Source organism: Pongo abelii, chromosome 11 (genome assembly GCF_028885655.2).
Source record: "Pongo abelii isolate AG06213 chromosome 11, NHGRI_mPonAbe1-v2.0_pri, whole genome shotgun sequence".
NCBI lineage: Eukaryota > Metazoa > Chordata > Mammalia > Primates > Hominidae > Pongo > Pongo abelii.
The window spans coordinates 68,365,058-68,508,131 of record NC_071996.2 but is presented as its reverse complement, the minus strand read 5'-3'; the positions used below and the strand labels follow the sequence as shown (position 1 = coordinate 68,508,131).

The window sequence follows — 143,074 nt, the reverse complement described above, 5'->3', positions numbered from 1 at the left end:
AAGTTGGTTCCATTCTCCCTGTCACTTTCAGGTACACTAATCAATCGTAGGTTTGGTCTTTTCACATAGTCCCATATTCCTTGGAGGCTTTGTTTACTTCTTTCCATTGTTTTTTCTCTAATCTTGTCTTCACACTTTATTTCATAAAGTTGATCTTCCATCTCTGATATCTTTTCTTCCACTTGATCAATTTGGCTATTGATACTTGTGTATGCTTCACGAAGTTCTCATGCTGTGTTTTTCAACTCCATCAGGTCATTTATGTTCTTCTCTAAACCAGTTATTCTAGTTAGCAGTTCCCGTAACCTTTTATCAAGGTTCTCAGCTTCCTTGCATTGGGTTAGAACATACTCCTTTAGCTCCGAGTAGTTTCTTATTACCCACCTTCTGAAGCCTACTTCCGTCAATTTGTCAAATTCATTCTCCATCCAGTTTTGTGCCCTCGCTGGAGAGGAGTTGCGATCATTTGGAGGAGAAGAGGTGTTCTCGTTTTTGGAATTTCCAGCATTTTGGGGCTGGTTTTTCCTCATCTAGTGGATTTATCTACCTTTGATCTTTGGTGCTGATCCTTTTTTTTTTCTTTTCTTTTTTTTTTTTTTTTTGATGTTGATGTTATTGCTTTCTGATTGTTAGTTTTCCTTTTAACAGTCAGGCCCGTCTTCTACAGGTCTGCTGGAGTTTGCTGGAGGTCCACTCCAGACCCTGTTTACCTGGGTATCGCCGGTAGAGGCTGCAGAACAGCAAAGATTGCTGCCTGCTCCTTCCTCTGGAAGCTTCATCCCAGAGGGGCACCTGCCTGATGCCAACAGGAACTCTCCCATATGAAGTGTCTGTCAACCCCTCTTGGGAGGTCTCTCCCAGTCAGGAGCCACAGGGGTCAGGACCCACTTGAGGAGGCAGTCTGTCCCTTAGGAGAGCTTGAGCACTGTGCTGGGAGATCTGCTGTTCTCTTCAGAGCCAGCAGGCAGGAATGTTTAAGCCTGCTGAAGCTGTGCCCACAGCCATTCCTTCCCCTAGGTGCCTTGTCCCAGGGAGATAGGAGTTTTATCTATAAGCTCCTGACTGAGGCTGCTGCCTTTCTTTCAGAGATGCCCTGCCCAGTGAGGAGGAATCTAGAAAGGCAGTCTGGCTCCAGGCACTTTGCTGTGCTGTGGTGAGTTTCATACAATCTGAACTTCCCACAGTCTGAACTTCCCAGTGGCTTCTTTAACACTGTGAGGGGAAAACTGCCTACACAAGCCTCAGTAATGACAGATGCCCCTGCCACCACCAAGCTCTATCATCCCAGGTCAACTACAGACTGCTGTGCTGGCAGTGAGAGCTGGGCTCCATGGGAGTGGGACCCGCTGAGTGAGACCACTTGGCTCCCTATGGCTCCACAGTCCTATCTTGCTGGAGTTCCAGGTGCCACTGGGGTATGAAAAAAAAACTCCTGCAGCTAGCTCAGTGTCTGCCCAAACAGCTGCCCAGTTTTGTGCTTGAAACCCCGGGCCCTGGTGGTGTAGGCACACAAGGGAATATCCTGGTCTCTGGGTTGCAAAACCCATGGGAAAGGCATAGTATCTGCGCTGGATAGTATAGTCCCTCAGGGCTTCCCTTGGCTACTGGAAGGAGTTCCCCAGCCCCTTGCCCTTTCCAGGTAAGGTGATGTCCCACCCTGCTTCTGCTCTTCCTCCATGGGCTGCACCCACTGTCTAACCAGTCCCAGTGAGATGAACTGGGTACCTAGGTTGGAAATGCAGAAATCATCCACCTTCTGTGTTGGTCTCGCCAGGAGCTGCAGACTGGAGCTGTTCCTATTCGGCCATCATGCCAGCTACCCTATGTAATATTCTCTCTCTTGCTTTTCATTTTTTTTTCCTCTGTGATGTCATATAGCCTGTCTTTTAGTTCACTGATTCTTTCCTCTGCTTAATCCATTCAGCTGTTGAGAGCCTCCAGTGAATTTTTCAGCTCAGCAGATGTATTTCTCAGTTCTAAGATTTCTGCTGGCTTTTTTTATTTCAACCTCCATGTTTAATTTCTCTGATAAATTTCTGAGTTCCTTTTCTGCATTATCTTAGATACCAGTGAGTTTCCTTAAAACTATTATTTTGAAGTCTTGGTCAGGTATTTGTATTGTCATCTCATTAGGGTCAATCATTGGTTCTTTACATTGTCCATTTGTGTTGTTCATGGTTTCCTGTTTCCTGTTGTTTCTTGTGGATGTATATTTACATCTTTGCATTAAAGGATTATTTTAGCCTTCTCTGTCTGGCTTGTTTTGGTTTTAATTGGGGATGGGGTGTTAACTTAGAGATTCTTCTTAAATTACCTGTTCAATATCTTATACTTTTTTCTCACTTGGTCACTTCCTCCTTTCAGGACTAGATGGCACCTTAAACTCAGGTTTGCCTTTGCACTAGCAAACAATCAGAGCACTGCCCATCTGCAATGGGAGATTTGAAAGGGGATATCCTGGTCGTATAAAAAGGCTGGCTGGGGATTTGTGCTCAGGGGACCTGTGACATGTACCTCCTACAGCATGGTGCTGGTGAGCAGCCACTGTAATTTGGCATCTCCTTTGGCCTAAGTACAGAGTAGAGTTTCAAGCACTAAGAATGGTAGTTCCACCTTCTCTCCTTGTCTCTGGCTGTTCTCTCCTTCCAGACACTCACAATACCTGCTGTGGATTGAGGCATGAATAGGTCTCCTACCAGGGAACCCAAGATGGTAGGAAAGCTGGTTGTTCATCTTGATCTCACCTTATCCAGTGCAGAAACTGTGAATCAAGGGACATTTTCTGCAAATTGGTGTGGGGCAGATATTAGGAAGGGGCATTTCGGATATGAAAATTTGATTCTCTTACCATCTGCTCAGAATTTTTTACTTCTCTATGTCCTCAGGAACTGATTTATCCTCACACTTGAATTTTTGGAAGTCACTGGTGAAATCTCAGGGCTGTATATTTGTTTTGGTTTGTTGGGGAGGGGGAATGAAGAGTGAAGGAAACCTGTGTCTACACAAACATTTTGGAACAGGAAGTCTCCCAGCTACACACCTTGAGAGGTTTTCCTATATCAGTATTTTGGGGACCAGGCTCTGTCTAAACCTAAGCTAATTTAGTCTCAGAAGCGGTTCTGTTTTTTGTTCTTGCACATCATTGCTGTGCCCCATCCACTGTACACCTTCTCTTTAACTATATAGAAACTATAACCTTCTATAATGCTCTATAGTACTATTGCCATCTAAAAATAGTATAATTGCACACATTCTTCTTATGCCAGATAAAGGCCACCTATCAGTACATCCAGATTGTTCTTTGTGTTCATTATAATATTCTCATGGTGAAGTAAGTTTGATCAATAAATAGTCTTAATACTGTATTTTAAAAGTTTTACTAAAGCAGTGGCTTTCAAAGTGTGGTCCCCAGACCAACAGCAATAGCATCACATGGGAACTTGTTAAAAATTTATATTTTTGTCTCCTTCCCAGCATCTCCACTGAATTAGAACCTCTACAGGTAGAGGTCCAGCAGTCTGTGTTTTAACAAGCCTTTCAAGTGATTTTTTTAAATGTTCATTATCTTTATTATTTTATTTAATTTTTAACTTGACATATAAAATTATGTGTATTTACCATGTACGACATATTGTTTTCAAGTGTATATACATAGTGGAATTAATAAATCTAGTAATGAACATATGCATTACCTTACATACTTTTCATTTTTGTCATGAGAACAATTTATTGTACAACAAGGTGACTGTAGTTAACAGTAAATCATAGTCTTGAAAAATGCTAAGAGAGTAGATGAAATGTCCTCCAAGTCATTCTGATGTATGCTCATGTTTGAGAACCACTGCTCCAAAATCTTCTTTGTCTTTTGTATGAGGGAACAATGTCCCCCAGTGGCCACAAATATGTACATTATCTTTTTACGTAAATATGTTTGTACACTGTGTTTAAAATAACTTCCAAAGATAACTTTTATTAAGTTTTTAAGTGGGCTTGAAACTCAGTTGCCAAATTTCTTCTCTTTATTCATGATTAAATCCTAAACTGACACTAGACTGCCTAGAAGCTAATTCTTACTCAGTATCATATCTTTCTCTCTGGAAATCAACCATATCCGCAGGCTTACTTGGTATATTAGTTCATTTTCACACTGCTGATAAAGAAATACCTGAAACTGGGAACAAAAAGAGGTTGGATTGGACTTACAGTTCCACATGGCTGAGGAGGCCTTAGAATCACAGTGGGAGGTGAAAGGCGCATCTTACATGGTGGCGGAAAGAGAAAAACGAGGAAGAAGCAAAAGCAAAGCTCCTTGATAAACGCATCAGATCTCGTGAGATTTATTCACTATCACGAGAATAGCACAGGAAACACTGGCCCCCATGATTCAATTACCTCCCCCTAGGTCCCTCCCAAAACATGAGAGAATTCTGCAAGATACAATTCAAGTTCAGATTTGGGTGGGGACACAGCCAAACCATATCTTTCCACCCCTGGCCCATCAAATCTCATGTCCTCACATTTCAAAATCAATTATGCCTTCCCAACAGTCCCCCAAAGTCTTAACTCATTTCAGCATTAACTCAAAAGTCCACAATCCAAAGTCTCATCTGAGACAAGGCAAATCCCTTCCACCTATGAGCCTGTAAAATCAAAAGCAAGTTAGTTACTTCCTAGATACAATGGGAGTACAGGTATTGGGTAAATACAGCCATTCCAAATGGGAGAGATTGGCCAAAAGAAGGGGGTTACAGGGCCCAAGCAAGGCTGAAATCCAGCAGGGTAGTCAAATTTTAAAGCTCCAAAATGATCTCCTTTGACTCCAGGTCTCACATCCAGGTCACGCTGATTCAAGAGGTGAGTTCCCATGGCCTTGGGTAGCTCTGTCCCCGTGGCTTTGCAGGATACAGCCCCTCCCGGCTGCTTTCACAGGCTGGTGTTGAATGTCTGTGGCTTTTCCAGGTGCATGGTGCGAGCTGTAGGTGGATCTAACATTCCAGGGTCTGGAGGATGGTGGCTCTCTTCTCACACCTTCACTAGGCAGTGCCCCAGTAGGGTTTACTGGGCCTACGACCCCACATTTCCCTTCTGCATTGCTCTGGCAGAGGTTCTCCATGACAGCCCCGCCCCTGCAGCAAACTTTTGCCCTGGGCATCCAGGTATCTCCATGCATCTTCTGAAACCTAGGCAGAGGTTCCCAAACCTCAATTCTTGACTTCTGTGTAGCCACAGACTCAACACCACATGGAAGCTGCCAAGAATTGGGGCTCCCACCCGCTGTAGCCATAGCCTGAGCTCTACATTGACCCCTTTCAGCCATGGCTGGAATGGTTGGGACACAGGGCTCCAAGTCCCTAGGCTGCACACATATGGGGACCCTGGGCCCAGCCCACCAAACCACTTTTTCCTCCTGGGCCTCCAGGTCTCTGATGAGTGGGGCTGCTGTGAAGGTCTCTGCTATGGCCTGGAGACATTTTCCCCATGGTCTTGGGGATTAACATTAGGCTCCTGGCTACTTATGCAAATTTCTGCAGCTGGCTTGAATTTCTTCTCAGAAAATGGGTTTTTCTTTTCTACTGCATTCGTCAGGCTGCAACTTTTATGCTCTGTTTCCCTTTTAAAATGAAATGCTTTTAACAGCACTAAAGTCACCTTCTGAATGCTTTGCTGATTAGAAGTTTCTTCTGCCAGATACCCTAAATCATCTCTCTCAAGTTCAAAGTTCCACAAATCTCTAGGGCAGGGGCAAAACGCCACCAATCCCTTTGTTGAAACATAACAAGAGTCATCTTTGCTTCAGTTCCCAAGAAGTTTCTCATCTCCATCTGAGACCACCCCTGGACCTTATTGTTCATGTTGCCATCAGGCTTTTGGTCAATGCCATTCAACAAGTCTCTAGCAAGTTCCAAACTTCCCCACATTTTTCTGTCTTCTTCTGAGCCCTCCAAATTGTTCCAACCTCTGCCTGTTACCCAGTTGCAAAGTCACTTCCACATTTTTGGGTATCTTTTCAGCTGCACCTCACTCTACTGGTACCAATTTACTGTATTAGTCCATTTTCACACTGCTGATAAAGACATACCCAAAACTGGGAACAAAAAGAGATTTAATTGGACTTACAGTTCCACATGGCTGGGGAAGCCCCAGAATCATGGCAGGAGGTGAAAGGTACTTCTTACATGGTGGCAGCAAGAGAAAAATGAGGAAGAAGTAGAAGCAGAAATCCCTGATGCTCATGCCTGTAGTCTCAGCACTTTGGGAGGCTGAGGTGGGCGGATCACAAGGTCAGGAGATCGAGACCATCCTGGCTAACACGGTGAGACCCTGTCTCCACTAAAAATACAAAAAAATCAGCCGGGCATGGTGGCGGGCGCCTGTAGTCCCAGCTGCTCCGGAGGCTGAGGCAGGAGAATGGCGTGAACCCGGGAGGTGGAGCTTGCAGTGAGCCGAGATCACACCACTGCACTCCAGCCTGGGCGACAAAGCGAGACTCCGTCTCAAAAAAAAAAAAAAAAGAAAAAGAAATCCCTGATGAATCCATCAAGTCTTCCAAGACTTATTCACTATCACAAGAATAGCATGGGAAAGACTGGCTTCCGTGATTCAATTATCTCGCCCTGGGTCCCTCTCACAACACAGGGGAATTCTGGGAGATACAATTCAAGTTGAGATTTGGGTGGGGACACAGCCAAGCCATATCCCTCAGTGCTCAGAAAATGAGATAAATTTCTTGACCTTTCCTTCTATTAGAGCCTCTAGTGGACTCCCTACTGCCAAATTAAAGTGGACGCTTGAGGTTTGTGTCCTAGATTCAGCTCTCCTGGGCATACCATGCAACCATTTATCTGAGATTTTGTCTCCTCTGGGTGCACTGCTACAGACGAACAGCTGGATCCCTAAAAATTACAGGACCTATCAGCTTTTATCCCTTTCCCAGTTTCTGGAAACTGCTCCTCCCTCTCTTGCTTCAGAGGTACTTCTCTACCTCTTCCTGCCGTCCAAGAAACGCAGATTTATTTCTTTAACAAATTTAGTCTTTTACAAAAGACCTAAATGTCTTTTAAAGTGGTGTCCAGTAGAAATTCCTAAGAGGATAAAAATGCTATATACCTATATTGTCCAATTCAGTAACCACTAGCCACTGTGCCCACTGAGCATTTAAAATGTGGGTAGTGCAACAAATCAGTTTTTAATTACATCTAATTTTAATGTAAATTTAAACAGCCTCATGTGGCCAGTGGCTACCTTATTGGGCAGCACAGTTTTAAAGCACAGTAGGCTTTTTCTTTTATCCTGCTGTAAAAATACACATAGCCTGGCTATCTACTTGAAACAGAGAATGAAAAATATAGAGAGCAATACAAAATAGCACTTCTAAAATGTTCTCTGGTGATGAACATGAGGCATTCGTTATACTCCGCTTCAATTTTTCTGTATGTTTGAATATTCTCAAAATAAACATTTGGGGAAAGAAACATACTGCCACAAATTAAAAGCACAGTTATAAATAAATTTCTGAAGAGGGATCCTGAGGCGTGAGCTCCAGCTGTTTTCATTGTGCTAATTCCGACAAGTGGATGGGCTGATTAGGAAGGCCCAGTGCATGAGAAAGCAAGAGTTGGATAAAAAGCAAGAGCCTGGGCTGGGCGCGGTGGCTCATGCCTGTAATCCCAGCACTTTGGGAGGCCGAGGCAGGCAGATCATGAGGTCAGGAGATTGAGACCATCCTGGCTAACACGGTGAAACTCCGTCTCTACTAAAAATACAAAAAAAAATTAGCCAGGCGTGGTGGTGGGCACCTGTAGTCCCAGCTACTCGGGAGGCTGAGGCTGGAGAATGGCGTGAAGCCAGGAGGCGGAGCTTGCAGTGAGCAGAGATCGCGCCACTGCACTCCAGCCTGGGAGATGGAGCCAGACTCCATCTCAAAAAAAAAAAAAAAAAAAAGCAAGAGCCTGGACACCATGGAGGGGGGAGGGGGGCGGGGCGTAACAAAAAACCCTTCTCAGCTGGTGGGGGAAACATAACCTCTGCCTCCAAGCATTACTCTGAATGGAAGGGATTCTCTTCCTGAGGGAGATGGAGTCTGGATGCTGTCATGAGGACAGAGGAATGCTGCATCAGTGTGAAGTGATACTTGGATGAGCTTCTGGCCTCTTTTCTTATATAAACAGATGTCTTAACTGGTGGAAGAAGAAGTATCTAGGGCAAGCGAGTTGAAACAACAAGCTGATCAGATGCAGGAAGGGTGGCACACTGTGCCACCCCAAAATATGCCACTTTGGCATAGTATTATTACTGAGCTAAAGAATTTGAAAAGCAGTAGATGCAAAACAGCATGGTTGTCTCCCCTTTTCTTCCTGAAAACAGGAGATTAAAAACTTTCATGTGAACGACGTCCTCCTTGTACCCAGAGAAAAGCAGCATTCTTCAGCAGGGAGTGATAGCCAAGAGAATTCAGTATAAACAGACCTTTGAAAAATAGTTCTTATCTTCCATTTAGCCTCTCCACATAAGTTAATTACTATTCTATAATTGTCTCCCTTTGTTAAACCTCATATAAAAGCATTTAGCTTTTGCTACTTCTTGGGGTCTTCACTTGCTTATGAAGGCTCCCATGTCACATGAAACTTAAACACTTTGCATGCTTCTCTCTAGTTAATGTCTTACACTAAACTCATTCTCAGGATCAGCCAAAGTACCTAAGAGGGTAGAGGTAAAGTTTTTACTCTCCTACAGTTAATGCAGTGAAGCAGCAGCATTAAGTATTGGCTACTAATAAACAGATGCTGAAACGGATGCAGGGAAGAGAGAAACCAATGAAAAAGTCAGGGGAAGGAAGATCAGTGAGAAAAATCAGATACAATGTATCCAAAGAAGGTCACATATAGAGCCTAACGGAATCCACAACCACACTTCTACTGAAGTCTCTGTCTACTCCTTTATTGTTGCAGAGGAAACATTTGGCATTAGCATGTGTTTCCTCTAAAGAGTTTGACGACTACTGGGAAACACTGCTATAAACAAAGTTATCAAGAATCAAATATCAATACCCTATTTTTTCTCAAACTTAAGACAAAAATTAGAATGGAGCATTGGTTTTCTCACATTCAAAAGGAATATGTTGTGAATTTGACAGTGGGTAAGATTTTTCAGATGTGAATTTGGACTTAAGACAGTAAAATCTAAAATATTGTACTGTTTATCTGAATGTCACACCAGGCAGAAGGAGGAGTTATCATTATTTCTTATTCTATCAATTAGAAAAAATGATTAGTTAAAGAAGTAGAAGGAAAAACAGATGGCATCTTGTCTGAAGACATTTTGTATATCACAGTTGTAAACACTTAAATAATTCATTATTTCTATTTCAAAAGAACAGACTCTTAAATGTATCTTTCTGTGTCTTCTCTCTCCTACTTTTGCATAGATAAAATGTCAAGATCTAGCCAAGAAAATCAAGAAAAAAATAACTCCCCTGGTAAGTTGCCATCATGATATTTGAGTAGAAACATTCCCAACATCTGATAATGCAGGTAAGCAGGAAGTAAATGTATGGCTATCAGAAATTCTTAGTCATCAGGTATGTGAGCTGCTGGAGTGTTTTTAAAGAAAAACAAAGTACCATACAATAGTCTAAAAGAAGTCAATTGAAGAAATTCAGTCAAAGAATTTCCTGGACTATAACAAGTGATGTGAATTTCACTTAAACCCTAAAGCTTGGCAGAGACCACACACTTTAGGCTCTTGATGATTGCAGCTTTGAAAAGTTATTAAACCTGTCATAACTTGTAATTTATTGTAATTTACTCATTCCCTTTTGTAAAGATCTGTTTAATGTTTATTTACCTTTATTAGACTTTAAGCTCCAGGATGGTAGATACAAAAAATTTGTTTTCTGCCATAGGAACTCATTAATTGTTTAATGAATAAATGAACAAATGATTTAACAATACATTGTTAGAACTCAGATTACATCCCCAACTTTCATCATAGTGAGTGCCATTTAGCAAAGGAACTGTAAACAGCAAATGACTGACCATTATCTTCTGCATAATTTAAATGAATAAATTTAAAGACTTTTAAAGGGATAGATTATGACAAGTATCTTATTTTTTGCATTAGCAGCTACTATACTTCATAACACTATTCAAAAATGTAATACATTTGTACTATTTTATTTGGAAAAGAAAAGAGCCATAAATGGTATATGTTAGGATCCCAACCTCAGAGTGGTCAGATGGCTTGCCCCATACTTAAATTAAACAGCTGGTTAAGAAGCTTTCCTATGTCTGCGCTATGAAGCTTTCCTGTAAATGTGTGTGAACTTTTACACAGGGCTTTTCAATTTTTGAAATATTTTCATATAATATCATTTAGTCTAAACATTGACAAAGCACATATTACAATTCCTATGTCCAATTATCCATTACACATATATAAACTGAAGCAGAGAAAAGTTAATGACTTGACTTCCAGTAATAAAATGGCTGCATAGAAGCAAGCTGGCTTTAGTCACCCTTCTCCCACAGAAAATAAAAAACAAACATACAGTGCCCAGAACTCAAATATGAAGATGAGACAGTTCCTGGAGCCACCAAGAAGTGAAAAAAAATATAGAAGGTAACAAAATCAGACTTCCACATCTCTGATGCTCCTCCCTCCATTCTGCCCAGTACTAAACAAACGGAAAAATTTTCCCCAACTCATAGTTTCTACACTAGAAAAAGTGAGACTGAGATACACAACCAGTTCTCCACCATATTGGGTTCCCAGGCAAAAGACCTGTCTGTGCCTTAACCAGTGGGAAGCATCCCAAGTGCCTGAAGGGAAAAATATCTCTGAGGACAGGTAGAGACAAAGGGGAGGCAGGACTACCATCTCAGCCCTGGAAACTCTGCTCTGTAACGCAAAGGAAACACCAAATCAAAGTAGCCGCTCAGTAGGACCACACTATAGGAGGTTTGTTCCACAGGTCTCCTGGGCACAAAGCCCTATCCAGCCTACCCATACTGCCGGGATATCCCCTTTGGTGCCTCCTCTATTTGAAAAGGGAAGCACTGAGATTGTTTAGTAGAGTCAAGGCAAACCTGGGCTTAACGTGCCAAAGGCAGCTGAAAAGGAGGCAGTAGCCTAGTGGTAAAGAACCTTTAAGCAAATATATCCAATAAAAACCCAAACAAGCCAGACAAAGAAGACTGAAATAAATAATAATCATTCAATGCAAAGACATAGATGTACATCCACAAAAAACAACAGCAAAGAGGGAACCATGATTTCCCCAAAGCAAGGAACCTAACAACATAGTGATAATGTGAGCTCTCTGACCAACAATTTAAAATAGCAGCTTGAAGAAAGCTCAATGATCTCCAAGTTAACACAGAAAAGGAGCTCAGAAATTTATCAGATAAATTAAACACAGAGATTAGAATAATTTTTAAAAAATAAAACAAATATTGAAACTATGAAATATATTTGCTGAATGTCAAAATTCATTAGAGGCTGTCAACAGCAGAATGGATCAAGCAGGGGAAAGAATCTGTAATCTGAAGACAGGCTGCGGGATAATGCAGTCAGAAGAATAAAAGAAAAGAATGAAAAGCATGAAGAACACTTACAAGATATAGAATATTACCTGAAAAACTAAAATCTAAGAATTATTGGTGTTCAAGAGTGAATGGAGCAAGAGCAAGAAGTAGAAAGCTTATTTAAAGAAATAATAACAGATAAGTTAACAAAACTCCAAAAAGAAACATTCGGGTATAGGAAGGTCAGAGAACACCAAACAGATCTGACCCAAATAACACTACCCCAAGGAATATAATAATCAGATTCTCAAAGGTCAAGGACAAAGTGAGAATTCTAAAAGCAGCAAGAGAAAAGAAGTAAATAACTTATAAAGGATCCCCAATTCTTTTGGCAACAGATTTTTTTTCAATGGAAATCACACAGGAAAGAGTGCACCAACATTTTTAGAGTGTTGAAAGAAAAAAACTGCCATTCAAGAACACTTTAATTAGCAAAGTTATCTTCAAATATGAAGGAGAGATAAAGTCTTCCACAAACAAGAGCTGAGAGAATTGACCACCACCAGACCCATTTTTAAAGAAATGCTAAAGGGAGTTCTTTAATCTGAAAGGAAAACAACAACAAAAAATTGAAGATGTACCAGTAAAATGAAGTACATAGACAAACCCAGATTACTGTAATACTGCATGGTGTGCAATTCACTGATTCCTCTAACACAAAACCCAAAAGAAAAATCTATCAAAAGCAGTAATAGCTACGGCAACTTGTTAAGAGAGAGAGATAATATAAAAATATGTAAATTGAGATGATTAAAAGTCAAAAAGTGGAGGAATAGGGTTAAAGTGTAGATTTTTTTTTCTTTCTTTCTATCCTATTCTTTTTGATAAAACATAAGTAAGGTAAGTTGTCTTCTCTTTAAAATAACTTATATCTATGTTTTTTGCAAGTCTCATGATAACCACAATACAAAAACCAATAATTCACTAAATATGAAAAGCAATGAATTAAATCATTCTACCAAAGAAAAATTACTTAACCACAAAGGAAGAAAGTAAGAAGGGAGGAAAGGAAGAAGGAGTTATGAAACAACCAGAAAACAAGCAACAAAATGTCAGTAGTCTTTACTTATTAACAGCATTCAATGTAAATGGACTCAATTCTCTAATTAAAAGGCATACAGTGGCTGAATAGATAAACAACCAAGACCCAACTATGTGCTGCCTACAGAAAAAAACACTTCACCTATAAATAAACAGCCTGAAAGTGAAGAAATGGAAAAAGATATTACATGCAATTGGAAACCAAAGAAAAAGCAGGAGTGGCTACACTTATATGAGATAAAATAGCCCACATATCAAAGACTGTAAAAGGAGACAAAAGGTCACTATATAATGATAAAGGAGTCAAGTCAGCAAGAAAATGTAACAATTATAAATATCTGTGCACCAAACACTGGAACATCCAAGTATATTCAGCAAACATTAACAGATCTTAAGGGAGAGATATATTGTAATACAATAATAGTAGGGGACTTTATCACCCCACTCTTAAAAATGAAGAGATCATTAAGAGAGAAAATCAAAAAGGAAATAACGGAGATAAACTACATACTGATAGGCCTAACTAACATTTACAGAACATTTCATCCAACTGCTACAGAATAACATTGTTTCTTTTCATTAATACATGGAACACTCACCAGAATAAACGATATCTTAAGTCACAAAACAGGTTCCAACCAATTCAAATTGTAAAAACAACCAAGCGTGATAGCTTGTGCCTGTAGTCCTAGTTACTTAGGAGGCCAAAACAGAAGAAGAGAATCGGTTGAGCCCAAGAATTCGAGGTAACAGTGAACTATGATTGCATAATTGTACTCCAGCCTGGGTGGCAGAGTGAGACCTTGTCTCCAAAATAAATAAATAAATAAAATAAAACAAAATGTAGAAATTCTATGAAGTATCTTTTCTGACCACAGTAGAATAAAAGTAGAAATCAATTAAGAGAAACCTCAGAAGCTTCAAGAAATTACACAGCATGGAAATTAAACAGCATGCTCCAGAACAAACAATGGGTAAATGTAGAAATTAAGAAGAAAATTAGAAAAGTTATTGAAATAAATGAAAATGGAAATATAACATACCAAAATCTATGGAATACAGCAAAAGCAGTTCTAACAGGGAAATTTACCACAATAAATGTCTACATCAGAAAAGGAGACTTCAAATAAACAAACTAATGATGCACCACAAGAAACAAGGAAAGCAAGAACAAATCAAACCCAAAATTAACTGACAAAAAGAAATAATAAGGACCAGAGCAGGAAAAAATACAATTCAAACTATAAAAACAATAAAGAAGATCAACAAAATGAAAAGTTTTTTTTTTAAAGATAAAAATCCAATAAACCTTTAGCTAGACTAGAAAAAAAGAGAAAAACCTAAATAAATAAAATAAAAAATGAAAAATGGAACATAACAACTGAAACCACAGAAATACAAGGAATCATTACAGACAACCTATTGGAAAATTTAAAAGAAACAGATAAATTCCAGGACACAAACAACCTAGTAAGATTAAACTATGAAGAAATACAAAACTTCAACAAACCAGTATCGAGTAATGAGATAAAAGCCATAATAAAACATCTCTCATCAAAGAAAAATCTAGGGCCTGATGGCTTCACTGCTGAATTCTACCAAACATTTAAAGAAAATGTAATACCAATTTTACTCAAACTCTTAAAAAAAATTGAGGAAGAGGGAATACTGTCGAACTCATTCTACAAGGCCAGCATTATACTGCTACCAAAAGCAGAAGGATACAACAAAAAAAGAAAAACACAGGATAATATCACTGATGAACATAGAGGCAAACATCCTCAGCAGTATACTAGTAAACTGAATTTAACCACACATTAAAAGGACCATTCACCATAATCAACTGGGATTTGCCCCAGGGATCCAAGTATGATTCAATATATGCAAATGCGATACATCCCATTAACTTGATCAAGAACAAAATACATGTGATCACTTCAACAGATGCAAAAAAAGGCATTTGACTAAAAATAGAAAAAAATCAGCTGGGCATGGTGGCGGGCACCTGTAATCCTAGCTACTCAGGAGGCTGAGACAGGAGAATCGCTTGAACCCGGGAGGCAGAGGTTGCAGTGAGCCGAGATCGTGCCACTGCACTCCAGCCTGGGCGACAGAGTGAGACTCTGCCTCAGAAACAAACAAAAAAAAAATCAACATCTCTTTATGATAAAAACCCTCAACAAATTGGGTATGGAAGGAACATTCCTCAAAATCATAAAGGCCATATATGACAAATCCACAGCTAACACTGCTCTGAAAAGGGAAAAATTGAAGGCCTTTCCTCTAAGATTTAAAATAAGACACAGATGCCTACTTTTTTTTTTTTTTTTTGAGACGGAGTCTCGCTCTGCCACCCAGGCTGGAGTGCAGTGGCACTATCTCGGCTCACTGCAAGCTCCGCCTCCCAGGTTCACGCCATTCTCCTACCTCAACCTTCCGAGTAGCTGGGACTACAGGCGCCCACTACCACGCCCGGCTAATCTTTTTGTATTTTTAGTAGAGGCGGGGTTTCACCGTGTTAGCCAGGATGGTCTCGATCTCCTGACCTCGTGATCCGCCCGCCTCAGCCTTCCAAAGCGCTGGGATTATAGGCGTGAACCACTGTGCCCAGCCAGATGCCTACTTTTACCACTTTAACATAATACTGGAACTCCTGGCTAGAGCAATTAGGCAAGATAAAGAAATAAAGGGCATCCATATTTAAAAGGAAGAGTCAAATTAGCCCTGAACACAGATGATATGATCTTATATTTAGAAAATCCTAGACTCCATCAAAAAAACTGTTAGAACTGACAAATGAATTCAATAAAGTTGCAAGATACAAAATCAATACACAAAAATCAGTAGCATTTATATATGCCAACAGCAAACAATATGAAAAGGAAATCAAGAAGCAATCACATTTACAATAGCTAAAAAAATATAAAATGCCTAGAAGTCAATTTAACCAAAGATGTGAAAGATCTTTATAATGAAAATGGTAAAACGCTGATGAATGAAACTGGAGAGGACACACAAATAAATGGAAGGATATTCCATGCTCATAGATCGGAAGAATAATATTGTTAAAATGGCAATCCTATTCAAAGCAATTTACAGATTCAATGCAATCCTTATCAAAATAAGAATGAAATTCTTCATAGAAATTGAAAAAATAATCTTAAAATTTATCTGGAACCACAAAAGACCCCTAATAGCCAAAACAATCCTGAACAAAAAGAACAAAGCTAGAGGCATCCCATTATCTCACTTCAAAATTTATGACAAAGCTATAGTACCAAAACAGCATTGTGTGGGCATAGACCATATAATGTGTACAGGATAGACACACAGACCAATGGACCAGAACAAAGAACCCAGATGTAAAGCCATGCCTTTACAGTCAATCTATTTTTGACAAAGGCTCCAAGAACACCATGGGGAAAGGATAGTCTCTTTAATAAAGGGTGCTGGGAAAACTGTGTAACCGAATGTAGAAGAATGAAACTAGGCCCTGAATTCCCACCATATACAAAAATCAAATCAAAATAAAGACTTTAAGACCTGAAACTCTGAAACTACTAGAAGTAAAAACTGAGGAAATGCTCCAAGACATTGATATGGGAAAAAATTGTATGTGTAAGACCTCAACAGCATAGGCAATCAAAGCAAAAACAGATAAATGGGATTACATCAAGCTAAATATCCTCTGGACAGCAAAGGAAACAATCATCACAGTGAAGAGACAACCCATAGAATGGGAGAAAATATTTATAAGCTCTCCATCTGAGAAGAGATTAAAAACCAGAATACATAAGGAGCTCAAACCACTCAATAGGAAAAAAATATCTGATTTAAAAATGAACATAAGATCTCAACACACTTTTCTCAAAAGACATACACATGCCTAACAGGGATATGAAAAATTGCTCATCACTAATAATCAGAGAAATGAAAATCAAAACTATAATGAGATATCATCTCACACCAGTTAAAATGGCTCTTGATCAACAAGACAGGCAATAACAGATGCTGGTGAGGATGTGGAGACAGGGGAACCCTCATACACTGTTGGTGGAAATATAAATTAGTACAGCCATTATGGATAACAGGATGGAGCTTCCTCAAGAAACTAAAAATAGAACTACCATATGATCTACCAATTCCACTAAGTATATATTCAAGAGAAAGAAAATCAGTATACTGAAAAAGATCTGCACTTCCATGTTTATTGCAACACTATTCACAAGAACCAAAATATGGACTCAACCTAAGTGCCCATCAGTGAATGAATGGATAAAGAAAATTTAGTATATATACACAATGTGATATTGTTCAGCCACAACAATGAAGTCTTGTCATTTACAGCAACATGGATGGATTTGGACGTCAGTATATTAAAGTGAAATAAGCCAAGCATAGAAAGACAAATATTGTGTGTTCTCACTGACATGTCATAGCTAAAAAATCAATCTCATGAAAATAGGGAGTAGATTGGTAGTTGCTAGAGGACATGAAGGGTATGGAAGTAGCAGGAAGAAGAGAAATTGATTAATGTGTACAAACATATAGTTGACAAAAGAAATAAGACCTAGTGTGAGACAGATCAGTAGGGTAAGTTTACAATATTCTTTTGTGCTTTTCAAAATAGTTAGAATAATTTGAATGTTTCTAGCATAAAGGACATATAATTAAAGTGATGAGATCCCAAGCACACTGATTAGATCTTTATAAAGTATGAATCTATATTATCACATGTAACTGAAATAACTATCTATTATGCATCAATAAAATACATTTTTTTTTAAGACAGAGTCTCACTCTGTTGCCCAGGCTAAAGTGCAGTGGTGTGATTTCAGCTCACTGCAACCTCCACCTCCCACGTTCAAGTGATTCTCCTGCCTCAGCCTCCGGAGCAGCTGGGATTACATGCACCTGCCACCACGCCCAGCAAATTTTGTATTTTTAGTAGAGATGGGGTTTCACCATGTTGGCCAGGCTGGTCTCGAACTCCTGACCTCAAGTGATCTGCCCACCTCACCCTCCCAAAGTGCTGAGATTACAGGCATGAGTCACTGTGTCCAGCCTAAAGTAATTTCTAAAAAAGTTAATGACTTGCCCAAAGTTGCAAAGTTATTGAGGGACAGAACTCTAACAACTCAGCGATTCTGATTTCAGTTAACCTAACTGTTCCATGATGTTGCCTCTAAGACTGAATTATGTGCTAGTTAGTTTGGATTTCATACATTTTTAACTTCTATATATCATTTCAATTTTCTAGTAATAATGTTAAAAGAACACTTTGAGACAAATTTAGCAGAGTTTATTTGAGCAAAAAAATGATTCATGAATTGGGCAGCACTTGGAACCAGTCAAAGTTCAGAGAGGTCTACCCAGCAACTTCTTTAGGTGGTATCTACAGACAGAAAAAGGAAGGAACATACAGAAACAGCCTGATTGGTTATAGTTTGGTATTTGCCTTATTAGAACATGTCTGAGCAGTTTGCGGCTTGTTATTGGCTGATATGATTGGCCAAAACTTGGCTGTTTAAAAAACATACTCTTAGTTACATTTCAGTTTGTTTACGTATAGCTTATGGTGCAGTATGTATGAAGGTTTCTTTAGGCCAAATTTAAGTTAACAAGCCTTAAAAAGAAAGAAAAGGCAAACACTCTTCTTCTTATTCACAATTGTTGTGCAGGCTAGATTGGACGGTGGAAAACTATTGGTCTTAGCTTTGGGCTTCATCTTACTCTTTCATAAAATAAAATTGTTCAAGCTGCTAACATTATTTTCACCTCCCAAATTTAATGATGACATATACTTACCTCTGTTTTATTTTTAGTGTATTTACTTTTACTTCGTTTGTTACCAAAACTCCCTAGTTTTCCTAAGTGTTTTTCTTTAATTTGAATATATAAAATAATACAGCTACAAGTGGATCAGTATAAGAATTGGAGGAGGAGAAAATCAAACACAGATATGATTGAAAAAATTATCAATGCTGTTAAACTTTCTAAATACTTATGTGATCAATACTGCACTCTGGGGTACTTGGGAGTACAAGTGATTATAGGTAACAGTAATTCAGTACTTACCATACCCCTAATACTGCTCTGTACTTTAAATATTAACTTATTTAGTCTTCTTAACAATTTCCTGAGGTGTTAGTCTGATATTACAGCTGAAGTACACAGAGAAGTTAAGTAACTTTTTCCAACTGAATAGCTAGTGAATAGTAGTATTAATGAGAGGTGACAACCTGCTAGCAGCACTCACTCGCTCTTGGCGCCTCCTCGGCTCGGCGTCCACTCTGGCAGTGCTTGAGGAGCCCTTCAGCCTGCCGCTGCACTGTGGGAGCCCGTCTCTGAGCTGGCCGAGGCCAGAGCCGGCTCCCTTTGCTTGCGGGGAGGTGTGGAGGGAGAGCCGCGGACGGGAACCCGGGCTGCGCTTGGCGCTGGCGTGCCAGCGCGAGTTCCAGGTGGGCGCGGGCTCCGACCGACCCACACTTGGAGCAGCTGGTCGGCACCGCCGGTCCGAGGCAATGAGGGGCTTAGCACCCGAGCCAGCAGCTGCGGAGGGTACGCCGGGTCCCCCAGCACTGCCAGCCTGCCCCTGCCGCGCTCGAATTCTCACGGGGCCTCAGCCCCCTCCCGCGCCGCAGGGCTCGGGACCTGCAGCCCGCCATGCCATGCGCGAGCCCTCCCCCCTCCCCGTGGACTCGTGCGCAGCCCGAGCCTCCTCGAAGGGCGCCGCCCCCTGCTCCACGGCGCCAGGTCCCATCCACAGCGCAAAGGCTGAGGAGTGTGGGCGCGTGGCGGGGGTCTGGCGAGCAGCTCCGCCTGGGCCCCGGCAGGCCGGGATCCACTAGGTGAAGCCAGCCGGGCTCCTGAGTCAGGTGAGGACTTGGAGAACTTCTATGTCTAGCTAAAGGTTTGTAAATGCACCAATCAGCACTGTGTCTAGCTCAAGGTTTGTAAATGCACCAATCAGCACTCTGTGTCTTGCTCAAGGTTTGTAAACGCACCAATCAGTGCGCTGTGTCTAGCTAATCTGGTGGGGACTTGAAGAACTTTTGTGTCTAGCTAAAGGATTGTAAATATACCAGTCAGCACGCTGTGTCTAGCTCACGGTTTGTAAACACACCAATCAGCACCCTGTCAAAACGGACCAATCAGCTCTCTGTAAAACGGACCAATCAGTAGGATGTGGGTGGGGCCGGATAAGGGAATAAAAGCAGGCCACCTGAGCCAGCAGGGGCAACCTACTGGGGTCCTTTTCTTCTCTGTGGATGGTTTGTTCTTTTGCTGTTTGCAATAAATCTTGCTGCTGCTCACTCTTCGGGTCTGCGTGCGTTTATGAACTATAACACTCACCGCGAGGGTCCACGGCTTTATTCTTGAAGTCAGCAAGACCAAGAACCCACCAATTCCGGACACATTAAGGTCTGAACACCAATGACATATTTCTGGAGACGAAGATGTTAACTGCTACATTATATTATCTAGTTTTATAGTGCTCATCATCTGGTAGAGAACATTAAACAAAAATGCACTATAACTATAATACAAGGACTATGCAAGTGTAGTAAGTCTTATAGAGCAGGGGTCCCCAATCTGAGGGCTGCAAAGCAGTACTACACAGCAGGATGGGGTATGCAGCAGGACGGGGTACACAGCAGGAGGTGAGCTGCGGGGCAGGAAAGGGAGCGTTACTCCAAGCTCCACCTCCTTGTCAGATCAGCGACGCATTAGATTCTCATACGAATGCAAACCCCATTATAAACTGTGCATGTGAAGGATCTAGGCTGCATGCTCCTTAGATAAGAATCTGATGATCTGAGGTGGAATAGTTTCATCCTGAAACCATCCCCCCTACCCCTGTCCATGGAAAATTTATCTTCTGTGAATTGTCTTCCACCGAACTGGTCCCTGGTGCCAAAATGACTGGGACCGCTGCTATAGAGCACTACGTGTTTAATGGAAACTATTGGTTATACAATGCCTATTATGTGTCAGGAACTTTTAATATGTCTGTAAGGCATTTAGTTTCTTTAGTAAATAAGGAAAATGAGGCTTAGGGAAATTACTTCCCCAAGTCACAAAAGTAGCTAGCATAATAGGAGCTCCACCTCAGATGCAGAAGAGGGTATTCTTGCCACTACACTGTGATATTTTTATACCCATCCAGTTATGGTGATCCTTAAAGACTTCATGAAATTTGAACTCAGAAGAAGGAGATTTTCTCAGGTGAAGAAAGAGCTCAAAACAAAGTAGGGGAAAGCATTCCCAGAAGAAGGAATATTTGTCCCACTGAGCCGGAATAAAGGCTCCTTGAAGGGGAGGAAGAAGATAAGGCTTTAAAAGACAATGAGGAGAAGGGTCATGGATATCAGACTCAAAAGTTTGTAGCTAGTAAAAGTGAGCCGATAAAAATGTTACTGCTAAGGAATACATCGATTTTTCAGGAAAGAAGAGTTTTTCCTGGCCTGAGATCCAAAATAAATTTCTTACATGAGATCTAATCAGGGCACAGGGCACACCAAGTCACCGTGAGTGTCAAAGCAAATCTCAGAGTACTTTTAATCCAACAAACATTTATGAAACATCAGGCTTGGTGTTTTGTGCTAAATAATTCAACCTTAGAACAAAATTCAGTGAAGAGAATACGAGGCTAAGTTAATATGACTTTAAAGATCTCCAAAAAGTAGGTTGATCATCTGTTCTGTTAACCATGCTCCTGAGATATTTCCTTACAGATGAACTTTTCTCTTGTAACCAAAGGTTTACAATTCAAGATTATACACTTCATCAAGCACCCTGGTCCTGTGGTATTCTTTGCTTTATACCAAGTGTGGATTAATCTGCAGCTTTGAAAATCAGACAAACAGATATCACCAGTTGTTCATCACCACATTTAGCTGGACTATGAATATTGGAAAGAAAAAAAAGTTGCTCGTGAAAATATGTGGTGAATTCCTTTAAAGAGAAACCAGTGAGAAATATTGCTTCACCTTAAAGCCTAGGGTAGTAGCTACCTTTTTTCTCAAGACTGTCCTTACATAACCTATTGGCATGGGGAAAAAGTCAATGTTTATAAACTCCTTAAGAAACTTAAAATCTGGAAAAGGCAACTACGTATCATGTCAACTAAAGATAATTAACACTAGGATCAAAATTTGGAATCCACGTGAAAGATTCTGCAAAGATCACTTAAATCTCAGACTTTATGCACTATTTTAAATATTTATTTAAGCAGAAATAGAAAATTTTAATCTATTATATTTCTATTTAATTTCCTGGACTTAAATCTGTGTGTGACTGATTGAGTTGCCTAATGGGTGCAAACATAAAAACTTGCATTGGGATTCATTTTATTCTCAGTTTAAAATCAGGAGTATCATTGAAAACAAGACACTAATTTTCTGGAAGTTTAATTTATTTGTCCCTCTTATTATCGGGGCTGGTAAAAACGGGCTAATTGAACATACATTCTAACAAAGATTGCAGCAACGCCTGAAAAGACGGGCCCAAGTGCATCGCATTTCTGTTAAGAATGTGTGATTTTTCTGCGCCACCTTGTGGCCGTAAAACAACTTGCCCACGTGAAAGTTGACCGCTTTTTCCCGCGCCGGCAGAGCCTTGCCGAGAGCCGCACTGCGGGAATTGGCCTCCAGACAAACGTGCGGAAAATGGTGTCTTCCTTTACAACTAGTAACAGGAAACAGACTTCCCCTTCTTAGTACTCCGTTTCCTTTATTCCTTAATTCCATTTCCTCGGCCCGCCTACCCACTGTCCTCAGACAGCCGTTTCCCAGTGTGACCTCCTTTTCCAGCTGCACCATCCGGCAGAGGCCCTTTTCCCAGCCCGAACCCTCCCGGGCCGCCCTCGCAGCCCTCCCTCCGGGTCCCCGCCGCGCCTGCTCCATTACAGCACGATCCCCGCCACACAGGTCCGCCCCTCCCTCCGACAGCCAATGGCGGCGCGACCCCGGCCCTCCCGCCGGGTCCCGGGGTGCTAACGCGCTCCGGGAGGCTGGGGGTGCTGAATTGTGCATCTTTCTTTAGGCTGCGGCAAGACAACTCCCCCGAGCCCCGCGGCGCTGCCTCGGGGCAGCCATGGACTCGCAGGAATTGAAGGTGAGCGAGCGGGCGGGCGGGCCGGAGGGCGTAGTTCCTTTGCGGCCTGTTGGCCGGGGGCGCGGAGGGAGCTCGGGTGGCTTCGCTAGGCCGCTGTTTCCCCATGGTGTCCTGGCTGCTCGGGTTGCAGGGTGGGCCTGCAGCCTCTGCTCACGGCCGGTCTCCGCGGGCCCTGCTGGGGAAGCCCAGGTCTGGGCAGCCCGCCCGCGCGCTGTTTCTGAATTGCTGGTCCCCATGCTGTTGGTTGTGTTTACTTTTGTTTCATGTTTACTAGGAAAGCTTGGGTTACCTATGACACTACGCCTCCAGGTGCGATTTTTACTGTCCAGCTCCCACACTGGACAGTAAAAAGAACCCAGAAAGATTATATGAAACCCATTAAAGACGTGAGACTTAACAGTGGAGGGGTCGTTATTTTAGGGTGATGGTGTTCTCTGTTTATCACTGACTCATCCATTCAGCAAATATTAATGACGGTCAACTTAAGAAAGGCTGATATAAAACAGTTAAAGACATGAGGCTTGAAAATAAAATAACTTTCGGATGTTGGTCTTCTCTATTCATTTGTTCACTGAATCACTCGTTCGGCAAGTATTTATGAAGGGTTACTGTATGTCCATTAGAAGCTGGAGATGGCAGTGAGCAAAACTGAACAGTTTCTGCCTTCTCAGATTTTACAGGCTAATTAATGCTGGAGAAAAACCCTAATTCAGTTGACTCAACAAATATTTATTGAATGCCTCCTATGTGTCTAGCACTGTTCTAAGCACTGAAATAATAAAACCAAGAGAAACTCTTCCAATCTTGGAGCTTACATTTGAGTAGGAGTCAGACAACAAGTAGGTAAATGAAATGTGTATCCTGTGAGATGGTAATAAGTGGATGGAGGACAATTTGGCGGTGTGGGAGGTTAGGGAATGCTGAAATGTCTTGTTTTTCTGCCTGAAGTTTTACCTTATCCTCTGTTCTAGCTATCCCCCTATATCCTTAAATTTTTTCATTCCCTTAAATGTATTATTTGCACTGCCGCCCAAATGAACTTCTTAATAAAAACACTTTAATGTAAAAGTGGGGCTCCTCATCACTTAGACTTGAGGATCAAGTCCAAGTACTTAATATGAGGCTCTTCATCCCACCTTTGTCTCCAACCTCATCATCCAATACTCTCTGTCTTACTTAAGCCTCCAGAGCAGGGAATGGCAAACTTTCTCAACAAAGGGCCAGATAGTACACATTTTAGACTTTATGGACCATATGGTCTATCACATCTAATTGGCCATTGTCGTTCAAAACAGCCATAGACAATACTTAAATGAGCATGGCTGTGTTTCAATAAAACTTTATTTATGAACACTGAAATTTGACTTTCATGTAATTTTCACGTTATGAAATATTTTTCTTTTTTTTTCTTTGACAGCTGGAAAATATAAAAACCATTCTTAGTTCGCTGGCTGTACAGCCAGCCAGCCAGATATGGCCCACAGACTGTGGTTTGCCAAACCCTGCTCTAGAGTATGGAGTGACTTTTAGTCATCTTCATCACCACTACCATCCCAATGTACCATGATGATTTGTTATCTATGTTGTTGCAGTTCCTCTTCCTAACTCCTATACCTTCCTCAAGAATCATGAAAAGGAAATAGGAAGAGTGTGTATGTGTGTGGAGGGAGAATGAGGGGTTTGCAATTCAAGAGTCAGCTCTGAAATCCTCCCCAATAATCTTTCCCTTGATTTTAGTCATCCATCCTCCCCTCACACCACATTCAGTTTTCAAAGCTGTCAAAATGTTACTATCCCACATTCCCAAAGGAGTTTATAAGCTCTTTTCTTACATTTACTACATTATATTTCAATTAGTCTTCAGATTACAGTCTCATCTGAAAAATGTAAGTTTTTTGGGGGGACAGGAACCATGTCTTACTCATCTTTCTATTCATAGTACCTAGCCCAGTGCCTGGGTACTAGTAGGCAGTCAGTAAATGTTTTGGATTGAACAACCTGACCTGAACCAAGGCAGTAGCATTAGGTATGTTTAGTGGGAGGTAGACTAGAGAAATAGAAGAACCTACTGAGTGGTTAGACTTAAAGAGACTGGGCAAATAGGAAGGGAGGATTCATGAGTAGCAGGGTAGCAGGTGGAAAATGGAAATATGAATCTGGAACATAGACAAGAGGTCTTGGCAGGACACATTTTTTTTTATTCCATTAACGTATGGGATGCAGAGGAACTTATTTTTTTCAGAATAGAACTCTTATACTATGATATCTTAATTAATTCTCACAGTGACCTGTACGTTTGCATTACTAACAGCATTTTATAAATGAGCAGACTGAGGCATTGTAAGAAGGACCAGAGATTCTTTTTGCCTTTAAATTCGTGTCCTTTTTATGGTGCTATGCCACTGCCTTTCAGGAGGATTATAGATGCTTAGTGATAGTGTGAAGAAATCAAGTAAGATATTAAACGTGTCCTTAGTTGTGGCAAAGAAAGAGGTCATTTTGCAACTTTAGGGAATGGAGCATTGGAGGAAAACTGTGCTTCACTGAAGTGTGTTGTGGGGGTCTGGAGATGGGGTATGGAGCACATTTTTAAGAAACATGGCTAAAAAGGAGGTTAGGGAGCAGTGATCACAAGGAGGGAGGCAGAGTAAAATTACAGAGAACAGTCGCCTAACTGATCTAGAGAAGTACATGGAGTATAGCCCTCCAGAAGCAAGAGACTAAAACAGAGCTGTTGGATGGGCGTGGTGGCTTACGCCTGTAATCTCAGCACTTTGGGAGGCCCAGGCGGGCGGATCACTTGAAGTCAAGAGTTCAAGACCAGCCTGGCCAACATGGGGAGCCCCATCTCTACTTAAAAATACAAAAATTAGCCAGGTGTGGTGTGTGCCTGTAGTCCCAGCTCGGGAGGCTGAGGCAGGAGAATCGCTTAAACCTAGGAGGCGGAGATTGCAGTGAGCAGAGATTGTGCCACTGCACTCCAGCCTGAGTAACAGAATCTCAAAAACAAAACAAAACAAACAAACCAGAGCTGTGTGGACACCCTTAGATTTCAATCCTGTCACTTAGTCACCTGTGTTTCTTACTGCTACTGAACAAGCTGTAGAGTCCAGGTATGGGGTGGCCCAAACTGCTTTCTGGTGAATCAGGTGTATCCTAGTGATGGCGGGAAAGTGTGGTTTCTGTCTTTGATGAAGTTAGCAACCAAGCCTTAGACATAATCCTAGGAAAAGTGGTAGACAGTACAGGCCCATTTTTATTCAGAAGTTAGTAGGCCCTGATAGTAGTTTTGTCTTGTATATGGAAATAATATAACTTTGGAAAAAGCTTAAAGACAACCATTTTCATTGAAAAATAGTTTATTTATTCTTAACTGACAATTTATTTGTCGCAGAACTCAAAGCCGAGTAAGATAACATTTGATGATATGTTGAAGAATTTAATTTGTCATTACTTTGTAATGCTGTAATAAAATACTCGATATTTTAAAAAGAAGATTTTTTTTTTTAAGGAAACCTATGGTCTGGCAATGGAAGCCTCTTGCCTCTTTTTTTTTTTTAGTTCCTGTTTATTGTCTGCCTTTCTGTTTTCTAAAACGTTCAAGAAAATGTGGGCAAAGGAAACAAGGTGAAAGCAGCCTCATTTCAGTGCTGTTAACAAAAACTTAGGAAAACGGATTTAAATTATTAGAAAACATTGAATTATTTCAGTAATTTTATGATCATTCAGTTCTGAAGTCCTTAGCATTGAGTTCTAGCCATTAACAGTATTTTAAGAAACTTGGAAGAAAAAAGTCACATTGCCTAAATTTTACGTTATTCTAGATGTTAGATTATTATCTGCTTCTTAGAGTATTTCAGAGCACCAGAATTCCTTTATAACATTTTTTCATTATTTCCATTTAGACTTTGATTAATTACTATTGTCAAGAGAGATATTTCCATCATGTGTTACTGGTTGCCAGTGAAGGAATGAAGAGGTATGGAAGTGATCCAGTCTTCAGGTTTTACCATGCCTATGGCACATTAATGGAAGGTACGTGTTAATCATTAAACATGTTCCATCCGTTTTAAATTCTTGCTTTGCACTAAGAACAGTTTTTCATATCATAATCTTGATTTTCAGGTAGAACTCAAGAAGCTCTTCGAGAATTTGAGGCTATTAAAAATAAACAAGATGTATCACTTTGTTCTCTACTTGCACTGATATATGCCCATAAAATGAGTCCTAATCCAGGTATGGTATTTAAATACAATGCTTAGGACATTTTTTCCTATTCAGTTTATTTTGATTTTTCTCAGTTACCAAGTCATTCAGTCTGATCACACTATATTATGTATTTTCTGTAGATACAATTTATACATATGTTTATCTTCCTGACAAGGGTGTAAATTCATCAGGCACAAGAAATGTGTCTTATACTACTTTCGTGTTCCTTATATCCTCTGGCAGAGGTTTCATTTGTGCATAGGGATTTTTTTAGATAAAGGGGAATGTATATTAGTAATTGTTACACAAAAAAAGGACAGCCAGAAAAACAGGTACCGTATATACATAAATTGCTCAGCAGCAGCCAAGTTTACAACTTTTGTGCAAATATACAGCCAGTGCAGTTTATTTCTGTATATTAAGCTTCTTGAGAGCCTTAAAACCCGTTATGAGAGCTAGCTCTTGGGAGATATTCAGCAAATTTTTATGCAGTAGTAGGTTGACTAGATTATGACTAGATTATAGAAGGAAATTTATACATAAACAAGCAATTAAAGTTGTGTAAACTGCCAGGCGCAGTGGCTGAAGCCAGTAATTCCAGCAACTTGGGAGGCTGAGGTGAAGGATTACTTGAGCCCAGAAGTTCGAGGCCAGCCTGGGCAACATAGTTAGACCTCCATCTCTAAAAAAACAGAAAATAAAAAAGTTATGTGAACTGTCTTAATGTATAGTTAACTTAATGGCGAAGGCAGAAGAGTATCCAAATTATATGTAATAAAGAAGTAGTGTTATATTCTTCCATATATATCCAGTAACAGCTAATAGGATTGTAAATATAGATTGTGTTTCAAAAAATTAGATAATAAACAAAGGTCACAGACTGGTTCCTTGAATATTAGACGAGACTTTTTTCTAAAGCCAAGTATGACATACCTCCTTCATACATATGCAAATCAATACAAAGTTATTTAAAACATGTAAATATGTGCTTAATTTCTTCAAGAAACTGTGCCTAATACAGTTACAAGCTACAAAAGAATTGTAGTAAGTGGTTCATGACATCAAGTTGGTAATCTAGTGGAGAAAACAAAATGTAAAAAACACAAAGATTAAATTCCAGTGTTTCTATTAAATAATACAAAATGAAACAAATGAGTTTATCATTAATTGAAGTTGGTATGCACTATTAAGCTGTAAGAGTAGGCTGAGAAGGCTTTTGAGATTTTGGAACTTAATCTGATCTTTGAAGGACTGGTAAAATTTGAATATAAAGAGTATTGGCCAGAGAGGAGAAATGGATGGGCAAATACATGGAAGTGGTTCAGGATTAGGCTCTTCTGTGGATCCCCTTTCTCTGTACTCCAGTGGGAGTGTGTTTAGCTAGAGCAGAAAATTTTCATGAGAGAGCTGTAGTTAGTATAAATAAAAGAAATTAGTACAAAATAATTTATTATTAGAATCAAGTTTTTATTTAATTGGTTATTCTTACCAGTGTTGATTCTGTTGGACACTGTGATTTGCAGGACACTGAAATGATGGAATGAGAAATACTGTTCAGAGGAACCTGAGTGCTAACTCTGCTTTGCACCAAGGATGATACTGAATGGACTTGAGCTCTAGTAGGGGCCCAGATGTCTGTAAATACCACCTAGGAAAGTCCTGGATTGTTAGTATACATTCTTCCAGGATGCTGATGTAAACCCTGCTTATAAAAAGGCTGAGATCTGGCAACAGCTTTGTGCAGACGGTGTTAGAGCTGATTGATACCTCATTAGGGACGTGATGGAAATCTGAGTAGGAAAGATTTCCTGTACAATGCCTGCTCCTGCCTGGTGGTTGTTTTGTTTGTTTGTTTGTTTGTTTTCTTATTTCTGTTTCTGTATCATGGCTGTTTAATGAACACTTCTGAAGGGGTTGTAGGGGTGGGGAGTGGGGAGAGGAGAAAAGGGTCTTCTTGCTAAGCAATCTGTAGACTTACAGAAACAGTTTTGTTTCCTTAACTCATTAGATTGTACCTTGTTAATTTCACATTTAAATTTATATCATTAGAGTTGAAAGGAAGAGTCACATACCTTTCTCCTTGGTAGCCATTCCAGAAAGAGAACTGTTGGAATCACAGGCCTCAACTTACATTTCTTCTTCCTCATTGCATGGCTGATTCTGATTCTGATTCCATCCAGGGTTTGGGTGTAATTGAATTCTGTGTCCTAAGCAGATACTAATATATGTGCATATATATATATATATAGAGAGAGAGAGAGAGAGAGAGAGTATAGATTTAATGTAAGTCAATAGAGTTATCTGTTTAAGGGAGCAGTCAGTATTAAACTATAACAGCAATTATGCCATCTTTTTACTGACCCATAACAGTAGCTGGCATATTTATATATTTTAGGATTGTATTTAAGAATTATTAATACTTTGAGTACCACTACTGGACCTGTTCCTAATAATTGTGGTTAGAACCATTATACATTTTTACAAGTCTTATTATTAAAAAAATATTAGCATATACAGCCTTTCTATTTTGGGAATGATGTAAACTCTATAGCTGTATTGTGCATTACAGTGATCCTTAACCATATACCTCCCCTGTTGTCCAGGCTGGAGTGCAGTGGTACAATCTAGGCTCACTGCAACCTCCTCCCAGGTTCAAGCAATTCTCCCTGCCTCAGCCTCCCAAGTAGCTGGGATTACAGGCACCCACCACCACGCCCATCTATTTTTGTTTTTTATTTTTAGATGGGGTTTCACCATGTTGGCCAGGCTGGTCTCAAACTCTTGACCTCAGGTGATCCACCCACCTCGGCCTCCCAAAGTGCTGGGATTACAGGTGTGAGCCACCATGCCTGGCCATATACAGCTTTTTTAGCAAGTTTGAAGAACTGAATTTAAAATTTTATTTAATTCTAATTAATTTACTTTTTAAACTTAAAAATGATACTTGATTCAGTTATTAGAAAACTTATTTAGGAATAACTTGAGTCTAAAAATCTGCTTTTCAGCCATAAGTTTTATGAAAACTACAAATCAAGTATTTTTAAATAAAATTTAACTTTTTTTTTTTTTGAGTCGGGGTCTTGCTCTGTCACCCAGGCTGGAGTGCAGTGGCACGATCTCTGCTCACTGCAAGCTCCGCCTCCCGGGTTCACGCCGTTCTCCTGCCTCAGCCTCCCCAGCAGCTGGGACTACAGTTGCACGCTGTCATGCCCGGCTAATTTTTTTTTTTTTGTATTTTTAGTAGAGACAGGGTTTCACCATGTTAGCCAGGGTGATCTTGATCTCCTGACCTCGTGATCCGCCCGCCTTGGCCTTCCAAAGTGCTGAGATTGCAGGCGTGAGCCACCGTGCCCAGCCAAAATTAAGCATCTTAATTGTGATGTGCTGTTAGTATGAAATACCAGATTTCACAGTTAGTAAGGAAAAAGCATGCAAAATATCTCGTTAATTTTTTTTATCAATGATGCATTGAAATTATATCTTAGATATATTGGGCTATAATTTAATAATTTTGATTGTTTCTATTTCTTTGATAGTGCTACTAGAAAATTTTAAGTTACATATATATGGCTTGCATTTTATTTCTATTAGACAGTACCGCTATAGAGAGAAATAATTTTTTTGCCTTGTTAATTATCTGACCTATTATAAATGCCTGATCCAGAATTTAATTTTTATTTAATATCATTTTCCCCTCCCAGATAGAGAAGCTATTCTGGAATCAGATGCCAGAGTGAAGGAACAACGTAAAGGAGCTGGAGAGAAAGCCTTATACCATGCAGGCTTATTTTTATGGCACATTGGTCGCCATGATAAAGCAAGGGAATACATTGACAGAATGATCAAAATGTCAGATGGTAGTAAACAGGTAGCTATTTTTCTGAGTTTAAAATAATAATATTAAAAAATGCTTATGTTATTGATATATCCAGTAGTATCTGTGGTTTAGCTCTTTATTATCATCCACTCTATTGCCACTTTGTAAATAACAACTTTATTTTAACCCATTTATGGTTATCAATATGGTTAATAGTGTACTGTAGAATAGGAATTCTCTAAGGTTAGTTTTATGCTACCGAGTCTTCAAAGATCCCTGCCTGGTTCCTTCCCTCTGTTTTTCTCTTTCTTTTTCTCTCCCTTTTTTTCCTTCCCTCCATATTTTGTTCTTTCCTTTCTCCCTCTCTCCTTATTGAACAGCTCTAGATACAAGGCACCATTGTTTGTACTGTTAATAATGCAAAGGAAAATAATACATAAACTTTGCTTTCATGAATGAATAACCCAGTAGTGGCATAGAGCACATCCCCAGCTAATATTGTGAGAAAAATTATAGATGATATGAGAGATATGTGATTAAAGTATGCAAGAAAATAATAGCTAACATTTATTGCTTGCTTACTTTGTGCTAGGCACTGTTTTAAATTAAGGACAGATCACATGCTTAAGTGTTAAGACAATGTGAAAGAATTTTTTTGAAGGAACTAGCATTTGAACTAAAACCTGAAAGATGGATACAATTTCAACAGGCAAAGATTATGGAAAAGGGAAGTAGATACTCCCAAGGTGAGAAATAATAGATGGAAATGAGACATTTTACTTGAGGGTTTTACTTGAGGTTTTACTGAGATACTCATATTTGATGGAACACAGGATACGTTGATAACGAGAAGGGAAGAAAAGCTTGGAGAGGTAACGAGACAAATTGAAGGATCTTGACTGCTAGTTAAAAATATTTGTATCTGATTTGACATGCATTGAGAGGCTATTGAAGACTTTTAATTATGGTAGTGATTTTGTTAGAGTGCAAATCCAGAAGATTAATTGGACAATGGTTTCTTGGATGAAGTGGCTTGAGAGTAAACTGAAATGCAGCGAAAAGAAAAAGATAGTACTTCCTTGCAGAAGGTTTTGAGGCACTACACTAAAATATTGTACAGTGAGTACAAAGTTCACAATTTTTAAATACCCACAGGACCCGTGAACTGATAATAAATAGTTTGGGAAGATAACAAGTTGTCACGTTTTAGGATGTCTTTGAGGCTTTAAGCCTAAAAAAATTAGAGACCAGTTAGCATAAATAGAAAATACATTGGCATAAGAAACTAATCTTAAAGGGAAGTGATCTATTTGACTTAAGACATGCTGTATTTCTGGTGCTGGCAGAACAGTAAGATGGAGATAGCAGATGAATTTCTGGAAAAAGAAAAATTTAGAAGAGGTTTTCGGCTAGAAATATAGGTTGGGAATCATCCACACAGAGACAATAGTTAAAACCATTCAAATAATGGCACTGATTTAGCACATAGCATTGGTTAAGATCCTTATTTGTATTTTCAGGTGAAATATAGGGAGGTAAATAAAGTCTTAGTTAAAGGTTTATGAATTTGTCAGTTAACCTAGTTTTTTTTAATAGAAGAGCACATTTCACAGTTTTTTATTTGAACTTAAAGAGAAAAATAACCAGTTTCATCTTGTTTTCAATCCTATATGTCTTACAGCCCATTGGCCTATTAACGTGTAAAGATAAATATCCATGAGTTCTTCAGTTTCTGATTTCTCAGGCCATCCACCTGTCATTTGAAATTCAATGGACTAATCAAAGAGGTTAAGAAGAGCATTGCCAGATTATCTGAATCTTTAAGATATGTGAAGCAAGACACCTTCTGTTGTTTCATCTTAGTTCATTTAGACTGTTTGTCCAAAAAGAGACAATAAATTCTCATCTATATATTGAATTTCATGTTTAAGTGTTATTAATCGTCGATTACTAGCAAAGTCTCAGAGAAAATAATGGTTTTAACACTAATGGAATATTTGATAAGCTTCTTAATTTTAATGTTGAGCTTAATAGTAATGTTAAAGGATGAAATTTGTAGTATAGTTCCCAAGACACTAGGCTGGCAAGGGTTCAAAAGTGATTTCACTAACAGAATTTTATTGTTCATAACATATTTGATAGAGTCCTTTTTGTTATTAATTGCCAGAAAAATGACATTAGGCTCTTTCGTTAACATTTCTTTCATTTCTAAAAAAGTAAAAATAGAATTATTCATTTTACAGGGACACGTTTTGAAAGCATGGCTTGATATTACAAGAGGAAAAGAGCCTTACATTAAAAAAGCACTGAAGTATTTTGAAGAGGGACTCCAAGATGGGAATGATACTTTTGCTCTGCTGGGTAAGGTGAGTTGGAGTTAGGGTAAATAAATCATGTTTCAAAATGTATTCATAATATATTTGAAACCTGACAAAACCAAGTAGCTCAAAAAAGTTGATAATTTTCATGATACTGTTGGCAGCTCACAGCTGTAAGGTGGACTGGCATTTGTGTAGGACAATGAGCAATACGCTAGAGAAATGTATTCCCTGCCAAAGTTCCTGAATCCTGGATCAGCTGTAACTGTTAATTGTTGTTGTTGTTTTGGTTCACACATTCTTACCTCAGCATTTATTATGTGTCTTATGTATGTGAGGCATCCCTCTAGATATTAGAAACCCTGAGCAAGAGAAAACCTCTTGTTTTTATGGAGCTTATATCCTACTGATGGAGGCAGACAATAAACAAAATAAGTAAGTTGTATGGTATATTAGAAGGTGATAAGTATAATGGAAAATACAGCTGGAAAAGCTAGGGCATGAACTTCCAGTTTTACATGAAGTGGTCAGAGAAAGTGACATTTGAGCAAACACATTTATGGAGGTGAGGGTTAAAGCCCTGCAGGCATCTCGGGGAAAGTATTTCAAATAGAGGAGATGATGAGTTCAGGTACCCTAAGGTGTATTCAGGGCCAGCAGGGAGGCCAAAGTGGGTTGAGTAAAGAGAACAGAAGTGAAGGCCTGAGGAAGAAAGGTGGGATAGGGGTGAGGAGGAGTGGTGGGCCTGGCCTGTTCTGTAAGGCTTTTGGCTTCCACCTTCAATTAGAGAGACAGGCAGCCAATACAAAGTTTTGAACAGAGAAATAACAGGATCGGACATACATTTGGAGAAATGAGCAACTGATGGAGTCATTAGAACTTATTGATGGGTGGAAATATTTAAGTAGGACCCTTTCTTCAATCCCCACTGATGCTATCTAAATGCCTTAATTTTTTTTGTGACTCAGCCAAAAGAAATTATATGTTGGGAACAAGTCTGTTAGATAAGCAGTAATTTGGAGGGATAAAAAAGAAAGGGGAGAGGATTCGTGTCTTGACTTTTGTTAATGTCTCCACATCACTTTTCCTGTCGCTTTGTGTGGACAGTAAGCCTGTTGAACATCTTGTGTTCAGGCCCACTACTCTCAAGTTTTACCTAATAGCACTGCTGAGGAAATTGGCCATATACTTTTCTTGATCATTTTCCTTCTCTTAAAGAAAAGCTAGTTGATAAAAATTTGCCTCATCATCTCTTTTTAATGTACTAACTCTATTTATAGCTTTATTTTTTCTGACTATGAAAGTAATACATGAACGTAGTAAAACTTTTTTTTCAGAAAATATAATAACATGTGAATGAGAAAATGAACATCACCATTGGAAATAACCAGTTTAACTATTATATATAATATCTCTTCATGTCAGTAAATCTACATCTACAAATTTATATCATCATTTTTAATGATTACTTAACATTTTATTTAATTAGATATACCATAATTTTCTCCTCTAGGTACATTTGGGATTATTTTATACATAAACAATTCTGCCATAAATATCATCTATATACTTCCTTGTGGTCTTGTCCAATTATTTCCTTCAGATAATTCATAGAAGTGAAAAATGTTGAAGTAGAGGGATTTGTGTGAACTTTATTTTGCTTGTTCTTTAAAATCGTATATTCTTTAACCTGAAAATAATTTCTTAAAAAAGATGCAAAATTTCTAAAATTTCTTAAAATTTTAGATGCTACTTGAAAATTTCCTGGAGACATTTTAATTTATAAAGAGAATTTTCCTGTTTTAAATGGAAACATTATTTTATGGCATTTCCAAGAATACTTTTAAAAATTTTATTGTTTAATCATGTTTTTCAGCCATTTAAAGGTAAATTTTAAAACACAATAGCTTATATAATGTATTTGTATTATTCTGTGATGTTTTAAAATTTTGTTTTGACAAAAACTTACTGTTTTTCTCATTAAAAGTGATAACTGCTTCTCACAGAAGTCAGTAAGTATTAAACGCTCATATTCTGCCTACTCTGCATTATGAGAACTTTGATATGAAAGATCACAGTTTGAATATCACTTTTTTTCCCCTTCCATTAGGCACAATGCCTTGAGATGCGCCAGAATTATTCAGGTGCCCTGGAGACTGTGAACCAGATAATTGTGAACCTTCCAAGCTTCCTTCCCGCTTTTGTTAAGAAAATGAAATTACAACTAGCCTTGCAAGATTGGGACCAGACAGTTGAGACAGCACAAAGGTTAAGTAATAAAAGATGACACAAGTCTCTTTGGATTCGGTTATAATTTTGATAAAAAGCAAAATCTATGTGAATTTTTTTCATAAGAATTTTTAAATTTGATTTTTTTCAAACAGTATGGAACCAAGGAAATACTTAAAATCATACTGCTTTTAAGCATTGAATTTATTGATTTACATAAATATTTGATTCCTGTTTTAAGACAGACAATCTTTTTAGGCAAACAGGCCAATATCCCTGTGCTCATGAAGCTTATATTCAAGTGAGAGGAACCGCATACTAAGCACACCAGATAAGTATATTGTGTAGTATGTTAGAAAGTATAAATGCTATGGGGAAAAGATAAATCCAGAGAGAGATGGGGAGTGTTGAGGGGTTCAGTCTTTTGGGATGGTCATGGAAGGCTGAGGCCTTTGAGCCATCTTCTAAAGAAGGTAAGGGAGTAAGCCATGTAGATATTTGAGAGAATACTTTGCAGAAAGAAGGAAAAGCAAATGCAGAGTCCCTGAGGCGGGAGCACATGTCATATGTTTGAGGAGTGGGAAGGAGTAAAAGAGGTGAGTAAGGTGTGAGGTCTGAGACAAAGGGTGGGAGTGAGCCCATGCTAGATGGTAAAGGGTCTTGTCAGCCATATAAGGATTTGGGGTTTTCTTCTGAAGCACGAGGTTACCGGAGGGTTTTGAGCAGACGAGTGCCATCATCTAAATTCTGTTTTAAAAGAATCACTCTGCCATGTGCAAAACAGACTGTGGGCGAGGAGGCAAAGGCAGAAGCAGGGAGAACCTTCTGAAAGTTGTTGCCATCATTGAGAAATGGTGGGGGCCGGCCCAGTATAGTTGTGGTGGAAGTGCTTTGAGAAGTGATTGGAATCTGGACCTGTAGCATTTTGTTTAGGAGTAAGAGAAAGAATAGTTTAAGGTGATTCCAAGGTTTTTGGCCTGAACTACCAGAATAACAACAACAGTGATGATAATGAACTGTTGTGAAGTGTTCAGAATGCCTGGCTCATAGGAAGTGCTGTTTATTCCTAGGGTAACCCTAAGAGGAAGGTACTATTAGTATTTCTGTTTTACAACTGAATGGACTAAGGTACAAAGAGGTTAAGAAGTTTCTCCAAAGCCACACAGTTACTTAGTGGTGGAGTCAGGATTCAAATCCAGATCACTCTAGTCCCAGAGTCTGTGCTCTTACCCACTACTTGTACTAGAGGATGGAGTTTGCTTCAGCTGGACAGGGTGATTATGGAAAAAGAAGGTTTCAGGGCAGGTAAGGAGTTTAGCTTTCAACATTGTAAGTTTGAAATGCCTACGAGAAGTCAAAGTAGAGATGGATGTATGGGCAGGCAGCTGGATGTCTGAATCTGGAGTTCTTGTGAGAGGTCTAGGCTATAGCTAATATTTTGGAGTCACTGACACATAGATGTGATTTAAAGCCATGAGATCAAGAGTAAATGTATTTGAGTCACAAATCAATACTTTCTAACAGATGAATTCATGTCACTTAATACTGAAATTACAGAAAAGTAAATTTCATACTGAAATTACAGAAAAGTAAATTTCATAGGTAATACAAATATACCTTTAAAATCAGAATGTCTTAATAGAACTTCTAATGCAAATAATAGGCAAGATCCTTTCAAGATACAAATGAAGTATAAACTGCATAGAAAGTCACCTTTACTTCAGTTTGGATCAAGGTATAAAGCTTGTCTTAGAATCTTCAGAATAAGTGACTTGCAAGCATGTCTAACTTTTATTCATATCTGACAAAATATTAATGGCTATCTCAGGGCCGAACATCTTGGTAACATCTTTGCTGTGATCGTCTATCATTTATTATGGAGAATTTCAGATTTATGTAAAAGCAGACAGAATAACATCATGAGGTACTCTTAACCTGTTTCCTGCCCCCAACTAACGTCACCACATGTCTAAACCCCCATTTGCTTCTTGGCTTTAATTTTCAGTTTGAAGCAAATTCAAAACTCTGCATCATTTCATTTGTAAATATCACAAGATGCGTTGAAAAAATAGGATAATTCTTTTCCCTCTATAACATAATGACAATATCATTATCACATATAAAAAATTAAAAGTAGTTTTTTAATATCAAATATCCAGTGTTCAAATTACCAATAGTCTCAAATATTGTGTTTTTTAAATAAATTATTTTTTAATCACGATCCAAATAAGTCTACATATTGTGATTGGTTTATATCTTTAAAGTCTCTAGGCTTTCTCCCTGTCTCTGTAAGTTCTTTCTCACTCTTTCTCTCTCCCTTCCTATCTCTCTCCTTCCCCTCTTCCCTCTCCCTCCCTCCTTCTTCCTGCCTTCTTTTCTATTTCCCTGTTTCCCTTCTGTTTTTCTTCTTGCCATTTTTTTAAGTTAAAGAAACCAGTGTTTTGTCCTGTAGCATTTTTCATGATCTAGATTTTGTTGTTTGTCTGCCATGGTATAGTACAACTTGTTGCTTTATCCTCTGTGTTTCCTGTAAGTTGGTAGTTGGATCTAGAGGTTTGGTTAAATTCACATTCAATTTTGTTGTTTTGGCAATTACTTCATGAATGGTACGTACTGTTGTCTTTCATCACAGTGACAGAATGTCTGCTTGTCTCTCTCTTTTTGTGATATCAGCAGTTATTCATGCTCAATACCTAGGTGCTTGATTCATCGGGATTATAGTAGGGTTACATTTGAATCCTGTCATTCTTTCTTTCTTTTTTTTTTTTGAGATGGAGTCTCGCTCCTTCGCCCAGGCTGGAGTGCAGTGGCGTGATCTCGGCTCACTGCAAGCTCCGCCTCCCGGGTTCGTGCCATTCTCCTGCCTCAGCCTCCAGAGTAGCTGGGACTACAGGTGCCCGCCAGCACGCCCGGCTAATTTTTTGTATTTTTTAGTAGAGATGGGGTTTCACCATGTTAGCCAGGATGGTCTCGATCTCCTGTTTCTTAGCTAGAATACCTATAAAGAAAAACTTCTCATCTCCTGGTTAGTTACTGAGTGGTGTGGTTCATATAAGAAAAGTAGGATAAGATGCTTAAGTCTTTTCCTTTATTTCCAGGTTAAAAAAAAAAATGCCAAGAATTCCTTAGCATCCTTCATTGGTAATTGATTAGTGGCTTAGGTTTGTTTGTTTTACATGCCATGGATTTAAATGAGTGCTTCTGGACATTTCAGTCATTATAATTGCACAGTCTTTTCTCTGACTATTAGGAGCTTCTTCAAGTTGTTCTTAAGTCCTTTTGACTTAAAAGTCCTAGTAGTCTTTGATAGTTACTTTGCTATTTGGTATGACAAGCTGTCCAGGCTCATTTTGTGTATTACTTCCCCAAGTAGGTATCAGTCATTTGTCCAGGGCAATCTAATCTCTTTTAGTGTGAAATGATATTTGAAGGCCACAATTTGGGCACTAGTAATTTTTTGATGTATACATATCTTTCAAGATTTTTTTCTAGGCACTGTGTGTGTGTGTTTGTGTGTGTGTGGTTTCCATATATTTTTAAAATATGTATATATTTTGAGGGTGTTTTAAAAATAAATAGACTCATAATGTACTTTTAAACTTGTTTTTCTCTTTAAGAGGGTATTTCATAGATATCATATTATACCTATTCACATAGATACACCAAACTGTATTTTAATAGACAGTATTTTTAGGGTAGTTTTAGGTTCACAGCAAAATTAAACAGAAGGTACAGAGATTTCCCATATATTCCTTGCCTCCACACATAGATAGTCTGCCCAATTATCAACATCTCCGACCAGAGTGGTACATTTGTTACAGTGGATGAAGTTACACCATAGTCGCCCAAAGTCCATCATTTATATTACAGTTCACTTTTGGTGTTGTACATTCTAGTGGTTTGGACAAATGTGTAATCACATGTATCCACCATTATAGTATCATACAGAATATTTCTACTGCCCTAAAAATTATCTTTATTGTGTATCCGCTATATATCCCTCTGTCTCCCCAACTCCTTGCAACCACTGCTCTTTTTACTGCCTTTATAGTTTTGCCTCTTCCAGAATGTCCTGTAATATGGAATAATACAATATGTAGCCTTTTCAGCTTGGCTTATTTCATTTAGTATTATGCATTTAACTTTCTTCCATGTCTTTTCATGACTTGATAGCTCATTTCTTTTTATTACTGAATAATATTTCATTCTTTCGATGTACCACAGTTTTATCCGTTGAAGGACATCTTGATTGCTCCCAAACTGTGGCATTTATGAATAAAGCTACTATAACCTTCTGCAGGTTTTTGTATGGACATCAGTTTTCAACTCCTTTGGATTAAATGCCAAGGAACATAATTCCTGAATCATATGGTAGGAGTATATTTAGTTTTGTAAGAAACTGCCAAACTGTCTTCCAAAAATGTTATACCATATTATATTCCCACCAGCAATGAATGAGAGTTTCTCTTGCTTTAAAACATCTTCATCAGCATTTGATGTTGCCAGTGTTCTGTATTTTGGCCGTTCTAATAGGTTTGTAGTGGTATCTCATTGTTATTTTAATTTTAATTTGCATTTCCCTGATGACATGACGTGGAGCATTTTTAAATATGCTTATTTGCAGTCTGTGTATCTTGCTTGGTGTGTGTCTGTTAAGGTCTTTGGCCCATCTTTTAATTGATTGATTGTTTTCTTATTGTTGGGTTTGAAGAGTTCTCTGTATATTTTGTAAAGCAATCCTTTATCAGATATATCTATATCTGATAAATATTTTCTCCCAGTTTGTGGCTTGTCATTCACAGAGCAGAAATTTTTAATTTTAATGAAGTCCAGCTTATCAACCTTTTCTTTCATGAATTATGCCTTTTGTGTTGTATCTAAAATGTCATCATCATACCATAGGCCATCAGATATTTTCTGTATTATCTTCTAGGAATTTTATAGTTTTATGTTTTACATTTAGCTCTGTGATCTATTTCAGATTAATTTTTGTGAAGAAGGTGAGGTCTGTATCTATATTCATTTTTTCCATGTGGATGTCCAGTTTTTCCAGTGCCATTTATTGAAAAGAAGGTCTTCTCCACTGCATTGTCCTTGCTCTTTTGTCAAAGATCAGTTTACTATCTATGTGGTCTATTTCTGTGATTTCTCCCCTGTTCCATTGACCTGTTTGTTCTTTCACCAATACCACACTACTCAATTGATTACTGAAGCTTTATAGTAAGTCTTGAGGTCATCTAATGTCAGACCTCTAACTTTGCTCTTTTCCTTCAATAGTATGCTACTATTCTGGGTTTTTTTGCTAATCTGTATAAATTTTAGGATGAGTTTGTCAATATCCACAAAATAACTTGCTGGGATTTTGATTGGGATTGCATTGAGTTAGTTTACAGATCAAATTGGGAAGAACTAACATCTTATATTGTCTTTGCATCCGTGACATGGAATATCTCTCCATTTATTTGGTTTTTCCTTGATTTCTTTTGTCAGAATTTAAAAATTTTCCTCATAGAGATCTTGCACGTATTTTGTTAGATTTATATGTACCTAAGTATTTTACTTTAAGGAGTGCTAATGTAAATGTTTTTGTGTTTTTAATTTCAAATACCACTTGTTCATTGCTAGTGCATAGGAAAGCAATTGATATTATATATTAACCTCATATCCTACAATCTTGCTATAATCGCTTGTTGATTCCAGGAGTTTTTTTAATTGATTCTTTTCGATTTTCTACATAGATGTTCATGTCATCTGTAAACATCTATTTATTTCTTCCTTTCCCTAATCATTTTAAAACTGAGTAGCATTCTATGAATTGAAAATGCAAATAATTTATTTAATCTCTCCGCATTGGTATGCACCTAAGCAGTTTCCTATTTTTCACTGTTCAGTACAGTGCAGTGTACACACACGCATACACACATACCTCTTTGAACACGTGTAGGACTATGTCTGCAGAGAAGTTTCCCAAAGGAGAGATTGTTGAATCCAAGATACTGTATTTGTTAGGGTAGGCTAAGCTGCTACAAAAACAGATCTAAACATATAATGATTTGGTGTAATAGAAGAATGTATGTAACTGTTTTGGGTAAATATTAGAAGTGATCAGGCAGCTTTGCTCCACACTGTTTTTAATGGACCTAGACTCTTTCCATCTTGCAGTTCTGCCATCTCCTAAGACCTCATAACACCTGGCAGAAAGGGAAAGATAATGTAGAGAAGTCACTCCACTTTTTATAAAAGCCCAGGCCCAGAAATGGCATACATTACTTTATTTCACGTTGACCACCTCTGAATGCAAAGATATCTAGGAATTGTTGGCTAGCCACATGCCCAAGCAAATAAGGAGAGAATGGATTTGAGGAGACAAATTGTAGTCTCTCCCTCAAGTATATAAATTTAAAATTTTGATAGGCACTGCCAAATTGCTTTCCTAGGAAATTGTACTAATTTACACTCCTACTAGTAGTCTACTGAATGTTCCCTTACCTTACCCTCACCAATTCTGGCCATGATTTTCAGTGTGTGTTTTTTTTTTTTTTCAAGCAATCTGAAAGAGAGGTATCTTATTTTTATTTTCATTTCTTTTATTGCGTTGAGATTGAGCAATTTTTCATATGCTAAAAGCTCTTGTTTTTCTTTGGTATATAACTGGTTCTAAATATGCTTTTTTTGTTTTAAGTAAGCCTATTCTCTCTTCAGTTTTTGATGGACTCTGATAATTTTTATCACAAGTTCTCCATCATGTTTTGTTTCTTTTCTTTTCTTTCTTCCTTTTTTTTTTTTTTTTTTTTTTTTTGAGACAGAGTCTTGCTCTGTTGCCCAGACTGCAGTGCAATGGCGCGATCTTGGCTCCCTGCAACCTCTGCCTCCCGGGTTCAAGCGATTCTCATGCCTCAGCCTCCTGAGTATCTCGGATTACAGGCACCCACCACTACGCCCTGCTAATTTTTTGTATTTTTAGTAGAGACGGGGTTTCGCCATGTTTCTCTTTTAACAGTTTTGTTGGTTCTTTTTTTTGCTCTTGACTGTCATAATCAATTTACAAAATAATAAAAAAGAAACCGTAGAAGATTTTGTTTTGAATTGCATTAAATTTGTAGTCATTTGTGGGGAAAAAAAGTTTTCTTTCCCGAAAATGACCATTATTATATCAGGCAGCTATTGGTGTATAGCAAACAACCACAAATGTCAGGACATATAATAATAAGTATTCTTTCCTCACATTTTTGTGGGTCATCGAGGGTCTGCTGATCTCAGGCAAGACTTGGCTGGGGCCCCACTTCAGTTCAGATGCAGCTGGGTGAGTGTGGCACATCATTGCAGTTTGAACTCTTGTCACTTCCAATAGTGTTTTCCCCTGGACTCACAACAAGTAGCAGCCACTACCCAGAGGAAATTCTTCTTATACTGATAGCAGGTGCAAGAGAACAAGCAGAAATATGCAGTGCCTCTAAAATTTAGGCTGGTACGCTGCTATTCCTGCCCACATTCCATTGGCCAATATAAGAAAAATGTCCAAGTCCCTAAGTCCCTAGTCAAGAAGCAGTAGGGTACACTCTAACTTTTGTAGTTAGTTACATGGCAGAAGACACATACTCAGGGAGGGTTGAAAAACTGGAACCAGTAATTGTAATGTGTACCACATCATCCATGATAAGAGAAGTCTAGGGCGTTACCTTTTTGGTTCAGTTCTTTTTAAAAATGTCCGTGAGTGCGGTTTCATAGGAATTTTATAGCTTTTGCACGTTTCTTAAGTTTATGCTTGTTATGTTTTTCTTTTTGGTTTTTGTTCCATTTATTAATAGGATTTTTTAATGTAATATTTTCTCATTTGTTTTTATCACATAGGAATCTGTTGTTGTGAATAACATTAGTAAGTATTGTAATGTTTGACCCTAGTTTGCATTCCTGGAATTCCTGTAATAAGTCAGCCTGGTTAAGGTGAATTATTCTTTTACTATACTGTTGTATATAGTTAGCTAATACTTTATTTAGGATTGCCACAAGATTTAATGAGACTAGTATAATCTATTCATATCTTTTAAAAACATATTAAAAATTAAATTCCAGAGACTTTTACTTGTTTAAATAATAAAGTTGATAATTTTCACAAAGCAGATGACATTTTACTAATGAAAATTACTTATTTGAACAGTGGAATAGTGAGGCAAGCAAACCAACTTTTCATGCCCTCAAATAAAATAAAATATGTAAATTTATTTTGATATTAACTAAATTGTTTTCCTGCAGGTTGCTGCTCCAAGATAGCCAAAATGTGGAAGCACTGAGAATGCAGGCACTCTACTATGTGTGTAGGGAGGGGGATATAGAGAAGGTAAGTGGCATTGTATTATTTAAGTTTCCTATATTAAAAAATATATTTCATTACACATACACACACATGCACACACATGTGTGCATGTGCATATACATTAAGGCCTTGAAGTTCTCTTTTAGAATATACGTCATGGTAGTTTTTAGTTGATTACTAGACTTTACCTTAACAAAGAGGTCAGCTTCTGAAATCTATTGGTAAAGCAAAAATACTATACAGTTAATATTACCCTTGAAAATCCCTTAAATCATTAATTATAGTATATATGGCTTTCTGTATGAAACTCCTGTGTAGTAATATATATGATTAATGTAACTAGATATGTAATGTAACTATTGATACTAGATATGAAAAAGTATGTATGCAAAATGTAATTTATAGTATATTTACAATTTAACTGAATTTGCAAAAATTAAATGGGCTTGGGATAAAATCTCATTGTACCTTATAATAAAGCACATCTGTTTCTGTAGTAGTGAACACGTTGACTGTAGGTTGGATCATGGAGTGCCAAACTCTAATCTGAAGGAAATAATATTAGTATAACATGTAGTAGATTTGCATTGTGTTTAGTGTGGTTAAATTGGTTAATGTGACAGTGCCTGATAGATACTTCAGTAAATACTAGGAGTATCTTAGTAGGGGTAAATCTTCAGTAAATTTTCCAGGCATTGAAATTACTTATACTAAGTACCGTAATGATTTTTCTAGTCTAGAAAATATTTTGAATATAAACCAGTCTGTATAGGCAATTGAAGGGCTGATCTCATATACTTGTAAATACATTATCATTCGTATCTCATTTGTGTCATGAATTAACTGTTGAAGGCGGAGCTGGGCATGTACAGTTAATGGAATATTATGGGTGTCTTTGCCTATCCAAAGGCAAAGTAGAGTAGAATTCCATTCAATAACAAGTATTAAAGAAACACATTCTAAAACACATTTATAATTATTGAGTTTGTTAGAATCTTAAATATGTTTTATAACATATAATCATCCATTGGACGAGGAGGAATTTTTAAAAGCAAAGGTCTTTTAAAATACTAGTAGGGTTATGCGTTGTTAGTGTATATGTGCATGTATTATGTTGTTTTTACTTAATATATTTTAAAGTTAATAGCAGTTCCTTTTGTTTTAGGCTTCCACCAAGCTGGAAAACTTGGGAAATGCATTGGATGCCATGGAACCACAGAATGCTCAACTTTTCTATAACATTACACTCGCCTTCAGCAGAACTGTGAGAGTGCCTACCCTGTACCAGAGCTCTGTTATCTATAGTAGAGGACAAAAAATAAGTGGAAAAGGTGGAAGCAGGGAAGAGCATATGGCCTAGAGTGCAAATATATATTTAAATATATGATATACTCCTAGGAAAGGCAGTTTAGAGGAGGTGTGGTTTCCAACTATAAGAAGCCCTGATGGAGGCTTCATGGAGGAAATGCCACTTATTGATCTTTTAAGCATAGCGAAGTGCCTTCCAGACAAAGGAAATAGAAGGTGGTTTATTTTCATCAGAGCATAAGATTTATGACCAGGATTGCTCTTAGCTTTTGCTTTTTAAAACCATTTTTAAAAAGTTTTAAAGTGTATAAAAGACTGTTTTGGTGGAGGAAATGGTTGGTATCTTATTTTTTTAAAAACAACAGGAAAGAAATGTTTTTATTATAAGCTCCCAGTAAAAGAAAGGTAATCAAGAATGAAATAGAAAAATACAGTAGAATCTTGAAATCAATACAAGGAATGAGACTATTGAAAAGTTCATTAAACTAAGAAGGTTAAAATAATTAGCAAGCATAAAGTTGAAAGAACAAAAGGATATTAATTGTTAAATGACATGAATATACTGAATTTTCTTATTTAAAAACAAAGATAATCAGATTGTGTAAACTTTAGAGGAAGAAAATTCCCTGTTACAACGAAAGTTTGAATTAAGGAGGTATTTACCTTTTTTGCTTACCGTAGTGCTAGACACATTATTCCAATTAGTTTTTTACTAAGCTTATAAAATTATATAAGTTCAAACATTTGAATAAATATTTTACTCTTAAAGTTTGTCTTGAAAAATTATGTACTTATTCTAACAACACTGCTATTTCTTGAAATTTTTTTCAAGAAGATTCTAAGGCATGAGCTTTTAAAATATTCTCACTGATGGCATAGCTAGTGTTTAGGGGGAAAACAGATCCTAGTCCTAATTTTTTATTCAATAAGAAAAATACATATTATACACACACACACACATACACACGTAACCATAAAATAATGGTTTTCTTGTTTCATCTGTAAAACAGTCGTGAGACAGCTTGGAAAAGGAGTTCAAAAAAATATGTTTTTGCAGTGACATCATTAGAAGTGTACTTTTCATACTAGTTATTTTGTAAAAGCATTATATTCATTAGGATATATAAGTTCTGATAGAATATAAACTCTTTCTTGATGCATTGTCTAGATAATAGGAATGTTTTATTTTTCCTTAATTATTAATTTTTTTTCTTTTTCATCACTCCTGTAAAGTACAAATAATATATATATTTAGAAAAAATAATCCTTCAGTCTCAGTAGAAATGTTAGACTTTGAAATCTTACATCATTTTTTTTTCTTTTTAGTGTGGACGTAGTCAACTCATTCTTCAAAAAATTCAAACGTTACTTGAGAGAGCTTTCAGTTTAAACCCTCAGCAATCAGAATTTGCTACAGAACTTGGATACCAAATGATTTTACAAGGAAGAGTTAAAGAGGCACTGAAGTGGTATAAGACCGCCATGACAATTGATGAGACTAGTGTGTCTGCCCTAGTTGGTATGACAACTGTTTTCGTAAATATTTGTAATATAGATACAAATAGCAATTGCTTTTAACTTGCCATTAGAGAAGAACACATGGATTTTGTGGTTTTCTAAACTTAAATTGTTCTCTACTACCCAACACTTGAAAAAGTCATGTCTTTAAAAATAAAATTTTTAATTCACAAATAATATCTTGAGAGAATAGATTTTTATAACGTGGTTCCTATAAATTATGAATTCTTCAGTAAATGATTTTATAAGGTCCAAGGCTACCTATTTTATTTTCTTTCACTCTTTTCATTTTATTTCTCTCTGTTGTTTTTAATCTAAAACGTTAAAGTGTTGTGATGGGGGAAAACGTGTTTTATGAATGTTGTTATGTTAGCTTGAAGAGTGCATCCCTGAATTGGTGTGGACTTTGACTGTCTTTCTGCTGTTTGATTTTAGGATTTATCCAATGTCAGTTGATGGAAGGGCAATTACAGGATGCAGATCAGCAGCTAGAATTTTTAAATGAAATCCAGCTGTCCATTGGAAAATCTGCGGTACAGTATTTTATTTTATCAGATGGTAGATGCTAGCTGTTTATAAAATATGAAATTATTAATCAGTCTTATTGTTTTATAATGGCTGTAAAGCACTAGTGTACACTAATTTTAATATATAATTGCATTTATTAATTTACCTCCATTCAAAACTAAACTTTATTCTTCTGAATGATTCTAAAAGTCTATTCAAGCTAATACTTGAGTTTGAACAAATAATTGCATATCAGTAGCACATTATATGCATTTGAAATCTAAGTGGAAATAAATGGCTTTATAACTAAATGGAATAATTTATGAAAACTACTTATTTTCTAGGAATTAATCTATTTACATGCAGTTCTTGCCATGAAGAAAAATAAACGACAAGAAGAAGTTATTAATTTGTTAAATGATGTCCTGGACACTCACTTTTCACAATTAGAAGGTTTGCCTCTTGGCATACAGTATTTTGAAAAGCTCAATCCTGATTTCTTGTTAGAAATTGTTATGGAATATCTGAGCTTCTGTCCAATGCAGGTAAGTAATTATGGGACTTACTTTCAAGGATGCATTTTCCTGATGTTTTATGAAAGAACTTAAAAGTTTTCTTTGCTGCGTTAGACTGTATCGGCATCTTAAAATGGTAGTATTTGTATCTATGTTGGTTGAAATCACTTTTAATCAGACTGTTTTTAGTAATGACTGCTGTCAACTACTGAAAGTATTGGTTTGCAAATATTCATTTGTATTTCATAAAATCTTAAAATCTTCAGTTTAAAGAAATATTAAAAGTCATCTAATTCAGACACCTACTTACATTTGCTTCCAGTCTGTAACATCACTGTCAAGTGCCTATCCCATGTCTGGACACACTAAAATGAAGTTCTTGTCATATAACTAGGATTGTTAGCCTGTGTTTCCTGTGTTAAGTCAAACTCTGATTTTGGGTTAAAAAAAAGGACCATTTACTGGTCCTCCTTCTGCTCCCTAGATTGACATAGGGCAAGTCCAGTAACTTAGAACAAGGATCATTCCTCATTCATTAAACAGACCTTCAGATATTGGCAATTAGTTTTCATGTTCCTCTAAACAACTCCAGGTTTCCAGCCATTTATGTTTTAAATGAAATAGTTTTGAGGATTCTGTGTGTGAATCTGATGATATTCTTTATTTTTTCTGTGCCTCTCATTAAGTTTACTATTCCAAATGTGGATTTGACCTGCAAGAACTAGAGTAGACCTTTTCCTCCCTTATTCTGGAAGTCCATCCAACTTAAATCACATTACATTAATGACCTCTATTGAATTAACAGTTACTTAAAGACTTTCAGTCTCTTACTTGTTGTACCTTTGGACTCAAATGTAGGACTCTATGTTTATTCCTATGAAATTTTATCTTTTCAGATTCATCTCATAATTCCATGTTATCATATTCCTGTGGATCATGATTGTCACCTCTTTTAGATGGATCTTTATTGTCATCTGTCATTTGCTTTATCTATCTCTGAGATAACTATTACTATAATGTTCTTTTCCAAGCATTAACAGTTTTGAGTAGAATTGAAGATGAAACCCTATGTTGTACTACCAGAAATTTCTTTCCAAATTGATGTGGATTTATTAGTCAGCACTCTTATTACAGATAGTAAGCAGATACAGACATTCAGCTCACATTCAGCACAGGAATATCAGAGCAGGCACTATCAAGCGTTCCATTGCTGAAAGCAAACTTCTTAGCATTCTTCCTAATCTGCAGCTTCAGTAACTGTGTTAACATGGGAAATAAGGAAAATGACCTTCCCTTAGGGAACCCATACAGCCTTTTCTATTATCATGTCCTTTTTTAGGCTTTCATTACTATGTATTTTTTAAACTTAAACCCTCATAGAATTGTACCTGGGATTGACCTCAGACTCCCCAATCATAATCCACTTTCCCTTGCTTGGAAGTTGGAATACATTTTTTTCAGTATTAATCTGGTATTCAGGATTCATTCTACAAATGTTTATAGAGTACCTAGCACTCTACTTAGAGCTGGGGAAATACCCATGTAAAACAAACTACATTCCTTTCCCCTGAGGCATGTATTCCAACAGGAGGAGACAGATAATATAATTAAGTCAATTGTATACTATGTTTAGAAAGTGACAAGAGAAAATAATAGAGCATAGTGGGGTGATGGTGATTTTAGATACAGTGGTCAGGATAGGCCTTATGAAGAGGGTAAGAGCTGAACAAAGACTTGAAAATAGGATATATATATTTTTATATATATATATAAAACTACTAGGATATATATATATATATATATATATACACACACACATTTATATATATATATATATATATACACACACACACGTGGGAGTTTATATATATACTCCATATATACATATGGGAGTTTATTAAAGAATATTAACTCACATGATCACAATGTCCCACAATAGGCTGTCTGTAAGCCAAGGAGCAAAGAAGCCAGTCCAAGTCCCAAAGCTGAAGAACTTGGAGTCCAATGTTCAAGGGCAGGAAGCATCCAGCATGGGAGAAAAATGTAGACTGGGAGGCTAAGCCTGTCTAGTCTTTTGACATTTTTCTCCCTGCTTTATATTCCAGCCATGCTGGCAGCTGATTAGACAGTGCCCACCCAAATTAAGGGTGGGTCTGCCTTTCTCAGCCTATTGACTCAAACGTTAATCTCCTTTGGCAACATCCTCACAGACACACCCAGGATCAAGACTTTGCATCCTTCAGTACAATCAAGTTGACAGTATTAACCATCACAGAACATGTGAAAATATGGTAGAGTGTTTCAGACAATGGGAGCAGCTGGTGCAGAAGCCCAAAGGGACACGAGGAGACAAATGTGGCCTGGGGCAGGGTGAGGAGGAGGAGAGTAGTCAGAGATGAGGTCATCCCACAGGAGACCAGCCCAGATAGGGCTGTAGCAGTTCTTATAACTCCTTTGGCTTTAATTCTGATACAATGGGGTACAATGGGGAGTCACCAAAAGGCTTCCAGCATGATCCAAGTCAACATTCTAACTCAATGTTTTAATGGATTTCTCTATCAGATGTGCTGAGAATAAACTGTAGATAGAACAAGAAATAATGCATTAAGTGGTAGTTGGGTCTCTAGTTCAAATAGACATCCTGTTTTCCTTTACCAGTAAATTCTGTTTTCCTTTACCAGCATGATAGAAAGTAATCAGCATACGTGATACTGTTTTCATAGGGAAATATCAGAAAGGCAGAATTGTTTCTTTAGCTCTGTTCCTACTTCTTTGACCGTTTCATAGACATAATTTTGTTTAGAATTTTAATTGAACAAACGATATCTTAAAGATTGTCTGCATAACTATTTTTCCTATGATTGCACATTGAAATTGTTTGCAGTAAAAATGATGGTTGTTCTCAATAACTCATTCTTAGCAGGTGACAAAGAACATTATCATAACCTCACCGTCATTTACACTTTCACTATTTTTACTTAGGCTGAAAAAAATAGATATTTTTAAACTATTTGCTCTGTATCTATTACTGTGCAAAGAAGCATAAAAATCTTACCTTCAAGACACATAAAAACCCTTAGGCCTATAAAAGAAGCAAAACTAAATATGAAACTACCAGTAGAACTGTATGGGTATTATACAGTGCTAAATTTTATTATATAGATTATATATGAATAATTTAAAGAAGTTGAAGTATTCTAGGCAATAATAGTCATATTCTGGTTATCTTTTTGAGCGTATATATTGTGTGTGTCAGCATAAGTAAGTTGTAGCACTTTCTTGCTGGTAATAATGGCTCATTATAGGAGTAATTTTCCGTAAGAGGGCACAGTCCAATTGAAGATATTTATGTGTCAGGGGGCGTGGGGTGGAGAGGATCATCCTTATATAAAGAAACAGCCTTAGTAAGGCAAAGCAGGAGGAATGAACATTTTATATTTAAATTCTGATATCACATTACTAAATTGTGATTGGGTGACCATTGGGTAAAGGTTGGTTGGGTAGACAGCCATTATAAGAATAAGAAACAGTGAAAAGAATAAAGCAGTGTTCTAGTATCACTTTAATTATCATACTCATTATTAATTGAAAGGAAAACTTTGAGGGTCTAAAACATGCCGGGATGAAGAGTGGGGAATGTAAAGGTATGAGACATTTAGTTTAGCATAGTGAGTGTTCTACCTTCTGTTTACCACTGGGGGAAATCTGAATTCTTTAAAAACTGGTTTACAATACTCTAGGGAATAATGAAAGTAATTCAGTTGAGCAAATCACAAGGCAGATCTAGAATTCGAACACTTACTGCCTTGACTCTGTCAGTTCTAGCAAGAAACTCTACCTCTCAGTTATCTTTCCTTTAACAGATATATTTCTCTGATAAAACTTTTGAGTAGATATACCCACTTGATATGTTATCCATTTAGTAATTGTATAATAGTTTCATAATTATTTTGCTGAGCAAGAGCCATTATTTGCATTGTCTGTTCATAGATCCCAGGGAAATAAATTAGTATTAGTTAAGTCATAATAAAGGTATTACAAAATAAGTGAAATCAAAGAAATTTTAGAAAAATGTATATAGCTTGGTTAGTTATACTAAAATTAATATGTTTATTTTTAGCTAAATATTATTTTTACACTTATAAAATGATCTGCTGATTTGTTTTGTTTAGCCTGCAAGTCCTGGGCAACCTCTTTGTCCACTTCTCAGGCGTTGTGTCTCAGTCCTGGAGACTGTAGTAAGAACTGTTCCAGGTCTTCTGCAAACTGTCTTCCTAATAGCAAAAGTGAAATATTTGTCAGGTAGAGTATACCTTGAAAACTTTTAACCTTTTTATTCTGATGTTGATAAAAACAAGCATAAATAAATTAAGCACTCTGTATATATAGAGAATAGTCACATAAAATGTACATTTTGTATATGCATAGATAAGTAATTTTAATCCAAAATAGAATTGCATCACTTACTATTTAATCCTTTAAAAATTACTATAAACTTGTGTGGCTTAAGCGAATTGCTGGGAAAATGCAATTATACCACTTTAAAAAAAAAGTCTGTCAGAAATTACTGGAGACTAGCAATAAGAATTTACAGTCATTAATGCATGGTTGTGTTCTTACTGGTATAACCAAATGCAACATTTGCCAGATTTCAGGCCCTAATGAAAAGTACTGAGTAATTCCTGTTTAGTTTCTGTGAATAGTTATGGATAGCTTAAAATAAAAACAACTCAGTTATAACCTTAGTTTTCTAAGGCACAGACAAATGCCTGACTTTACACATAAAAATAGACTATCATGGCTGGGTGCGGTGGCTCACGCCTGTAATCCCAACACACTGGGAGGCCAAAGTGAGCAGATTACTTGAGCGTGCGAGTTCAAGACCAGCCTGGGCAACATGGACAAACCTCATCTCTACAAAAAAATACAAAAATTAGCTGGGCTTGGTGGCATGTGCCTGTAGTCCCAGCTACTCAGGAGACTGAAGTGGGAGGATCACCTGAGCCCAGGGAGGTTGAGGCTGCATTGAGCCAGGATCACGCCACTGCACTCGAGCGTCAGCGATGGGAGTGAGACCCTGTCTCATTAAAAAAAAAAAAAAAAAAAAAACAACCAGCTGGGTGTGGTGGCTCACACCTGTAATCCCAGCACTTTGGGATGCCCAGACTGGTGGATCACGAGGTCAGGAGATCGAGACCATCCTGCCTAACATGGTGAAACCCCGTCTCTACTAAAAACACAAAAAATTAGCCAGGCATGGTGGCAGGCGCCTATAGTCCCAGCTACTCGGGAGGCTGAGGCAGAAGAATGGCGTGAACCCGGGAGGTGGAGCTTGCAGTGAGCAGATCGTGCCACTGCACTCCAGCCTGGGTGACAGAGGGAGACTCTGTCTCGAAAAAAAAAAAAAAAAAAAAAAGGACCATCATATTATGCTTGTCTGTATGTACCTTTGCCAACTGAATGCTATAAAAGTAAATAACGATTGTAAAACTGTTAAGAGCAGAAACCAACTTAAAGGTATTTTCATGAATAGTTATTTCCTGTAATATAATGGAGTGATGAGATTGTCTTTACTGCTTCTTTGGACCTCTGTTTTCTTTATTTTTTTTATTTTTTATTTCAATTTTTTATTTGCATTGGGTACAAATAGTTTTTGGATACATGGATGAATTGTATAGTGCTGAAGTCTCGAATTTTAGTGCACCATCACGTGAGTAGTGTACATTGTACCCAATATGAAGCTTTCTATCCCACACCCTCTTCCCATCCTCCCTCTTCTAAGTCTCCAAAGTCCACTATATCACTCTGTTTGCCTTTATACCCATAGCTTAGCTACTACTTACAAGTGAGAACATACAGTATTTGGTTTTCCATTCCTCAGTTACCTCATTTAGATTAATGGCCTCCAGTTCCATCCAGGTTGCTATAAAACACATTATTTCATTATTTTTTTACAGCTGAGTAGTGTTCTGTGGTGTACATAGACCACATTTTATTTGTCCACTCATCGGTTGATGGACACTTATGTTGGTTCCATATCTTTGCAATTATGAATTGTACTGCAAGAAACATACACATGCAGGTGACTTTTTGATATAATGACTTCTTTTCCTTTGGGTAGATATCCAGTAGTGGGATTTCTGGATTGAATGGTAAATCTACTTTTAATTCTTTGAGAAATCTTCATACTATTTTCCAAAGAGGTTGTACTAATTTACATTCTCACTAGCAATGTATAAGTGTTCCCTTTGAACACATCCATGCCAACGTCTTTTTTTTGACTTTTTAATAGTGGCTATTCTGGCTGTGGTAAGGTGGTGCCTAACTATAGTTTTAATTTACATTTCCCTGACGATCAGTGACGTTGAGCATTTTTTAAAAATGTTTATGGGCCATTTGTATATCTTCTTTAGATAAATGTCTATTCATGTCATTTGCTCACTTTTTAATGGGATTTTTTTTTTCTTGATGATTTGTTTGGATTCCTTATAGATTGTGGAAATTATGGACTTCTGTTTTAACTGTTAAAAAAATTTAGATGATGTCAGAGGGTTGTTTTAGCTCTAAAATATTTCAATTGTAAGAAGTGACACTAATACTTTCTGATTGAATTGTACTATTAAGCCACATGATATTTCAGCTTTTCTCCTCATTGGAAGGGGTACCACCTACTAAATAATTAGATTGGGACTTTGATTCCTATAATTTATTAAGTATTTATATTGTGAAAATTCATATAAGTCACAATCTAGTAATAATTGTTAAAGTCTCTAGTCATGAAAATTTCTTATATTAATCCCATTTTTAAGAATAACAGCCTACATAAGAATGATACAATGGACTTTGGGGACTCAGGGGAAAGGGTGGGAGAAGAGTGAGGGAGGGATAAAAGACTATATACATTGGGTACAGTGCTTGGGTGATGAGTGCACCAGAATTTCAGAAATCACCACTAAATAACTTATTCATGTAACCAAACACCGCCTATTCCCCAAAAACCTATTGAAATAAAAAAAAGAATAAGAAAATTTCTAGTAACCAAAAAAAAAAAAAAAAAGGAAGAGCAGCCTTAAGTCATGTGAGATACTGCTAGCATGTGTCTAAATAGCAGTATTTTTGCTAAATTTCCAACTGCAATGACTTCTGACACCAACTAGTTGGAGTTGGGCCAAACATCAAAGGTTAAGGGCACAGCCCTCCATAAAACTGCCCTGACTTCAGACACCAGCCACAGATTTGGGCACTCCTAAAGCCTCCTGTGCTTTTGACTAGCTGCAAATTTGGAGGTCCCTCAGTTTCATTAATTTACTAGAATGAATCACAGAATTCAAGAAAGCACTAGACTTAAAATTACAGTTTTATTATAGCAATAGGATACTAACCCAAATCAGCAACAGGGAGAGATGCACAGGGTGAGGTCTGGTAGGGTCCCAAATGTAAAGCTTCCGTTGTCCTCTCCCCATGGAGTCAGGAGACATCACCTTCCTGACATGTTGATGTGTGACAATCAGAGTATTAGCAACCAGGGAAGCTCACCAAGGTTTGGTGTCCCTAGCTTTTATTGGGATTTCATTAAGTAGGCATGGATTAAATCATTGGCCATATGATTGAATTCAATCTCCAGTCCCCCACCAACTGATAGTGTGGCTCTAGAGCACCAACCCTCTAATCACAGGGTTGGTCTTTCTGGCACAGCCAGATATTCCAAGTCATATCTTTAGCATAAACTATCTAGGGGCACACCATGAGTCTCTTCATTAGGATAAACTATCAGGGTCCATAATGAATAACACAGAAATCCCTAACATGAGGGAAATTTGAAGAGTTAGAGTCTCCTTCCAGGAACCCAAGACAAATGTCAGCCAAATGCTTTATTACACAGAATTCTGACAAAGACAGATACACAGGACTGAAATGTCTTTCAGTTTCACTCAAGGGAAATTGGACTGCTCTTAGAATGTGATGTTGGTGTTGATCTCTGGTGACATGGTCTATTTTCCTCAACAGTAATGACCCACTTCTCATTTTTAAATATTTAGTATCCTTTGAAATATTTTAAATATTTAGTATCCTACCCTACATATCCATCTCCTCACCCTTAAAAGAAGCAAAGATTCTCATTTCTGTTACTCATACAGTACTCATTTCTTCAGTCTCTTAGTTGCAAACCCTAATTCTCTATGCACTTTCTCCTGTTAGTACAACCTATTTCTTCAAATTATCGCCTTAATGCTTCTCCTTCCTAAAAGAATTTTCACACAAATTTATTATGCCTAACTTTTCCTTTTTTGTACCTGTGCAGTTTTGAGTGTTGGATTGTATCACAATAAATAAAGGATCTAACATTGTTAATTGTGCTTGACGGTTGATTGCTAAACTTTGATGCCATGTTTAGTAAGTTATTATGCTATCTCAGCCAGCTAGTTTTCTATTAATCCTCCGTCTCTGAGAAGAACATTTTCAGTCTCAGTGTATGTCTATTACCAGTAAGTTAAGCCTTATTTTGTTCACTGAGGCATCTGGTGAGTTTGAGGGGCATAAATGAACAGAAAATCATTTAGGCTGTCTTCTTCCCGCATTCTCCTAGCAAGTTGAATGGGGAGTTAGCCTACTTACATCTTTTTAAGGCCCATTTATGAGGTGACTAAGTGCAGATCAGTGCAGGTTACATCATGAGAAACTTCTAAGACTTAGAATCAATGCAATGTTTTCCTCTGAAGAGCCTCCTCTTACCGCATCTATCAACCCAAGGTCAATTCCTCAATTCCTGTCACTTTAATCTTGATTATTTCCTTCTATTTTAAGACTCCCAGATATGTAACTGGCATTATTTCCGTTGGTATTTAAAGGTATTTTAAATCTATAACTCCTATTTCTGAATCTCTGAAGTATATCCTTAGGCCTTTTTTGTTATTTTATGTATAGTAGTAATATAATTTTTGACCAAGAATGATTACTAGACTAATATCCTCTTTGTTAACATAAGTGACACAACAAAATTCTAGCTATTTAAATGTTTTTGTTCTACATAATTTATTTTAATGAAATTATAAATAAAACCTTTTTTTGACAAGGAAAATAAAGATCCATTTATTGGCCTCTCAGTAACGCCAGTGCTTGGCCCTCATCCTTTCCTGCTTTCCCTGGCTTGTTCGTTAGGATCAAGGGCTTGCCTGACTTGCAGGTGTATTCATTCATGTAGACTAGAAGGAAGCCAACTAGTGCAGATGGAATTAAACCGTGGCCTATGAACAGCAAACTTTAAGTTTACAAACACTAGGGCTGTCCGTAAACTAAACACTCTTCTTCCTCTTCCCTCTCAGATCTCCATTTCTTAATCACTTGAATTATAACAATGCATTGTTTTTCTTATTAGGTGATATTGAAGCAGCTTTTAATAACCTTCAGCATTGCTTAGAACACAATCCCTCTTATGCCGATGCTCATCTGCTGCTAGCTCAGGTTTACTTGTCTCAAGAAAAAGTCAAATTGTGTTCTCAGTCTCTTGAACTTTGTCTGAGCTATGATTTTAAGGTAAGTATTCCAGACTGAAGTGGATAAGACATATCACCCTCCTTGAAAGCTTACATATTCAAGTATTTTGTGTTTTAGCCTGTAGTATTTTGCTAACAGTTGCATTTTTAATGGAAAAAAAATTGAACTCACAAGCTGTAGGAGGAAAAATTGAGGCAACTCAGGTATGGGTAAAAAACTATGTGGACTTGGTGACAAAAATCCTGAGGTTAATGTCTGGTCTTTCACTTCTCTCTGAGCCTCAGTTTTCTTTTCTGTAAAACTCATTTACTAATACTCTGCTGTTACAATGAGAATTAAATGCAATAATGAAGGTATATAAAAACGATGATCCTTATGTCAAATATTTTTATGTATAAAGATAATAATTGTCTGTTTATTTATTGGACCTTAGTTTTTAATAACTTCTTTTTAGATTCATTGTGAAAGAACATCTTGTCATTTTGAAAGTAATTTTGTGGTTTGAGGATATAAAAACAGTACATTTCTATCCAAGATATTATCTGTTACATCCAGTATCCCCTCAACGTTAGGGAAAATCCTAGGTTCAGTTGCTTCCTGAACTACCTCAAGTCATGGAGGAGCTCTGAAAGCTTTTGCTTTGCTTCACAGGGTCATGAACCCTGTTAAGGGAGAACCCTTCAGTGAATTAGAGAATCCTAATTAAGATTTGCAGAAGGCCGGGTGCGGTGGCTCACGCCTGTAATCCCAGCACTTTGGGAGGCCGAGGTGGGCAGATCACAAGGTCAGGAGATCGAGACCATCCTGGCTAACATGGTGAAAACCCGTCGCTACTAAAAATACAAAAAAAGTAGTCGGGTGTGGTGGCGGGCACCTATAGTCCCAGCTACTCGGGAGGCTGAGGCAGGAGAATGGCGTGAACCTGGGAGGCAGAGCTTGCAGTGAGCCGAGATCACGCCACTGCACTCCAGCCTGGGCGACGGAGCAAGACTCCATCTCAAAAAAAAAAAAAATTTGCAGAAAATATCACCTGCTTCTTATGAGAGTGGCTTTCAAGACTAGTGGTATGTCAGAGCCTCAGTGCTGGTGCCCCACCTCTACTGAGTCAAAATCTCTGAGGAAGGAGCACAAGCGTTGAGTCTCACATGAAGCTCAGTAAGCAAATGTGTAGGCTGCCTAAGGTTGAGAACCTCAGCATCAGGAGGATTATAGACTTCCTAATCGCTAGGTGGCTGCCATGTCACCTCATTCTGGGTCCTCTCCTTCCCTTTGACTTCTTTTTCCCACCTCATTTTTATCATTCTCTTATGTTTTCTGTATATACTGTTGATAGCCAACGTAAAGATGGAAGCTTCAGAACTACATATTTAGGAGTAGTGTCAAAGGGGAAGGTCAATGTTTGATTAAAATGTCCTGAAACTTTTAATCTTCAAATTAAAAAAAATAAAGGGGAGAAACAGTGTTTCTAGAAATCTAATAACTTCGTATCAGTCATAGAAGTGCCAGATAAAGAAATTCCTTTCCTGAAAATTTAAATAATGTCTTAGAATGTATTTGCTAGCCTTAGAAACCTTGTTTGCGCTTTCTCTTCTGTCACAGTAGAAATATGTAATCAACCTCTTTGTCATCTCAAAGGATGCAGGGAGAAGCAATTTTCCTGAATCCGATTTAATGTGATACATAATCAGAGGGGGTTAATAAGAGGGCAGAGATAGACCTCATGCATACAATCAAAGATGGACTGTTCTCAGTGATCTCATTATTTTAATGTTTGATGGATTGTAAATTATGTGTTGATGTTGTAAGCACTCCAAGGAAATATTATTAAATATTATTCTTCAGGTGAGAGACTATCCTTTATATCATTTGATAAAAGCTCAGTCACAAAAGAAAATGGGAGAAATAGCAGATGCAATTAAAACACTGCATATGGCAATGAGTTTACCAGGAATGAAAAGAATTGGAGCTTCCACAAAGTCAAAAGACAGAAAAACTGAAGTTGATACAAGCCATCGTTTATCGATCTTTCTTGAATTGATAGACGTTCACCGCTTAAATGGAGAGCAGGTAGGTCAAGTTTTAATTTAAGGGCTCAGATGTGAACTTTCTTATTCTAACATATATATTAGTAGAAAATGAAAAGCTGCCCAGGCATGGTGGCTCACACCTGTAATCCCAGCACTTTGGGAGGCCGAGGTGGATGGATCATCTGAGGTCAGGAGTTCGAGACCAGCCTGGCCAATATGGTGAAACCTTGTCTCTACTAAAAATACAAAAAAATTAGCTGGACATGGTAGTGCGCACCTGTAATTCCAGCTGCTCAGGAGGCTGAGGCAGGAGAATCGCTTGAACCTAGGAGGCAAAAGTTGCAGTGAGCCAAGATGACGCCACTGCACTCCATTCCAGGCTGGGTGACAGAACGAGACTCCATCTCAGAAAAAAAAAAAAGAAAAAAGATGAAAAGCTAAATGTATTCCCTTGACCAAGTGGTAAACTTTAGAAAAATTTATTTTTCATTACCTTGCACTAAAAATAAACTTCCTGTAAGCTCCTGAAAGTTAAACATAATTTGCTCCTGGTTGACCTTAAGTATCAGTGTGCTCATGTTGGCTACAATGGAACATAATAACATGATGTACAACTCTCTTGGTTACCGTGAATGTAATAATATAATGCAGTTAATAATCCTATGAATCTCTAAAAAGATTTATACACATATACACAAACACACATTTATGCACACTCCAGAACTACTGAAATAAAAAGAAAGTAGCAACCTGAAATTCTAGTAGATGAAGAAACAAAATACTTGATGAATACAGCTTTGGTAAACTCATAGGAATATTATAAAGTCAGATATTTTTAAAAATAATAGTATATACAATAAGATAGAAAGCAATTCTGGGAGAATTACAACTTTGTAGAAAATGAGGAACTCAAAGTCATTTGTATCCATTGTTTTAGGTTGCAGCACTTGCTAATCACTTATTTTTCATACTTGAATGAAAATTAAGAAGGCTGTATTTCTAAATATTTGCCAAATCACAAAGAATTTCCATTTATTTATTGTATTTTTTAGTGATAAGGTCTCACTCTGTCTCCTCAGCTGGCATCCAGTGATACAATCATAGCTCACTGCAACTTCAAACTCCTGGGTCCAAGAGATTTTACCATCTCAGCCTCTCAAGTAGCTGGGCCATGCCCAGCTAGTTTTTAAAATATTTTGTAGAGGATCTCCCTATGTTATGCATGATGTTCTCAAACTACTGGGCTCAAGTGATCCACCCAGCTCAGCCTTCCAAAGTGCTGGGATTACAGGTGTGAGAGAATTTCTGTTTTACTAATTAAATTCAAGTACATTTAACAAGTAAGGCCAATTATACCCTATATAGTTGATTCTGAGGTACACTTAAATTACATTTTAACATTTCTGGAATTCTTATGATCTCTGAAGTTGAGATGACTCTTAAATGACATTTTAGATTCATCAAGGTACACATTTGGAAATGAGGTGGAATATCCACCCAAAGTGTAACAACAGTGTTCTGGTGGAGGGAATAATCTGCCACTTAATGAAGAGCCAGTGTGTACAGCTCTTCATTATTCAATTCTGGGTCCTTAGTAAGTGCTCATTAATATAGTAGCAGTGACCCTCTGTAGCAGCTGCTGTTGTCCTAGTTGTGAAAACATTTATCTAGCTAACAATATTTACAGGCTCATCTGATTTTGGTCATGGGTTTAGTTTTAAATTTTTGAGGTTTCAGAAAATTCTATCAATTTATTTCATAAATATTATAAATGTACTAGCATTTATTTATTCTGCGTTATGAGAAAATCTCCCTTTCTAGTGTTATTTGTTCACTATTTTAGAAGAATGATATTTTAATGTCATCTTTACAGCATGAGGCAGCCAAAGTTTTACAAGATGCCATCCATGAATTTTCTGGAACATCTGAAGAAGTGCGGGTTACCATTGCTAATGCAGACCTAGCTCTAGCCCAAGGAGATGTTGAGCGGGCTTTAAGCATCCTTCAAAATGTTACAGCCGAACAGCCTTATTTTATAGAGGCCAGAGAAAAAATGGCAGATATTTATCTGAAGCACAGAAAAGATAAAATGTTATATATCACTTGTTTTAGGTAAGTAATTGTCTTAACCCATTATATTTTGATACATTTAGCCACCAATATTAATTCCCCAATTTTTTTTTTCTAACTTTCTTTCAACTGCTTCACAAATACTTTACAGATCATTTTCTGAATGTGGTCCTGATTCCTTCTTCCACCAACTGCAATCACTCTAACCAAGTTGTTTGCTCTCCCTAAAACATAATTATGATTCCTTCAAACTGGCTTACTGTAGTTTCTCAGCTCTCCTTATCAAATATTATTTTTAGACCCTAGATCTTCCTGTTTGAGAAGGGAAATTGTGCCCTGTATTCTAATAACTTAAGAGCATCATATAATGTAACAGTAATCTAGGGGATAGGCAGGCGTATTTATTAGTCAATATAGTAGTTGTAGGAAAAAAAAAAAGTTATTTTAGTATGTACCATGCTAACGTGTGGATTACAGATATTTCTTGGTGAAAGACCATGACCTTAAAAGTATGTCACACTGATGCCCTTATGAGTTATTGGGATACACCACACACACACACACACACACACACACACACACACACACACACACACACACACACACACACACACACACACACACACACACATTGCTCTTCCTCTTCTCCACACACACACACACACACACACACACACACACATTGCTCTTCCTCTTCTCCACACACACACACACACACACACACACACACACACACTGCTCTTCCTCTTCTCCACACACACACACACACAGATTGTTCTTCCTCTTCTCCGCAAATAGAAGGGTAAATGTAAGAGAAAATTAACGTTTTTAGCTCTTGAGATCATAGTAAACTGTTGATGAAGTAATTCAGTATGTAATAGTTAAAAGTACAGGTTTTGTTTCAGGAAGATCTGACACATCAGCTGCAACTCTTAACATCATCTGTAAAACTGGGATAATAATTCTCAAGAGTTTTTGGACCAGTTAGATGAAATACTGTATGTTAAAGACTTAACACCACATTATTATTTCAATAACTTTGGTAATTTGACCTTTAGTAGGTCTACATTTTCAGATCAAATGTAAGCAACAAATACTGAAATAGAAGACTTTGTATTTTTTTAAGGTAACTTATTTCAGCATATAATTTATGTCATGAGTATAAGAGCTCAAGATGCATAGGAGGACAGTAAAATTTTATTCTCCCATCATTTTTTTGGTACCTTCACTCCCGCATCATTTCAGAAGTAAACATAGCAAAATGTTTAGGTCCAAATAAGGAGAACTTAGATATTTACTATCTATCTGAACTCAGTTACCTGCATTTCAGAAAATGGAAAGATTCAGTGACAGAAATAACTGATCTAGCATAAACAATTTAGGTGTGGGTATGCATGAGGCTTTTGTAATATTACACTGTTGGATATATAGAGATACTCTGAAGGCTACTGGCCAACTAAAATAAGGGAGCTTATTTTTTATTTTATTTTATTTTTGGAAGAAGATATCTGTATTCAATATGCTAAGTAATGTTGGTCTGATTTCCAGAGAAATTGCTGAAAGAATGGCTAACGCTCGGTCTTTTCTTCTCCTTGGTGATGCATACATGAATATTCTAGAGGTAAAATTTCTGATGTTACTGAACTGCATTTTTAAAAAATTATTTGTGATGAGTACAACTTCCTATTAAAAGAAATGTTTTTTAAAATAATGTTTAATATTTGAAGATCCAGCCATCACAATAAAAGGGAGATGTTCATTTTAAAGGATAAATAAAATAAAAGGGAGATATCAATTTTAAAAAATTGATTTTTTTTTTAAAGTTGAGATCCAGTAATTCAGCACTATTGTTACTTGAAATAGAGATGAGGCCAGGCACGGTGGTTCATGCCTGTAATCCCAGCACTTTGGGAGGCCAAGGTGGGCGAATCACTTGAGGTCAAGAGTTCAAGACCAGCCTGGCCAACATGGTGAAACCCCTTCTCTACAAAAAATACAAAAAATTAGCCCTGCCTCTAGTCCCAGCTATTGGGAAGGCTGAGGCAGGAGAATTGCTTGAACCTGGGAGGTGGAGGTTGCAGTGAGCCAAGATTGTGCCACTGCACTCCAGCCTGAGTGATAGAGCAAAACTCCGTTTCAAAAAAGTAGAGTTGATACCAGAAGTATGTTAGGAGTCTTCTTCTTTATACAGAAGGATAAAGGGAGCTACAGACTAAGGTGGTGTTTTCTTCAAAGGGAACCAATCCTTCAGCCCTCTATAACTGGCAGTTTAATGACTTTTCTGGAAATGAAAAGTCAGGATGGTGTCTCTTAGTTCACATATTGTTATTTATATAGACAAGAGCACAATTAATATGGGTAGGATTATCCTAATAAATTATACCTACCCATACCTGCTCTTCTCATTTATCACCTTTTTGAAATTGTTAAAGTTCCTGTGCTTTAATATACACCAAGTCTTATGTAATATTCCAAATGTAGAGCTTAATTATAGAACTCTTGCCCTTTAGTGGGACCCAGTTATGCTATTTTTTATTGCTTATTTTTTGTGTCTGGCAATATTAGCCTGAAGAAGCCATAGTAGCATATGAGCAAGCATTAAATCAGAACCCGAAAGATGGAACATTGGCAAGTAAAATGGGCAAAGCACTTATCAAAACTCATAACTACTCAATGGTAAGTACTTTATTGTTTGAAATATGTCTGTTCCATCAAATTTATCACACCCTGTCCTCAAGAAGCTTCAGCAAGCACCATTTGCATCTTTAATGGTTGTAAACTCCAAATTTGTATTTATGAACTGGGATTTGTGTTAAAGGCCTTCTTAGATTTATCAGATTCTTCATTGCTTCATTTTGTGATGATTATTTGGACCCTAGACCTTGCTTCATCTTGCAGCTAGAATCCTTGCTACCAAATCAATTACCATAAAGTTGCTATTCTTACATCTCTTTCATTGTGTAACAAAACATGATAAATGTTCTTTCTGTTGCACCAATTTTTGCAAGCTATGTGTTTTGAGTTCATTTTTTTTTCCAGTAAGGGAAACAGATTTTTCTTTAACTGTTATATTCTTGCTCTATTCCTGGTAATTGTTGACCATATGTACAACAGCTAGCAAAATGTATGCCTTTGATAAGGTTCACTGGCCTCATAAAACCTGTAAAAAATATTCTTTGCCAAGTACCGTTCTTTAGCCACTTATCATAAGAAATGTTAGTTGTTGGCCAGGTGTGGTGGCTCACGCCTGTAATCCTAACACTTTGGGAGGCCAAGACGGGTGGATCACTTGAGTTCAGGAGTTTGAAACCAGCCTGGCCAACATGGTGAAACCCCATCTTTACGAAAAAATACAAAAAATTAGCTAGGCATGGTGGTGGGCTGCTGTAATCCCAGCTACTTGGGAGGCTGAGGCAGGAGAATTGCTTGAACTTGGGAGGCAGAGGTTGCAGTGAGCTGAGATTGCATGACTGCACTCCAGCCTGGGTGACGGACTCTGACTCAAAAAAAAAAAAAAAAAAAAAAAAGAAATGTTAGTTGTTTCATGTGATGATCTATTCTCTGAGAAGTGTGACATACTTAATTGACAGGCAGGTGTATGCCTACAATTCTTCCTGGTTATTTCTAGTTATACCAATGCTTTAAGTCTGTAATGTGTTAAATAGCTCTGCTTGAATGCCATTCTCATTGCCTTGTTCCCTTAAATGAAATGATTTTTGTTTAGGCAATCACTTACTATGAAGCTGCTCTGAAAACTGGACAAAAGAATTATCTTTGCTATGACCTGGCTGAGCTCTTATTAAAATTGAAATGGTATGACAAAGCAGAAAAAGTTCTTCAACATGCTCTGGCTCATGAACCTGGTATGAAAGTCTTTCTGGTTTGAAAAAAGTCTGATAAGTCTGATCCATTTTATTTTTATATTGCATAAATATGTATTTGTATTCTCAATATTTTATTTGTGGTTGGTTATATAAATACATGTGTATTTTTTCTTTTATCAGAATGCCACTCTACTAAAATGTGATATTTTAAAATCTAGTAGCAGATTTATGAAACAGATAATTGTGTTATGGAAATATAGCTTACTTTCCAAAATAATATAAAGTTATCTTTAAATTACAGCTATCTCATATTTAAACACACTAACATTTTTGTAATCTTTACTTTTTTAAAAAGTAGCATGCTTCTTTTTTAAAATTCAAGCTCTATAAAAGAATATAATGCATAAGTCATCTGTTTCTCCTATGAATTCCGTTTGCCTTGTTCTCAAATTACCTCCCTAATAGCTTGTAATTTAATATATATTCTATATATGTGTGTATATATATAAGTGTAATGTGATTTTCCTGTGCAAAACTGTTACTCTTCCTTTTCTGCAATTTTTTCCACATACGTGTCCCAGATAGTTTGATGTCAATACATCATGCATTTAATTTGCATTTCTTTGATGAGTGATAAAGTTAGGTATTATTTTGTTGATATATCTTGTTTTTTTTTAGGAAATTTTATTCATATTCTATCTACAGGCATCATAATGTTCCATAACACCAATAGATTACTTAATTTTCTTGAAATTATTGGATGTTTAGTTTGCTTTCCATTATCTTGATATTATAATCCATGTTCCAATGAATATCACTGTATCATTCCTTAGTGTATATTTGCATATATTTCCTAGAGTAGGGTGCTGAGTTGAAGATTTTGTGCATGTAAAATTTGTTTGGATACTATCAAATTACCTTCTTTCAAGTGTGTAAAAATTTACTTTTTTAAGATCTTTTTTTTTTTTTTTTTTTTGAGACAGAGTCTCACTCTGTTGCCCAGGCTGGAGTGCAATGGCACGATCTCAGCTCACTGCAAGCTCTGCCGCCCGGGCTCACACCATTCTCCTGCCTCAGCCTCCCAAGTAGCTGGGACTACAGGCGCCTGCCACCACCCCCAGCTAATTTTTTGTATTTTTAGTAGAGAACGAGTTTTCACTGTGTTAGCCAGGACAGTCTCAATCTCCTGACCTTGTGATCCGCCTGCCTCGGCCTCCCAAAGTGCTGGGATTACAGGCGTGAGCCACTGCACCGGGCCTAAGATCTTTATTTTTAAATAAAATCTAGTGATTGCCCATTGCCAGAATTTAAAGATTACAGCAGTGAATAAAAGTTGTGTCCTCTCCCACTCTCCAGAGAAAACCATATTTAACAACTTGTATATCATGATATTCAGTCTCCCTGCCCCCATCTTTGCCTCTCATATATACACAATTATTATACCTACCACTTTTTTCTATCTAAATGGCTTATAGTATGTCTATAATTCTGCAGTATACATTTTTCATTTAATAACTTCTTTCCTTGTTAGAAATATAGCTCTTCTTTATTTTTTAGCATATGTAGAGTATTCCACTGTATGTTAATATCATAATGATTTGATGAGTCTCATATTGGAATAGACATTTAGCTTGGGAAATAGTTGGAAGCAGTACTGAGATAAAATCCTTGTTTATATACATATACCTCTCTGTACTTCCTAGAATTGAATCTTACCCCATTGTTCTTTCTTAAGGCTAAAAACTTCCTGACATTATGTTGTGTTAGTCGTGAAAAATAAACATTTTAATTTACATTTCTTTGATGAGTGATAAGGTTAGGTATTATTTTGTTTATATATCTTATTTTCTTCTAGGAATTTTTAATTTATATTCTTTGTCTTTAATCCTTTACCTAATATTCATGTTGTAGATATTTCCTCCCAGGCTGTCTTTTCTTTATCGGGTTTGTTTATTGTATCTTTGATCAAGTAGAATATTTAATGATCATATATCTGCTTTTCATATCTTTTTTTGGCTTCTGAATTTCTTGTCACTCTCCAAAAGACCTTCCCTAATCCTAACATTTTGAAAGTATTTCCATATATTTTTGTCATTTATATTGTTTTCATTTTTATATTGAGAACTTTAATCCATGTACTTTATTCCACATAGAAGTTTTACTACATAGCTTCCAAAATGGATAGCCAATTTTATTTTCATGCCATTTATGGAACTGGCTCCTTTATTTTATAATAAACTCCTTCATATACATTACTCTGATTATAGGAATCTTTGTTTTATTCCATTGTGTATGTTTCTTTTCTTTTGCCAACAACATGTTTAGTGTAGCTTTAAAATACATTTGAACACATGATGAGAGAAGCCCATTGTAAGTTTTCTGATATTTTCAAAATGATCTTTTAGTTTAGCTTTAATGACATTGGCACTTAAATTCTTCTAATTATAAATGTATTTATTGTATGAAGTGTTATTAGTTCCATAAAAATATATGCATGGATTTGTCAGATCTTCTTTTGAAACACTTGAAAGGCCTAAATGTGGATATACATTTTGAAAAGTTTGTAGGGGGAGAGAGATTCAAGTATCACATGTTTTAGTTACAATGGGTATATTATATTTATGTAACATAAATGCTTTCATTTAATATTTGCTGAGCATACCCATGACATACTTAGATGCCTTCATATACGTTTCATACATTATCTCATCAGGACTCATATTAATCTTTGAGGCAAATATAATCGTGCCCATTTTAAATTTAGCAATCTGAAACTCAGTTTTATTGATATGTCCAGGACTACCTAGTTGGTAAAATGGCATGGCGTGTCATGAACTGTGCACTTGACAAATGGTGGAGGAAACATTTTTGTTAATTATCTAGGGTTCTTTTATTGTTCTTAGACACAAAACATTTGGCATTAACCAAATATTTAAATAGAACTTACCACGTACCAGAGTTTGTTTTCACTACTTTGCATATTTTAACTTATTTAGTAACTTACTAGCTTTTAAAATCTTACATCCACCCTGTGAGGTAGGTACTATCATTTTTCCTATTTTACAGATGAGAGGGAATTACAGAATGGTTAAGTACCTTGCTCAAAATTAAAGGGCTAGTAAGTGGTAAAGCCTAGATTTGAAACCAGACTGTTCAACATCAGAGTCAGTGCTCTTAACAACTGTACTTTATTGGTTATCAAATATCTATGATTTTTAAAAGAGCAGTTATCTTCTTAATTGCATATAGCAACTACTCTATCTTCTAATGACTTCAGTAAACAAATTTTTATACACTTAAGAATAAAAATGGAAATTATTGTGGTGTTAAATTGTTATCTCCTAATATATGTCTAAGAAAAGCCTCTAGTTGTTAACCAGTTCTTTAACTTTTCATCCAGCCAGTTTTTATGCTAAATCTTTTCTTTTTTTTAATTTGGCCATTCTTCAGGCAACTGACTGAGAAAATTTTAACCGTATTCAACATTTTTCAAATCATTTTTTCTAGAGACCAGTTTTTAAAATTCTGGAAAAATATAAACATTTATTTAAGATGAATAATTTTTTCCATTACATTCCATTCTTTCATAGTAAATGAACTGTCAGCTCTCTTGGAGGATGGACGTTGTCAAGTTCTTCTAGCAAAAGTTTATAGTAAAATGGAAAGACCTGGTGATGCGATCACTGCATTACAACAGGTAAACACATTTGTCTGTGAGTGTGGTCATGAGGTAGGAGATGGATGCAGAAGGAAATATGCCATGTATAAGAGGAAAGCAATCTCTTTTGGCCAAACAGCTACAGAAAATATGTCAAAATCGAAATACTTACTGAATGCTTCTGAATTATACATTTTAAATATATTATTACTACTATTATAACAATTTGGGAAGGTTGGAATTTTTTAATCCTGTTTTATAGCTGAGGAGACTTGATTGAATAACTTGTGTGAAGTCACATGAATAGTGTCATAATCAGGATTTGAACTTAGTGCTTTCTTCCTCCATTTATTTAGATCTTCTTTTTTCTCTTAATACTTTGGGTTCTCAGTGTAGAGGTTTTACACAGATTTCCTTAGGTATGTTCCCAAGTGGTTGATGTTTTTTTAATGATGACTCAGTTTCTGGTTTGCTAACAACTTCTTTATAAGTGACTTAAATTATTATCAAATATACTATCTGCATCTATCAAGATGATCATATGTCTTTCCTCCCGTTTTTCTTTTCAAATGTGGTATATTAAATTGATTTATTTTCAAATGTTAAAACACCTTATATCTCTGAAATAAATGTCACTTTGATATAATTTTTAAAAAGATGTTGCTGGAATTTAAAGATGTTTTATAATATTTTGTTTAGGATTTCTACATCTGTGTTCAACAAATGGATGCTAATTCTTTTTTTCTTTTTTTTTTTTTTTTTTTTTGAGACGGAGTTTCACTCTTGTTGCCCAAGCTGGAGTGTAATCGTGTGATCTCAGCTCACTGCAACCTCTGCCTCCCAGGTTGAAGCGATTCTGTTGTCTCAGCCTCCTGAGTTGCTGGGATTACAGATGCTCACCACCATGCCCAGATAATTTTTGTATTTTTAATATTTTTAGCAGAGATGGAGTTTCACCATGTTGGTCAGGCTGGTCTCAAACTCCTGACCTCAGGTGATCCACCTGCCACGGCCTCCCAAAATGCTGGGATTACAGGCGTGAGCCACCGCACCTGGCTGCTAATTCTTTGATGTTTGGAATAATTCAGTGTTGCTGACCTTGAGACCTCTTTGAAGGAAAGTTTTTAATAGATTTCAGACTGATCATTTTCAAATTGCTTCTTATATCAATTTGGATTTTTTTAAGTAGTCAGTTTATTGATAAATTTATTAACAAAAACTTGTTTATTGTATCTTTTCTTTTGAATGTCTGCAAATGCAGTGAAAAAGTTCCCCTTTTACAAATCTGATATTAGTAATTTTTTCTTCTTTAATAATCAGTTATGCTAGGGGTTATCTTATTAATATTTTCAAAGGGTCAACTTCTGCCTTTTCTGGCTTCATTAAATGTTTTAACCTCATAATTAATTTCTTCTACACTCTTTGGGTTTGGTTTACTAATTTTTTTTTTTTTTTTTTTTTTTTTAGCCTCTTGAAATAGTATGTTAGGTAATGGATTTCGAGCTTTTGTTATTTTCCTATTCATTTGAAGCAGTAATTTCTCTCTCAACACTGATTTATCAGCATTCCACAAGTTTATTATTATTTAGTGTAAAACATTTCCTCATTTTCACTTTGATTGCTTCTTTGACCAGTGGGTTATTTAAAAGTGTAACATTCAATTTTTATGGAGTTCTGATTTGCTTGTTACCTTTTTGATACTGATTTCTAGTACACTTCTGCTGTGCCAAGACATATTTTGAATGATTCAATCCTTTGCAATTTGTTGAAGCTTGCATTACATCCTACATTATAATCAATTTTGGTAAAGGTTCCACGTGGACTTGAAATAATGTGTTTCTAGCATTACTGTAACCACAATTACTTTTGCACCAACCCAATAAATACTTAGTTCAACCATATGTCAATTAGGTCAGATTTCTTGACTGTTTTCTGTACATCTTCCCTGTTCTTAGGGTTTGGTTGTTATTTGTTTGTTTGCTTGGTTTTGGTCTATTTGTATGAGAGGGGTGTTAAAGTCTTTCAGTGTGATTGTGGATTTCTTTTTTTTCCATTTAGTTCTATGTATTTTTGCTTCGTTTATTTAGAAGATACATTATTGAATGATCCAGATTTAGAATTACAATATCTTCCTGGTGAATTAAGTTATTTAAAATAATAAAATGGCCTTCCTCATTTCTAGTAATGCTTCTTGCCTTAAAATCTCCTTTGTCTTATGTTAATATAGCTAAGTCCAGTTTCCTTTTAGTACTTGCATGGTATATCTCCTGCATTCTTTTACTTTCAATTTTATGTGTCCTTATGTTTAAGATCTGTCAGCATATAATTTTTTTCTTGACAATCTTAATCTATTATAATTTTTTAAACATTTAATATAATTATGAATTATATTTGGATTTGGATTTGCCATCTTACAATTTATTTTTTTCTGAATTTTCTTGACTTATCTGAGTTAAATTATTCTTATTCCACTTTCCCCTCTGTTATTTTGTTATTTATACCTCCTTTTATTATTTTTCAGTGTTAGCTACATTACAACACACATTTCTTCTTATTCAAATTCTATTATTCTATCTTTGCCTTTTCCATTATTGTTGTCATGTATTTTAAATTAGTTTTTTGAAACTTTGTTTATAGGGAACACAATGTGATATATTTTATTTCAGTATCAGACACTGGAAGATTTTTAAAGAAATCTTCTAGGTTCTCTATCTCATTTAAGCGATTTTGCCTATCTGCCCTATCTATTATGTGTTGATTTTGCAGCTTACTTCTGAGAGGGATGATTTTACTTCCCAAGTTCCCTGGAGGCACTTTACTGTTCCCCAGATAGGATCCATAATATTGGTTTGTTTTGCAGTTGTCTAGCTTCTGGATATAAAAGTGAAATCATCACTTACCTTCTTAATACTTTATATTTTTTAAAAAAGACCTCCATTATTTTTATCTCATTCTGTTTATTCTGTGTCTGTGAGCTCCTGTGATATGTTGGAAGCAACAGGTCTGTGAGGTAAGCAAACAGTTTATGTATTACTATGCTCATTTTCCCACAGAGTATTTGTCCAAGATTATACAGCTGGTTACTAGAAGAGTTTGAAGTGGAATGCAGATGCCTCAGTCCTAACCCTTTGTGCTTTCCAGGATACTGTACTAGTCACCTTTTGACTTGATTCCTGTGTACCCAGAAGAGTTCTGCATTCTGCAAATAATTTATAGTGTTTTGGTTTTGAGATTTAACTGACAGGGGTGTGTGTATGTGTGTTTGCACGTGTGTGTGCATGCATGTGCCTGCATACCCAAGTTTCAGTAGACAGTCCCAAAATTTTTTTGTTCTAGTTGTGAATGAATTGAGCTTAGATTATTAGATTTCTGTGATATCTAAGTTTGTGATATCATTAAAATATGTAATCTTAAACAGTATTAATATCTTATCCTTAATTGTTGGTACATTTTAGCTCTTATTTTCTGAATCACATGATAGAGAATTGCACCCAGCCCTAGGTTAGTTACCAGAAGCTACAAGAAAAGTATAATCTTTGGTAATGTAGACTTTTAAAACATTATAGAAATAAATTTAGCTTAGTTCACTCCTTTATGAATATCATTAGTCCCAGTCACCATGGTCACATGAGCCCCTGTGTTGTAAAAGCAGACATGTGAAGCAACATCAAAAAACAGCATGCCATGGCTAGACAATACCAGCACCCCAAACTGTAATCAGTTTTGAGTTTATATGTTAGATCCCAGGGATTATTCATCTTTAATAAGGTTTGAAGAATTACAACATTCTTCCCAATGATGACATGCTGTATATTCTGAATGACAAAGAGACAAATCTTAAGATGCAATTCAAACAGAAACCTGTAAGTGGAGTCAAAGTTTTTGATATTTTCTGTTCGTTTATTCAGCAACCATTTATTGAGCTTAATTCTCTACGTTATGTAACTTAGGGGTTCCGTCATAGTGTTTTTGCAAAGTTGCTAAACATTTTTGGCAGTGACAGAAATGGTAAATTTAGGGAAATCTCAAGTCTTAGGAATTTTGCTTTCTAAACATTTCAGACTTTTCCAATAACTCCGCATTTCCGTAGCCCTCTCTGTCATCTTTTAGCTGACTCCATCGTTATTTCTTGCTTACAGTCCTGAAGTAGCCTCCTGATTGATCCCAGTCTCATTTCCCTCTAGTCAGTTCTTCACAGTGACACCAGGGTGATGGTTCCCAAAGGCAACCTTATCCTGTCATGCCAATGCCTATAAACATGGCATAGTAGCTTCCCATGGGCTCTACGATAAAATGTAGATTATTTAACAGGCTTACCTGTTGTATATTCTCTATATCTTTCCAGCCATTTTTTCTTCTAATTATTTTATCAAGCAGTGTATCACTCATTCTCTTTCCTTCACATGTGATTCCTAATGCCTATGAGCCATTCCATCTCTTCATCCCATCTCTTTTTCCCCAACTCACCAGGGTATAACTACTAACCATTCTTTAATTCTCACCTGACTTCCAAGACTGAGTTAGATTTTCTATTATGTACTCCCATGGCAACAGCATTTTCCACTTAACTTGTTGGAAAAGGGACAACTGTCCTCTGGGGGCAGTTTGCCAGGGGGCTCTGTCACCAATATTTGTTCCACTTTCTCTTTCATTTTCACTTTCTTTCTTACACTTGCAATCCAGAGTCCAGATGTAAAACAGTATAGGACCATAAGTGATGGGACATCTCTAACAAAATTCTTGGAGGCCGCTACCTGGAAACTTGTGTCCTTGGGATGGTACCCTTACCCCTGAGGTGCTAGGGATGGGCCCAGGGTCTTTCCCTGCTTTCTACTTTCCTAATGGCTAAGTGATGTCAGAGGAGGACATCTCGATGTGTAGAGGTACAAGAATTCATGGATGCAAGGATGCCTTCCTGCAAGACAGAGATCATCCTATCTAAACCAATTGTTTTCAGGTTTTTTACTAGGAGCACATGCATGAGTGTGTATATATGTGTATAGCTATGTAAAAACATGAACAGATGTATGCATGTATATAATCCAAAACACACAAAGGTACATATACTGACATACTGAAACCATATTAATATAATCAAAATAAAAATTTCATGAGACAGTATTAATGTTAACCACATGCTATATACTTATATTTTTCTTTCATTTGCAAAAGAATGCTGTTATGACTCTCTAAACCTCTGGCTTGAGAAAAAAAAAGAAAACCTGTTTCAAAGCAATTGTTAGCTAACATTTTGACAAGACTCCCCAGAAGGGTGCCCTGTGTGTAGCATAATATGTTGCATGTGGTAGGCATTTACTATTTGTTAAATGAATGCATTCACTAGTGAATCATTATGTGTAGCTGGAACATAAATTTTATTTTTGAAGACCTAAAACGTGGGAGTTCTTACCATTTATTAAAGGAAGATCTCAATGTTCCAGAAACCAGATGGATGGGTGGAAAGGCTGATATTCTTCCAATATAACAATCTACTCTACATTCTTACCCTGAGGAAGGCCCCACCTCTTTGTATTTGTTTCATGGTTGTATTTCCTCCTTAGTGAACTTCCTATACACATGCTTGTAACAGTGGGAAAAGACTCAGTAATTCCGTAAGTGTTTTGTTGGAAAGATATATGCATGCTGGCTCATTTGCAAACAAGTGTATGCTTGAGATCTCAATAAGACATTTTCTTTGGATCAGGCTTTGTTAGATCAAGGGTTCGTAAAGTTTAAATAAATCTGTAAAATTATGCTGTGTGTGAGTTATGGAGAATTTAATTTCCTTTATTTTTTTTTATTCCCTTTTATACTGATTTTTTTCTAGGCTCGAGAATTACAAGCTCGGGTACTAAAACGTGTTCAGATGGAACAGCCAGATGCAGTTCCTGCACAGAAACATTTAGCAGCTGAAATTTGTGCAGAGATTGCAAAACATTCTGTTGCTCAGCGAGACTATGAAAAAGCAATTAAGTTTTATAGAGAGGCTCTGGTTCACTGTGAAACAGATAATAAGGTCAGTACCTTTATAAAATTTTAAGTACCTTTTATTCCAGATGTCTTCTAATTTCCTCAGATGTAAAATTTTTAGCAACTTATTTTAAAAGAAGATATAGGCAGGGTGCAGTGGCTCATGCCTATAATCCCAGCCCTTTGGGAGGCCAAGGCATGTGGATCATCTGAGGTCAGGAGTTTGAGACCAGCCTGACCAACATGGGGAAACCTTGTCTTTACTGAAAATACAAAACTTAGCCAGCGTGGTGGGGGGTGCCTCCTGTAATCCCAGCTACTTGGGAGCCTGAGGCAGGAGAATCGCTTGAACCTGGGAGGCGGAAAGGTTGCAGTGACCCAAGATTGCACCACTGCACTCCAGCCTGGGCAACAGAGCGAGACTCCATCTCAAAAAATAAAATTAAAAAATAGAAACAAGATTTAAAAAGAAATGTAACAAAAATACAAGTTAAAAGATAAATATTATTCCTCAAAAACTTTTAAAATCTTACATGATGCCTTACATTAAGAATATTAGAGTTTAAGGCTGGATGCAGTGGCTCATGCCTGTAATCCCAGCACTTTGAGAGGCCAAGGCAGGCAGGTCACTTGACTCCAGAAGTTCAAGACCAGCCTAGGCAGCATGGGTAAACCCCAGTCTACTAAAAAATACAAAAATTAGCCAGGCATGGTGGCATGTACCTGTAGTCCCAGCTCCTCAGGGTGCTGAGGCAGAAGGATCACCTGAGCCCAGAAGGTCAAGGCTGCAGTTAACCATGATGATGCCACTGTACTGCAGCCTGGGTAACAAAGCAATACCCTGTCTCAAAAAAAAAAAAAAAAAAAGAAAAAAGAACATTACAATTATTTAAAAACTGTAATGGAACACGTAATATAAAGCAACCTGCAAATTGTTTTAATATTTATGTTTTTAATTATCAAAATAATTTAATTTTCAAATTTATTTTATCAATTAAATTAATTTAATCTATCAAAATAAATTAATTTTAAAATAATTTAAAATAATTTCTCAATCACAAATACCTGGATTTAGATAATTCAGTTCCTTTTACTAAACAGCTGTTGTATACTCTATTTCAATTGATGTTTAGTACTAAGGATGCAAAAATAGCTAGGCTCAATCTATGACCTCATATAGCACAGTGGGAGAATAAATGTAAAGATAATTTTGGTGTAGCACACTTACATACATGACTGGTTATATGAAAACTAAAATGTTTTTACTCTGTCAAGATCTGAGAGGATTTGGAGAGATTATTAATTTTTGAAAATAATTAATAGCTAAACACTTAAGTGATCATGTACAAAAGACAACTATCCTCTAGAATTTAATGACTAGTTTGAACATTTTTATTAATATAATTTTTTCAGATAAAGGGCAGAAACAACCTTTAGCAAGGCATAACCAAACAGATACCTTTTTCAGTGGTAGCTAAAGGAGTTGGAATCCTACTTTTAAATCTGAGGCATACTTTAGAGATTATCTGCTTGAAGCTTTTTATTTTACAAATGAGAAAGCAGGTTAAGAGAGGTAGAAGGGACCTAACTTGGCCCCGTCATGGAGGAGCTGGGACTAGAATCCAGTCTCCTGGTTTTAAGACCAGTGTTCTTTTCACAATGCATTATGTCTCTACTTTTGAAGTGAGTTACTACCTGTTTCTCTGTTTTTTTTCTAGTGTAAGAGAAAACAGAGATGGGTATACATACAGTTTTTTGGGTTTTTTTGTCTATTATACTTGGCATTTTTATTGCGATGACTTTTGGTCAACTAAAGTTTAATCTGTACCCACGTATTTTCCTCATTGACTTTTTATTCTATACAGTGTCTGATGAATGTAGCCTTTTGCTCTACAGATTATGTTGGAACTGGCACGATTATACCTGGCACAAGATGACCCTGATTCCTGCCTGCGGCAGTGTGCTCTACTGCTTCACAGTGACCAGGATAATGAAGCTGCTACCATGGTCAGTCCAAGGAACTTCAGTACAATAAAAGCAGTTGTGTTTTATAAGTTTTAAATTTTACCCCATGGAACTACTACTAGATGTTGAGGCATGGCTCACGTTGGCTTTTGGAAGAAATAACATTTTTCTAACATTACTACATTTTACCAGTAAAGACCCAGAATCATTAGGATTTTATTTATAAGAAAGATAAACCTAGGTCAGGCTTTTACATGCCCTTTTGGGTCTAGTTATTTTTTATTTATGCCTAAGGGGATGCTTGGTCAGGTGGAGTTCATGTGGTAACACTATAATTTGCTAAGAACTAACTTTTAAGTACTTAGGAATGCTGGACAAATTTAAGAGTTTGGGTGGAATTTTTGGAGTTACAGGGGAAAAAAAACAACTTCATATTATCAGTCTAAGACGGTCTGTTTTGAATAGAGTTTTTTATTTTTTCTTATTTTTATGTGGGCTAAAATATTCGTTAGCTTTGCAGACAGCTACATGGATGACATTTTGTGAGGTTTATTTGAAGTTATTGTGGTTAAAAAGAAATATATGAAATCTGCATTTTTAAACACATAATAAGAAAAATATCAGTAGATCTTGCTCATTTTTAATTTTTCAAAATAGTTATGATTTAAATTTTGTTTTGTTTTTGAATCTTCTCATTATTATTTTAGTCAGGTCCAGTGAGGTATCTTTTCTACAACAGCACATAGAGTGTGCAATTCCTTTCAAATTTCTGTTTTTAAAACAATTGCTAGAAACATATTTTGTGCTAAAAAATACAATTTTGCAAGCAGAGCAATCTGTTTCACATCCTTGATTATCTTCTGTTACACTGATCTGCAAGGTATTCTGCACGAGGTGGGCTTGAATCTTAAATGCCTCCTTTTTATAAAATGCTGCCCCCTCCTCATGTTTATCATCTATATTTTTCTAGTGCTAAATCTTGATTGGAAGAATATGTTGTGTAAAATACATGGCAATATTTTTAGAACCAACTTTTATCTTTATAGATGATGGCTGATCTCATGTTCAGAAAACAAGACTATGAACAAGCAGTGTTTCATTTACAGCAGCTTTTAGAACGTAAGCCAGGTAAATACCTACTGATTGTATTTTTTGAGTGCAGTCACCCCTCCCTTTCTCCTTTTTCTTCTGTTCAGTGGTTATACCCTTGGGCAAACTCCGTCCCTAGTTGAATCAGACTGTCTGCTTATTCCACACATGGGCTTGAGTAGCTGAAATGGCTATAAGGAAATTGCAACACTGTTGACTGGTCTCACTTTAAATTATGAGCACAAACCTGGTAATCCTACTGTATTCCAAGAATGAATTCATTGATTCTAACTACTTTTCCCACTTTCTCCTGTCTCCTCAAACCTCCAACACCCTTGCCCCATTTCTTGCCCACAGTTAAAAGCCTTGCCACCTACTTCACTAAGAGAATATTTGTACCTGGAAGAGAACTTCTCCATTCTTTGTCACCAAATTTACCCACCCCTCAGCCTTTGTCCTCCCCAGGCCTATGATCCTGCCTGTGGCCAGCTTCTCACCTAAAAAAGGGCTTTACTCTTACAGTTCTCTCTCTTGAATTAGCATTTTTTTTCTAATCAGCATATAACTATGCTGTGACATCTTCCTGCTGTAAATAAATCAGTCAATAAAAATCAACTCTTAACTCTCATCCCCTCCCAATTACTGTGCCCTTCCTCAGTTCTTCTCGACAACAAATTTTCTGTGAAGGATTTTCAAACATGCTGTGTTCACTTTGTCTCATCCACTGCTGCACCCCAGGGAAGTCACTTCTGCAATGTGGTCGGTGACTCCCATACTGCCAGATCAGATTCAGTTCTCAGTTCTCTGCCGACTTGACCTGTCATCATATTTGGCACAGTTTATCCCCCTCCACAATGAAAGACTTTCTTCATTTGTCTCTGAGATCCTAAACTCACTCGGTTCTTCTTTTGCCCCATTGCCTGCTGTTTCAGTCTCCTTTGTTGGAGTTCTCTTCTCTGTATGACGTTTGAATATTAGAACACTCATAGCTTCAGTTCCTGAACCTCCTTTCTTTTTATATATTCACCCCCTAGGTGACTTTGTCCAGGTGCATGGCTTTATATCCCATGTATGTGCAGGTGTGAGGTGTGTCCTAAACATTTATTTGCAGCCCTTACTCATGTACACCTCTGCCTCTTTGCATTCCCACTCAGATGTCTAGGAGTATCTCAAGCTTAACATGTCCAAAATAGAACACCTGATCTTTCCCTCGCCTCTAAGTTTGCTCCACCCCCACCTCTCACCTCAGTGACCGGCATCACTGCTCACTGTTATGCCGGCCCAGACCTCACAGTTAACCTTTGTCTCATCTTTCTCTCATATATCACCTCCAGTCTATCAGCAAATCCTTGTTAGTGCTACATTCAAAGTATACCTAGAATGCCATCACTTTTTACCACCTCTGTTACTGCCACCCTGGTCTAAGCCATTGCCATCTTCCACATAGATTATTGCAGCATTGTCATAACTCATCTGTGTTTCCATCCCTAGCCTATGAAGAATTTAGAAATGCTTTCATTGAAAATGGCAGAGGTACCCCTGAAAATTCTAGGCTAAAAATCACGGCTTTTAATTTTCTCTCTGTAAAAGAAACCTAAAAGTACACTGTGTAGGGACTGGTATGGCGGTTCCACAGTATCATCAGGAAACCAGAGCTTTCTCTCTTTTTGTTCTACGTCGTTACCCTGACTTGCCTGAGCATCACTTCATGGTTCAAGATGACCACCGCTGTGCTGGGCATTGATGTTCCAGGGCCCAGATAGGGAAGGTGGGTGCAGAGCTGGGCAAAAGGGCTTCCCAACCAGCAAATCATCATTTTATTAAAAACACAAAACAAAGAAACAAACAAACAAAACCCTTAGTAGTGTCACCTCCGTGGCTACAAAGGAAGGTGGAAAATGTTATCTTTTAGCTGAATCTAATACCCTGTAGAATAAAATCAGAATTCTGATAGTAAAGAAGAAAGGGACAACAGAAACTAGGTAGGCAAAAGCCCAAGCCAATTACAGCCTTGAGCCTTTTTGTTTGCTGTTTCTACTTCCCGGAATATGCTGCTCCCAAAGGTCTATCTGGCTGCTGCCTCATTTTCTTTTGTGCCTTTGCTCTGGTGCTGCTTCTTCCTTAGAATGCCCTTCCCTCACTGGCCTACATCAAGTACCACCACTTCTTGCTCTCTGTCCCTTTATCCTGTTTTCTGTTCAGTTGAGATTTTGGGGTTTGGCTTTAGGATTTTTGGGTTTTGTGTAGCCCTTGTGAAACAAAACCAAAAAACTATAAATCATAGAATGGAAGCATCAAGTGACCAGAAACGTTGCCCTTCACTGCTGTGTTTCCAGAATTTAGAAGAATATCTGGCCTAGTTAGTACTCGACAAATACTGGATGGAAAGAAGAGTGAGGGAGAAAAGGAAGAAAGGGAAGCAGGGATGGAGGGAGGAGAGGAAAGAGGAAAAGAAGAAAGAGGTGGGAACTGTTTGACTAATACATGACTGTATGTTACTACCTGTGTTACTAAAAAGAGTTTGAAATGGCAGAGGAAGTCCTAGAGCTGTGTTTCAGTTCTTCTAAACCCCACCACCTTCATCTCAGGCTGATGCCCTAGGCAGTCAGAGCTGCCTGGTTAAAGCCTCAGAGACACAGAGATGGCAATCCTTCAAGCAGGGCAACTCAAAGAACTAGATATGCTCTGCAGGCTACCTCTAGTAATGCTTTTAATAAAAAGATGTTTGAATTTAGAGAACATCAGTTTGTACTTAGAAATAAAATATCCCCAGTGAGCACAAAAATTGAAAGGAGAAAATATGGTCTGTTTTTTACAGTAATATCAACACTTTCTCTTTATTATTTTTACTGTTTAACTTTTTAAATTAAATAAATTAAATTTATTTAATTTTGGGACTACCACAGGCCATTTCATTTGTTTTTTGCCCTGTCTATTCCAGAGTATACTCAGATGTTATTTAAAAGAATGCTGTGAATTACTTGACCATCTCACCTCTTCCACTCACTCTGGGTCCAAAATATGGGCTCATCTTGCCACCCACATTGCCCAAACCTACTTTTATTTTCTTCAGGCCTGTGTCGTTTTTTTCCCTGCCATTTCTACCTTGTGTTCCACAGTTTTCTCTTATTCCTCTTCTCTAAGCTACCATTTAAAAGTAATATACATGATATATTCATTCTATCTCAAGCTGTTCCCATTTCACAGTCTTTCCCTTTGAGACAATGATCTAACTTTATTTCTTTAAAAAACAGACTTCTTCCACTGTGAATATTTTTAAGTCACTGAAAGTATTATAGTTTTCTAAGATTTGAAGAATCTCACACATTACAGTTTTCTAAGATTTGAAGAAGTCTTCATGTGTCTTGTGGGTTTTGTTTCACGTAAGTTTCTGTTACTTGGGAGCAGCCTTTTTCCCAAAAAATTGGCTTAGTAGACTGGCCGCTTTGGACTGTTTGTAAACAAATATAAAAGCAATTTTTATAAATGCAATATAAGGATCTTGTACTCCAGTAACACCAAATGACATACAACCATGCTTCCAAGTCTTTGCTTGGGTTTTTTCCTTTTGCCTAAAATGAACTTTAGCTTCCTTATCCCTTTTCTCTTTCCAAACACATAATCTAAAATATATCCCTCTTGGGGGGAAATAAAAAAGTAAATCTGCATCCCACTACCACCACCTACCTTAAAAAATGTCTTATGTTATGCTGGGTAGCATGACCAACCATCCTAGATGTGCCTCGGAGCGAAGGGTTTTCCTGGATGCAGGACTTCCCATGCTAACAGAAAGTCACAAGCAAACTGGGATGAGTTGGTAACCCTAATCCTCGGTTACTTTGTCCATACATCTTTATTACTTATAGTATTTTACTAAAAATATTTATGTGCATATTTGTGTTCTTTATTACACTGTAGACTCCTCGAGTTCAGGGATCACACCATATTCCCAATATCAGACAAAATGCCACGCACATGGATGTGGCAACATAGATGTTTATTGGTTGAATGGATCAGTGAATGACTATAAAACACCAAGTCAATTAAAAATACAGCAGGAGAATCGCTTGAACCTGGGAGGTGGAGGTTGCAGTGAGCCAAGATCACGCCATTGCACTCCAGCTTCAGTGACAGAGTGAGACTCGGTCTCAAAAACAACCACAAAATTTTAAGTAAATTTTTATTGTCTATGTGATATTTTTAATCTTAAGAGTTTTTAATCTTGTGTTGTATGCTTTATTCTTACGAGTACCTTACATACTTATCCACAGATTTATTTTGTTGGAATTACTCTAAAACATATGCATCTCCATTCATTTTATGTTTACATTATTGGTTATCTTCAGTAACTCATCTTGTACTTTAGATGAAGGCTCTATTTTAGCTTATTTCAGAAATGTACCGCACAAATTTTTAACTAATTTAAGTAGTTGAAAAATTCCTCTTCTAGATCTAATTACTACTCTCATGACAGATTGCCCCTTTTCTCTCTCAGAATCTCCAGATCGCCTTGAGCTTTTCCCTTCCTTCATACTAACTAATTGGTTAACGTGTCTCCTCAGTTCTGTTTGCTTGATAGCTAGCTAACACATCCAGTCTGTCGTATCCTAACCCCTGCTCTAATGAAGACCCTTATCGCCTCTCATCTGAACTAGTGCAGATTCCCAACTCATCTTCCAGCCTCTAGGTTCTGGCTGCTCCAGGTCATCATAGGACTAGCATATCAGTTCTAAAAATCAAAAGCTATCCCTTTGCTTAAAATTTAAGTTAGTGCTTCAGGATAAAGTCTAAAATCATAGTATTATTTTAATAATAATATGGCCGCAAATTATTTAGCCATTTATATTTCTTATCCTTCTTCCTCCACTTTAATAATATCAAAGTTACCAACACTCCCCACACTGTTCTCTGCTTCCCTCTTGGCGCATGCCTTCTGCTACTTGGAATGCCTTTGTCCGTCTAGTAAGGTCTTCCTCCTGTCCTTGAGGCTGCCCAAAGGTCAACTCCTATGTGAAATTTCCCAACTCCTCCAGGCAAAGTTAAGAATCCTGTGCTTTGTAATACCATACCATAGCACTGCATGCTTGCCACATCTCATCACCCTATAACTATTTTGATATCTTCCTACTATTCATCAATAAAGATGGACCAGCTAAGTTTTTTAGAAGGTAATATACATTTTAGTTTTTAATGGATTTCTTAAGTGCAGAAATTTGCCTTCTGTCAAATGTCATGGTTAACCAAAAGACAAGTGAATGTAATTTAATCTTTCAATGGTAATTATAACTTGAACTAATATGAATACATTTCAATAATATATAAGAAATATTCAAGAAATTGCCTTCCCAATGTTGACAATACTAGCAGTATCATGCAAAAAAAATTTAATCCGAAATTTTAACCTTTAGTTCTTGCTTAATCCAATATAGTTTCCAGATGCTGTGGCTTTATTATGGGGTAGTTATTCTATTTCTTATCAAAATTTTTGGAAGTATAAATATTATTAATAACATTTGTAATTTATAAATATTTTTCATGCCTTTATTTCTGTAGCACTCCTACAGTCAATATTATAATCCTATTTTAAGAAAATAAGTATATTGGACTCAAAGAATTTGAGTAATTTGCTTAATTCACATAGCTAAAGGACAAGACCAATATTTGAATTGTCTTTTTCTGAAACCATATTCTTATTGTGCCCTACTTAGTGATGCTAAAAGGTATGATGAACAAAATCTCTGGACCCAAGATTGTGTGTCAAGGGGACAAATGATACTATCAACCTGTATTAGTTTGACATCCTGTAATTAAGTAGATACAGTGTTTCCAAAAGTTCTTTTTTCAAAGAATATTTTGTATTGTGGTGAAACATATGTAACACAAAATTCATCATCTTAACCATTTTTAGGTGTACTGTTCAGTGGCATTAAATGCATTCACATTGTTGTGTAAGTCATCACCGTTATCCATCTCCAAAACGTTTTTACCATTCCAAACTGAAGTCTGTACACCAGTTCCTCATTCCTCTTCCCGGAGTCCCCGGCAACCATCATTCTACTTTCCGTGTTGATGAATTTATTTTAGGCACCTCATGTAAGCTGTATCACATAGCGTTTGTCCTTTTGTGTCTGGCACATTTCACTTGGTATAATGTCTTCACAGTTCATCCATGTTGTAGTGTATGTCAAAATTTTCTTCTTTTTTGTGGCTGACACAATATACAATATTCGTTTATATGTACATACTACATTTTGATTATCTATTCAAACACAATGGACATGTGGGCTCTTTCCACTTTTTCTGTCTATTGTGAAGGTTGCTGCTTTGAACGTTGGTGTACAAATACCTGTTTGAGTCTCTGCTTTTAACTTTTTGGGTATATACTCAGGAAAGTTGCTGAATTACATGGTGTCATCTCTTTCCAAATAGCAAAATAGAGTCAAGGATAAATAGCTTTAAAACATGCTTTTTTGTTTGTGTGTTTTAATTCTGGAAATTCAACCTAAGAACATGTTCAGAATAGCTTATTTAAGGGTTTTTACAAGTCCCCTACAAATCCGTAGTCCTATGCTAACTGAAACTTGAGCACACAAACATCTAAAAGACATCACTATAAGGAAATAAATAATGTGAATCATCAGTAAGTAGGCCCTTATGCAACCATTAAAAATCATGTTTTAGAAGATTATTTAATGACAATTGGGAAATGTTTACTGTTTAATGTTCATCAAAATCAACATTAAAACCAATCAAAACCGATCAAAATCGAAGCCCCAATGTGACTCCAGTTTTGTATATATTTAAATAAACATCGATTTTGTATGAATGTAAACAAAGAAATACATATCTTTGCTTACATTTCTATATAGGTTGGTTTTCAAATATATGAAAGAAAGCACACCAAAATGTGCTAATCTCTAGCTGGAAATATGGTGATTTTTTTTTTCTTTGTACTTTTTATATATATTTTCCTTATTTTCTGTAGTGTCTGTACATTATTTTTACAATCCTAAAAAAGATTTATTAAATTATTCTCAAAGCTTAGTTTGTTAGTGATAAGAGAGAACTAGACAGAATTGGAAGAAGGCTTTCTAGGAACCTGCCAGGAAATTATACCTGAGATCAAATGAATGAATGAATGAATGAATGAATGAATTTTTTTTAGAAGAAGGTGAAACAGGATTAAAATATAGGGACTAATATGCTAAGGTTCTAGTATGGTAAGCCAGCATATGGTATGTTAGCTACATGTACATATCAAAGAGAGACTGGAGAAAAATTTCTTATTGCCCACCCCATACATTATTTGTCAATTGTACTGTTCCCACGTTCTTCCTAGCAACAGTATGTAGGAGAGGGGTTCTCAGAGACCGACAGTGAACTTGCCCTGTGCAATTAAATCGGTATTCCTGAACTACACAGTTGAAAGTCTAGATTACCTAGGTAGGGGCTGTTTCTCTAAGGTTTTGGTCCCCCAAACAATAGAAAAGTTACAAGAAATGTGCATTTTTCTAGATTTGCCTATGTAGACACTGTGACCAGCCTAGCCCAAACTGTATTATTTAGTAGATCATCTAGTTGGCCATACAGCCTCTTTAGGGACTTATACCCTGAGGCATTTTTTATTTATATTTAAATATAAATATAAATATTTACTTTATATGAAGTAAATTATACTCTAATGAAGTAGAATTATAACCAGCAAAAGAAACAGTATAAAATGTTGCCCATATCTGAAGTATTATTTGTTTCTAGATAATTATATGACATTATCTCGTTTGATTGATCTCCTAAGAAGATGTGGAAAACTCGAGGATGTCCCAAGATTTTTCTCAATGGCTGAGAAACGTAACTCCAGAGCAAAATTGGAACCAGGATTTCAGTATTGTAAAGGACTGTATCTTTGGTAAATCTATTGACAAATAAATGCTACATGATTTTTTTTCTCATTGTAAATCAAGTAGAATAAGCTTTTTTTCGTAGTAAAAAAAAATGTACATTTCAAAATAATTAAACAGTTTTATTTACCAGGTTATAAACTAATATAAATTTTGTAGTCAATGATTGAAATAAATAATTCTTTTAAACATCTAACAAGGTACACTGGAGAACCAAATGATGCCCTTCGACATTTTAATAAAGCTCGGAAAGATCGTGACTGGGGCCAAAATGCCCTTTATAATATGATAGAAATCTGTTTGAATCCAGATAATGAAACTATTGGAGGTGAAGTATTTGAAAACCTGGATGGAGACCTGGGGTGAGTAATTTGACATATTATCCTTTTTTAAAAAACACTTGTTGGAGATAATAAACAGGATACTATACGAAAGAACTAAATTTAGGATAGCAATAATGAAAGGTCAGTTGGATAAATTAAATAAATAGGCATTTCATTGCCTGTTTCAGAGAATAGTTATTTTAGCAAATTGAATAGTTATTCAATAGAATAGTTATTGCCAACGTAACTATTCTCTGAAACAGGCATGAAATGCTTTTAGGTTTCCTAAATAATAATAGACATGCTATGAAGACACTCCCCTAATTGTAGAATTTGACAACTATAGCAAAAATTATCCACAAAATAATAGTAACTACTTAACAAATGGTAGTTATTTTCCAGACCCTGTCCTCTATATTTTCCACGCACTATCTCATCTGTTTTCTACAACAGTATTGCAGAATAAGCTGAGTCAACTTGTTTAATGTGATAGTAGTGATGGAGGCAAGATTTGGACTGAGTCCTGACTGCTGTTAGTGTGGTATACTGCTAGTCAGTGGTTATTTATCAACCTGCATTAGTAGCTTGTCCTTTCTTCAGACTCAGGCAAGGCATGTGGGGAATGTATTAGGACATAAAGGGAATATAAGAGGTAGTTCCTGCCTTCAGGAGTGTTTACTTAAGAGGCAAGACAATACCTGAAACCTTTCAATCTGCAACTAAACATAAATGGATTTAAATAGATATTAAGTATTGTCAGAGTTCATTAGGAATCATAGCAGTGCATAGTATTCAGGAGAAGATGCATGAAGGAGCTGGAGAAAATTAGCGGTAGATTGCTGAGAGATTTCAACAACAGATTTTAACGCTTGGTTTACCGAGACCAGTTAGAGCAGGGAAGTGGCATGTTTATGGTTGTTTTAGGAAGGTTGAGGTAACATTACTGTTATGGAACTATGAGCTATTCAAGTGGAAATCTTCTGCAGGCGATTCAGAATACAAAACTAAAACTCAGAGAGAGAGGTCACAGCTAGGGCTAGAGATTTGGGAGACATCTGCAGAGTGCATAGTTGGAACTCCATGAATGGTCTCTTTGTGAGTGGTAGAACGAAGTTACAAAAATCTGAGAACTAAATGTTAAGCTTGCTAATATTTAAGGGGTCTGGAGGAGGAAGGAAGGTCAGAAAAGGGCAATCAGCATGGTGGAAAGAGAACTAAAGCCGTGTAGTGTTACAGAAGCCAAGGGAGAAGAACTTTGAAATGGTAGTCAACAGAGTGACATGTTTTAGGCAAGATAAGCCTAAGGCCTGAGAAGAAGACCAGTGGCTTTAGTGATTGGACTTTGAGTGTTTAATTTCCTTTTATTAATTGATTTATGTATATTTATGTGCGTGGGTTTGTGTGTATAAAATAATAAAATTGCTATTAAATATTCAAATTGCACTTGAAATTACTTTTCGACACATAATTTCTGAGAGTCTGATAGGCAGTGTAGTGAGGAGAACAGAGTAGATTTTATATGTCTGATAAACTTAGATTCAGGTCCTAGGTTTACCACTTATTAGCTGTGTGACCTTTAGAAAATTACTTTACCTGTTCGAGCCTCAGTTTTCCTGTGTGTAAAATGGATTAAACATAGAATGAAATAATACAGTATTTGTCACTTTTTTTCTTTCACTTTTTGAATAGATATATGTTAATTTTATGATTCTACTTATAGTTTTATATTTGCTGGAATGCACACATTTACAACATGTAGATATTGTCCAACTTTTGTCTTCATTCTAGAGGAAATTAATGCTTGATGGTGTTTTATTGAGTCCATATTAATTTTGTTTAAAATGCATTGTAACTGTGCTTCACTTTGTATTAGAAGAGAATGAGTGACATTCTTCACAAAAGATTACTTTTAAATGAGTGACAAAAAGAGTATAAAAGAGTGCCTGGAGCTTTTGTGTACAAAAGCTGATTCTAATCTCAATGAATAGTATCATGAGTAAGAGACAGAAGTGATTTATTTTTAATTATATACAGTAATTCAACTGAGAAGCAAGAATCTGTGCAATTGGCAGTAAGAACAGCAGAAAAACTTCTTAAGGAACTAAAACCTCAGACTGTTCAGGGTCATGTACAGCTTCGCATAATGGAAAACTATTGCTTAATGGCTACCAAACAGAAATCTAATGTTGAACAAGCATTAAATACCTTCACTGAAATAGCAGCATCTGAGGTTAGTGGATTTCCTTTTTCAGCTTCATATGTTATCTTTATTTGGTAGTATAGAAACATATATTTTGATTAGTTGTTTATTTTCTGAAGATTGACTTAATTAACTTTTATTAAAAATTAGGTATAATTTTTATTATAGTTGAGCATACACAATGTCCCCTTCTTGGCAGAAGAGACAATGTTACTGTTTTGTTGTGTTGTTACATTTCTCTCTACTGGAATGTTAAATTCTGGAGAAACAGAATTCTTCAAAAGTACGTAAGTTAATTCTCAAGGGAGCCACTTTATCCCCTGGAGAATTTCTGTGTTGTAGATGTAGCCAAGATTAACTTACTAAGTGGAAATAAACACCTGGCTGTCCTGATATCTTACTTCTTCACTTACATGAACTTGGAATTTTTCCAGCTATATAGCTACATGAGATCAATACTGACAGCTTATAATTTAGTCATGCAAATAGTGATATTCTTTAGCAACACTGAAGTAACCTCCTGCAATCTTTTCATATTTGTTATTTTCATAGTATTATTTTACAAAATCAGAGGCTTTCTTCTCTTTTCACTGTGCTCGAATCCACCTTTTTTCCTTTTTCTTTTTGAGTCAGAGTTTTGCTCTTGTCGCCCAGGCTGGAGTGCGATGGCACGATCACAGCTCACTACAACTTCCGCCTCCCAAGTTCAGGCAATTCTCCTGCCTCAGCCTCCCGAGTATCTGGGATTATAAGCGCCTGCCACCATGCCTGGCTGTTTTTTGTATTTTTAGTAGAGAAGGGGTTTTGCCATGTTGGCCAGGCTGGTCTCAAACTCCTGACTCAGGTGATCCACCTACCTCGGCCTCCTCCACCTTTTTTCTTACTCTCTAGATACTGTTTTTCCTTCCCTCACACAGCACTTTATTTCTTCAATTGCTTGATATTAAGAAAGGAATTCTAGATACCCACCCATCAGCAGTAGGTAATAGTTACTTCTAAGCATACTCATTGGATTTCATGTTTGTTCTTCCATTCAATGATGCTGTAGGCCACCGGAAACTCATTTTATGTCTCTCAGAGGACACACAGAATTTTGCTGTGATTTCTTGTGATTCAGTGGTCACAGTGGCAGCAATAAACTACCCAAAGCCCGGGACAGTGATCTCTTTCCCCTCACCTTTCAGGGCCCTGGAGGAGATTGAGATGTCAGGGGTTTGGGAGACCTGCAACTCTTGTTGTGGCTTGGGTACAAGTATCCTAGATGGCAGCTTTATTACCGCGCTTGGAATAAAACAGCAGGACAGCATGGCAGCAGCAACTCTCCAAAGCAAGGCCCTTCTGTAGACATTGAAGTAATGTGCTCAGGGGTCATGCTCTGTTGAATTGGCTTTGTGGAGCAGATGGATGACAGCTGCTGAATGAAGGCAGAGCAGAAGTAGGGCAATCATGTACATCTAAGAGACTCTCTAGGAACATGAGGAAGCGCAGTCTCATGTCAGGTGCCATAGCTACTGAATGCTGTGATGTGCTATTCTATCTCATAACAATGAGAAAGTTTATTTTGACTAAATCCATTATCCCTACTGTGAAGTTTAAGAGAGAAAAAAAGCCAAAAGCGGTGAATGATATTACAGCTATTTCCTAGAAAGACTATGCCTGCTTTCTGTTGATAAGACTGCATTATTTTTTTAATCATCGTTACATATGTGGTTAGTAAAATACTATCTTCAGATCTGTTTACTAACCATATTATTCAAAAGATAATGATATATGAACTGAAGTTTCATAAGCATCAAATTTTATCTCACATTTTTTTTCTTTTAGCTCCTAGGCTGCATGTATTCAATATAATGAATATTCATTAAGCAGCCAGCGAGTGCTAAGCATAGTGGGAAACACAAAGATAAATAATGTATGGTCCCTTTTTTCAAGTTTCTCATGGTCTGTGGAAGACAAGACAAGCATACTGACTATGATGACTTAATACAAAGCAAAATGTGTTACATTCCATACTAGAATTGCAAATAAAAATGCTGTAGGAGACAGTATAAGGAGAGTTGGGAGACCCTTTTGTAAAGAAGGTATGATCTAAGAAAAAATAGGATTTAAGAAACAGGTATGATTGAAGAACCAAGATAAATTGCATTTTAACAGGCAGAAATGAAGACAATGTGTTTCAGAGGAAGAGGAAAATGTGAGCAAAGTCAGGGAGGCAGAAAAACATAGGGTGTGTTCACAATCCTATGTGTCATTCAGAGGGACTGAAAAAGAGGTATGTGACAGGAAATCATGGAAGAAATCCTGGAAGATACGTTAAGCCCAAGGTAAAGTGTTTCCACTTGCTTTCATTGCATCGCCTTGAACCATAAAGATGAGATGTTTATAATACAGCTGTATTGTCCACAACCCGAGTCTTGTCCTTTGCAATCTAAAGTTACTGCAATTTAGAGTTATTGAGAGACAGAGAGAGAAGCTGGCTGTAGGTCTTAGGATGTCTGCACCAGAAAAAAAAGACCTAATGCAGGGATTAGAACTCAGGTTTACTTTTAGAAACTGTTCTTCAGTTCGCTCAGGAGTGATCAAGTTGTGAAGAACCGATACGTTCTAATCAAACTCAAAGTGTAAGAGAGGTTATTTTTAATTGTGTAGTGTAGGGGGATTGTGGGACCTTTTCATAGGACCCTCCTCCTCTTAGGCTGTGCTGGGACCTGGCTGACAAATACATAGCAGGCCTCTGTTTTCTCTCCTCTCCTGACCCACCTGAGGTGGGCTGGGGTGGGGAGAGGGTGAGGCTCAGTAATTGGTAACATCCCACACTTCTTCATAATCTACAACCAATTGGTTGGATTTGACACTCAAACAATTTTGCCACCCCTTACCTAGAGGAACAAATTATATCTTGGAAGCTTATTGATAGATACAGAATTTGAGGCAAGGAAGTTTTTATATTTCTAAAAGCTGTTTTTATAAAACCCTGATGTATTGCCCTTCTCTATTCCAGAGTTATTTCTTACTTCCAAAGATCAGTTGGACATTGAACATTTTACCACTCTCCTTTTGCAGTATTCCTTATGAGCTACCCAAATTTGCTATCTTATAGTATACTTTTATTATAGTAATGGTATCACCAATCCTCAGTCACAATTTCTTACCCTTTGTTTTTGTTTTTATTTTGAGACAGTGTCTCATTCTGTCTTCCATGCTGGAGTGCAGTGGCACAATCATAACTCACTGTGGCCTTGAACTCCCAGGCTCAAGAGATCCTCCCTCTTCAGCCTCCTGAGTAGCTGGGACTACAGGGGCCGGCCACCACACTCAGCTAGTTTTTCTTTTTTATTTTTAGTTGAGGCGAGGTCTCGCTATGCACTAGCCTCAGCCTCCCGAAGTGCTTCGATTACAGACGTGAGCTGCCCGCCTGGCCCCTTTATTTGCATGTTAAGCTGAGGCTTCTTTCTTTATAAATGCATCATAATCCCTCTGCTGAAATTTAAGAAGCATCCTGCCTTAATCAGGAACATACACATTATTGCTTATGAAAGTTAGTTGTCTGGATAGATCACTAATGGCCTCCATTTTATATGAGTTCTCATTAACCTATTGGTTTCACAGAGTGACATTCTCTGACTTCAAACTCTATCCAAAAGAATATCATATAGATTGTTTTAGGAAGCTGCAGACTCCAAATCTAAAGGCATATTTTAAGGCATGAGTTTATTTCATATACTTTCCACGTGGTGAATTAATTTTATGCCTTATTTTTAACGTTTCGTTATTCAAACTTTATTAGGAGAAGAGGTTTTTGGATAAAAGGAGAAGGGAGGGGAAAAAAAGCAATAGAAGTCATAATGGGTAAGGACCATCATCTGCAGGTAAATTATTGTTACTCGTCTTTGACAGGTGAAAGAACTAAGGAGCCTAAATGTTAAATCTGAAATACAAACTGCTCAATAAGGATTTTACTGAAATAGAGTTTTATTTTTTCTGTTTCCATACAAAACTAAAACATGACTGTTTTAATCCCATTAAAGTCTCACTAATTCTTGGAATTGTGTGCATATGGCATCTGAATAGTTGTCATTATCTTCAATTATCTTGACCACACAGTGCTTGACCAAGTTTCTTCATAGTAGCTTGAGGGTACTTGATGTGTTAAATAATGACCTGTAATCACAGTTATCTGTAATGGAGCTAGAAATAGAATCCACAAACTAGTTCTTGTGTAGCATTTTCTGCTTTCTGTATGTTTTTGGGGCATTTATGTTTGTGCATCTTGTGTTCTAAAATTTTATTTTCTTATAGAAGGAGCATATCCCAGCACTCTTGGGAATGGCAACGGCTTATATGATCTTGAAACAGACTCCACGAGCCAGAAACCAGCTGAAGCGTATTGCGAAAATGAATTGGAATGCTATTGATGCTGAAGAGTTTGAGAAGAGTTGGCTGCTACTTGCTGATATTTACATTCAATCAGCAAAATATGACATGGCAGAAGAACTGTTAAAACGGTGCCTGCGTCATAATAGAGTAGGTGATTGAAGAGTAAAAAATAATTATTGACCTTTTTTGCATAAGCTTTCCATATAGATATTGTTGAGTGTTAGTCCATTTCCAAGGATTCCTGTGTGATTTTTGAAAATTATATGTTTATTCTTACACAATCAGGAAACAAGCATTAATAATAAGAAAAAAGCCATTTGTCCTTTAAAGTTAAAAAAAAAAAGATTTATGCAATTTCAAGTTTCAGCTGTAGTGATGCCCTACTTAACCGAAAGTGTTTTTGGAATGTCAAACGCTTGCCTGTGATTATCCATCTCATCCCAGAACTAATGAAAATTGCAGAAGAACGTTAATTGCGGACGTCTGTCCCTCCCATTAAGAAATACTCTTGATGAATTTACTGCAGCTGCATGTCATTTTCTCATTATTAGAATCTATTATGCATAATATATTTTGTGGGAGAAAATCTTTTCAGCTTTTAATTTCATTCGTTTAATAAAAATTCCTTATATTTAGGTATAAAATTGAATATTATAAAGTCCTTAGAATTTAAGGCTTTTTACTAACATTTTGATGTTTAATTACAAAAGATGTCATTATAACAGTTCTTTAAAGTTAAGGTTTATTTTTTTGTTGACAAATAATTGCACACAACTTAGAAATGATATTTATCTTCATATATTCATATCAATTACTTCAAAATCTTAATCACAGTAAATCTGTTTTATTCTCATTGAGCGAATTAGATTACAAATGGACCGTTTATTTTTTAAAGAGGAATTGTGATTATCTAGTACTATTAAGATACTTTCCTAGGAACTTAAGAACCTGAAAGATCCAAGCATTTATCAATTTATGAACTATTCTAGATGATTAGTTACATAAATTTTATGTTAAATTGGCTTTGAAAGCAGAATGCTCATTAATAGGCTTTGAAAATCTAAACTGCTGAGTAGTTTACCCTTCTATATCTAGTCTAGGATTAACCAAGATTGCATGAGAATTTCAGTGCACACAGAATTTCAGTTTGCCAGAGCGCTGATAACAATACATTGCATGGTTGAACGTGATGGCTGCTTTAAAAGCTTCATTCAGCCCTGCTGGTTGAATATGTTGATATTGAAAGCATGGTATTTAAGAACTAAAGCTTAAGAACCTTGAATTACATAATTTAAAAAATGGAAGTCATCCATATCTGGGGCAGGAAATGTACAAGACGACACTAGACTGTCTTGCCATACCACATGAGGAAGGAAGCTATCCATGATGATTAGAGTTTGTGTGAAAGATCTAGGGGCCAACTTGAAGACATCTCCAGTAGTCGAAGTTGGGATGCTTTAAGTATCGGTAAGAATGATAACTGCAATATATTGAAAAACATAAAATCTGTTTAAATCCATGACTTCTCAAAGATCCAAAATAGAAAAAACAAAACAAACAAAAAACCTAATTGGTAACTACTACGGTATGCTAGTGAACTCACTGCTATTTCTAAAGCTTGCAAATGAATATCCTGCCTTTTCTGTACAGAATTGGTTAACCAAATAGTCAATGAGACATTTCTCATCAAAGACATTTTCCCATAAATGAAGAAAGACTGATAGGCTATCGCCATTTTTCAACCCTGATAAATTTATCTATGGATGTAACATCACAAAAAGAGGGAGAATCAGACATTCTGTGCCTCCCAATAGAAGAACATACATCTATGGCAGGGCTAGGGTTGGGATGAGACAAGTGAAACACTTAGTAATCAAGATAAATAATAATTTAATGCAGCTGTGCTGAGCTTTATTGGAGCCTGAATCAAAAGGGAATATGTGCATTCCTATATTCATATTTTTATGTTTTTTAAAAAATGGGTAATTGGTAATGGTTTTAATGAAAATATTACTGGTGAGATTTCTTCCATTAAAGTGAGAAAAGTAAAATGATAAGAAATTAAGTTTAGGTATAAATAAAGTGTTCAATCTTAAATGTAGTGATTTTTAATATATACTTTCAGATATTTCAATATTTTTAAACTCATATTCTGGAAAAAAATTACAATTAAGAAATATACAAAAACATGCATCCATGTTTTTATGCCTCAGTCTCCAGTGTGGCTTATCATAGCACTGATGTTTGAAGTAGATTCACCTCTCTCCTCCAGAATCAAAATTGAATCCAAACCTCTAGATTTAATTACAACTTCCAGAAAATGTCAGTGACATAGGAATGTATTATATAAATACCACAAGGATGCAGTCAACTAAACCTGCATTGTGAGAAACTTGGGGTTAAATATTCTTGTTTCTCTATTGCATTTAATTTCAAGAAAAGAGACACAGAGAGACAGACAGACATACCGAAGGGAAACCTCTAGATCAAAAGAGACTAGATCAAAACATTGACCAGTTACATTGTTTGGTCCTTATTTCAGTCCTCAATCTAACAAAAACAAATTATATTGAGACAATTAAAATTTAGACAGTACTGGATATTTGGTGCTATTAAGGAGTCATTAACATTTTAGGTGTGATAAAATTGTAGTTCTGTTTAAATAACGTCTTTTTCTTTTAGAGATGCATACTAACACATTTAGACTTAGTTGATATAATATCAGGATTTTTTCTGGTAATACAGAAGGGTAGGTTTGTGACATAGAGGTGAAACAGTATTAGTCACAAAATAATTGTTGAAGATAAGGGTTCATGGAGTTCATTATGCTCTTATCTCTGTATTTGTATGTGTTTAAATTACTCATAATAGTGTACATGTGCTTGTGTAAAACACAAATGCCCTGTTGTGTATTTCTGATTCTGTAAAGAAAATCCTGATTCTGCAGATTTGTGATGGAGACTTGCCATCAGAATCATTTATTAAGTTCAGTAAAAAATTTGATTGCCTAGCCAAGGTTGAAAACCATTGTTTGATTTGTCATTTAAATGGGTTGATATGATTGACCTCTATAGTCACAAACATCCCATAAAATCTTAGTGATATCAAGTTTAATCTATTGATGACTCCCATTTTTCTTCAGTCTTGCTGCAAAGCTTATGAATATATGGGATACATTATGGAAAAAGAGCAAGCATATACAGATGCTGCCTTGAACTATGAGATGGCATGGAAATATAGCAATCGGACCAATCCGGCAGTAGGTGAGTTTGGCAATCACCTAGATTTTTCACAGAAAAATTATGTTTTATTTATTAATTTTCATTTAAATGCATTTGATTTTTTTCAAAACAAAATAAACATTGAGTCAATTTTCATTGTCAACCTTTCTGAAAGGAGAATAAATTTTATATTCATAATATATTATTAGCTACTAATAGTTCAGTTTCCTGAGTTCCAAACTTGTCCTCAGTCACTTAGTGTACATCTAGTCTAATTCTGCCCCCTTCTCTTCCTTCTAAAAGGAGGTGCTATTTTGAAATTGGGAATGCCATGGAAAAAGATGTTTCCATTGCCAAGTAAGTTAGGAAAATAGTGCATTAAATTGAATTACACAGGTGTCTTTACTTCTCAAAGCCTTTAAGAACTAATGTATATTGCGATGGATATCACAGAGGGGCCATGTTTCCCACAATTATTTGACAATGGGACATTTTTTTTTTCTCCTGAGCATCTAGGAACATCATCCAGTCCCAGAGTTTTGCAGGCTGTTAGTTTGAGTAATGCTAGTCTACAGTGTCCCTAACAGAGGTGGCATCAGAATATATGTCATGACCAACCTCTCTCCTCATACGAGGGAGCTCATCCTCATGTTTGTGTACTCTTTCTTTGTATTGGGTTGAAATATGCCTCCTTGAAACTGCCCGAGTCTGTTTTCCGGAGCAACTTACAGAATGCCTCCCTCTTACAGATCATGACCCTTTAAATTGCAATCTTCAGTCCTGTGTCCTAGGGCCTCTCTTCAAGCCAACTGCAGTTACTTGTCCATTCTTCCTAAGATTGGATTCCGAGTCTCTCATCTTCCTTGTTGCTGTCTCCTGGAAGCTCTAAAATAGTGTTTCCCAAACTGTGCTTTGGAACAGTTGGAGAGATTTTAATAATTATTATTTTTTTAAATTAAAAAGAATGGAGTGTGAAGGTGGTAGATGCCATGGCCATGTAAGTTTGGAAAGTGCTGTTTTATTTTTCCATGCCTCCTGACCTGTTGTACCATAAATGAACAACCTCTCAAATATGATTTGGCTTGTTATAAGTATAATTAAGCTATTTTTTTCTTTTGATTAGGGAATTTGTAGTTGTTAATTCAGCCTAAGATGGCATCAGTCTTTTCAGCAGCCATGTCACAGTGTGAATTCGATTTTGATTTGCAGTCAAATGAGTCACCCTCATACTAACTGCTGTTAGCTCAGGTCTTCCCTCATTTTTTAGTTTCCTGGAGTCTATTCTCATACTATACTAGACTTGTACAAAGCACAAGAACTAATGATTTTTATAGTATTTTTTATTCTAAGGTATGATATATCTTTCAGAATAAAGTCACCTGGTAAGACGAAAAGTCCTTAAATATCCTTAAAATATTACTTTTGACACTTTATTCCACAGAAGGAATGCACATAGAAGTTAAATTATTTATATATTCCATTCCTTGGAAGACCTCAGCAAATAAAGAGATTCCAAATGACTAGTTCTTTCATTGCATCATCATTGTATTTTATAGATTATTTTATCAGTTCCTCCAACTTTGCTTTGGTAATCATTTCTTTCTAAGTCTCTCCATTAATTCCTCAATTTCATCCTTAAGATTGTCATTGCATCTAACACCCTCAACCTGTCTGGCCAAATAAACAATGCATTTCACTTTTTCAGTTGTCAGAAAACCCTTAAAATCATGCTCATGGCCAGGCACGGTGGCTCACGCCTGTAATCCCAACACTTTGGGAGGCCGAGGTGAGTGAATCACCTGAGGTCAGGAGTTCGAGACTAGCCTGGCCAGCATGGTGAAACTTCGTATCTACTAAAAATACAAAAATTAGCCGGGCATGGTGGTGGGCGCCTGTAATCCCAGCAACTTAGGAGGCTGAGGCAGGAGAATTGCTTGAACCCGAGAGGTGGAGGTTGCAGTGAGCCGAGATCACACCACTGCACTGCAGCCTGGTTGATGGAGTGAGACTCTGTCTCAAAAAAAAAAAAAAAAAAATCATGCTCATGCTCTTTCCATAGAATTCAGGGTTGAATATTGTTACTATGAGAGGCACCAGGATGAATGATGAATGGATAATATGCTTGACTGCAGTAATCATTTATAAATAAATAAATATATATACACACACATATCTACACACCCACATCATTTTGTATACCTTAAATATATACGAGGAAAAAAAGAAACACACTAGGAACAACTGAGATGAAATGAGAGAAGAAACTATTCATGTTTCCCCCTTCATACCCATTCTCAGGTTACATGACAGTCATTAGACTGTGTACGATGTTTGCATTCTCTCGCTGTCTCTCCTGATTGCATATAGTTGAGTTCTAATAAGTTTGGCAGGTGTAGTGCAGCTGCAGTGCACATTTTCTTTCCCCTTTTTAGGTGTTTATTTCCTCTGAAATTTTTGCACTAGGTCATGTATCAAGTTTCTTCCAGTGTTAAAATTCTGTGATTATAATATAGTGAATGTTTACATTAAAAAATGCTAATATTTTGTGGTATTCTAAGGTTTTAAAAACCATTTCACAAGTATTTTATATGATTTTTAAAGTTATACTAAGAGTTAGAGGGAGGAGTTGTTATTCCTGTTTTAGCGATGAGGAAACCTGAAAATGACAGCTCAAGCCAGATCCCAAAGCTAGTCAGGAAGCCACAAACCAAAACTGAAATCTTAACTAGTTCCCATGTAAGTATGTTTGGCATGACATCTTAAAAATTGCTTTTCTTTTTGAATGTCACAAACCCTTTTAGTTCGTTTCAGAATTTGTTGGTAATGACATTAAGTTTACCTCTCTGAAACTTCCTATTTTTGTCTAAAATCTGAGATGTGAGATTCTGCCATAGGCCCTGCACATGTGTGCCTCTGTGCATGTGTGTGTGTGTAGAGATATATATATACACACATATATAGACACATATATATATACACACACATATATAGACATACATATGTATATATACAGTCATGTGTCACTTAACAATGGAAATATTCTGAGATATGCATCGTTAGACAATTTCATCGTTGTGTGAACATCTTAGAGTATACTTACACAAACCTAGGTGGTAGATCCTACTACACACCTAGGCTATCTGGTATAGCCTATTGCTCCTAGGCTGCATACCTGTACAGCATGTTACTGTCATGAATGCGATAAGCAATGTGTGTATGTAAACATAGAAAAGGTACAGCAAAAATACAGTATTAAAATCTTTGGGACCACCATCATGTATGTGGTCTGTTGTTAATGAAACATCATCAATGCAGTGCCTGACTATATATAAAATAGTGTGAATTTTAGATCATTTCTATTTCTTTCTTTTTACTACCATCTGATAATGTTAGCCAGTAATTCTTTTCAAACATTTAAAATTTTAAACATTTGTTTTGGTACTTTTATTAGAGCCCAAGAGCACTATTCACATTTCTTATTTCATATTTTTAAGAGGTAGATTGAGATATTTATTATTACACATTATTTTACATTGCATTATATCTTGTTTACTGAGTGCACAGCTGCTGTTACTTTTCTTGTCTTCTTAGTTTTCTCATTTTTATAGCATGTTACAGGAGAACAACATCCATTAAGAGGAATGTCTTAAACATTCTTCTAATTGTTGATAGTAGAAGTGTGGCATTTCACTATCAGTAATTGTGATAATTCTTACCAGTCATTGATGACTAATCTGCCTTCCTCTGTGTCTCTCTCCTATGTGCTCTGTCTTCTCGCTATACTCCAAGTTCATTAACTCCATATGTGTCCTACCACTGGCCTTAATCCATGCAGTTTCCTCTGTCTGAGAGTATCCTTGATTCCCACCCTAGCCTAGTTTATGCCTCATTCTTCAGATTTCAGACATCTCTTGATACCCTCTTCTTCCCCGATTCAGGTTCTTTATGGTAACTCACTTGGCCTGGATCTTTCTTTCATAACATTTATCTCAGTTTTGAAATTATTTATTTACTCATGCAATTATTTAAAAATTTACTTTTTCTCCTAATAGAATGCAAACCTCATAACTGTAGGCATCAGTTTGCCTGTGTAAGTGCTAAATAAATCTGTACTGTATAAATGAATGGCTGTGTTGTCATTTACTGCCCTATGATGAGTTTTTACTATAACCTGAAATAAATGAGACTTTTCTAGTAAGTTATAGAAACCAGACTTGTGGGATGGCAGCTTTCTAACCGATGAATGTATTCACTGTGATCCTTTTTTCCAACTCCACTTTCTTTTCTTCTTACACTTCTTTTGTGTCACTCTGCCTTCTATTATCACACAACTTCTCTGTATAGTGTAGTTTAGTTGTTCGTTCACCAGCCTCCCTTACAAATTCTCTAGTGAGTAAACAAAGAGAGGAGGAGGCAAGGAAAAATAATAGTAGCAGTTTACTCCATCATTCTGTTTTATGGTTTTTGTCTTAACAGGATACAAACTGGCATTTAATTACTTAAAAGCAAAAAGATATGTGGATTCAATTGACATATGTCACCAGGTAAACACTTAAATTTAGATTTCTTAAAATTTTTCAGATGCACAATTTCCTACTTTTTAAAATCTCCAGATGTATGTGAATAGAAATAGAGGATACATTATTTTAGTTAAATGATTTATCGAGTATGTTTAGGGAGATTATCAGTGTTCAAAATTTAGAAAATGATGTTCACCTAAATAAAAAACATATTTTTACTTTGAGATCAAATAATAAAATGTTTATGTCAATTTAAAGACAAAGACCACTGAAAGGTACATATTAAACAATAAACCATAGAATATTTACATGTATGGAAAGGAGTAGGATTAAAGAGGTGGAGTAAAAGAGACTTTTACTTTAAAAAAAAAAAAAGACAAAGACCAGTGAAACATGTTAAATAAAATTCAGTCTTTAAGTTAGAAGATATTTGAAGACAGTATAGATTCTCCAGATCATTGTTCTGATTAGAAGTTCTTGTGAATGTATCTGAGTCTGGTTATTAGAGAATTCAGATTGATCAATTAGAGATAAAAAGGAATTCTATTAGAAGTCATTCAATTACATTCTGTAATTCATCCCCTAGTAAATGATCACCTACTAAAATGACAAATATTTAAATTACAGTTTTAGAATTTGTAGTCTCTTTATATATACATTGTCCCGTTGATATTCCATATAAGACATTCTATTAAACATTGTAAGGACCTCCAAGAAAAGTTCCTTAGAAAAGAATTTTGTAATGCCCCTTATCCCACACAGCGATCTGTTAGCATCATTACAGTAAATACTTGGCCTTAGTAATTGCTGTTGATTACTGAGTCCCTGTAAAGCAGTATTTCCGCCAGGTTAGGGTTTTGTGTTAATGTAAGGCTATATATTAGGATCATTTTTGGAGTTATTAAAAAAAAACTAGCATCTCCCCACTCTTAGACTCAGTAGATCTAGAAATACGTATGTCTCAAGATCATTTCAGGTAAAGCTAATGTGTGCTGCTGTATAAAAGTCACTCTCTAAGGGTTTATCAAATATTATGAGTGAAAAGCCAAATTACAAAAATATTTTAAATCATTGATACATAATTGTTTTATACAACTCATCTATTAGGTAAGCAGTTATATTTGTTTTATTTTCTACATTTGATATTTACATTCTATTGTTCTCATCCAACTACCATTAATATAAAGGAGTCATCATGTTACATTTAAAATGCCACCATTAAAAAGTGTTATAGCTGTTGTAGTATTAGTACAAGGAAATCTTAACTGTAATGCTCATTTCTAGTAAATTTTGTAACTCCGTAGTTTTTGATCATTAGTTACAAGTTTTTATGGGTTCTTTATTTGTTTTGCAGGTTCTTGAAGCACATCCAACTTATCCAAAAATCAGAAAGGATATACTTGATAAGGCCCGTGCGTCTTTAAGACCTTGAAAATAATTTTAACTTAGGTGTTGGTTTAACAGGAAATGAAAGAAATCTAACTTTCAGTTCTTCCTGTTCAAAACAGGTTTGAGCTCAGTGCTTTATTAGAAGTATACCCTTTTTTCTCCAGCAGAGGTTGCTGCTGTACATCAAGAGAAGTACTATGTGAAATTGGTGTTTCCTAATGGAGTTGAATGAGAGCTGGTCTATTTGACTGTTTTGATTAGGTTACAGATTTGGTGACTGTGGTAAAGACTATAATTATTTCTATAAAGAATATTTTGTTTGTTAAAATCTAGGTAATTAAATACCCTGTATCTTTTCTAAGGAATATTGTTTATTTCAGGAAATACATTTAAAATGCATTGTTCTCTTTTAAAGTGTTTTTGTTATATTCTTTTTTTTTTTCTTTTAAGACAGAGTCTTGATCTGCTGCCCAGGCTGGAGTGCAGGGGCACGATCTTGGTTCACTGCAACCTCCGCCTCCTGGGTTCACGTGATTCTCCTGCTTCAGCCTCCCAAGTAGCTGGGACTAAAGGCATGTGCCATCACACCCGGCTAATTTTTTGTATTTTTAGTAGAGACGGGATTTCACCATGTTAGCCAGGATGGGCTTGATCTCCTGACCTTGTGATCTACCTGCCTCGGCCTCCCAAAGTTCTGGGATTACAGGCGTGAGCCACTGCACCCAGCCTGTTTTTGTTGTATTCTATGTTGTTGCAAAGATTGGAATAAATCTCCCTGTAAATAACTCATGAAAAAGACAATATATATATATTAAATGTATATTTTAATAAAGGTTTTATAAATGTATGGTTTATATTCCTCTTGGAACTCAAAAGCTGTGGTAAGTTTTACAAAATCAGGGTAAGCTCCCCCTGCATTTTGTAATGTTAATGGGTGGTGCTATAGCACAGAAAATGTAACTTTCATTAAAAAACCTTTTTTAGAAAAGGATAAAGAGTGTGTGTTTCCCTTTCCTTTCTTGAGCTCATTCTTCCTGCTTTCAAGGTCATTGTGGTCTTAAGAAATAATCAGGACCCGAAATCTCAATTTAAATAGGTCCCTTATTAGAGATATTTAACCTTAGCCTAGAAGATTTGGTCTGCAGGTATAATTTCAGACACTGTAACATTTGATGGTAAAGGGTGACCAAATACTTTTGGTCAGCAGGGAGTCACAAAGCACCCTATGTGAAGGCAACGGTTTTTACCCAGCTCTGTCTAACAGCACCCTGGCATAGAAGCTTTCACTCTCTTACACTAAATTTAACCTCATCTAAACTTAATCCTTAGCATTATTTTTAATTTCTCCTCTACATCTTTTTCAATTTTCCTTAAAATTGTAGTAAACACAGTCCTCAATTTTATTTGCATTTACAATAAACAGTATTTATAAGTCATTTGCTGCTTTTTATTAAATGTCCTGTGTTTGTTTTGAACTCCATTCTCTTGTTTCTGATCATTTCTCCCATTTTTCAAAATCCCTTTAATTTCAATTATGTTATAAAATTCCAATTATTCCTCTTTTCACTTAGCAAAACAGTTTTTTGTGGGGGTTTTTTTTGTTGTTTTTTTTCTTTTTTTTTTTTGAGACAGAGTCTCACTCTGTAGCCCAGGCTGGAGTGCGGTGGTGCGATGTTGGCCCACTGCAACCTCTACCTCCTGGGTTCAAGCAATTCTCCTGCGTCAGCTTCCTGAGTAGCTGGGACTACAGGCACACACCACCACGCCTGGCTAATTTTTGTATCTGTAGTAGAGATGGGGTTTCACCGTGTTGGCCTGGCTGCTCTTGAACTTCTGGCCTCAAGTGATCTGGCCGCCTTGTCACCTAGCTGTTATTTGTGGCATTTCATAGAATGTTTAATAATAGAATTTATAAGTCACTTCATATATGTTAAAATACTTTTATATTCCTTACATTTGATCTTCACAAACCTAAAGTGCCAGCATTATTATCCCTGTTTTACAAATCTGGAATCATGAAACACCTCTTTTTCTTTAATTCAGGTGGAGAAATATCTTTCAGCCTGAGTGGATATTTTTAAGGACAATGCTATGGACTGAATGTTTGTGTCCCCCAAACTTTATATGTTGACATCCTAATCCTTAATGTGATAGTATTGGGAAGTGAAGCTTTAGGAAATAATTAGGTAATAAGGCTGAAGCCCTTGCGAGTGGGATTAGTGCACTTATAAAGAGGATCCCAGAGAGTTCTCTAGCTATCTTTCTACCATGTGAGGACACAATAAGAAGTCAACTATTTGCAACCCAAAAGAGGGTCCTCACCAGAACCTGGTGGTGCTGGAACCATGATCTCAGACTTCCAGCCTCCAGAACTGTGAGAAACAGATTTCTTTTGTTGATAAGCCCACCAGTTTATGATATTTTATTATTGCAGCCGGAGCTGACTCAGGCAGAAATCACATTAACAGAATGCCTTTAGTAGTTCCAATGAACTTGCATCATGGGATGCTAGAATCATGGAAATTGGATAGAGAAATAGAGCATCTGTTCTCTCAGCAAGACATTTCCAAATCAGTTTTCCTATCTGTAAGAGGAGAGGAAGGTTTTGTTTTTGTTTCTTAAGCAGCCATTTATTTTGCACCTGCCATTTGTTAGATGCTATTTTAGGGACTTTCCTTACTTTATGTCTTTTAATTTTCAGTCAGCTGTTAAGAGAAATAATATTCCCACTTTTCAGATAAGAAAGATGAGACCTGGACTAAATGATTTGCCCAGCGTCACAGAGAAAAGTGTCAGAACCTGAATTCCATACTGGCCCAGTCAACTTCAAAGCCTCTGCCTTATTTATTATATTAAGATGCCTTCTATAACTAAGAGATATTGTTTCTATAATAAAAAGTGATCTTGTCTACGTCTGGCTAGCAGAAGAAACTGGTGTATCACAGAGATAGCTAAATAATGAAGAACAAGATGGACTGAGTGGAATGAACAGCTGTTACAAATGTAGAAACTATCAAAAGAGCAGTCTAATTGAGGAGCAGTATAGTGTAGCAGTCAAGAGCATGGATCTGAAATCAGACCAGCCTGGATTTAAGTTTTGGCTCTACCATTACCTAGATGTTTCATCTTTCTCCAAGTTACACACTCTCAGCCTCAGTTTTCTCACCCATAAACAAGCATATAAGGATAATAACCTGCCTCGGGTTGTAAGGATTAAAGGGAACTTACATAAAACCTATAATGAATCTGACTCACTAGGCTCTTAATAAATAGTAGCTCCTCTTATAAGCAGAATAGGGCCAAGTAGTAATTGCAACTGAGAGAGAAAATGCAGTTCAAAGCAAGATGAAAAGGATGAGTAAAGTCCCCTAGAGAGCTCAGCCCTACAGGATTCGAGATTCTCATTCATTCATACCTTCCCTCCTTGCCTCCCTTCTCATTTTTCCTCTTCAACTACTTCCCTCTTTTCCTCTCTCTCTACCCACCAACCATTATGCTAGACTCCACATGCAGCATCTCATTTTATCCACCTTGAGCTTGCTTTTGTCCTACTCTCCTCAGTGTAGAATTCTCTTCCTCCTGTCCCTCCCTTCACCCCCGCTTCCTGTCTCTGAGCTTCCTTCTCCAGGTTTGCTCCTTCTTTCCATCAGGTATCACTTTATCACCACCTCCTCAAAGAGGCCGTGTTCTTGTCCAGGCCCACAATCTCAAGTAGCCATCCTGTGATTCTGTATCATATTATCCTTTTTAAACTCTGTGCAGCACTTACTACCTCTGATGTTTTTCTTCTTTAAGGATTTGATTGCCTTATGTGTGACAAGCCCAAGATCTGTGACAGTTGGAGCTCAAACTAGGCAGTCTTGATTCCAGACTGCTCTGAACTAGTATTTGAAGGAACTAATGACCATGACATGTTAAATGAAAGTTTGGAGACTTACACTCAGGATGGAAGCAGGGGGACACAACAGAAATGAAAGAATTTTCCATAGATCTGGGATCTGGACACCTGCCCCCCCTCATGGTAAGGACACAGTTGTAAGTTTAATGTACTTTTGACCTTAATTCAGCTAGTATGGTGAACTGGGTCCCAAGAGGAAATAGCTTTCTTCCCCAGAAGTCAAGAACCTAGAGCAAATCTGGACGGCTTTTATGCATGGACAGCTGAGGAAGCAGGTTGAACTTTGCACTAGAGAAGAAGTAGATAATGGAATCACTATGGAAACCAAAAGACCAATTAAGAATCTGACAGGAGCTATCCTAGTTTGTGACCAGAGATGACAAGTGAATAGCTTTAAAATAGGATCATATAACAGCGTTCATGCTGACAGATTTTTTTAGATGCAAGGTTGGCAAAGGTGTAAGGAAACCACCACATTCGGATGCTGCTCGTCGAAGTGTAGCACAGCCTTCTTGAAGGGAATAACTTTAAACAGCAAAATAATTTTAAACAGCAAAAAGCAAGTTTGAGAAGGCTGTTCTCTAAAAACAGCACAAAATAAGAGTCTCTCGTTTAACCAAGTGATCCCATGTAGAGAAATTTATCACAGGAAATATTCTGGAATTTTCTCAAAGGTTCCCAATTTTAAAAACTGTAACAGTGAATTTTTTGCTGCTTTTGGTTATCAAAACATCCAACATGAGGTTGTCAAATATATAAGATTTGACCAATAATACAGTACTAGGTAGTCATTGAAAACTATTTCAAGGGTTTATTTATGTATTTAATTTTTTTGGCTCATGCCTATAATCCCAACACTTTGGGAGGCCGAGGCGGGCGGATTGCCTGAGCCCAGGAGTTCGCGACCAGCCTGGGCAACATAGTGAAACCTTGTCTCTACTAAAATACAAAAAATTAGCTGGGCATGGTGGTGTGTGCCTGTAGTGCCAGCTACTCGGGAGGCTGAGGCAGGAGAATTGCCTGAACCTGGGAGGTAGAGGTTGCAGTGAACCAAGATCACACCACTGCACTCCAGCCTGGGCAACAGTGAGACTCTGTCTTAAAAAAAAAAAAAAAAAAAATTTTTGAAAGATTTTAACTGTTAAAATGCTCACAAAATAAGTGAATAAAGAGGAAAATGTAACTGTTCAAATAATAATATATCCATTTGCCAAAACTATAGATGCATATAAGAATACACAAAACTAGATGAAACCCAATTGTTAACATAGTTATGTCTGAGTGATGAAATATTTATTTACCACTGTAAAAGTTAACTGGAATTCACATATATTCTACACTAAAAAAAAAAGTTTTTTGTTGTTTTTTAGAGAACAGCCTTCTCAAACTTGCTTTTTGCTGTTTAAAGTTATTTTTCTGAACACAGACGAAGAGAAAAAGCTAAACAAAAGCTGACATTTCAACTCTCAATACCACACTTTACTATTAATTGTTAGTGCAAAATGCAATCTATATTACTTCGATGGCCAGCGATAGAGATTCAGGAAGTGAAAGATAGAAAAAAAAGCCAGAAAGTAGTAGTAGGAGTGGTGACAGAAGTGGTACTAGAACGTAAGAGTTCCAGCGGGGATGTGTAAGAGCATAGTCCTGCAATTACATAAAGAATTGAGAGCAAACCCAGTCCTCTGTAATTTTAGTCCATTATTCCAGTAACAGAGTTTTAATGATGATTCTACCAAATATTAAATTAGAAGCCAGTGGAAATACCTGAAATCCTGCAGAGCCTCCACGTGTGGTCGTGCGTGCATTGTGTGCACTGCACAGAGTGACCCAGCCAAGGGCGCAGGAGATGGAGGCAGAAATCCTCCAAGTCTTAGCACTCTGCAACTGCATCTCCATGCAGGAGGACTCCCTTTTCTAATTTGAATACAACTGTCTCATAGGCTATTGGAAGCCCTGCGAATGGAAGGAGAGGAACTAGAGTCAGTATAGAAAAGTTCTTAGAAATAAGGCTGAGGGTGAAGAGTGATGTGTCCATAAGGGTGTGAGAAGTCTGTCTTTTAATATAAGAGCTACTTGGACATCTATGGAGAAAAAAAAAAAAAAGCCAGTAAATATTGAAGGTACAAGAAAGAGAGGAGGGGAAAACCTGAGTAGAAAAATGGTGGCGTCCGGGGGGTGCACAGTTTTTGCAAGGGGAGTGAAGGAACAAATGGAACTGCAGAGTCACTGATATAAAGGCGGCTTCAGGAACCCTTATGCTAATTGGCTCCAGTAGTTTTATAATGAATAAAATAGTCTTTGAGCTAAGGGCAATACCACTCCTTCATATGCACAGGATCTTGGACCTCTGTTTTCTTTGGACTCTGAGGTATTTTTCACATATTTCCAGGTTCCTGGTTGTGGTTGTTGGAATTCTGCCTGCCAGATTAGAGGGGAGTTACTGTAACATGATAAATCCCAGTTATGATAAAAAATGTGCTACCCACCTTCTAATGCTCCTCTTAAGAACCAGATGTTTTCTAGAAAAATGTTTCACTCTGCAATCTGCCTTACAGTGCACATCAATGAATCTGGCACAATGCCCATAAAAGCAATCTGATCCCGTAAATGAGGGATGCAGAGTAATGAGCAGGTTCTAAATGTCTTACTTCCGAGTGGTATAACATGAGACTCGATGGCAATCCTTAAACCAGGCTGCTTTCAAATAGTATGTATGTTATATTTATCTTCCTTCAAACAAATTCTTTTGGCAATGTAAAAGAAATCCTGTTTTTTTTTTTAAGGGGGTATTTTAAGAAGGTAATTACTATTTCCATTTTCACCAAAAGCAGCCTAGTTTTATTTTTAATGGGTAAATGATGTAAGAACCTTAAAAAACCGCTTGAAACACAGAGGACAGAGCTGCAAAATGTTCAGTAGTATCCTCACTTATTTCGAGTCAGGGCAATAGGTCCTTTTTCACAGTTACAGATTAAACTTTCTTTGAAAAACACAGTAAGCTTAAGAACTTTGAGGAAAAAGAATGCACTAAAATGCTAAGGAGTTACAAAAATGCTCTTTTCATACAGTTTAAGTTTAATATGTGAAGTTGCTCTAGTAAATAAATAAAAACCCCTCCCTTACATAGTTTCCTAAAGAATTTTTTTGTCCAATTTTTCACATTGACTTAAGTTACAAATTGCAGAGGATAGATTGAGGGGGACTCTGGGTGGGCGCAAGCGCAGGATATTGAGAAATAGCAAGGGCAAAGTTAAAATGATTGAATACGTACCATGTGAAGAGTCAAGGTGAGGAAACGGGACAAACGACATGTCTAGATCCTGATGTCACTTACTTTTGTTAAACACATAAATCTACTGCCTTTTATAAAATATATGTGCTGGGTGGTTGTTTTTGTAGATTTTTTTAAATGCCCAATATTCATTATTCAAGTTTCAATAAGAATGATTTTGTTTCTACAAAAAGGAAACAATTTTTTAATTTTTTATTTGGAAAAAAAATTAAATGTACAGAAAGTTGCATGAATAAGATTGCAAATACCATGTATATTAAGGTAAACATTAAACTGTTGCTAGTATTTTAAACCATTTGCTTTATCATTTGTGCTTCCTGTGTGAGTATATGAATTTTATATATACATTTACACTCACACATATGTATACACACATATATACATATGATGTTTTTTTCTGAAGATTCTGAAAGTAAGTCACAAGCATCGTACACATCCCTGTACCCCTAAGTACTTCAGTGGTCTGTATTTCCTAAAAATATGGGTACACTCCTATATAATCAAACTGTAGTTATGAACTTCAGTAAAGTTAACATGGATACCGTACTTTAATCCATATCATTTACCACCAGTTGATCCAATAAAAGTCCTTTTTTATCCTCCAGTCAAGATCCACTCTGGAATCAGGTATTGTATTTACTTGTCATGTCTCTTTATTGTTGCTTAATCTGGAGCATATCCACAGCCTTTCTGTCTTTTACAATATAGACATTTTTTGAAGAAAATGTCCCTCACCCTCTTTTTTTTGTAATAGAATGTTCTTCATTTAGGATTCGTCTGATATTTCATCATGATTCAATTTGAGCTAAACATCCCTGGCCATAATGCTATATAAGTAGTATGTCCTCAGGGTATCAAATATGGAAGCACACATATTTATCTGCCCTCACTTGTGAATTAATTTTGATTACTCCTTCAAATTTCTTCACTACATAGTTATATTTTTTCTCGCAACTAATAAGCAATCTTTGAGGAGAAACTTGTAGATCAAATATCCTGCTCCTCTTCAAAACTCTCCACTGGATTAATCATGATTCTTGCCTAGTCCCATCTTTGCTGTGAGGGTAATAAAGGCTCCACATGTACCCAGCAGTTAGTACTCAGCGTTTTACCGTAAGCAGGAGCCCCACCTTTGCTTATTTATTGTTGTTTTTGCTTTTCATTTTTATCCATTATTTAATATAGGAGAGTAGGGGACTCTGGAGCTTAAACAAACTATCACATAGCGAGGACTGAGAGTTGAGCTTTATTTTTTTTCCTCCTGGATAAAATAATTTTATCCATTGTTTAATATAGAAGGAGAGTAGGGGACTCTGGAGCTTAAACAAACTAGCACATGGCGAGGATTCAGATTTGAGCTTTTTGTTGTTGTTAAAAATATTTAACATCATACAGTCTTGTGAAATTCTATTTTTTCAATATTTCATCATTCATTAATGTCTTTAGTTATTTTGGTGCTCAAATTATTTCAGATTTGTCCAGCAGGAGCCTCTTCAGGCTGGTTCCTGTGTCCTTGTGATATGCTCTCATTGTTCATTTTTCTTTTTTTTGAGCACTTTCTTACTTTCTATCATAACAAGGTGTCTCAGGCTCAACTTCTGATTTCCCTGCCTCAACCTTGGAATCAGCCATTTCTCTGAGGAGCCCTGGTTCCTTTTATTGGGAATGGTGTTAGAGATGAAGATCCAAGTGCTAAGTCTGCTCATTGCTACTAGGGTGTAATTGCTTCTAGATCCTTTCAGAAGATGGAAAACATATGCATGCTTACGTACCTATGCATATACAGACATGTACTCATAGACACACATATACTCATAGACATACAGGTGTTTGCACGAATACTGTGCATACACACAGTCTCACATACACTGACATCTAGTTCTTATTTGTATGACCCTTTTCCAGAGTGTGGTCCTGGATCCTAACAACCTCAATCTATTTGTCCATTTCTTCAACCTTATAATCTACCTAAAATGGTTTCAGAATTGCTTCACCCAAACACTTATAACAAAAACAAGTCTACAAAATCTACAAAAACCAGTTCAGAATTTGTTTTCAGTCTCCCACCTCGCACAATGCCACCAACTTTGGTTGATTTTTAATTTATTGTTGATAAATTTAACAACCTATCCTAAAATGTTACCAGAACCATTTCCCAGTAGTATGACGTATTTCAAAAATCAAACTAGGCCAGGCACAATGGTTCACACCTGTAATCCCAGCACTTTGGGAGGACGAGGCAGGTGGATCACCTGAGGTCAGGAGTTTGAGAGCAGACTGGCCAACGTGGCAAAACCCTATCTCTACTAAAAATACAAAAATTAGCTTGGCGTGGTGGTGGACCTGTAATCCCAGCTACTCAGGAGGCTGAGGCAGGAGAATCATTGCTTGAATCCAGGAGGTGGAGGTTGCAATGAGCTGAGATCGCGCCATTGCTCTCCAGCCTGGGCAACAAGAGCAAAACTTGTCTTTAAAAAAAAAAAAAAAACGAAATTATTTATTGCTGATAAGAGTGTGTGCTCTGTTTCATGGATCAGCTTTGCAATTTCCTTCCAAATATTCATCTACTTGCAGAATAAATGCCATCCCTTCCCACGCCAACCATATTGATGATATAGTGGCAGGAAGGAGAGTAGGGGACTCTGGAGCTTAAACAAACCATCACGTGGTAAGGATTGAGAGTTGAGCTTTTTGTTAAAAATATGTTGTAGATCTACATTATTATAAACTGATTTTTCTGTTTGACCTTAAGTATTTTCAGCACTTTTACTGTGATAGGTTAACTGTCAGCCATAAACATTTCTAAAGAAATAGGAAAATTTTCTTCCTATATTATTCAAAATACAAGTTTCTGGTTTATAGCAACTAATACTATTTTTTCCCCTCAACCTGCCGTTTCCAACTGCTACCTTTTCTCATTGAGTGAATCCTAGTCTTCACTTGAAAAAGTTGGATTTATATCCTCTATTCTTTATTTTTGTATTTATATTTTATTTCTATTTTCTTGAGTCCTGCAGTCTCATAAAATCGTTTTGAATAGCAGAGCTGCAGAGCTGATGGGGAGGTCAGCTATGTTAATTCCACAGCGCCCCAGTCTTCGGTGTGAGGTTGCCTAGCAACCCATCTCTCAGGCCTCCTTTGTGGATGAGAGAAGAGAAAGCAATTCTTCTATACACTCTCAAGCCGAGATGATTTTTATAAAGTGAAAAATCTTTCGCAAAGGGTCTAACACAACCCCTGCTTCTCCTCCTCTGCCCACTGTACACTTCACATACGATGAGAAACATATTCCATCCTTTTAAGCTTTAGATCTGATACAGATATAAAGCGGAGCTAGACACTGTATGGTCAAACAGTGGAAGTGACCTGTATCTTCATGTTAAATTGAGACACATTAATTAAACCACTCATCTTCCCTTTTCTCTTCTATGAAAGCATAGTTTCCCCTCAAGTTCTAAAAGCCAGTTATGTTAAATGAAACTGCAACTGCCTGCTGAGCATCAGTTACCATAGCGACGAGAGCCAGGAGTGGTGTTTTTCTCCTTAGGCACAGGATGACTGAAATGTGTTCAACCAGGGGATTCAAGCAGCCTGCTGACTAGAAACAGGCATCTGGGAAGAGCCTGCTCGGTTGCTTTTTCTCCACACTCATTTGAAAAAATAACTAACCCCTCTGCTATTCCCTTAAAGCTGCTACCTTTTTAGAACCAAACCTCAGTGGGTGGCAGAAGTGCCCTACCTTAGGCATACAGAAGGGGGAGCAATGATGCATGCCAGTGAAACCCACACGAACAGCTGAGAGAGCATGCGAACAGTGCAGAGAAGATGCACGGCCCTTTCAGATGTCTCTGAAAATACAGAGTACCACATGTATTTTCCACATTGTGAAAATACTTAGGTACATTTTTCTGAAACATTTATAATCCTATTACCTTATTTTCCAGGCAGATGATGTTATTCACAAGAATATTGTGGTTCCAATGGATAATAGTTTATGGAGGGTTGTTGTAAGTTAAAATAAGTATAAGGAAAAATGCTTTGTGCTATTCTCATTTGCCTCTAATTATGGCTGAGAAGAGAGAGGCAGGGTAACACAATGGGCTTTGGAGTCAAACAACCTGGGTTGACCTCCTCTGCCATTTAACAGTGTGTTTTGGGGCAAGTTCCATAAGCTGTCTAGGTCTCACTTTCCTAATTTTTACAAAGAAACTAAAAAGAGTATTGTTAACAGTGTGAAGTAAGAAAATATACATGAAGCACCTGATTGAAACACTGATGACTGTTATAATCAGTTTGGCTTAACTGACCACTCAGTACTAATTGAACACCTGGTACATGCCCATGCTTGATGTGAGAAGAGTACTGAGGTCCCAGCCAAAAAGAGGGCAGCCAAGTTTGGGGACTGCAACTGCAGGTTATCTACCTTTCTGATGCTTCAGAAAGGTTTGGTATGTCATCCTCACCAATGTTCTATCCATAGTGACAGTGACATGATACTCCTTTTGGATCTATCTTCATGGCCAGTTCACAGTGAAAACTCTTACTGCTGTTTCTTAACTAAATTTTGCTTTTCTACCTGAACTGTCATTACCAGCACCCTCAGTCATCACAGTCATTAGACCGGACATCTGCCTCCATGGAGAATATGTGAATACCTCTGAATGTACTTCCTGGAGGAGCTGCCAAACTATTTCCAGTAATGACAAAACATAGCATGTATGTGAATTCCCAAAGTGGCTTCCCTGGGCATTCTTTTCTAGCAACAGTATACCTTCTGGTGACTTTCTAACAAAGCAATTACATAATTCCTGGAAAGAATGTACTTTTAAAATTTTAGATCATTGAATCTAACCCTTTCATTTTAGAGAGAAAAAGGGAGCTCAGGAACATTGATTAAATTGCCCAATTCATTTTTATATATGCATTTATATATACATATGTATATATCCAAAAATAATATCATATAAATATATACATGTATCTACACACACATTCATATATAAATACACACATGTAAAGAGAAGGAATCAGTTACACAAATACATAATTTTTTTCGGGTTGTCTAAAAGTATACTCCAAGTTCCCCCAAGCTAGAGACCATTATTATCAGTGATCGCTCTATAATTTGCAAGTAGCGGAAACCAACTTAGGATGGCCTGAGTTATATGTAACTCTTCAAGTTGGCACTGGAGCTGAGAGGTGGGAAGGAACTGGAACCAGGGACTGGAATGTGGGCAGGACTCTATGCCTTTCTTCTGATACTTTCTGCATGTTGGTGTTCACTCTACTATCCGTCCAGATATTCACTGAAGACCTATTCTATGCCAGGCACTGTGCCAGGCAGAAGGAAAGCCCTCATATTGGGCAGACCTGGTCTTCTCCAGTAGATCTTGTGAAACTTATTGGCTCTCATTCTCTCTTGCCAGCGCCATGTAAGTAGTAGCTTTTGCCTTCCACCATGATCATGAGGCCTCCCCAGCCATATGGAACTATGAGTTTGTTAAACCTCTTGTATTGGTCTATTTTCATGCTGATGATAAAAGACATATACCTGAAACTGGACAATTTACAGAAAAAAAGAAGTTTAGTGGGACTTACATTTCCACATGCCTGGGGAGGCTTCACAATCATGGTGGAAGCCAAGGAGGAGCAAGTCAAATCCTACATGGATGACAGCAGACAAAAAGAGAGAACTTGTGCAGGAAATTCCTCCTTATAATACCATCAGATATTATGATACTTATTTGCTATCACAAGAACAGCACTCAGATATTATGAGACTTATTCACTATCACAAGAATAGCACCTGCCCCCATGATTCAATTACCCCCCACTGAGTTCCTCCTACAACACATGGGAATTCAAGATGAGATTTGGGTGGGGACATACCCAAACCATATCACCTCTTTTTCTTCCCAGTCTCAGGTATGTCTTTAGCAGCAGCAGGAATACAGACTAATACAGTAAATTGGAACTAAATAGAGTGCAGTGTGCTGAAAAGATACCCGAAAACATGGAAGCAACTTTGGAACTGGGTAACAGGCAGAGGTTGGAACAGTTTGGAGAGCTGAAAAGAAACCAGAACAATGTAGGAAAGTTTGGAACTCCCTAGAGACTTGTTGAATGGCTTTGCCCAAAATGCTGATAGCAATATGGACAATAAAGTCCAGGCTAAGGTGGTCTCAAATGGAGATGAGGAACTTTTTGGGAACTGGAGCAAAGGTGACTCTTGTTATGTTTTAGCAAAGTGGCTGGCAGCATTTTGCCCCTGCCCTAGCGATCTGTGGAACTTTGAACTTGAGAGAGATGATTTAGGGAATCTGGTGGAAGAAATTTCTAAGCAGAAAAGCATTCAAGAGGTGACTTGAGTGCTGTTAAAGGCATTCAGTTTTATAAAGAAATCAGAGCATAAAAGTTAAGAAATTTGCAGCCTGACAAGGTGACAGACAAGAAAATCCCATTTTCTGAGGAGAAATTTAAGCTGGCTGCAGAAGTTTGCATAAGTAACAAGGAGCTGAATGTGAATCATTGCCAAGACAATGGGGAAAATGTCTCCAGTGAATGTCAGTAGTCTTTAAGTTAGCCCCTCCCATCACAGGCCTGGAGGCCTAGGAGGGAAAAATGGTTTCATTGGCTGGGCCCAGTGTCCCTCTGCTGTGTGCAGTCTAAGGACTTAGCACCCTCTGTCCCAGCCACTCCAGCCATGACTAAAAGGGGCCAAGGTAGAGCTCAGGCTGTGGCTTCAGAGGGTGCAAGCCCCAAGCCTTGGCAGCTTTCACGTGGTGTTGAGCCTGTGAGGGCACAGAAGTCAAGAACTGGGATTTGGGAACCTCCACCTAGATTTCAGAGGATGTATGGAAATGCCTTGATGTCCAGGAAGAAGTTTTGCTTCAGGGACAAACCTCACGGAGAACCTCTGCTAGGGTAGTGTGGAAGGCAGATGTGAGGTGGAAGCCCCCACACAGAGTCCCGACTAGGGTGCTGCCTAGTGGAGCTGTGAGAAAAGGATCTCTATCCTCCAGACCCCAGAATGGAAGATCCACTGAGAGCTTGCACCGTGCACCTGGAAAAGTCACAGGCCCTCATCGCCAGCCCATGAAAGCAGCCAGAAAGGAGGCTGTACCCTGCAAAGCCACACTGGCAGAGCTGCCCAAGACCATGGGAACCCACATCTTGCATCAGCATAACCTGGATGTGAGATAAGGAGTCAAAGCAGATTATTTTGGAGCTTTAAGATTTAACTGCCCTGCTGGATTTTGGACTTGCATGGGGCCTGTAGCCCCTTGGTTTTGCCCAATTTCTCCCATTTGGAATGGCTGTATTTACCCAATGCCTGTACCTCCATTGTATCTAGCAAGCAACTAACTTACTCTCGATTTTACAGGCTCATAGGCAGAAGGGACTTGCCTTGTCTCAGGTAAGACTTTGGACTGTGACTTTTAAAAGAGTTAGTGCTGAAATGAGTTAAGAATTTGGGGGACTGTTGGGAAGGCATGATTGTTTTTGACATGTAAGGACATGAGATTTGGGAGGGGCAAGGGGCAGAGTGATATGGTTTGACTGTGTGCCCACCCAAATATCATCTTGAATTCCCACGTGTTGTGGGAGGGAGCCCGTGGGAGGTAATTGAATCATGGGGGCAGGTGTTTCCCATGCTGTTCTCATGATAATGAATACATCTCACAAGATCTGATGGTTTTATAAGGGGGAGTTTCCCTGTGCAAGCTCTGTTTGCCTGCTGCCATCCATGTAAGATGTGACTTGCTCCTCCTTAGCTTCTACTGTGATTGTGAGGCCTCCCCAGCCATGTGGAACTGTGAGTCCATGAAACCTCTTTCTCTTTATAAATTATCCAATCTTGGGTATCTTTATTAGCAGCGTGAAAATGGGCTAATACACTAGTTCTCACTTCTCACAGACGTTTCACTACTCCCATGTTGTAAGTTTGGCCACATGCAGAGAATGATGTGTAGTTTCTTAGTCCCCAACCCCCACCACCAATATGGCCAGGAAGGAGGCCACCAGGTGACACAGGTTACACAGGCCCACATCTATGGATAAGAAGGTTGCTGGGCAGACAGCCTGAAGGCTCCACTACAACGTGTTATCTGATCCTTTTGCACTTCTCCCTCCACAGTATTTAGTCCAATTTTTTTTTTAATTCACTCAAGTGCTAGCTTAGTTGAACACCTTCATTTAAAAACCCACAACTTTTAGTTAAACAATGTAGAAAATTACTGGACTTTCACTGATAAAGAAATTTGCAACATGGTAAATTATTTGTTTAAAATCATAATTCTCCCATCTGTTTTATTTCTCCAAATGTCCAAGAAACCCAAACTAGGACAGTACCAAGGGCTGTACCACCCTAACGGTACAACCACTAGGTATCACCGTGACTAAACTAAGAGTTTAGTTGGTCCTGTGCTGCTGAGAGTATCAATGAGTTGACAGCTGCCCAGGCTTGCACTTTTCCAAATCACGGAAGAAGGAGCCATAAAGAGCCAGGCTTATCAAAATTGAGTATAAGCAATTCTCAAAGACCATGTTGATATACAACAAGACCCTTGACCTTTATATTCCTTCTTTATGTGCTAGGTGGCCCTTATATTTACACATTTTTAAATTATTATATAAAAAGAGCCATTAACCATTGTCCCAGCTCATGTAAAAGATGGAGAGATGCTGGGAAGGTATCAAATCAGTTTGGCTCCAGTTAGCCCCAAGGATTTTTCATTAGGCCACACTACTAAGTCGGACCTTAATCCCATTTTCTTGGGCTCACATATATCCTGGGGCATCATGAGGTAAGAATAAGTCAGTCAGGAACCAAACAAAATTCAAAGAAATGGATAGGCATCATGATATGGTTTGGCTGTGTGTCCCCACCCAAATCTCATCTCAAATTATAATCCCCACATATCAAAGGAGGGACCTGTTGGGAGGGGATTGAATCAGGGGGTGGTTTCCCCCAGGCTGTTCTTGTGATAGTGAGGGAGTTCTCACAATATCTGGTTGTTTGATAAGTGTCTGGCATTTCCCCTGCTTGCTTGCTCTCTCTCCTGCTGCCTTGTGAAGGAGGTAGCTTGCTTCCCCTTTGCCTTCCACCATGATTGTAAATTTTGAAGGCCCCCGGCCATGCAGAACTTTCAGTGAATTAAACCTCTTTTCACTATAAATTACCCAGTCTTGTGTATCTTTATAGCAATGTTATAACAGACTAATATTAATACATATCATTTCTTTAGGGAAGTCAGCAAACAAGATGCTAACTGATGGAGTGAAATCCCCAGGAGATGCAGAAGGCAAGTGCAGCTGAGGCCTCAGGGGCAGGAGATGCCCATCAGGATGAGAACTATGGCTTTCTCCAGTGATGACTCTGCTTCTATGAGGTCACTAGCAGTAGAACCATATCTTGCTGGCATACACTCAGGGTAAGAATATCATTGGCAAAGTTGTTTAAGATCCAATCCGCTTAACTATAACTACCTCCTCCTTCCCTGTTTCCTTCATCTTCCTACTCATATACACATGATACTTTCCTTTCCCTTTTTCTAGTTCATCCCCCTGGGAGAACCGCTTTCTTGCCTAGAGTGAAACCCTACTCTCTTGTTTTATGTTCAACATATTTTGTTGATGCTCCAAATTCTCTTGTTCTGGCTTCTAGCCAAGGCATTTTGTCCTTTTCCTTACAACTAGTGTAAAAAAAAAAGAAATATCCTTGAACTTTAACTTTTTTATAATAAACCTTAGTGATCCATCGATCCAAATGTCTAATCAACAAAAAGAATCTAAAAACATTAACTTTTGCTCAAATACAAGAAGAGCTTAAACTCCAGACTCTTCTAGCACAGCAAGGAAAGAGAAATAACAGTACAGCTAGTTCCATATTAAAAAAATAGGAATATTCATCTCCTTCCATAATACAAAAAATACTACTGGAGAATCAGAAAAGTAAAAATTGTGCTTGTATAAAGAGTTCCTGGATTGTGCTGGCTTCCTATATCAATCATTTCTCTCCTGCTTTCCTGTAGATGGCCCCGCCTCTCCTGGACTTCCATCTGTCATCAGGAGAACATGACCATCTGGAGTCAGTACAGATCATCAATCTTTCCACATATACAAGTTCATTTTAAATTTTTAAAAATATAATACAACTGAGAAGTCTTCATTAAATTGCTCTGGTGGTCCTACCTGTTTTCTGTTAGGGATCCATTACATCTCAGAGCCACATGGGTGATGCCATAATGCCAGGGCTGAAACACTGCTTTAGGGGTCTGTTACTTTCCTATTGCTGCTATAAAAAATTACCACAAACTATGTGGCTTCAAACATCACACATTTATTTTCTTACACTTCTGGAGGTCAGATGTCCAAAATGGGTCTTAGAGCTAAGACCAAAGGGCAACAGAGCTCCCTTCCTTCTGCAAGCTGTAGGGAAGGCTGTGTTCCTTGACTTTTCCGGCTTCTAAGGCCTGCCTGCATTCTTTGTCTCATGATCACATCACTGTGACCTCTACTTCTGTCATCATGTTTCCTTCTCTAACTTTCCTGCCTCCCTCTCTCCCTAATAAGGACCCTTGTGATTATATTTGGGCCTACATGGATAATGCAGCATATGCTCAAGATCTCTAACTTAATCACATCTTGAAATTTCCTTTTGCCATGTAAGTTAACACATTCACAGGTTTTAGGGATTAGGATGTGGACATCTTCAGTGGGGATGGGGGCATTATTCTGCTGACCACAGGGTCTGATATAATCAGAGGCCCACTTCCTAGAAATCAGAGAACCTGATTTCTAGTCCGCAAATAGGAAATTCAATTGAGAGAGTGCATAGGGATTGTTGGTATCTCTGTTTTACCTTTGACTTATTAGACTGTAGCCACAAATTCTGGCCCCAGCCTATAGAATGTTATAATGAGAAGCACTGGCTTTAAAGTCATACTAACTTGACTGGGATTTGTTTTTTGTTTGTTTGTTTGTTTGTTTTAGACAGGGTCTTGCTCTGTCACCCAGGGTGGGGTGCAGTGGCATGATCATGGCTCACTGCAGCCTCGACCTCCCTGGCTCAAGTGATCCCCACATCTCAGCCCCACAAGTAGCTGGGACTACAGGCGTGCACCCACCACACCCAGCTAATTTTTTTATTGTTTGGAGAGATAGGGTCTCACTATGTTGCCCAGGCTGGTCTTGAACTCCTGGGCTCCAACAATCCTCCCACCTCAGCCTCCCAGTGCTGGGATTACCCTCATGAGCCACTGTGCCTGGTCTCACCTGGGTTTTCATCTCATAGGAGCTCTGAGAGCTTGGGCAAGTTCCTCACCTTCTGTGAACTTCAGTTTTCACCTGTCTTCTCTGAGGAGGTCTTAGAGGAAACAGACTCAGAGACTCGCCTGCGGGATACTCTTAGGAATAATGCTGGTAAGGGAGGGAGAAAAGCAGGATTGGACTGCAACAAAGTCACAAGGAAGGCTTCAGCTGATCCCAAAGGGACTATGTTGATGGGATGGCCTCCCATGGCCTCCCTTTAAGGCAAAGGAGACAGACTTTGGTTTCCCCTGAGTCAATCTGCCAGGATTGGGACTACATAAGAAGAGTGAGACACTTGCCTTGAGGACAAAATTTAGAGGGCGTCAAAAAGCTCAGTAGCCAAGATAAATAATATTTTAATGCATTATTATTTTTTAAACCTAAATTAATGCAAAAGTCAGCCTTTATTTAAAAATTTCAGTATTTTGTTCAGGGTGCACTTTTGCATTGGTTTGTATTTTTTAAATAATGCTTTAAAATAAACTGTTTTGGGGAGCCATATTGGAGCCTCAAGCAAAGAGAAAAATCAGTCATATTGATTATATCTTTATTTAAAATTGTGATATTTTGATAATTACAGAACTTTTGCATTTTTTATTTTTAAAATATTACATTAAAATATTGTTTATTTTGATTACTGAGTTTTTGGCTCCTGCTTAAATTTATCACTCAAGGCCAGTTTTTCACCCTGGTCCTGGCCCCGCATTGTACACAGGCTGCCCCACTCTCTCTTCAGGAGGAAATATAGTCTTAATCCAAGGCCAATGCTTGGAGAGGGGTTTAGCTATGAGCCATTAGCAGCCAATACTCCTGGCATCTGGGGAAATGAGTGCCTTGATTTTGAATAGGGGCATGGTGCCTACCATAGTATCCACTGTGATACTATGATGTCTACCTATAATGAGATTGTTTTGTCATATAGTCATTCACTCATTGGAATAGTAAGATTGTCATGAAGGACATAAAGACTTATGTGAGAGGAACTTCAAGAAGCCTGACTGGAGGCATCTGGCACTTACCTCCTCCACAGACAAGAACGAAAATAGCAAGCACATAATCAAACTTTGTATAGAGCATCTAAGAGAGAATACTGAAATTCAACAGAGAAGGAACAGGAAGCACCTGAGGCATAGAAGGAGGAGGAAGGGAGGCAGTCAGCTCAGCTGGGATCAGCTGGGAGCTCATAGAGGCTCCCTAGTTCAGGAAAAGGGTAAGCAGTAGATACCCAGCTTTCCATATTCTCACCATGGACTCCTGAGACCCTAGCCATGGGAGACCCCATCACAGGCTCTGAGAATAACATGGGGACGTGCCTGGAGATGACACAAAGGCATTGCTCTAGAGTGGGAGTTCATAATGGTCCAACACACCCACCAAGTCCTAAGCAGATTCACCATGGGGCCATTTTGAGAGCCTAGAACCCATTGGAGGTTGTATCCTGCCCTGGGGCCCAAGAGCCCCTGCACCTTCACATCCCTGGAGCCCCACTGACACCATTCTGTGTCCACCCAGAGAGCCGTAGCAGCAATAACACCAGTCAGACTCAGCAGAATGGCAGGGTCCCCAGCACTCCAGCACACACAGTGCCCTGTATGCCAGGTAAACGATGGTGCAGCACCCTAGGGAGGCTCTCCCAGGACAAAGAAAGCCAAACCACATGCTCTCTACGGCCAGAGAACCACCTACCTGAGACAGCTACCACATATAATGACGCTGCCCCCAGCAGCAGGGCTGCTGCAATCACACTCTGAGGACAGACTCTCTTATCACCAGCCACAGCCACTATTGCTGTCACCAGAAGCCAAAACACATGCAGCTGGTCATGACTCCATCTACCAAGCAGCAGGGCTGCCATCACGCATTTGCACATTTCCTGAGAACTAGTTTTCCCTGCTGCTACTACAGCTGATATACAACTGCCACTGCCATTGGGGACTAAAGCATCCCTCCTCCCACACAGCCTAAGAACTGCCTGCCTGTGGCTATAGTTACTGTCAGAAACTCTGCCTCTACCCCAACAGCAGGACTGCAGCATACTTGGACATACCCTAATGGCAGGCTTTCCCTGCCTACCACCCCTGTTGTAGCAGACTCCCAAGCTCTCTACTGGGAGCCTGAGTGTCACTCCACTCTGCCCACCATAGCCAGGGCCTGATTACATTCCTGGGGTCCCTGGAAAAAGGCCTACCTGGCCTGGCACTCCCCCAACTCCAGTGCCCTAGAACACTGTCTAGGGGCTTGCCTCACCCTGTCCACCACCACTGGCTTCTGTGCAGTCGTCCTAGGGCTGCTACCACCACAGCAGCACCCACTGCACATACTACCTAGGGAACGAGGCACTGACATACCCAGCTCATTGTAGATATAACTAACACCAATGTGTGTCACTTCAGAGCCCAAGGATTGTCTTGCCATTACTACTGCCATCACCCACATCACACATGCTATCCAGGGACCAAGGACCCACTCACCTGACTGACCCACCACTACCACTGCAGCACTTGAGCCACCTGTAGCCCTAAGTATTGGCCTGTTTCAACCCACTAACACTGGTGACTGCATACGCCAACTGGGAACCCAAGGCTAGGCATGCTTGGTCTACTGCTGCCGTGACTGGAATCTGATGACTGGCCTACCTATAATCCTCATCCTCAACAAAACCTCACCATAGCCTCCACTAACAACAACAACCTAAACCACTGAGGAAATCACAAACACAACTGATGCTGTTTGCAGCTGAATAAATCATATGGAGACTACACTACTGCATGCACCCAGAATCAAAGCTACTGTCCTACCCAACCAACAGCATAGATGTATCTTCAGGAAAAATCCCTTCCCTTGTAAAAGCTAATCCAAAAAAAAAAAAATTGGAAGAAGTGACTGTTACACTGGAGGTACAGTTATCAACATAAAAACACAAGAAACTAATCCAGGCAACATAGCAAAGCCTTGTCTGTGCTAAAAATAAAAATAAAAATAAAATGTTAGCCAGGAATGGCAGCACACTGCAGGCTATAGTCCTAAATACTTAGCAGGTTGAGGCAGGCTTGAGAGTAGGAACTTGAGTTCATAGTGAGCTATGATTGCAAACACTGCAAATAATTGAAAGAAATCAGAAAAACAATTCAGTATGTGAGTGAGAAATTCACCAGAGATAGATATAATAAAAAAGAACAAACCAGAAGTCCTGGAAAGAAAGAATTCAATGAATGAAATTTTAAAAATTCATCCAAGAGCTTCAACAATAGATCAAACAAAAGCAAAAATCTCAGAACCTGAAGACAAGTCTTTTGAAATTGCCCAGTCAGATTTTTTGAAAAGAAGAAAAGAGAATAAAAAAGAATGAACAAATCCTGTGACATAACACCATAACACAACTAAATACATGAATTTTGGGTGTTCCAGAAGGTGAAGAGACCAAATCCATAGAAAACCTATTTAACAAAATAATAGCTGAAAGCTTCCCAAGTCTAGCAAGAGATTTAGACATACAGACATGGGATGTTTATAATCCCTAAATAGATATAAGTCAAAAAAGTTATTCTCCAAGGCATAATAAGGTAAAAGTCAAAACCAAAGAGAATTATCAAAACAGCAAGAGAAAAGTGTTTAGTCACATATTAGGGAAACTCTATCAGACTAACTGGGGATTTTTAAAAATACGTATAGCAAAAACATTACAGGTCAGGAGACAATAGGATGATATATTCAAAGTGATTTAAAAAAAAAAAAAACTGCCAGCCCAGAATACAATACCCATCAAAGTTGTCCTTCATAAATGAAAGAAAAATAAAATCTTTCCCAAACAAGCAGAAACTGAGGAAATTCATCACTGCTAGACCAGAGCTACAAGAAATGATCAAGGGCATTCTATACCTGGAAACAAAAGAATGATATCTACCATCATGAAAACACATGAAAGTATAAAACTCACTGGTAAAGCAAACCCACAAATAAGGAAGAGAAAGAACCCAAATGTTATCACTACAGAAAAACACCAAACCACAATGATAAACAACAAAAGAGAAAGAAAGAAAGGAAAAAAGAAAGGAAAAAGATAGAAAATAACAAGAAGATAATTAACAAAATGACAAGGATAAGTCCACACTTATTAATAATAACCTTGAATGTGAACAAATTAAATTTTCCACTTAAAATGTATAGACTAGCTAAATATAATAGATTTTTTAAAATATGATTCAACCATATGCTACCTATAAGAAACTCATTTTACCTGTAAAGACATATATAGACTAAAAGTAAAGGGATGGAAAAAGACATTCCATACAAATGGAAAACAAAAAAACAAGCAGAAGTAGCTATACTTATATCAATATCATATAAAACAGAATTTAAGTCAAAAAACAGTAAAAATAGATAAAGAAGGTCATTAAAACATAATAAAGGGATCAATTCAGCAAGAAGATTTAAAAATTCTAAATATATATCACCCAACATTGGTATCTATAAATTAAATATTATTAGACCTAAAGGCAGAGATAGACTCCAATATAATAATAGTTTTAGACTTCAACACCCCATTATCAGCATTAGACAAATGATCTAGACAGGAATCAATAAAGAAACATTGGATTTAAATCACAATTTAGACCAAATGGACCTAATCAACATCAGCAGAACATTTCATTCAACAACAGTAGATACACGTTCTTCTCATCAGCACATGAGACATTCTCCAAAAAAGACCATATGTTAGGCTACAAAACAAGTCCCAATAAATTCTTAAAAATTGAAATCATACTCAGCATCTTCTTAGACCATGGTGGAATAAAATTAGAAATCAATAACAAGAGGAACTTTGGAAACTGTACAAATATATGAAAATTAATATGCTCTCAGCAACCATTGGGTGAATGAAAAAATTAAGAAGGAAATTAAAAAAGAAATTTTTGAAACGAAAAATGGAAACACAACATACCAAAACCTGTGGGATGTAGCAAAAGCAGTGCTAAGAGGGAAGTTTATAGCAATAAATGCCTATATCAATAAAGTAAAAAAATAACAAATTAACAAACCAATAATATACCTAGGGGAACAAGAAAAGCAAGAACAAACTAAACTCAAAATTAGCAGAGGAAAAGAAATAATAAAGATAGGGGCAAAACTAAATGAAATAAAGACAAAAAAATTAAGACAAAGGATCAACAAAATGATAAGCTGATTTTTCTAAAAGATAAATAAAATGGATAAACTGCTAACCAACCTAGCCAAGAAAACAATTCGCAAATAAACACAATCAGAAATGAAAAAGGCAACATTACAACTGATACCACAAGAACACAGAATACCATCAGATACTATTATGAACACCTATACAACAAACTGAAAAACATAGAGGAAATGGATGAATTCCTGGACGTATATAACCTACCAAGAATGAATCAGGAATAAATAGAAAACCTGAGAAGACTAATAACAAATAACAAGATGGAATCCGTAACAAAAAGTCTCCTGACAAAAAAAAGTCCAGAACCAGATGGCTTCACTGCCAAATTCTACCAAACTTACACAGAAGAATTAACAATAATTGTTATCAAAATATTCCAAGAAATTGAAGAGGGGGAGGGAATTCTTCCCAACTCATTTTACAAGGCCAGCATTACTCTGATACACAAACCAGACAAGGGCACAACAAAAAAAGAAAACTACATGTCACTATACAGGGTGAATATAGATGCAAAAATCTTCAACAAAATACTAGCAAACCAAATCCAGTAGCACATCAAAAATATAATACAAGTGGGATTTATCCCAGAGATGCAATGGTGGTTCAATGTATGCAAATGAAAATCAATAAATGTGACACAGCACACCACCAGAATGAAGGACAAAAACCATATGATAACCTCAATAAATGCAGAAAAAGCATTTGATAAAGTCCGACAATCCTTCATAATAAAAACTCTCAACAAACTAGGCGTACCAGAAGCATACCTGAACATAATAAAGTCCATAAATAACAGACCCTCAATTAACATCATAATAAATGGGGAAAGACTACAAGCATTTCCTCAAAGAACTGGAACAAAACAAGGATGCCCACTTCCATCACTCGTATTCAGCATAGTACTGGAAGTCTTAGCCAGAGCAATCAGGCAAAGAAAAGAAAGAAAAGGGTTCCAAATTGGAAAGGAGGAATTCAAATTGATCCTCTTTGCTGATGACATAAAACTGTTAGATATGATAAGTAAATTTAGTAAAGTTGCAAGATACAAAGTCAACACAAAAAAAAATCAGTAGCGTCTTTACATATCAGTAATGATATAGCCGAAAAAGAAATCAAGCAGGCAATCCCACTTACAATAAATCCCATTTACAATAAACTAAATCCAGGAATAAATTTAATCAAAGATGTGAATGATCTCTATAAGAAAAACTACAAAATACTGGTGAAAGAAATTAGAGAGGACACAAAACAAATGGAAAGTCACCCCATGCTCATGGATTGGAAGAATTAATATTGTTAAAATGACCATACAACCCAAATCAATTTACAGATTCAATGCAATCCCTATTAAGATATCAATGTTATTTTTCACTAGAATAGAAAAAACACATCTAAAATTGTTACAGAACAAAAAAACAGCTCTAATGGCCAAAGCAATACTGAGAAAAAAAAACAAAGCTGGATGTGTCACACTACCTGACTTCGAAATATATTACAAGGCTATAGTAATCAAAACAGCATGGTATTGGTACAAAAACAGACACAGGCCAATGGAACAAATAGAGAACCCAAGGCTAGGCATGGTAGCTCACACCTGTAATCCCAGGATTTTGGGAGGCCAAGGTGGGAGGATTGCTTGAGGCCAGGAGCTCAAAAACAGTCTGGGCAACATGGCAAGACCCCAGGTCTAAAAAAAAAAAAAAAAAAGTAGCCAGGCATGTAGTCTGCTTCTGTAATCTCGGCTACTTGGGAGGTTGAGGTAGGAGGATTGCTTGGGCCGAGGAGGTTGAGGCTGCAGTGAAACATGATTGTGCAACAGAGCAAAACTTTGTCTCAAAAACAAAAACAAACAAAAAGTAGAGAACCCAGAAATAAACCCACATTTTTATAGCCAACTGATTTTCAACAAAGGCTCCAAGAACACACATTGGGGAAAAGATATCCACTCCAATACGTGGTGATGGTAAAACCGGATCTTCATATGCAGAAGAATAAAACTAGATAGCCATCTCTCATCATATAAAAATATCAATTCAAAATGGATTAAAGTCCTAAAAATAAGACCCAAAACTATAAAACTACTAGGAGAAATCACAGGGGAAACACCACAGGATATCGGCCTAGGCATAGATTTTATGGCTAAGATCTCAAAAGTGCAGGCAACAAATACATTAATAGAGATGGGACTATGTTAAACTAAAAATCTTCTGCACAGCAAAGGAGATCATCAATAGAGTGAAAAGACAATCTGTTGAATAGGAGAAAATATTTGCAAATTATTCATCTGATAGAAACTAATATCCAGAATATGCAAGGAACTCAAACAACTCAACAGCCAAAAGAAAACTAATAATCCTATTAAAATATGGGCAAAGTACATAAATAGACATTTCTCTAAAGAAGACATACAACTGGCCAACAGTTATATTTTAAAAATGCTCAGTATTTCTAGTCATCGGTGAAATGCAAAGCAAAACCACAATGAGATATCATCTTACCCCAGTTAGAAGACTATTAATAAGAATAAAAAAAAACAGATGTTGGTGAGGATGCAGAGAAAAAGGAGCTCTTATACACTGTTGATGGGAATGTAAATTAGTACAGCCACTATGAAAAATAGCATGGAGATTTCTCAAAAATCATACTATCCAGCGATCCCATTGCTGTGTATTTATCCATAAGAAAGGAAATCATCAAAGGGATACCTGCACTCACATGTTTATTGCAGCACTATTCACAAAAGCAAAGATATAGAATCAACCTGAGTGTCCGCTATTGGATGATTGGATAAAGAAAATTTGTATATATACACAATGTAATACTATTCACTTTTCATTAAGAAAGAATGAAATCTGGTCATTTGCAGCAACATGGGTGGAACTGGAGGTCACCATATTAAGTGAAATAAGCCAAGCACAGAAGAAAAATATTGCGTGTTCTCACTTGTATGTGGGAGCTAAAAAAGTGGATCTCATAGAAGTACAGAGTGAAATATTAGGTTGGTACAAAAGTAATTGCGGTTTTTGCCATTTAAAAGTAATGTTAAAAGTAATAGTTACCAATTGGCAAGAATGTGTGTGTGTGGGTGAGTAGAGGAATGGATGGGCATAAATTGGTACAAACATACAGTTAAGTCGAAGGAATAAGTTCTAATATTTTATAGCAGAGTAGGATGTCTATAGTTAGCAGCAGTGGATTGTATATATATCAAAATAACTAGAAGAGAGGGCTAGAAATGTTCTCAACACATGGAAATGACAAATACTCAAGGTGCTGGACACCCTAAATACTCTGACTTGATCATCACACATTCTATGCATGTAACAAAATACCACATGTACTGCATAAAAATGTACAAACAGTATATATTAATTACAAAAAAAATTGTGTAGCTACCAAAACTCATTATTTCAGGTGCTAGCAAATGTAGTCACAACGAAGACTAGGCTTGAACTCTTCCTTTCAGCTTCCTGACAGCCAAGTAACAGAGTGAAAGGTCAGATAATTTACTTAGACCTGAGGCTGCCATTAATATTGTCAACAAATTGCTTTGATCTACAGCTCATTAGCTTTGGTTAGAATTGCTAAGCAAATAAGCCAAAGTGAAATTTTGTTCTATCCCACGGCCTATCTACTACCTTAACCCCAGACAACCTTCTTACATGGTGATCACAACCAAGCTGGTGGATGGGCATAAATCTTTTATTGCTACCAGAAAAAAAAAAAAATCAAAGTGCAAGCTCTATCAAATGTAAGTGAATGCCCATGATGTGTCTAGCATCTATACACTGTGTTCTAGAAGTGTGTTAATTTGGCTTAAAGAAAAACTATAAATTCTTTGTCTTCATTCGGAAATCAGTAATTCTCAAAAGGGAAGGTAGTTTATAACCCCTAGGAAGATCAGTGATTCTCAAAAGGTGGTACGGTTTATAACCTCTAGGGGGTCACATCAGAATCTCCTGAGGAAAATGCTGAACTATGCAATCGCTTCTCAACTTTCCCCTAGAGAGAGATTCTAACAACATTGTCTCCTATGAAAGATTTCATGGTTACTGTCATGAATCACTACTATTGATAGGAGAAAAAGTTTATATCAGGTGTATTGAGATGCAAAAGGAAAAGAATCACTGTTATAAGCTGAAATTGTTAATAGAAGTGCACATGAAACAAAACAGCAGCAAGATATTACACAATTAGCTGACATGTATAGTGACATTTTTGCCAGATTATACAGAAAAAAATATAACTGTAGTTTTTTCATGAGCCAAATTTCAGTAACAGCTATTAAATGGTATTTAAAATGCATCATTTATAGAAATGACCTTTTTCAGAAGAACTGGAAAATTTTAACTCATATATACTAGGTGAAGGAAAAAAAGGTACTTGCTTATATTTCAATAAGCCCTCTCTGCATTGAGAAAAGAACGTTGTTGACTACCTTTTGTTTCTTGGCTCGATACTAGTTCTCTAGCTTTCTTCTTTTTTTGTTTTCTCTTTTTTAAATACACAATTCTTACTAATGCAAACCTCACATTGACTCAGATGAAAGAGGCAACAGAATTTCTGGACACCGTGTACCTTTTAGATAATGTACCTCAACATTGATTCAGTTTCTTTTTCTAATTTTGCAGATCATTTAACAAGGTGTACAGCTGAAAATGGTTTGTGTAAGTGGTTTTTCATCTGTGAGCTTATTATATTTCCTTTGAAAATTGTTCTTTGTGATTTCAACATCTTCTGGGGGTAGGGTGGTGACATTTTATATATATAATATGTATTTTTTTCTCTCTCTCTCTGTATGCCTTTTAAATCCAACAGTCACTTCTCTTTCCTCGTGATAATCACTTCTTTTATGGACTGAAAGCACTTTGTGCTTTTTCCTCTGTAATCCTAGTTGATTATACAGTATCTTCATTGTTGCTCAGTGTATAAGTCTTCGAGGTTTCGGCTGCACTGTCCAAATCATGATGAGCTTCAACCATGGCCACTGACGAAACCTCAGGCATTTCAGCTGGTATTTTGAACAAATTTATTTACTGCCTTTATTATAATGTTGTCAGACAGTTGTGCATCTAGATGATCTGATGGAGTTTACACTTCAGAGGCACTGGGAATGCCAAAGATTTATTTGCTTCTCATTCATTAAGAAGAAAAAAGAAAGAAAATGTAACTAATTGAAGAGTATGGATGACAATTATCTTTTTGTGAGTATTTTCTCCTCAATCTCCTCCTAATTTAAACCAATATAATGCTTAACTGATGCCCATTCACATTTCACAGGTATTTGTTTTGTTTTTTTTAAAACAACTAACTCCTCCTATACATAAAGGGGAAGAAAATAGAAATATTTTTTAAAACCCTGGAAGAACTTTTAAGTCCTAGAATATTAAAGGAAAGTTGCAGATAAGTTAATCTCACAAGTATGTTACTAAATTGAGATAAATGACAAAAGGAATTATTATAACATGGATTCACTTCTGACCTTTAAGGTGGAAAGTGTAACAATGATATTCTTAGGTTCCATGAATTGTACATGTTTTAATTATTGTTGTATTATGCTTTAAAAGTATCTTTCCACTGGACATTCTTAAATCAAGGTAAAAATTACATTAAAATTGTAATTGCCATTATATTTCTTCTCATTTATATGTATATGTATATCAGAAAAAAAATTTATGTATGTGTATATTTCTTTTTACATTTGCCATCACTGAAAAGAAAAGCTTTTATAATATCACAGAATACATCAAGAGTAGACTATTTTATTTCTGCCACTGGTAAACTTGATTATTTTCAATAGTTTTCTTCATTGAAAATTGCCACCTATCACTTGTTGGTGATCTTTATCTGAATGTTACTATTCAGAAATATAACTAAAGCTTTGTCACTTTTTAAGGAATGAAATTCTTTTTGGGAAAACTATCTAGTACACGTAAATTTGTGATATAATGTTATTTGTGGCTTGAGAGTATAATGAAGATGTTAGATTTACACAGAAATATTTTCTCAGTATGACATCAGAGTTGACAGTACATTATTACTTAATAATATTAAAGAAATACAGGCACAAATTAGAAGATAATTTTCTCATTTTTAAAATTCTTTTCATGAAAATAACCTGTGAACCCTTGAAAAAAATAATTGTTTTAATATTGATTTAAGACATTATTGAATTATGTGTGATTATAGGAGCCCAGCATATTGCAATTCATGCTTTTTTGAGCTTTTAAGTGTTGCTATCCTTGTGTGCCCTCTGTGCTTACATGTTGAAAATTATTCATGTGACATTCAGGCTGTTCTGAGGGTCATTTGATGAAATTGTTGGTGCATCCCATGGTGCAGGGCCCAAACCCCCCAATCTTTCTTTAACAATTGCACTTCTGCAAAGAGGCACGATGGTCGATGCTGGGAGGCTCTTAAATTGAGAGAATATAGACCAAATCAGAAATAGTTTTGCCACTGAGTTTGTGTAACCAGCTTGGATAGCCAGATACATCTTCTTTTTTTTTTTATTCTTAAAAATCAGATAACAATATTTACTAGTTAAGCCTATTTTAAGGATTAAGGGAAGGGAAATGGTGATCTGCTATTTATAGAGTATCAACTATGAATAGGGCATTGTATTTCGTGTTTGAAAAGCTCTGTTTGCAGGTCACACTTTAGGTACTGTTGGTTATGTTAATAGCTCAACTTCAGAGAACTTCTAACAAAAAGGTGGTTACTGTAATTTTATTACAATTCCACTGCTAAGTGTGGAGGCATAGCCCCATTCACCAGGTTTACTCTTTGCAACTGGAGAGTAGCATTCTAATGAGAAAAGAGGCTGAGAAGTTATTCATACCTCTTCAAATGAAGAAATGTTTGTACATTCCAATGCTAAATTTTGCTGTTGCTATAACAAGAACTAAATAAGATTCAGATTTTGTCAGCCTCTGAATATTTTGGAGTTAGCCAAAGAGAAAAAAAAACACACCTTTTTTTTAACTCATTGGTAAAATTTGGGAGTTGCAAAATAAAATAGGTACTACTAAAATTCTATCTGTTGCTTTTGGTTGATCACCTTATAGAAAGAAATGAACTATGAACCCCAAATGGAACACATATATCTATTAGTGGGCAGATAAATCCAAATAAAAACCATGACAATTTATTTAAAATAATTTTGAACAGAAAGGATTCCCTACTCTGGGTACCACAAAGTTTTTAGAACTTCCCCTGGATAATTGAGGTTGGTACACATACCCTAAAGTAAGCAGCAAGTAACTTCTCTACATGGTTGTCACAAAACCCATGGACTTTTATATATAGATATACATATATAGATAGATATATGCATACATATTTTATATATATATAAAAGCATACATTTTACATATATAGATAGATATATGCGCGTGCGCGCACACACACACACACACACACACACACACACAGGAAAGGATATGACCATGGTAGGCATGAGGATGGCCAAAGGAGGGTGTAACATCTAAAAAAAATCATGTAAAAAGAAGTAAAAGAAAACAGAAAACAGAGAGAAAACATACCAAGAAGAGGCAAATTGAATTTGTAAACATGTGGAAGTTCAGGGCTATTTGCATTATGCCAAGTCCTCACATTCCAGTGACCCTTGCAGACATTACTGTTATAGCACATTAATTGTTATGGATACTTGGATATTCTATGCCAAAAGTATATAGTTGATTTCTAATCACTGCAAACAGTAATTAATTCTACTGAAAACATTTAGGTTTTTTTAAAAAGGGAAATGAACTAACAAAAAGTAGTCATCAGGTTAAGGGATGAATCACATAAAATAAACCGTAATTCTTAAAAAGTGTAGATAAATGAAGTTATTTCTTATTTAGCCTATTTTTTCTTTATCCTTCGTCTATCTTATCAAAATGGATAAAATCACTTTCAGCCAAATTATAACATTTATTGTAGGACATATTACCTCAAATTTGTAGCCAAGGGTAAATATTGTATTTAAGGTAAAGATGTGTATCTTAGGTTTTCTGTTTTGTTTTGGTTGTTTTCATTTTTTGGTTTACTTATTTATTCAATTATTAATGTATCATTTCTAACTTCCTGAAACACTGGATTGAAAATGTGTTCCGGACCCTATGTCTAAAAATGTTAAAGTTGTGTGATTATTTGGAAGAGGATTATTTTAGCTTTTCCTAGTATTTCCTTCCTTATGAAATCAGGTTGACCAGGACAAAAAAACAATTCCATTGGTGCATTCTGCCTTGCAGAGCAAGGTGTCCACAGGAACCTGTGTGTGCAGGTCACAAAGCCCTTGGTTAGTGAGTGAATGAGCAGGATTGACAGTGGAACTCAGGCTGAAGGACTCTTTTTGCTATTTATACATAGAGTAACGATCTACCACGAGAATGTTCTGCTCAAGGGCAATGATTTTGTCAAACAGATTCTCCTCCATTAAGATAAGACTAATGAACAAATTCTAACACTGGCCAAAATATTTGCCATCGTGTTTTCTCCAAGTACAAATCTAAGAAATTAATTACTTTATCTTTAGAAAAAATTTTCCTCTGCTCCCCACAGAATTTCAGACCACATTTTCCTAGTGTGGCTTCCTTTCCCAATAAAATGTTGGGTACATACTTTTGTAGATTCAAATATCCAAGGTCAGCATAAGCTCTTTAGCCAGTAACAATAGAGCTTCATTCCACAACATTTTTAGTTGTCTTTGGGGATACCTCAAGTGCTGAGAGATGAGTTAGTCACACTCTGTAGTTAATAATGTTCAATCTTTAGCTGTCTGTTCAGGTCTCTCTCTTCTTTTCCTTCATAATATTTTTTCAGTTCATTCTTGACCTCATTTCTATTTCCCCTTCCCCCACAAGCAGCCATTCTAATGAGCTTGATATATGTCATTGAATATATAAATATCTTTGAAAAATACATAAACTCATTATATGCATGCATGTTTTAATTTAGATAAGTGATATGGTGCAATAGATTTCTCTCTGCCATACTTTTTACTTACTTGACATGCTTTTTTTTTTTTGAGATGGAGTCTTGCTCTGTCGCCCAGGCTGGAGTGCAATGGCACGATCTCGGCTCACTGCAACCTCCGTCTCCCGGGTTTAAGCCATTCTCCTGCCTCAGCCTCCCGAGTAGCTGGGATTACAGGCGCTGCCACCATGCCAGGCTAATTTTTTGTGTTTTTGGTAGAGACAGGGTTTCACTATGTTGGCCAGGCTGGTCTCGAACTCCTGACCTTGTGATCCGCCCGCCTCGGCCTCCCAAAGTGCTGGGATTACAGGCATGAGCCACTGCGCCCGGCTCAACATGCTGTTTTTAAGATGATGCTATATGTACTAATTCATTGCTACTAACCATTGCATGTTATTCCGTAGTGTGCATTGAATACATTTTATTTATCTGTTCCCTAATAATAGAACTTGTTTGACACCAGCTCCTAGCTCCCACAAAATACATGGGAGACCCTATCATTGGATCTAGGGTACACCCCCAAATTTCTCCAAACATTGCTAACTGACCTCATCAGTCCTAGATTCCCACTAACCTTGTACAAAGGCTTCAAGTCTCACTGTCCCCCCAACACCAAGTATTATTGAAAATTATAATTTTTACAAACCTGATGGGCATAAAGGGATATCTCATTTAAATCTGTGTTTTTCTGGTTATTAGTGAGGGTGACCATTTTACCAAACATTGTTAACCGTTTGAAGTTCTCTTCTATTAATTGTGCTTTCAAATCTTTTCCAAATATTTAAATTTGTTTTACCTTATAGCATATTCACAGTTTTTTTAATGTAAAATGATTGGAAAAAATTAGGATGGTTACCTATCTAGCAGCATCTTTTGGCTTAGAAGATGGCATAGAAGTTGGAAATTAGATTACTCGGGAAATTTTTCACATCATGAGGACTATTAAATATTGGTTTGAATCGCAGTTTTACAACTTAATTGTTGGGTGAATTAGAGCAAGATACTTTTTCTTTGTGTGTCTCTGGCTGGCTGTGTGTGTGTGTGTGTGTGTGTAAAATGGGGGAAATAATTGTGACTTATTGTAAGGGCTTGCTATTTTCTATAAGATGACTTATATAAAGTTTGCAGTATAGCACATGGACAACTGCAGATGCTCCATAAAAATTAGTTTCTTCCTATTCTGTATGACCTATATATATATATATATGAGGAACTCAGTAAATAAAAGCTCACAGTATTGATGTCACCATCATCATCATCGTTTGGAAGTATTTAGGAAAAGCCTTACCTGAAGATGAGTATAGACCATCTGTCTTCTTAAGATCTTGTCCAGTCCTATGTATTCATAGAATTCACTCACACAAATTTGCCTTAGTGGTGATGAGTTATCAGATTTCTTATATTCCTTTGAAGCCCTGGTAAATTGCTGATGTTTGTCATTTTCTTAAAATCTTGTAATTTCTTCAGATGTTTTCTGTACTGATTTGAAAATCACCACATTAAACCCAAAAAAATCCATACAATTTAACTAAGGCCATATTCCTTCCATCTTTTCTTTCTCCTTCCCTCTTCCTTTCTTTTCTTTTCTTTCTTTCTCTTTCTTTCTTTCTTTTCTTTCTTTCTTCTTTCTCCTTTTCTTTCCCTTCTTTCTTTCTTTCTTTCTTTCTTTCTTTCTTTCTTTCTTTTCTTTTTCTTTCCTTTCTCTCTCTCTTTCTTTCTTTTTTTTTTTTTTTTGAGACGGAGTCTCACTCTGTTGCCCAGGCTGGAGTGCAGTGGCGTGATCTTCGCTCACTGCAACCTCTGCCCCACAGGTTCAAGCGATTCTCCTGTCTCCATCTCCTGAGTAGCTGGGATTACAGGCGCCTGCCACCGCGCCCGGCTAATTTTTGTATTTTTAGTAGAGACAGGGTTTCACCATGTTAGCCAGGATGGTCTCTATCTCCTGACCTCATGATCCGCCAGTCTTGGCCTCCCAAAGTGCTGGGATTACAGGCATGAGCCACTGCACCCGGCTTTCTTTCTTTCTCTTTCTTTCTTTCCTTCTTTCTCCCTTTCCTTCTTTCTTTCTCTTCTTTCTTTCTTTCTCTTCTTTCTTTCCTTCCTTCTTTCTTTCTTTCTTTTTTCTTTCTTTCTCTTTCTCCTTCCTTCCTTCTTTCTCTCTTTCTTTCTTTCGACTATTTTTATAGCTTATTTAGAACCAAACATCTTGTATTACTTACCTTTGCTGTTTAATAAATTACCTCCAAAGTTATTATCTTAAAACCAAACACTTTTATTATCTCACACTTTCTGTGAGTCAGGAGACTGAGCATGGCTTAGATGAGTCCTTTACTTATTGTCTCACCAGTCTTTAAGCCAGGTATTAACTGGGCTGAATTCTCATCTGGAGGCTTAACTAAGGAGGAATCTGCTTCGAAGCTCATTCAGATTATTGGCAGAATTCACTTCCTTGCAATTGTAGGACTGAGGGCTCTGGCTTCTTGCTGGGTGTTGGCTGGAGGTTACCCTCAGCTCCTAGAGGCCACCCTCAGTGCCCAAAGACCACCTGCAGTTCCTCATCACACAGGTTTTCCTAACACGGCTGCTATTGTAACTTCATCAAGCCGGTAAGGAGAGTTTCTAGAGCAGTCTGCTAGCAAGACAGAATCTTATATAAATGTAACATAATCACAGAGTGTCACCTGATGACCTTTGCCATATTTCATTGGTTAGAAGCAAGTCTTAGGAGCTTCTGGCCACATTCAGTGGGAAGGAATTACCCAAAATGTGAACACCAGGAGGCAGAAATCTTGGAGCATTTCTGCCACATGACTCAAACACCACCATCTGCAAGTAGACAAACAAAGACAAAGACAGGAAACTGCTGAATAGTGTTATGTTCTGTCATAGTTATTTAGAAATCTTAAAATTTGTGAATTAGGTAACTCTGCAATTCTTTACATTTAGTTCTGCTTCTATCTCTTTTTCCTTAACATTCATTTGCTATTCCATTTTTCATATCAATTTCTATATGAGTCCCTCCCTCCATCTCCGCTTCCTTCCTTCTTCCTTTTTCTGCAAATGCTTATTTATCCCCCTTTATATTTGCAAACACTATTTCAAGTACTGGGGATACAATGATGAAAAAAATGCCCAGTCAGTCTTAATCTTCACAGAGCTTATAATTAACTAGGGAATCAAAATTATATAGACAATCCCAAGATATTGTCCCAAACAGGATCACAGAGAAAGCCCAAAGTGATGATCAGGCTACCCCACCTGGGAGAGAACTCAACCCATTCTAGAGGCGAAACAAGACTTCTCAGCGGATGTGACCTCAAAATTCTAGTTAAAAACGTAGTGTAGTAATGAAGTGGTAGAATGTGGAAATCTATATTCAGGACTAAACATTAATGATCTAAAGAGCAAGAAGAATTGCCTTTATTTTCACATGCTTGCTTGAAATTGTAGCTTAAACCTCAATCAATAAGTACATGTAGTTCTACTGATGCATTAGTAAAAAAATGTATAAACAAACCCAATGAAGATTATATTGTAATATCATTTAATAAAAATTATTATTAGCTATCTAAACTTGGGCAAACTCTTTACTTTTTGTATTAGGCCATTCTTGTGCTGCTATGAAGAAATATCCGAGACTGGGTAATTTATAAAATAAGGAGTTTGGCTCACAGTTCTGCAAACTGTGCAAGAAGAATAGCAGCATCTGCTTCTGGGGGTGGCCTCAGGACGCTTCCAATCATGGCAGAAAGAAAGGCCAGGTGTGGTGATGGCTCATGCCTGTAATCCCAGCCCATTGAGAGGCCAAGTGGGGGCAGATCGCTTGGCACAAAATTTAGAGATTAGCCTGGGAAACATGGCAAAATCCCATCTCTACAAAAAAATACAAAAATCATCTGGGTAAGGTGGTGCATGGCACAAAATTTAGAGACCAGCCTGGGAAACAAGGCAAAACCCCATCTCTACAAAAAAAATACAAAAATCACCTGGGCATGGTGGTGCATGCCTATGGTCTCATGTACTTGGGAGGCTAAGGTGAGAGAATTGCTTAAGCCTGGCAGCTCGAGGCTACAGTGAGCTATGATTGCACTATTGCATTCCAGCCTGAGTGACAGAGTGAGACCCTGTCTCAAAAAGAAGTCAAGGGGGAGTAGGCACATCATGAGGCAAAAGCAGAAGCAAAAGAAAGAGAGTTGAGGTGTGAGAGAGGTGCCACACACTTTTAAACTACGTGATCTCAGTGTTAACTCAGAGCTCACTTATCACCAAGGGGATGGCCCAAGCCATTCATGGGGAATCTGCCCCCATGATCCAAACACCTCCCACCATGATCCACCTCTAACACTGGGGATTACAATTCAACATGAGATTTGGGTAGGGACAAATATTCAAACTATCTCACTTCTCTATGCTTCAGGTCCCTTATCAACAAAATGGGTGGGTATTGGTCATTTCTAAGGCATTTAACTAGTTTAAAACTCCATAAATCTATGAATCTGTAGGGCGTGAGAATGGCATGTTATGCTAACAAGAATGTTGCTCTTGGAAGACACTTTAGCTGAGGTCCAAACCTAGGTATCTCCTCCAGTCAAGGTAAGGCCTCCCTCTACTAGCAAGACCTTTGTGTGAATTATCAAAAGGCCTCCTCACAGATGCATCACTGAAAGGCATCCTTCTGCAAGGCACAGGGCTTTTCAAGAGCTGTGAGGGCTGGATTTTAGGCACCCCAGATGCTCACATGCAGAGCAGAAAAAAAGTACATGATGGTTCTGAGATCAATGTTATTTCTGATCTAGTTGTGACATTTAAAATTCTGGCTTCATGAGAAATGAGAGATGTTCTGGCAGAGGTATAGACAATGATTTGTCCATGGTCACTACCAACCTTATATACATATAAATTCCTGAACACTGCAGTTTAGGAAAGGAGGTCCTCTTGGATTTTAACAATATTTTCCTTGGCACATTTTTGTAGGCAGAATTGTGTGTTTGCATTTAAAAAAATCTATTTTAGTTTTCTCTTTAGCCAGTCTTTTTTCAGGCTTTGGTATAATTATACTTAAGATGTTTTGGGCACAGCAAAATGATCAGATTTACAATGCACAGGCCACTGTCTATTGAGGTAGATTTACCATTCACCCCTTCTGGATGAGGGCTCCTGTCACAGCCCCTCCTCTGCTGCGGAGCTGACAGACTGCGTTTATTGCTCTTCCTGGGATCCCAGACACCCATCTTCCCTTCTCCTAGGGACTTGCTTCTACCCACGGCTCAGCCTGTGACTCATCTCCCTAGAGTAGGTTGCACCACTGGCTGTCTGGTGGCTATTCAAGAGTCATTATTTATACCTGTTTAAATCCCCACTGGTCTCAAAGGCTCAGAGGAGGTGAGTCCCACCCAGCAGATGTCTTTCTTTTAGATAGAATTAACTTAGGCTTTAAATGCCCTAGAATCTAAATATCTTCTTTGCTGCCTCACTAACTGACAGATGGATGGATTGTATTTTTTTGTTCAATTTTGGCACTGTACTAGGTCGCCATGGGCTGGGCAGATCCTGAAGAGAACCAACTTGAGTCTGACAGTCCTTCCAGAACATGGCACCCACCTCCACCATATAACACAGCCAAGTACGTCCTTAAAATGAAAATATAAAATGGGAATATTATATATAAATGTACATATTGGGCAATTAAATAAAATAAACCACCTCTCCAACAAGAGAAATTTATTGAGAATGAGCTTAGAGAGATAGTCATCTTTAATCATCACTATCATCAATATCATAATTGCTAATATTTATCAATCATTTACAATCTGCCAAACATTTGCTAAGCATTTTTCTGAATTACCTAATTTAATCCTAGCTAAGTTGCTATTTTATTTTAAGGGCAGTCTCCTTTATTTTACAAACAATTTTCCAATAATTAATTAGTAAAAATATTTAAATTACTCTGTATATGGTGTTTAAAATGGGATTGATGAATATGTATTTACATGGAAAGATGCCCAGGAGACATTTTAAATTGGGAAATGAACAAATCAAAAAAGCTGTTGCAAAAGATTTTCTTTTCAACAACTTTGAACTTTCTGCAAAAAAAAGATTTTTTTTTCATTTGGAAATAGAAAGTGTATATTATACATGTGTATATCCCATTATATAAAAATGATATTTACATACAAGGAATAATTGGTTTCATTGTAATATGGTTAATTCTAAAGAATGGGATGGAAAAGAAGGAAGGGGGTGGACTCTCTTCTTTCACTTTACTCACATCCCTATAATTTATTTTTAACAACAAACACTATATTGATTTTTGTAATAGAGAACTTTTTAAGGTAAAAGTAAATGAATAAAAGATGTCATAACCTCATCAAGTTCTAAGCATTTTCTTCATACTACCCAAATGAGTGTTTCATCTAAGCTCTGAAGCATCAATGTAATGGCAAGCCTATAAACATTCACAGTTTACTAAAGTTAAGTAAACCTAACAAAAGCAAAGAAGTCTGTATCTATCTATTTTTAATTGACCTAAATATAGATTGATCATAGTAGAGAATGCTGGCAGTTAGCCAATTCCTTGTAATAATTTAATGGTGATGATGATAATTATAACCAACATTTATACAGTGATTCTCAGATTTATGGATTAAAAAGCAAGCTCACTTATAGGTTTCATCCGACCCTTACAGTGACCCTTTTAAGGAGATATTTTATGCTAGTAATAAAAACAGTCCTATATTAAGCACCTGCATTCCCAGGTGCCAAGCACTGTACAAAGTGGACTACATATGCCATCCCATTTAATTCTCAAAAAGATGCTACGGATTAAACATGTGTTAGGTTCAGCAGCAAGTTAGAGAAAATAAGTAACAACAATGGCTCAAAAAAATAGAAATGCATTTCTTTCTTCTCTAAAACCCTGGACTTTGTTGGTGATTCCATGGTCAGGAGAGACCCAGGGCTCTGCTCTTGTTCTACTGTTCTCAACACAGTTTACATTTTATGGTTCAAGATGACTTCTCTAGCTCCACCCATCATGTCTGAATTCTAGCCATAAGGAATAAAATAGCATTCTCCCTCCTTTTTTAAAAGGATAATTCCTGGAAGTTACAGACACCACTTTTATTTTGACCTCCGTGTCCAGAATTTAACCACATAAACACATCTAGCTGCAAGAAAGGGCTGAAAACATGGACTTTTTTCTGGGCATCTGTGTCTAGCTAACTTTTGGTGGTTATTTACTGGTGAAGAAGGGGAGAATGGATATTGGGATATTGGGATAAAACTAGCAGTCTCAGACATAATATATTATTATTCTCATTCTACAAGTGAGAAGGTAATGAATATATCCAGCGTTACAAAGCCAGTAAGTGATAGGGTTAAGTTTGTTTGACTCTGAAGTTGATCTCTTTCCACCATAGTAGACTGTCTCTTACACTGTTAGTTGATCTATTTCTTAAGATAGTTAGAATTCAGCTAATCAGATATAAAACACTTTTTAAACAAAAGGCCAACTATCAAAATTTTGCTTTTGGCCTGGGTACCTATTTGTTACATCAGCTAGTGGGCTTACCAGAAATAAGCAGGTACCCCATACATGTGTAATTTTGGTTAATACATAGTCTAAAAATAGAATTTTCTAGAATAAATTATAATCTTCCTGTCTAATAGCTGTAAATGTGACATTCAGTAAAGAATAATAAGGAAATCTTTGGATAAAAAGGAATGACATCTCTATACCCATCAAGACTGGCTTATATCTCAATATAAGAAACTGTTTCATGTAAGATTGCATTAAATCAGGTAGGGGGTTGGAATGACACTTGTTTAATGATGATTGCAATAACAGTGTAATATAGTTACGTAATTAATTAGATGCTAAACATTATGTGTCTAAGAGTTTTATGCTGTAACAGAAGTAAAGGAGATTTGTGTGTGGCTACAACTGTGCTGTCTATTGAGGACTTGAAATGTGGCTGGTCCAAATTGCGATGTGCTCCAAGTGTAAAATACACACAGGATTTTGAAGACTTAGTATAAAAACAAGAATGTAAAGTAACTCTATAGTTTTTATGTTAATTACGTGTTGAAGTGATATTTTAGATATATTGGGTTAAATAAAACATAATATTAACTTTATTCTCACCTGTTTCTTTTTACTTTTTAAATGTAACTACTAGAAAAATTTAAATTACATATATGTAGTTTGCATGAGAAGCTCATGTGATATATGCTTTTTGAACAATGATGGTCTACACAAAGAGAAGCAAAGGAGAAGACAAGGACAGAGGGTCTTCACCATTGTTCAAGAAGAAAAAAATGTTCTCACTGTGGAGTGTCTTGAATCTCTCAGTCACTAGAGAGGGGACCTTGTTTCTGGGTTGCAGTACTTCAACAGGATTTCTAAAAATTTATTTCAAGCTCTCTGAAAATTCATCCCATTCCCTTTTAAAGAACTCACCCTCAGGAGGGAAGGGAGGAGTTGAGGCAGAGAAATTTCCAATAACTAATTTGGTTTCCCAGATCTTCCAATAGAGGAAGGAGTGTCTGGGGGAAGCAACTAATGCCTTGTGGTTATTGGAAAGAATATGCCCCACTGGAAGTAAATGCATTGATCTTGAATCAATTATAGCACTTTTCACTGCAAATAATAGAAAAACTGGCTTAAGCAATGAGGAAACACATTGTCTCAACACAAAGTCCAGAGATAAAGCAGGCTTCTGCTCCATTTTTCTGCAGTTTCTCAGGCTCTGCTTTTCTGCGTATATTGGCTTTCTTTTCAAATTATTTTTAATAACATAATGAATTTGTGGCTTCATTACTTCTTATTATTCTGTTTAATTTTTACCACACTCTTCATCATTAAAACTTTCCAAAAAATAATCACACAAACTATTT

At 37.1% G+C, this 143,074-nt stretch overlaps 1 protein-coding gene and 1 long non-coding RNA gene across 9 annotated transcripts; both read left to right on the top strand.

Annotated features, from left to right (window-relative positions):
* Positions 1–22,558: 22,558 nt before the first annotated feature.
* Positions 22,559–102,491, top strand: TTC21B (tetratricopeptide repeat domain 21B). 8 transcript variants are annotated; one of them, XR_008522828.2, is made up of 30 exons: positions 22,559–22,742; positions 26,648–26,777; positions 26,868–26,978; positions 30,653–30,819; positions 33,012–33,134; positions 35,197–35,354; positions 43,569–43,653; positions 44,795–44,893; positions 46,264–46,456; positions 46,891–46,988; positions 47,307–47,507; positions 51,650–51,779; positions 56,854–57,011; positions 58,815–59,039; positions 60,873–61,111; positions 62,618–62,690; positions 63,635–63,745; positions 64,794–64,932; positions 68,484–68,590; positions 74,379–74,567; positions 76,418–76,528; positions 77,533–77,614; positions 85,331–85,481; positions 85,674–85,835; positions 87,831–88,026; positions 92,296–92,520; positions 95,516–95,636; positions 100,071–100,138; positions 101,469–101,622; positions 101,958–102,491. XR_008522828.2 is itself a non-coding variant. In XM_024243700.3 (29 exons), the coding sequence occupies exons 1-29, from the start codon at positions 22,722–22,724 to the stop codon at positions 101,544–101,546; spliced, it is 3,951 nt and encodes a 1,316-aa protein (XP_024099468.3). In that variant the 5' UTR covers positions 22,559–22,721; the 3' UTR covers positions 101,547–102,491. The 8 variants fall into 8 exon arrangements, 4 of the variants coding, with proteins under 4 accessions (XP_024099468.3, XP_054405403.2, XP_054405402.2 ...); XR_008522827.2 differs by having other exon boundaries at positions 101,954–102,491; XR_010136047.1 differs by having other exon boundaries at positions 101,469–101,764.
* A 10,681-nt stretch (positions 102,492–113,172) lies between these two features.
* LOC100936870 (uncharacterized) lies at positions 113,173–118,872 on the top strand. Its single transcript, XR_008522826.2, has 3 exons — positions 113,173–113,412; positions 117,945–118,130; positions 118,731–118,872. It is a non-coding gene; the product is annotated as an uncharacterized LOC100936870 (long non-coding RNA).
* Positions 118,873–143,074: the final 24,202 nt, after the last annotated feature.

Coding starts and splice junctions, on each gene's coding strand:
- TTC21B (XM_024243700.3), top strand. CDS start 22,722: ATGGACTCGCAGGAATTGAAG. Junction 47,508..51,649: donor TGAGCTTCTGTCCAATGCAG/GTAAGTAATTAT, acceptor TGTTTTGTTTAG/CCTGCAAGTCCTGGGCAACC. Junction 68,591..74,378: donor CGATCACTGCATTACAACAG/GTAAACACATTT, acceptor ATTTTTTTCTAG/GCTCGAGAATTACAAGCTCG.